Below are 144179 nucleotides of genomic sequence, written 5' to 3'. Positions count from 1 at the left end.
CAGTAAATTTTTATTTGCTATTAACAAATAATTATTTAAAGTGAGAAAACAGAATCCAACAAATTACAAATGTAAAACAATTGAGAAATTACAGTCTCCTAGAGTTCCCATTGTGGCTCAGTGGTAACGAACCTGACTAGTATCCATGAGGACTCGGGTTTGATCCCATGGCCTTGCTCAGTAGATTAAGGATCTGATGTTGCTGTGGCTGTGGTGTCGGCTGGCAGCTGCAGCTCTGATTTGACCCCCAGCCTGGGAACTTCCATGTGCCATGGGTGTGGCCCTAAAAAGAAAAAAACAAAAAACAAAGACAAAACTACTGATGGAATGCATATGAAAGGTTACCTTTTTATATATGAGCCTCCAAAGGAGCTTATGTAGGTGCAGGTCCCTGAAGCTTAAGCCTTATTAGCTTCACGGTAAATCTCACTCTGAGACCCCAACTCTCAAACCCCCTCCTGCAGAAGTTCAATGCTTTTGGCTTTCTTTCAGCTCCCAGTTGAGAATAGAAGGCTTTGTGAATTGGAGTTGGTGAGTTGCTTCTGTATGTAGATGGGTCATTGGTTAGGTTAGATACCTGGCTCTTTCCACATGGATGAGCCCCCTCTTTGGAAATTAATGAACTTCTCTGAGCTTTGCTTTCTTTCTTTATAAAATGTAATCAGAGGACCTGTAGGCATGCCATATGTAATTCTACAGGAGGAATCAACTGATGTGAAAGGAGTTTTAAGTTTCATAGCCCCAAGTCCAGGAAAACATATGTGATTTTTGGTACTGAGGTCCTAGAGGGCTCTCTCTCCTAAGGAAATCCGATCTAAGTAACCAACAGATGACTTAAGGTATGGAAAGTTATGCTAGGTACCGACAGACAAGTAATAATGAGTGGTTTTAAGAGAGAATAAATACATTTCCTTGCGGTTCACGGGAGGAGTTTCTTTGATGGCTGTTTTTCAGATGCTTCCAGATACCTACCTGAGGGCAGGTTCTGTGGCTCCCATTGTCAGCATTTTAATGGGTCCATAGCCAGCTCCTTAAATATTTGACAAATAAACACATAATACAAAAGGATCCCTTTTTACAGAAGGGCTAAAATCACACTTTCAAGACATCTATATCAACCTTATTCTCTGTTCTTCCCTTCTTTAAATAGAAACAACTTTTTTCTATTCTAGGGGCTGGGATCTGAGACCCTAGAAATAACTTCTCACTGGCAATTACACCCCTTTATTAAGGAAAAGCAAGTGAATAAAGTCTTTGTATTTTCTGGTTTGGAAGAGCAGTCTGGCCTCAGGGTAGGGCTCGATTTCCGAGCAGAGGACTAGAACTCAGGCCTGAGTGGCAAGGCCTGAAGAGCATGGAGCCTGGCTCCTGAGGTGGCAGGACCTGGGGGTGCCTGGGCTGTGTGGTGGGCTGGCTGGGGAGCCTGAGGGAAATTTCACAAGCCCTGCCTGTTCGGGAGGGAGGCCACGTGGCAGACCACCAGCTCTCCTCAAGAAACAAGGGCAGCCTGGAAAGCAGATGCTGAGAGGTTCCTTGCCCTCCTCTGGATTCTGTAAGCCCCTGACACTGGGAGGGAAGGGAAGTGTCCTTGGATTGGAAAAGGGACAGACACTGGCCTTCCCACCAGGGCAGGAGAGGGATACCTGAAAAGATGGCCTTTGAGTTCGCAGTCAGAGACGTGTGACACCATTCATGCTGCAGGAAGGGGGATCCCTTCCAGGGCCCGAGAATGGGCTCTTTCTAACACTCGGAAATGAACTGTCGGAGGAGACACGCGAGCTGACAAAGAGACTGTATTGGGAAGGGGCACCCAGGTGGAGGGCAGCAGGGTAAGGGAATGCAGGACAACTGCTCTGCCACGTGTTTTGCAGTCTCTGGTTTTATGGGAATGGGGTTAGTTTCCGGTCGTCTCTGGCCAATCGTCTTGCGCGTCCCATACTTGGTCTGGTTCATGTCCTTCCTGGTGGCGTGTGCATCTCTCAGCCAAGATGGATTCCAGCACCAAGGATCCTGAGAGGTTAGTCCTCTCTTCCCTCCTGTTGGCCCCTCCCAAATCCTCCCGGTTAGTCTTCAGGGCAGTACCATGTTCCTTATCAGGGCGTCCTGTTGTGAGACAACTCATGCAAGTGGCTATTGTACTGCTTGGCCACAGTGGGCGGTTTTGGTCAAGGGTCCCCTCACACTCACATCCCTCCTGCATGGAGCACAGGGACAGAGGGACTGGTGAGCACTTCCTACTTGATCAGGGGAGGCGAGTTGGAAGCTGCTTTGTAGTTTAGCAGGCTACAGTGTGGAACCTGAGGTGGTTGAAGGAGTCTTGTTGGTGGCGAGTTAGGTCATCTGGCTGGAGCATCGGACACCCCAGGGGGTGTAATGGGTGACAGGGATGGAGGTAGAGTATGGGCAAAAGTGAAGCCCTTGGGCAGACATTTGAGCTTCCAGGGCTTGGTCAGGGCTCAGGGAAAGATTCTTAGTGCCTGTCAGAATGTGGTGGCTGTGGAAGACAGGTTGAGGAGTTGGCATGGCCTCCAGGAGGTACTAGGTAATTCTAGAATCTCTAGTTATAATTTATGCCATAAAACAGCTGGTATGGTTTTATGCCATGGGAGCAGATGCTGCTTGTCCTGCCTTTTGGGGTTCCTCAGAGCCCAACCTCATCCTGGGGCCCTGAAAGTTATCATTGAAAACCCCTTGGGGAAATTTTTTTTTTTTTTTTTGGTCTTTTTGCTATTTCTTGCACTGCTCCCGTGGCATATGGAGGTTCCCAGGCTAGGGGTCTCATCAGAGCTGTAGCCACTGGCCTACGCCAGAGCCACAGCAACTCGGAATCCGAGCCACGTCTGCAATCTACACCACAGCTCACGGCAACGCCGGATCCTTAACCCACTGAGCAAGGCCAGGGACCGAACCCGCAACCTCATGGTTCCTAGTCGGATTCGTTAACCACTGTGCCATGATGGGAACTCCCCTTGGGGAAATTTTTGCCTGAAGGTACCAGAGGCTCTGTATCAGGCTCAGCCACCTTTGCAGACCTTTATCCCAAGGTACCCTGGCATCAGTGCTCTTGGGTATTGGACCAGACTTTCTAGGAACAATTAAGCCACCTCCTCCATTCCAGGCAGTCTCAAGGCCCTGAAGACATCCCAGATTCCGGGGCCTTTCTCAAAGTTCCCCCCACACTTAGACCAGGCGATTATGTGGTAATTTGGGGAATGTACCAGGTTGCCCCAGAAATCTGTATTTTATTTTTGAACAGGAATTTTTTTTTTTTTTTTTGGTCTTTTTGCTATTTCTTGGGCCGCTCCCGCGGCATATGGAGGTTCCCAGGCTAGGGGTCTAATTGGAGCTGTAGCCACCGGCCTATGCCAGAGCCACAGCAACTCAGGATCCGAGCCTCATCTGCAACCAACACCACAGCTCTCGTTAACCCACTGAGCAAGGGCAGGGACCGAACCCGCAACCTCATGGTTCCTAGTTGGATTCGTTAACCACTGCGCCACGACGGGAACTCCTTGAACAGGAATTTTTGAACACCCTTCCAGGGTATTCCTTGATGCGCATTCTGTAATAGTCCTGTCTTCTCTTTGTTTTGAGAGCAGATTTCCTGCCTTTGTGTGTGCTGTGGGGCGTTAGGCAATCCGTGGCTTGGGCCCAGCACTTTGTAGCTGTGATTTATGTAACATTTCCTTTCAAGGAGTGGCATTTCTTTAAGATCCTGCTGTACATTGAGATGAGATGATAATGTGTTTTTAAAGTACTAGAGAGAGAGGGACTCCAGTGAGGTCACATGTGTTAAATGTTACATGGAGCTGTTGACAGCCTGCATTAAGGTTCTTGGCATTTAAGTAAATTACAAGAGAGGGAAAAGGGTTCCATCAAGTCACCTTTTGACACGAAACTCCCTGCAGTCCTCTGTGAAACAGCCATGCCTTGGGCTTAGCAAAGGAGAGCCAGGCCTTTGTGGGACCTCCCTGCAGCTTTTCTTAGCTTCACTGTCTATACATGCGGAACAGTTTTGGAGGGAAGGGTGTTTGTCATCACTTCGCTCTCCCTCCTGCTTGGGATTCCACATCAGGGAGGAGGCAGCCCAGCATTTCTTTCCATTTTATGTTACCACCTTTGCCATCACCCTAAGCAGTCTCTCAAACTGGGGGTTCCACTCCTCAGCCCTTGGCCTCGCATTTTGAGTAACATTGTCGAGAGTCCTGTACAAAACATTTGAAATAAATTTTTTTGGAAAGTGTTAACGTTAGGTTGGAGTCACTTAGGAAAATCAAATGGTCTTGTATGATACAGGGACATTTTTCCTTTCCACTCTCCTTCAAAAAAAAGTTTTCCTCTTTTGAATACTTTCTTTTCTAATGATTTTTTTTTTTGTATTTATCAAAAGGGCATCTGAATCTAGTTTTCCAACTCAAATACATTGTCTTTTTTAAAATTTCTCCTTTGGGGAGTTCCCATTGTGGCTCAGCAGGTTAAGAACCCGACACAGTGTCTGTGAGGATGCAGGTTCGATTCCTGGCCTCCCTCAGTGGGTTAAGGATCCGGCATTGCCGAAAGTTGCAGTGTAGATGTGGCTTGGATTCTTGTTGCTGTGGATGTGGTGTAGGCCAGCAATTGCCACTCCCATTTAACCTCTAGCCTGGGAACTTCCACATGCCACAGGTGTGGCTTTAAAAAGAAAAAAAAAAAAAATCTCTCCTTTGAATTTTTTTATGATTAGAAAAGCAGTGTATTTTAATTGAAGAAAATTTAGAAAAATGCAAAAGGGTTTAAAGTAAAAATTTAGGGGGTTCCCTGGTGGCCTAGCAGGTTAAGGATTTGGCATCACTGCTGTGGCATGGGTTTGATCCCTGGCCCAGGAACTTCTGAATGCTGCAGGCACAGCCAATAAGATAAAATAAATAAAATAAAATAAAATAAAATAAAATAAAATAAAATAAAATAAACAAATGTAACATGCTTCTAACATCCAATTCTTATAACATCCAAATGAATTCCAGTTCACTTCTAATTTTAAATGCAAGAAACATCAAAGCCATAGACTACATGTTTATGGTTGAACAATAAATTTGCCTGATGTATTTATATTAAATAAAAGGTTTCTAATCATTGTATAGGTTTCAAATTTCCCAAATGTCTTATTGTATTTAATATTCCATAGTCCCTATTGTGCCGTGCTTGCAAAAAATCATTAACGTATCTCAATACTGTGAAAACTGGAACAGATCGGCTTCATATATTTGGGTTAACAGTCTTTTCATACTTCTTGTTACTCATCTTATTTTTATATAATTGAAAAAATAATAAAATTGGATAACCAATGTATATTTTAAAAGATTAATTAAAAGATTAGGTAGTGGAGTTCCCATCATCACTCAGCAGAAACAAATCTGACTAGCATCCATGAGGATGGTGGGTTCGATCCCTGGCCTCGCTCAGTGGGTTAAGGATCTGGCATTGCTGCGAGCTGTGGTGTAGGTCGAAGACTCAGCTTGGATCCTGCGTTGCTGTGGTGTAGGCCAGCGGCCACAGCTCTGATTTGACTCCTAGCCTGGGAACCTCCATATGCCATGGGTGTGGCCCTGAAAAGACAAAAAAAAAAAAAAAAGATTAGGTGCTACTAAAATTTTCCATCCCTTTTCACTCTGTGCCCCACTTCCCAAAGGCAAATACTTAAAAATGTTTTTAAGCATTTATTTCAATATCTGCTGCCATTTAGAGAATATGCTTGGGCTACCATTTCTGGGTTTATTGATTTTAGAGATTGTCTCTTGTCTCCTTATTTGGCTAATGAGGATTTAGATTTCTTACACGGTCTCGCTCCCCTGCTCCTTATCACACATGCTTTATACTTTCTATTTTATTTTGTATCGAAATGCTTTTTTGGGAGGGGATCTTTTTGCCTTTTCTAGGGCCACTCCTGCAGCATATAGAGGTTCCCAGGCTAGGGGTCTAATCAGAGCTGCAGCCGCCAGCCTACACCACAGCCACAGCAACTTGGGATCCAAGCTGCCTCTGCGACCTACACCACAGCTCACAGCAACACCAGATCCTTAAGCCACAGATCAAGGCCAGGGATCGAACCCGAAACCTCATGATTCCTAGTTAGATTCGTTAACCACTGAGCCACGATGGGAATTCCCAAAACTTTTTTTTTTTTTTTTTTACAAAATCAATAAGCAGTGTTCACATTATTATGTTTTAGCTATTGAGCCAAATAGTATGTTATACTTACATCTACTCCATCTGTCCAACACTGATCAACTTCATATTCCAGATAGTCAGAATTATCAGATAATTCATTAATCAATTCCTCTCCCTGGCAGACGTCCCTCTCAGAGTCCTCTAGCCTTCAGCTCCAGCTTCATGCTCAACATCAACTGATCAGTTAGCATCTTGGGGCTACTTTTTTTTTTTTTTCATCATCCTGAGATTTTTCTGTGCCATTTTCCTGGGTGAATTTCTTGTTCCTGGATCCCTTGTCTTCTTTCTTACTTTAATTCCTTCTTTCTCTAGTACTTAGGAGCTGTGACATTTTGATTACACCTAACTCCTCTGAGCTTAGTTTCCTCCGTGAAAAAGTGGAGATGATAATAGTACCCACCTCATAGGAGTGTGATGAGGAGTAAACCAATTAATATAGCAAAGCACTTCCAATAGTACCTGGTGCAGAAGGTGCCAGATATGTATTTGTTATTATTTTGTTAAGATATTTCCTCCACTAACTTATTTAAAAAGGGAAGTAAATTTTTGAGAATTTAAAAGTATCATTTCTTGGAATTTGCTTTTGCTGCAGCAGGTAAAGGATCTGATGTTGTCATTGCAGTGGCTTGGGTCGCTGCTCTGCCACAGGTTCAATTCCTGGCCCAGGAACTTCCACATGCTGTGGTTGTGGCCAAAAAAATTAAAAATATCATTTCCCCCATTTTCCTTGATTGATCATTGACTAGGTAGAGTTTTAGATTGAGAAAACTTTCATTTAAACTTTTGAAAGCATCACACCTTCTTCATCATCAAGCTGGTGTTAATTTAATGGCCAATTCTGGTCATTATTTTTCTCTTAAGGTTCATTTTGAAATTTGATTTTCATGATTCTTTATTCAGTCTTTATGCAGAGAATTTTCAATCTGAAATGTATTTCCTTTATTGTCATGATTATTCATAATTTCTACACCTCCACTTATTCTTTTAAAAATTATTTTATTTTTTTAGATATTTATTTTTTCTATTATAATTGACTTACAATGTTCTGTCAATTTCTGCTGTACAGCAAAGTGACCCAGTCATTCATATATATTTGTATATACACACACACATTCTTTTTTCTCATTTTTTTTTTTCAGAATTTCTTTTCATTGGAGGTTGAACTTCCTGGATTGATTCTCTAGAACCCTTATCTTTCCCCTCTTATAGTTCATCTTTTTGTTTTTCTGTTTGGTTCTCTCTGGTCAATTTTTGTGACTCCATCGTATAACATTTCTGATGAGTTTTTTTTTAATTTTCATTTTTTAAAGTTTTATTGAAATACAGTTGATTTATAGTGTTGTGATCATTTCTGCTGTACGACAAGGTGATTCAGTCATACATATGAGTTTTATTTTACGTTTTGATCTTGCTAGCAGCTGAGTGCTGCAAAGGCAGCCATTGAATGTCCTGGGACATAGCTTCCCCCTTAGACTACTTATGACTTACTTGTTTATGAAAGAGATAATCTGTGCAAGATTTGCCTAGTTTCATTCCTTCTGTCACTATCCTTTTGTTTAGCTTTTATGTTGCAATTACATAAATATTGAAAATCATTGGTGGGTTTTACTTAATAATGGAAGGAATTGTGGGGAATTCATTTAAATCCTAAGACTTGGGAGAATTTGTCCTGAAAGACACCTGTAGAAGCAAAATCTGTTAGGATGTGTAGGAGGGTGTAAATACCTGTGGAGAAACTTTTCCAGTCTCCACTTTCATTGAACTGAGACTCTTCAACCAAACTTGTTGCACAGAGAAGGAATATTCAACTGACTACTGACACTAATGATAACTATTGGTTATCTGTGGGAGTGTGTGTGGAGAATTATAGGATACATACATTTTCTACATTATGGATTATCATAATTATTTTTGTAACTATAGTGCGAGTTTTGTAGTTATAAAATAACAGCAACAAAGTAAATTAAGAAGGCCAGAAGCTGTTTAGCTTAGAGCTGACCAGTTTGATGTGGTGGCTTTATTTGCTGATGGAGCTGTTGGAAGGTCCAGCGGGGTGGGATGTGAAGACCACTGCAAACCCGTTACCTCTATGAGCCAATTGATTGGAGGCTCTGCATGATAGATGATGAGCGAGCAGCTTCATCTACACATAGTACACAGGAGCAGGACAGACATTTTTTGTTTGTTTGCTTTTTCCTTTTTAATGTTGCCATGTGTGGCATATGGGTGTTCCGGGGCTAGGAGCAGAATTAGAGCTGCAGCTGCTGGCCAACACCACAGCCACAGCAACACTGGATCTGAGCTGCATCTGTGACCTACACTGCAGCTTGCGGCAATGCAAGATCCTTAACCCACTGGGCGAGGCCAGGTATTGAACCTGCATCCTCATGGATGCTATGTTGGGTTCTTAACCCACTGAGCCACAACAGGAACTCCAGGACAAGTATTTAATGAATCATCCACACCAAGATGTTTTGCGAGTGAGCAGGAACAATGGTGCTAATTCTGCTGGGACCTCAGTGTAAACCAGGCCTGCCTCTGGCAAACAGGGCATATAGTCACCCTGAGCATAAGGTATATGCCACGTGGCTGTGTTCTAGAAGTGGGGGTCACCCCAGGGCTGTACCCCTGTGCCCTACCTAGAGAAGGTCTGGCCATACTAAAGTGGTTCATGTAGTGACATTTGGTGATTAAAAAGTCCTAGACTAGCAATGTCTGATAGAAAGGTAACACGAGCCACATATGCAATTTAAAAAATGTCTAGTAGACACATTAAAAAAGGAAAAAAGAAACTGGTGAAATTAATCTTAATAACATACTGTATTTCATCCAACATATCCAAGTGGCAGGCGGAGTGAGGCCTCCAAAGATGTCCCTGTCCTAATTTTCCCACCTGTAGTGTGTTACCTTCCATGACACAAGGAATTTAGCGGATGTTATTAAGTTAAGGGCCTTGAGAGGGGGAGATAAATCTGGATTTTCTGGGCCTGTCTAATCACATGGATTGTTAAAAGCCTAAATCCTTTCCTGGCTGTGGTCAGAGAAGAATGGTCAGACAGAAGGAGCATTGCAGGCTTTGAAGTTGGAGGAAGAGGCCATGAGTCAAGGACTGTGGGCAGCCTCTAGAAACTGGAAAAACACACCCGAATTTTAGTTCCGTGAGCCCCATTTCAGATTTCTGATCTCCGTGACTATAATGTAAAAAACTAGTGTTGTTTTAAGCCATGAAATTTGTTAGACTAGCAATAAGAAGCTAATGCAGTCCAGCATATTGTCAGTTCAACATTTGATTATATAAAAATTACTAACAAGATATTTTATGTTCTTTATTCCATGCCAAGTCTTCAAAGTCTTGCGCGTATTTTATACTTAGGGCATAGCTCAGATCTCAGTTCAGGATATCCCCATTTCAAGTGAAGACAGCCACACGGGATTAGCAGCTACCATCCTGAAAAGCATAGTTACAGGCCCTTAGCTCCAGGATTCTGAAATCCGAGTTCCTCAGGAATGATTTATCCCAGCTCGAAGCATCTGCAGAGCATGCTGCTAGGGTAGCCCTATTTCCAGCATTCTATTTCCAGCCAGTGGCAGTTTGCCTGTGTGTGTGTGTGTGTGTGTGTGTGTGTGTGTGTGTGTTTGTGTGGGTTACCTCACTGAGCATTTATGCTGTGCCTGTGGGTGGTGGGGCAGGGCCTGCAGCCTTGGCAGACATCCCAAATGCCCCAAGGAAAAAAGGGACAGTTTTTGCAGGTCCTCATTGTCCTGACAGGAAGAACTAGCTTGCAAACTGATCTCCTCCTGAAGATCCTTTATCACTGCTCCCAGTCTTGCCAGCTTTGGCCAGTGGCTATTTCCAGGTGATCACAGAGTCAGTACTGACTCATGGAAAGTCCACATTCCATATGTTTTTTTGTCTTTTTAGAGCCACACCTACGGCATATGGAAGTTCCCAGGCTAGGGTCGAATTGGAGCTGCAGCTGCCGGCCTATACCACAGCCACAGCAACACGGGATCCAAGCCTACACCACAGCTGGTGGATGCTTCAACCCACTGAGTGAGGCCAGGGGTCAAACGCTCATCCTCATGAATACTAGTCAGATTCCTAATCCACTGAGCCAAAATGGGAACTCCTCACATTCCATATATTTTAATTAAATTTGTTTTATTCTAGCTTTGTTGAAATATAATTGTCGTAACACATTATGTAACTTTAAGGCATACAGTGATCTGATAGACTCATATATGGTGAAGTGTTTACCACAATAAGGTTACCACATGTTCCACCTCATGTAATGACTATTTTATTGTTGTTGTTGTTGATGTTGTTATGGTGAGAACATTAAAGCTGTTTTCTCATAGCAACTTTCAAGTATACAATACAGTATTGTTAACTTCAGTCCCATATCCCATTTTCTTTTTCTTTCTTTCTTTCTTTCTTTTTTTTTTTTTTTGCCTTTTAGGGCCACACCTGCGGCATATGGAAGTTCCCAGGCTACGGTCAAATTGGAGCTGTAGCCGCTGGCCTACACCACAGCCACAGCAATGCCAGATCCAAGCCGTGTCTGTGAACTATACCACAGCTCATGGCAACACCAGATCCTTAGCCCACTGAGTGAGGCCAGGGATTGAACCTATACCCTCATGGATCCTAATCTGATTTGTTAACTGCTGAGCCATGACAGGAACTCCCCATATTCCATTTTGATCTGCCTTCACTTGCACCTGCATTGGAGCAGATGGAGATGATTTCCAGGAGGCTTCGGTTGAAATAGGTCTACACACATGCATGCAAAGGAGGGCGCCAACACTCAGATTGTTCTTCCCAGCCTCTTTGAAAGCATGGTCCACAATGATCAGGTCACAAAGGAATGGGCCAGCCGGCTGCACAACTAGGCAGCTAATACATCCCTTTAATTTGTTGGCATAACCTGTCAGTAAAACCAGCAGAGAGCAGCGGGTGCTGTATTCCTCATTCCCCACATGCCTTTTTATAATATTAGATGTGCAAAAAGGCCACAAGGGACATGCTGCACCCGCTAAAGGTTGCGCCGCTGTCACAAAGCAAGCAGAAAAAAAACCCTCCTTCTCTGAAAAAGTACGTTATTATCGCCTCTGATTAGATTTCCTGGAGAAATGACCCATCACCTGGGCCAGTAATCCTGACATCCATCTGCTTCTTCTGAGCCCCTGCTTCTGATTGTAATTCATTTTTCTCTGATGTATGTTGTTTTGTATTTCTTTTTTTTTCTTTTTTGTCTTCTTAGGGCCAAACCTGTGGCATACGGAGGTTCCCAGGCTAGGGGTTCAATTGGAGCTGTAACTGCTGGCCTACACCACAGCCACAGAAACGCTGGATCCTTAACCTACTGAGCATGGCCAGGGAGCGAACCCGCTTCCTAGTAGGTACTAGTCAGGTTTGTTAACTGCTGAGCCACAATGGGAACTCCTTGTTTTGTATTTCTGATTGAACTAAAGTGAAAAATAGGATAGTGGCTGAATTTACTTGCACAGTTTGCTCATGTAATCTATGCTGTTGGTAATCCTGAAGGGCATTCAAAGGAACGGGCCTTCTAATTAAGGATTTTCACAAGATCCTGTCATGTGTGGGTGGATAGTCAGCCCCTGTGTGTGGGGACCTGTTTTTTTTTGGGGGGGGCGTGGTGAGGGTGGAACTATTATGACTGCAGAAAGAATGATCATTTAGTAGGTATTGTCTAGCTCTGCCCCAGGCAGAGGGAGTCTACAAAGTGCTATACGCATAAACAAAAATTATTCATTAAACTGGATATGAGAAATTTTGCCAGGAAAAGTCTAGTCTTCATAGCACGGTGTCCTTATTTTTATTTATTTATTTAAAATTTTTTTTCATTTTGGCTGCCCCATGGCATATGGAGTTCCCAGGCCAGGAATCAGACCTAAGCCACTAAGGATCTTAAGTGGGATTCTTAACCCACTGTGCCAGGCCGGGGATCAAACCTGTGTCCCAGCACTCCCAAGATGCTGCTGATCCCACTGTGCCACAGCGGGAACTCCACTGTGTCCTTATTTTTGCTCTGCCAGCAGATTATAGCTCAGGCTCCCCTAAGTTGTGTGGGTGTGTGTGGGGGTGGAGCATGGTGGAGGTGTAGCAGTGTTCTCAAAAGCTTAAAAATGTGAGAGCACCCTACATTTTTTCTCATCCTTCCAACTCAAGGAGCATTTACGGGTTCCGTGGTGGTAAAAATCCGCTGATGAAAGCTGTAGCCCTTTTTTAACATTAATGGGTCACTGCAGGGCAAGATGTGAACTTACACTGGATGGCTTATTCTGAGGGATAATGTATGAGGCTCCTGGCTGGACCGCAGGGTTGAGGGATCCTTACAGAGAAGAGCTGAGTGGACTTTCTTCCCACCTCCTTGGGAAAATGCCCAGGGCCACCATGTTACTACACGCTTGGGGCAGCTTGGGACAACTTGCAACTCTGCACACAGCCTGCTCTTTTGCCAGGGCTACCTCAAACTCTTACTTGTAACCAAGGCATGGTACTTGGCATTTAAAGCCCTCCAGGATAAGCTTGCTCACTTCTATGTCCCTTCTTGCATCCTATACTCCAAACCTGTTAAATGACTCTCCCCACACCCACATCTCACACTTCCCCACTCTGTACCTTTGCTGACATCTGTTGGGTTTCAGAATGCCCCCTTTCTCTACCTCCATGAGCCCAAATACTATGCATTCTTTCAGATTTAATGCGTATGTCACCTCTCCATAAAGCCATGCCCCATCCCTATCTAGCTCAATGTTCCATCTTCTTCTGAACTCTGTTCCTCTTTCAGGACAAATTTATTACACCCTTTGAGTAGATATTTATGTTCATGTCTCATTTTTCCTGCTAGACTGTAAGTCTCTTGAGGGTTAGGGCCCTGTGAAATTTATCTGCCCCTCGAGGGACATCTCACATATAGCAGGTCATTGTTTGTTGGGTAAATGAGTGGACACAGCATTGATCAAAAGCCATTGAGATCAGCACTCTTGGAAGAGTGTTTGTCACAGTGAGTTCCAAGAACCATTTACCTAGGGTGGGGATGGGAGGTTATGGAAAAATGCAGATTCCTGGACCCCATGAAGACCTACTGAACCAGACTCTGTGGGAGATGATGCCTAGGAATCTGAGTTTTATTTATTTTATTTATTTATTTTTGTCTTTTCTAAGGCTGCATCCGCAGCATATGGAAGTTCCCAGGCTAGGGGTCTAATCGGAGCTGTAGCTGCCAGCCTACGCCACAGCCACAGCAATGCAGGATCTGAGCTGCGTCTATGACCTACATACCACAGCTCATGGCATTGCCAGATCCTTAACCCACTGAGTGAGGCCAGGGATCAAACCTGCAACCTCATTGTTCCTAGTCAGATTCATTAACCACTGAGTCATGACGGGAACTCCAGAATCTGAGTTTTAAATAAGATCTTTGAGGAGTCTGATATTTGAGAGTGTTTAGGGACCTTCCAAGTATGTTCAGCATACTTGGTGTTAGGTCCCCTAAAATAAGGTTCTAGAGAGTGAGGACTGGGGGCTAGAGAAATTCTGTTCCACTGATGTGCCAAATTGGGTGTCTGTATTTACTTTAAAGCTGGGAAAGGCAAGCTGCAGTGACTTTTGGGTACACTTTGCAGGGAGCCCATCATCTAAGGCAGGGAATCCTTCTAAATCAGGGAGGAAATTATTATTATTATTATTATTAGTTGCAGATAGTTTCATCTGTGTGTGCCTATCAACCAAAGTATTGTCAAGCTTTAGCTCCAGCTTAGAAAAAACTGTGTTAGAAAACTCGAAGGCCACTGGTTTAATGAACAGAGTTGGATGTTTACTTGTTAGTAAAAAATAAATTATTTTAAGTGAGTAAAGCAACTGAGGAAAATGTGCCAGACTTTAGACCTCAGGCTGGAAAAGAAGCTCAGCTGGGATGCAAAGGAAAACCCAAAGCATCTAAGTGAATATTTGAAATGCTTATAACATTTTAATAGAAAATGGGAAGTGGATTTCTGCGGATTTTAGTCATTATGGCCAATGGGTAACTAAGGAAATACTCTACTTTTCCCTACTGCTTTTTCCAGGTGACTTTAACCAAGTATAAAAGCCATCAAAAAAAAAAAATGTAGGCTGCCTTGCTACATAGGGAGAAAAGCAAATAAAATGGCGGCACTTCACTCTATATAAAAAGCTTTTTCCTGAAGAAAGGTAGTGTGGTGGTCGGGGCTGTCAAAAAAGGCAAAAAGGGGCAAGGACTTTAAAAACGATGGCATAACGGGGCTGCTGCTAATGTTTAGAAAGACAGCGAATTATAGGAGTTGAGCTGCAGAGAAAATGGCTCAAAGTTCTATTTTCAGCTTTTCAACAGGTCAGAGGCAGCTAACAGGGCTGTTGGCAGGGAGGCTGGCCTGCTTCCAGCTGAACTGGTTGTACAAACTTCTTCTGCTAAAAGCAGAGACTAAAGGAGCCACCTCTGAGTGAAGCAGCAAGTAGAACGGCCTCTAGGACCATTTTTCTAAATACTGTGTTCTTCTTTTTCCTTTTCATTTTCAACTTGATGTCCATTTGGTGAAAATTTACCTGGTTGGATCATTGAGTCAGAAGTTATTGAGTTTCCATTTGGCCAAAGGCTATCTATCAGTCATGGAAGAATCCCTTTTAACCCTCAGAAGCCTGCTACAGTGGTCCCAGGAGCCCTTTTGAGTCTTCTTTCTACATGGTAGGGAAGACAGGAAGATTTATTGGAGCTCCTCTATGAGTTTCACTCCAGCTGGACTGTCTATTATGTTTGCTTGAGGCCAGATTCTGGTGGTGGTGGTGGTGGTGGTGGTGGTGTGTGTGTGGGTGTGTGGGTGTGTGTGTATTCTCTGGGTTATGTGGCATTTATTTTCTCTCCTTCTTGCATCCTGGGTCGATTGGCCTTATCCAGGTTAATTGCACATCTTTGCCATTATTCTGGAAATCAGGTCATCCTGGCAGTCAGACAGGCCCACCTTGGTTCTCATTTATCCCATGAAAGTTTTGCTCAGGGGCACAGAGGCAAACATTCAGAGGCATCTTCCTTTGGAGGCTTTCCGGTTATACTTGCTCATAGGAGCAAATTCAGGTTTTTCCTGCCGTTTGAAATAATTGTGCCACTCTCATCTGGAAAAAGCAGACAGTAAAGCAGTGCAACATGCACCCTCTGTGGCTAACAAGAATACCAGGTCACCCTCGTTCCTGGTGGCAGTGGGTGCCTGATGCCACGTCCCATTTGATGTCCCCCACCTAGCAGTGAACACAGCCACCAAGCCTCACCAACAAGCTCCCTGCATGGGGTTATTGTCACAGAGTCATGGCCCCCAGGGTGGAGGGTGGGACTAAAGTGTAGGGAGCTGGGATCAGGCCCTGCTGTTGCCTAGTTGCTAAGACAATACCCAACTCTTGGATTGCAGCTGAATCAGGTTCTTAGCGCAGGCTCCTCTGGGAGGGATTAAATCTAGTTCGTGTTTCTGAAGCACTTGCATGTGTGAGCCTGGCATTGTAACTTTGACTAATGAGTGTGAAAAGAGAAATCAGAATCCTGCCTGATCTCCCGTGAAGAGCTCTTCAGGGGAAAAAATTACACAAAACCAGTGCTGACTTTATCAGTTACTTAGTCTCACCTGAGCCCCTGGGGCTCGTGCGTTTACAACCAGCTGCATTCATGTCCATCAATTACTTTGGAAGGTGGAGGGCTCCATGAATACTCTAATACTCTCTCCTCCTTCCAGCTCTGGGCACTAATCACTAAGCACTTAGACTTCCCCGCTTGTTTACTCTTCCCTAGCTCTTGGTCTCCAATTTGTGCCATCTGTTCCTCCCTATTTATTTATGGTATGGTTTGGGGATCAAGCTATTACCTAAACTTTGAAAAACTTAAGGGCACCAAAGGAAACAGGTGGAAGGGATGGACTGGGGTTTGGGGTTGGCATATGCACACTGAGGTATATGGAGCGATTGGCCAATGGGGACTTGCCGTGTAGCACAGAGAACTGTACCCTGTATTCTATGATAATCTATGTGGGAAAAGAATCTGAGAGAGAATGGGTGTGTGTGTATGTATGACTGGATCACTGTGTTGTATGGCAGAAATGATCACAGCCTTGTAAATTAACTACACTTCGATAAAACTTAAGAAAAAAGATCTTAACCACAGAGGTTTAGATTCTCAAAAATCATTTGCCTACAGTTCCCGTTGTGGCACAGTGGTTAGCGAATCCGACTAGGAACCACAAGGTTGCGGGTGCAGTCCCTGGCCTTGTTCAGTGGGTTAAGGATCCGGCATTGCCATGAGCTGTGGTGTAGGTTGCAGACGCTGCTCGGATCCCACGTTGCTGTGGCTCTGGCGTAGCACGGTGGCTACAGCTCTGATTAGACCTGGGAACCTCCATATGCTGTGGGAGCGGTCCAAAAAATGGCAGAAAAAAAAAAAGACAACAATCATTTGCCAATGTAACACCCCAAAGTTTACTTCCTGGTTGAATGGGTTAAGCTCTCATCTCCCTCAATCCTGGGGCACTCACAGCATCACTAGTGTAGGCAACTGAGTGTTACATGTCCGCTTATGTGGGGCAACATGCAGTAAACCACAGCTCCTCTGATGACTTCTAGCCAGGAAGTGTTTGTGTCTAACCTTTTGGACCTAAGTTCCAGTTTATAGGGATTCTGGAAATAGGAGAACAAGCTTAATAGCAGAGAGCCTAAGGAAGCAACAAGGCAAAGAAATCCAGAGGCTAGGACTTCACTAGACAACTGGCTTGCTGTCTTCAAGGACTCAGTGATGTGTAATAAGAGATGAATATCTTAGATGAAAAGAAAATTAAGGAACTTGAAAAGGGACAGGGGAAGCTGGGTCAGCCAAGCGGCTCATGGGCTAACACAAAAGATGCGCGAGCACCTTCTGGTCAGCCTGAGACTTAGCAGGAAGTCCCCAGCAGAGATCATAATTCTACAGTCACATAGCCCTACTTTTCCCATTTTGAGTCATAGGCGAACAATTTAAAATTCATCACACTATAATTGAATGTGCAGAGTGATTCCCCACTGATGAATAAATTTGGGGTGGGGAGCTGTTGGGATGGAGGCACAGGGTGTGAGCCTTTTGGGAGGAGCTGGGCTATGACACCCACCTGTGTCTGCTTGGGCCATGCTTTCTTCTAGATGGGAAGTATCTCTTCAACACAGGGTCTTTTTTTTTTTTAATGATTTTTATTTTTTCCATTATAGCTGGTTGACAGTGTTCTGTCGATTTTCTACAGTACAGTAAAGAGACACAGTCACACATACATATACTCATTCTTTTTCTCACATTATCCTTCAGCATCCATCATAAGTGATGAGATATGGTTCCCAGTGCTATACAGCAGGATCTCATTGCTTATCTATTCCAAAGACGATAGTTTGCATCTATTAACCCCAGATTCCCAGTCCATCCCACTCCCTCCCCCTTGGCAACCACAATTCTGTTCTCCAAGTCCATGAGTTTCTTTTCTGTGGAAAGGTTCATCTGTGCTGTATATTAGATCCCAGATATACAACACAGGTCTTAATGGCTTTGCCTATCACCTGGTTAATTTCTCAGGGCCAGGTTTTATCAGTGACATTTTTCCTGAGTCAAAGCTGTTCCTGAGAGAAGTATTCTGTAAGAGGCAGATGGATGATACACAGTTTTCCACCCAAACACTAAATGACATTATTATGCTGAAATAATATCCAGAAAGTTCTCTGCTTCAACATATGAGTGTTTTCTCCCAGGCAGGTTAGAGATACGGGATGACACCTTTCAAATATTCAAATGAAGGGATGGTAGAACAGCTTCTCTAATCCTGTTTTGATGGAAACTACAGGATAGGGAAAAACAAAACCTAAATGAAGTGAAGAAGAGCCATAGGTTATATCTCAATAAAACCAGGGCAAAACATTTACTCTTTATTTTTTTCTTTTTAGGATCGCACCCATGGCTTACGGAAGTTTCCAGGCTAGGGGTCCAGTTGGAGCTGTATCTGCTGGTTTGCACCACAGCCACAGCAATGCCATATCTGAGCCGAGCCTGCCACCCATACCACAGCTCAATGCGGGATCCTTAACCCACTGATGGAGGCCAGGGATTGAACCTGTGTCATTATGGATACAAGTTGGGTTCACTACTGCTGAGCCACAATGGGAACTCGCAAAACATTTACTCTTAAAATGAGGCCAAATATCTTGAAAAATTACTCTTGGGGAGTTCCGGACGTGGCTCGGTGGTTAATGAATCCAACTAGTATTCATGAGGATGTGGGTTCGATCCCTGGCCTTGCTCAGTGGGTTAAGGATCTGGTGTTGCCGTGAGCTGTGGTGTAGGTGGCAGACGAGGCTCGGATCCCAAGTTGCTGTGGCTGTGGCGGAGGCCAGCGGCTACAGCTCGATTAGACTCCTAGCCTGGGAACCTCCATATGCCGTGGGAGCAGCCCAAGAAATGGGCAAAAAAAAAAAGACAAAAAATTACTCTTGGAATAAATTAATGTTAAAAAAAGAAAAGAAGATTTAAAAAAAGCCAGAGAAGAAATATGGCTCACAGAATAATTATTTCAACCATAATTTTCAGGGTCACATCCACCCTTCGGGAGGAAGCAGAAAAGGCCAAGTGTATACTCCGTTTCTTAGTGAAATCAGTTAAGTTCAGATCAGATCATCTGCCCTGTCGTGCTGAGTCCCAGGACCTAGGGCAACCTAGCTGGCAAATCTGCTTCCCAAATGTGTGGAATATGGCCACAGATCATGATTTAAAGTGAGACTGAGGTTTCTTACAGAATAGCCTTGTTTTGAAAGCCTGTTTGCTGGTGTGCATGGCTGGCTTTTTTACCCTCAAGATGTGCAGTTTAAATTAGTGGGGAAAAAAAGACCCCTACATGCACAAAAAGTAGAACTGTGGAGAGAGAAAACTGGTGTTTGCCTTTTATGGGGTTGTTTAGCATCATTTTCTGGCAATTCATTGCTGACACTGGTGATGGCCATCTCTACACGGTGATATCTCTTAACATTATTGAATTCCTTTTCACCACTGTGCCAAAATATTACCATGTCCAATGTGTTAGCTTGAATTGTATAATTTTTGTAGGTCAAATATGGCTGAATGGCAGCAGTTTCATATACTTCAGTCTAATTATGGGCCTTTTCCCTTAGAGGAGCTAAGACATGAGTTGGGAGACAGAAGAGTATTTGTCAATGGATGCAAAATCATTAAGAACTAGAATTAAGGATTTCTCGTTTTGGTATAGTGGATTAAGAACCCAACTAGTACCCATGAGGAAGTGGGTTCGATCTCTGGCCCCACTCAGTGGGTTAAGGCTATGGTGTTGCTGTGGCTGCAGCTGTGATTCAGCCCCTACCCCGGGGAAATTCCATATGCTGCAGGAAAAAAAAAAAGAATAAAAAGAACTAGAATTAGGTCTTTATTTTTTATTTTTTTCTTTTTTAGGTCCACACCCACGGCATTTGGAAGTTCCCAGGCTAGGGGTCGAATCAGAGGTACAGCTGCCGGTCTACACCGCAGCCACAGCAACGCTGGATCCCCAACCCACTGATCAAGGACAGGGAGCGAACCCATGTCCTCATAGATACTAGTCAGATTTGTTTCCACTGCGCCACAATGGGAATTCCCTAAGTCTTTATTTTGAAGTCAGTAATGCACGTATTAATAATACCCTGAAGTGTCTCCTGACTTCTTCCATGAAAGTGAATCTTTTCCACGAGGTGAACCATCTGGTTGAATTTATAAGTCGTTGAAATAGACCCAATGACTGTATGCAACTCAGCTTTAGCCCAAAATATTACTATCCACCTTGACCACCCACCTTATTCCCAGGAGCTGACTCTGGAAGTTTTCCAGGAACAAGTCTGCCCACACACAACCAGGATTAACACACAGGTAGATGTTTGGCAGAACGTGGTAAAGGCACACTCCCAAAGAAGAGTTAATGTTTGAGCTGCAGCAGCATCTCTGGCACAAATATGCAGCTTCCCAAAGTGACTGCTCTCTTAGATGTCTAAGCGCTGGTTGTGTCTCTTTTAAAATCAGACACATTACTTTATAGTCACACCTTCTGAGAAAGGCTCAGGATCCCCAGAGTCCAGGAAGAGGCATTTTGCTCTTGCCTGAATTTTACTCAGTGTCATATCTCAGTGGAGTGGTTGTGACCTGGCAGGTTCTTTTTCAAGTTTGAGAGATCCATCCTTGGAGCATCTATTAGGATTTAAAAATTTTTTTTTTCAGAGGGCTTTGCCATTACAGTAATCATGATGCTGCCATGTAATTAGTTTTTGTCTTAACTGCTACTGAATTAAAAAAAAATATATTTGAGGGCCATACCTGCCACATAGAGAAGTTTCCAGGCTAGACATAATTGGAATTGCAGCTGCTGGCGTACACTACAGCCACAGCAACACCAGAGCTGAGACACATCTGAGACTTACACCGAAGCTCACAGCAATGCCGGATCTTGAACCCACTGAGCGAGGCCAGGGATTGAACCTGCATCCTCATGGATACTAGTTGGGTTCGCTACCACTGAGCCACAATGGGAACTTTTTTTTCTGACTTGCTGAAACAGATCCAGCTGAACTGTTGGAATCACAGAGCATGATAATGGACTGGTATTTTCTCTTCTTGCAAGTGGTTTTTCTATTCTGTAGAGTACGGGACAGTCACGACTTTCCTGACACAGTTAAATGAAAGGTCAAAATTAGTTCAAATTATCCTGAAAGTCAGATGACAAAAGTTTGGATCTCAGTGCTGGACTGACTTTCAGTGTTATCTTAGGCAAGTTAATTAACTTCTAGCAATAGTACTTTCTAGGGAAAAATAAGGACATTAAGGTAAAAATTCTCCCAGTTACCATCAAGCTCTAAATAGAAGTCTGTGTAACACCTTGGATCTTGTTAGGCTATTATTTAAATTATTCCATAATCCAGAGTTCCCGTTGTGGCTCAGTGGAAATGAATCTGACTAGGATCCATGAGGACACAGGTTCGATCCCTGGCCTCGTTCAGTGGGTTAAGGCTTGTCGAGAACTGTGGTGTAGGTCGAAGATGTAGCTCGGATCTGGTGTTGCTGTGGCTGTGGTGTAGGCCGGCGGCTACAGCTCTGATTCGACCCTTAGCCTCTGATTCGACCCTCTGGGGAACCTCTGTATGCCTTGGGTGCAGCCCTAAAAAGACAAAAAAAAAAATTATTCCATAATCCGTAAGCATCTGCTTTTGTAGAAAGTGAAAGAGAAGACAGCTCAGAAATATGCGGGTTATTAGGCAAATCCAGGTTTTAAATGTTTGTGGTGATTGAGTTATATAGAAAGAATTTAATTTATTAAGACATTTTCATCTTTATAAGAGGGCTCTGAATCTGGAGGTCAGCTTCCAAAACCTAAAGCTTCTCAATTTTTAATACGTTTGAAAATTGGGATTCATGTAAATACAAGTAGTCATATGTGCTGAATAAGTTCATGGTCAACTTGAGGTTCCTTTCTGTAGGTGAAGATGGATGAGGTACTCATTTTACTGTCTAGAATAAGAGCTAAGCATTTACGATTTACATACCATTGTAAATTTTTGTTTCAATACAACTTTTAAAAGAATGAAAAAAATTAAAAAAGAGCTGAGGATTTAGGTACCACAGTGCACCACAGTGGGAACTCCAGCAAATGAGATTTGCAGAATATTTGGCACTAACTTAGGTTTAGGGCTGATGTTAATAACTGCACCGTTGCAGTTTGTCATCTCGGATGTACCCTGGACTGATTCGCTCCAGCATAAAGTATGGGCCTGAGCATCCTTGCTGGTGACATCCTGCCCCCTTGTGGCCGGCTGTGGACTTTGGCCTGTGCTTTGTCCCCTAAGTGTGCCCAGTGGAGAAGCCCTTTGGGTCAGGCATTTCCAGCCTTTGGGATTCCAAGCAAGAGTCTGTAGGTTCTGTTCATTGTTTATAGACTCTTCTATCATTGGATGTTTGTGAGAGAAGTTTAAGTGTTGGAAATGTCTGATCTGATCTTGGTTTCATTCCTAAAGAGATTCGTGCTTCAGGTAAACCCCAGACCTGGAGTTTGAGAGGCCAGGTTCTTCTTAGTTCTGCAGATTAAACTGTTCACCTTTGGGAAGACCAACTCACCCCTCTGTCCGCAACTAACAGTTGCAATGCTTTATCAGAATTACCGCACACCACAGCACTGTCTGTGGTAGGTGCTATTTTCATCCTCATTTTATAGATTTACTGAGGTTTAGAGACATTAAGCAACTTGTCCAAGGTCAATCAGAAAAACCTCAGTAGACGAGTTCCCACTGTGAATCCCTCTGCCTTGTGTCTATGAAATGAAGTAAAATTACCTGTCGCACACAAAGCAGATGTAGGCTAAGAGGAGGTGATAATGCAAAAGAAAGCTTTAAAAATTAAAATTATTTTTTTTTCTTTTTATGGCCCCACCCAGAGCATATGGAAGTTCCCAGGCCAGAGATTGAGTCCAGGCTTCAGCTGCGACCCATGCAATGCCAGCAACGCTAGATACTTTAACCCACTGCACTGGAAGAGGGATTGAACCTGCACCTCTGCAGCAACTGGAGCTGCTACAGTTGGCCTCTTAACCCACTGCACCACAGTGGGAACTCCAGCAAATGAAAGTTTCTTTAAATGAGAAAGATCTACCTAGACTTTAGTTGACATTTTAAAAATTATCATTATTACTATTGTTTATGTGTGATATTGAGATTGTTGTTAATGGCAGGCAAAAGTTGTCTATTCCCTCAAGGGAAGAGAAGAGTGACTTCTTGGAGAGAAATATCTAGATTGATTAAAAAGTTATTTGCAGAGTTCCTGTCATGGCTCAGTGGGTTACCAACATGACTAGTATCCATAAGGACGCAGGTTTGATCCCTGGTCTTGCTCTGTGGGTTAAGGATCTGGTGTTGCCATGAGCTTCGGCATAGGTTGCAGACGTGGCTTGGATCCCATGTTGCTATGGCTGTGGCGTAGGTCAGCAGCTGCAGCTCTGATTCTACCCTTAGCCTGGGAACTTTCATATGCTGCAAGTGTGGCCCTAAAAAGACAAAAAAAAGAAAAGTTATTTGCAGTTGTTATTAATGATCTCTTATCCTCTCATTTTCCTATTTGCTCTTTTCCAGTTTCAAATGAAGTTGATCCTAATTAGAGATTCCATTTGTGGGAAATGAATTTGTTCATAAAATTCAATATATAAATGTAAAGATGGCTTTGGACCACTGGGGGATAACAACTAGACCAGGATGATAAATTTCTGAGATTTTTTGCCTGTAGCTGCCTAGGTGAACTGGACAGTTAATTTAAATAGAGGAGGAGTTCCCGTCGTGGTGCAGTGGTTAACGAATCTGACTAGGAACCATGAGGTTGCGGGTTCGGTCCCTGCCCTTGCTCAGTGGGTTAACGATCCGGCGTTGCCATGAGCTGTGGTGTAGGTTGCAGACGCGGCTCGGATCCCGCGTTGCTGTGCCTCTGGCGTAGGCCGGTGGCTACAGCTCCGATTCGACCCCTAGCCTGGGAACCTCCATATGCCGCGGGAGTGGCCCAAGAAATAGCAAAAAATAGATAAATAAATAAATAAATTAATTAATTAATTAAATAGAGGAAAGCAGACCTCCCGCTATCCTTTCTGAGGGACCAAGAAGAACTCATTTTGTGCTCCGTTTCTGTGGGACTTGAGTTTCCTGGAATGAATACACTCATCTCTCTACCAGTTTAAGTGCAGTATTTGCCTCATGAAAACAAATCATGTTCAGAGTAAAAACCACCAAACAAAAAACAACATATCCTTCTATTCTCAAATCCAGTGTTGGGTGATAGGAAAGTGAACCTTAACCAAACCTAGCCATAAAGTATAAAGGGACCTCATTGGATGCGAAACATCTGGTTTAAGTAGAGCATATTCACCACACACTCTCTCACAAATCATTTCTTCTATAGGCTAAAGCCAGAAAGAAACGCAGGTTAGACTAGAAGGTCTTTGGAGGGAAGATCCTGCTTGAAATGCTGTAGAATCTATGGAGTAGGCAGGAAGCTCCATCAGTTAGCATCTCTCTGGAAATTTTGAAAATGCATCCCTGTGGTTTTGGGGGTGACTGCCCTGCTGCCTCTGGCGAAAGGATATTGTGTCAGAAACCATTTTTGTTTCCTTTATGGGATATAAACTGCCGATGTTTACCACCTTATATTCACAGTTGGGACCCCTGACCTGTAGGTTAAGTAAGTACTTACATTTTTGGTCCCTGTGTTTTTCTGGTAATAAGTACCTTACATAGCTGAATTTTACTCATTATCTACCTGTATTATACGATTCAGAGATAGGGAAAAATCCCTCACTGAGTTCTTTCCTCAATGCATGCAGACACAATTTTAATAGGTTTGAAATAACCTATAAAATTTAAATTAAAATAACTTTAACAGTGTGTTAAGGAGAAAATGTTATGAAAAGAAAGGTTTGGGTACATGGAAGAGAAGATGTATCTGTCCTGCCCATTTCTCATTGATGATGGTGCTATTGGTGTCAGACAACTTGGATATGGGTTGAGTGTATAAGAATTTGGCCTTTTAAACCACCTTCTGGATTTCCCGTTGTGGCTCAGCTGTTAACCAACCCGACGAGCATCCATGAAGATTCGGGTTCAATCCCTGGCCTTGCTCAGTGACTTAAGGATCCACTGTTGCTGTGAGCCATGGTGTAGGTCGAAGACATAGCTCAGATCCCACGTTGCTGTGGCTGTCATGTAGGCCTACAGCTGTGGGTCTGACTGGACACCTAGCCTGGGAACTTCCATATGCCACGGGTGCGGCCCTAAAAAAAAAAAAAGCCAAAAAAACCTCCACCTTCTTCTCCTCTCACCTGCTACCCCTTTCAGTCCTCTCTAGGTAGTGTTTGTGAGGGATGGAAAGAGAGCATTCAATCTGGCATATTATGTAAACTGGTTAGGGCAATTTCAAATTATCTACACTTGGATTCCCTGGCCTTTGTGGAAGAACATCATGAAACAATCTTTTCTATTTTTAATCTTTTCAACTATAAGGAGGTTGTCGTGGTTATTATATTACATGATAAATGTTCTTTTTGTGGAGACTCTCGGGATAAATTAATTTGTTCTAAGCATCAGGAACAATTGTGTTTCTCCTGAGAAATTGAAAAAACAAATCTTATGACACTGAGATGTGTCCTCAAAGTCTCACTGTCACACTGACCCTTAGAAAGCTTGAAATTAAAATTTCAACATATTCATAGCACATATGTAAGACTTTATGGTATATATTTTTGTGTTAAGTTTACTTCTGGCTTTATCATATGTTTCTATGTCCCCTCCCCCCTATTTACACTAGTAATAGCATTTGGTTTGGCTGGAATGAAAACCCCCAAATACCATGAATTCAATAAGATAGAAGCTATGTTTCTTCTCAGGTAAAATTCTGGGTTGGTAGTCCAAGTTTGGAAGGGCAGCTCCGTGGTCATCAGGCACCCAGACTTTTTCTTCTTCCTTTTTTGGTGAGTCCATTTATTTATTTGTTTGTTTATTTCTTTTTAATGATTTTTATTTTTTCCATTATAGTTGATTTACAGTGTTCTGTCATTTTTCTACTGTACAGCAAAGTGACCCAGTCACACTCACACTATATATACACTCTTTTTCTCACATTATCCTCCCTCATGCTCCATCACAAGTGACTAGATATAGTTCCCAGTGCTATACAGAAGATCTCATTGCTTATCCATTCCAAATGCAATAGCTTGCATCTGTCCAGTCCATCCCTCTCCCTCCTCCTCCCCCTCCCCCTCAGCAAGGGCACCCAGACTTCTAATGTGTTTATTGCTCTGTGGTCCTCAACACACAGCTTCCAACCCCTGGGTCCAAGATAGCTGCCCTCGCCATCCTGTCTGCAGCCAGTCAGCAGGAGGGGGCACAACCAATCCTGCCTTTTAAGGATACTTTCTAGAAGTTGCATAAACAACCTCCATTTACATCCCATTGGCCAGACCTTAGTCATATGGGTACACCTGGCTATAAGGACAGCTGGGAAATGTGGGTAGCTGTGCATTTTAGCTAAAAATGAGAAATCTTAATAAGGTAGAGGAAGGAGAGAAGGGATGTTAGGAAACAAGTAGAAGGCTGTGCTAATTTAGATAATCGTATGTATCTTTGTGAATGACTTTAAATTCTGTTCATGCTGGGACAGGGTGGTTATAATTAATGAAGGAATAAGCAAGTTTACATTCCTTAGAAGGAGGATGGATCGTGTTCTTGTTTCTGTTTAGTATGAGTCAGAATGCCAGAACCAGTCTTTGATGCCAGAGAGTTCTCCCACAGCTTCTGTAATCCTAATTTGGGATACTCAGATCGCTAAGGATTGGCAAAGGCAGGACTGATGAGCTTGAGCTGTTGTTTTTAATCTCCGAAAGACTAATGAGCAATACATATTCACCTGAGCTGAGGTTTATCTAAGTCTTTGATAATAAGGGGAAATCATTATTATTCAATGTAATTACCTCTCGGTATCTGTGGAGATTGGTTCCAGGACACCAAAGCAATACCCAAATCGGCAGAGGCTCAAGTTCCTTGTATAAAGTGTCAGTAGGACTGTTGCCCCTATATCCATGGTTTCTGCATCAATGGATTCAACCGCCTTTGACCAAATTGGTTGAATCTGTGGATGCTGAATCCAAGGATACGGAGGAATGACTGTACATGCAGTTTCTTTGGTAGGCAAATATTTTTCAAAAAGTGTGGCTTGTGGGGAACCATGGTATTGTAAGGACATGCCAAAAAGTATCCAGAGTGGTGAAATATTTTGGTGCCACTGGCTGGAACTGTTGTTTTGTCATGAGACTTTAAATTTGTATAGCTACACTAGAGCCATATTTTTCAAACTTCTAGGACATTAGGGACATTGTTAAAACTGCTGTTACCTGGACCCCACCCCCAGAGAGTCTGATTTTTTTAGCTAGGGGACAGCATTTTGACAAATACTGGACTAAAAGATGTTGATTGCCCAAAGTTAAAAATTTCTAAATGGAGTTAATTAAACTTTCCTTTGGGGTGTGTCGGGGGAAACAAATATGAGCAAGTCTCTGAAAAACACAGAATTTGCTGTAAATACTTTATTTTCCAGGTTTCAGAAGGGTCCAGCATTTCTCCTGCTCATGACAATTTCTTTTGTGAAGCATGATCTTCAGATCAACTGAGCACAATTGAATTCCTGCCTTAATGTTAATGATTTGATGAGGGCTTTTAGCACTCTCTTGAAGCTCTGGGCACCTGACATCCCAGGCACCAATGGGCATAGAGAAAGCATCCTTAGGTTCTTCCTCACCATAGCAACCAGTACACACTGATCCATGTATGTCAGCCTCCAAGCTGGCGATTCTACAGGGTCAGCTGTGTCATAGCAACAGGAGAAAGCCGTAGTTGACTCTGGCATTTCAAACGCCCTGGAAAAAGGTTTCAATCCCAGGCATGACTTCTTCTCTGTAGTTTCCTGCTGTTTCGACTCTGGGAGTTAGGGGCTTGAGGGCAGCAGGGTGGGAGGGGGGATCTGGGCTGTGAATGATATTGGTGACTGATGTGTGCAAATTCCTGAACCAGCAGGAAATAAAACATATGAATTTTAGGAGAAGGGAGGGAATCACATTCATAAAAACAGCTTGTGATTTAGACCAGGAAGTGAGTTACAAGTTCTTCACTCAATGTGAAATATCAAGACACAGGAAAATCAGTCTTCCTTGCCTTTGAGTGTTTGTGGATGTTGGATTAAAATTAAGATGCTGGGGGGAGGGAGGAGGAAGTGAGATGGGGAGTTTGGGGTTCGTAAATGTAAACTATTACATCTAGAATGGATAAGCAATGGAGTCCTACTGTACAACAGGGAACTATGTCCAATCTTTTGGAGTAGAACATGATGGGAGATAGTATGAGAAAAGGTGTAGGTTGCAGATGCAGCTCTGATCTGGCATTGCTGTGGCTGTGGTGTAGGCCAGCAGCTACAGCTCCAATTTGACCCTTAGCCCAGGAACCTCCATATGCTGTGGGTGTGACAACCCCCCAAAAAAGACCAAAAAAAATAGCTAATGTCACTTTCTGCATGTAGAGAAGTCTTTGGTTTGGAGTGCAATGGAAAGGCCAATTTTTGAAACATCATTATCTGTGAACCAGCATTTCTTTGCGCAAGAGTGAGGCAGGCAGTAATTTCCTTCTCTTCATCATTATTGCTGAAATTTGTTGAATTCTTCTATGGTCCAAACATCCCACATTCATTTAATTCTTACAGCTAATTCTCTGGGGTAGATATTATAACTGCCATGTTAGAGAATGTAGGGGAAGGAAAGGATCCTTTTTCTTCGCCTTCTTGGGTTCTGTGGCTGGGGCCCATGAATTACACAAATAAAAGACAGCTTAACAGGAGAAGAAACTTATCTTGAATAGATATGGGGGCTTCACAAGAAAAAAGTGAAATCCCAAAGAAAGTGTTAGACCTGGGGGCTTATAAACCATTTTAACAAAGAATGATAAATTGTAAAGTAAGTAGACAAAGGAAGGAGGGTGAATTGTGCGAAGTAATTTAGCAATAAATTGTGCTTCCAGGGACAGTCAATTGTGGGCAGGTAAATATATGGGGGAAACTAGTAGAAGAGAAGAATTTTTTAAGATTTATGATACAAACTCGATTGTTTTCTCCATTGATAAGAGTTGTCTCTAGTGATTGAGTTGTCTTCATCTTCCTGGTATAGAAGAGGGAGACACTTTTACACATGGAAATTTATGCCTTGCTTTTAGGCAGAAAGAAGGAGGGCAGAGAGCTAATTGCTTTTAGCTTGAAATAATCTCTTAACCAAAGTGGCATCTTTTAGGGTAGCATACTTCAATCCCCTTCAAAATCAAACAATCCTGACTGGAGATAGATAGATCAATGGACTAGAATAGAAAGTCTGTATACACCCCAATACACAGAACTTTATTAATGATAAAAGTGACATCTCGAGTAAATGGGGAAAATAGAAACTACCAGTATTCAATAAGTGAAGTTGGAATAACCATTTGGGAAAAAAAAATGAAGTTAGAGCCACATTTTACACCATTTACCAGGACAAAATCCAAATGGATCAAAGATTTAAGTATAAAAAGTGAAGCCATAAAAATTTTTATAAGGAAATTACTTTTTGACTTTTGAAATGAAGATGGATTTTTTTTATGACACAAAATCTAGAAGCCGTAATTAAAGAGGTCGATACATTTAAACTTGGAGAGGAACACTGTATGCATGGCAAAAAAGCACCATCAAAAAGTAAAAATATAGGAAGTTACCCTGTGACACAGTGGGTTAAGGATCCGGTGTTGCTGCAGCTGTGGCGCAGGTCCCAACTGTGTGGCGCGTTTGATCCCTGGCCTAGGATTTTCCACATGCCACAGATGCAGGAAAAAAAAAAGTAAAAATACAAATGACAATATGGGAGAGATATTTGTAGTTTTTTATCACAGGTGAAGGCTTATGATCCCTAGTAGATAAATAGCATCTACACACGTTTGAGGAAGAGACATCTTAACCAAAAGAGAAATTAATAAAGGATAGGAATAAAGTATTTATAGAACAAGAAATGCAAATTGCTCCTAAACATACAAAAAGATAGCCTCATTTAAGCAAGGGAAGTATAAATTAAAACAATACTGATATACCATTTTCTTTGCATTTTTCAAAAATCCAAAGTTTAAGAAAGTACTGCAACAACAACAACAACAACAACAACAAAAAAAAAAAAAAAAAAAAGAAGGGAGTTCCCGTCGTGGCGCAGTGGTTAACGAATCCGACTGGGAACCATGAGGTTGCGGGTTCGGTCCCTGCCCTTGCTCAGTGGGTTACGATCCGGCGTTGCAGTGAGTTGTGGTGTAGGTTGCAGACACGGCTCGGATCCTGTGTTGCTGTGGCTCTGGCGTAGATCGGTGGCTACAGCTCTGATTCAACCCCTAGCCTGGGAACCTCCATATGCTGCGGGAGCGGCCCAAGAAATAGCAACAACAACAACAACAACAACAACAAAAAAAAAAGAAAGTACTGCACTGTGTTTGGCTGGTAAGACTATTAATCAGTCAAATCTCCATGGAAGGCAATTGGTCAATATTGTTCAAAATTATAAATGTCCATGGCCTAAGTTTCAGCAATTCCATTTCTAGAAATTTCTTCTACAACTTTACTCACATAGGTGTGAGGTGACATAGAGACTATTTACTGCAGCATCTGGGGGTGCAAAATATAGAATATAACAGAAATGGAAAACTACGAAATTATGGTAAATCCACGTGACATGCACACAAGCATGAAACTTTTTTTTTTTTTTTTGGCCTTTTAAGGCCGCACCTGGGGCATATGGAGATTCCCAGGCTAAGGGTCAAATCAGAGCTGCAGCTGCCAACTTACGCAGGATCCCAGCTGTGTCTGTGACCTGCACCACAGCTCATGGCAATGCTGGATCCATAACCTGCTGAGCAAGGCCAGGGATCAAACATGCATCCTCATGGATACTAGTCAGGTTCATTAACCACTGAACCACAACAGGAATTCCCAAAAGCATGACGTTTTAATGTAGTGATTTAGAAAAAGTCCTAGGTGACAAAGACTGAGTGACAAAATCCTAAGTGACAAAGAGCCAGGTACAAGTAGAAGTTTATAATATGCTGCTATTTCTGAACCAGGAATACAGGGAATTGACTTCCTCTCCTTGCAAAGGAGAGACCCTGGCTGCTCTCCTGGGCAACCTGGGGAGATAGAACACAATTCTGGACCCTGCTTCTGTTGGTAAAATTGCTAGCCTGTCTTTGACTGGGTGAACAGACCCAGACCTTCAAGGACCTGTGAGGTGCTCACCTGTTCTCTGCCATCAGCATGCCCAGCATCTAATGATACTGGCAGGAACCATCCTTTTTGATTTTCTGTGGATGAGGACTTCTTTCCTCCTGGACTGGGCCCAAGCAGGATGGGGAAGTAGCTTTCAAACTTATCCTTGTTTTATTCATACCCAATTAATCTGTGTTGGCAGTATAAAAGTGAACAGAGAAATCACTTTCAGTTTCAAGTATGGAACTAGAAAATTCATCTTTAATCAGATGAGGATAACCTGGTGTGTCACTTACCAAGCATTTATACAAGGTGCTATGTCAGTGGTTAGTGTATAAAATATAAAATCCCACACGAGCCCAGGCTTGCTGTCATGTTTCAATTACCTTCTTAGTTGCCAGCAGACGCTAGCAGGCAGACTGGCTTTGTGCTGGAAGTATGCTGTCCATTCAAAGTTTGATCATGTGGCTTTGCCCTGAGGCTCAGCTTCAGCTAGGAAAAATTATGTTGGGAGATAAAATCTCCATGTGTCTCTAGCATTTTTATATGTCTTACAAGGAACTGATCATGAATTTGTGCAAAAACTTGACTGCAAGAATGTGTATTTCAAGAGTTCCTGTTGTGGCACAGCAGAAACGAATCTGACTAGGAAACATGAGGTTTCGGGATTCAATCCCTGGCCTCTCTCAGTGGGTTAAGGATCTGGCATTGCTGTGAGCTGTGGTGTAGTTCGCAGATTCGGCTCGGATCCCAAGTTGCTGTGGCTGTGGTGTAGGCTGGCAGCTGTAGCTCTGATTGGACCACTAGCCTGGGAACCTCCATATGCTGTGAGGGTGGCACTAAAAAGCAAAAAGCAAAAAAAAAAAAAAAGAAAAGAAAAGAAAACAATGTGTATTGCAGATGTGTTGATAATCATGAAAAATGGGAAACATCCATAGTAGCTAACCAAGAGACTGGTTAAATTATGGTACAGTGATTGATAGAGTGGAACGATCAGCAGCCATTTAAAAATGGTGATGTAAGGAGTTCCTACTAAAGTTGGCAGCGTCTTGGGAGCGCTGGGATGCAGGTTTGGTTCCCAGCCAGGCCAGGCACAGTAGGTTAAGGATCTGGCATTGAGAGTTCCTGTCATGGCTCAACAGAAACGAATCCAACTACTATCCTTGAGGATGCAGGTTCGATCCCTAGCCTTGCTTAGTGGGTTAAGGATCTGGCATTGCTGTGTGGGTCGAAGACACGGCTCTGCTAGCATCCCATGTTGCTGTGTCTGTGACATAGGCAGGGAGCTGTAGCTCCAGTTCGACCCCTACCTAGCCTGGGAGCTTCCATATGCTGCACCTGCAGCCCCAAATAGACAAAAATAAATAAATAAACAGATAAATAAAGGATCTAGCATTGCTGCAGTGCTGGGGATCTGATCCCTGGCCTGGGAACTCCATGTACCTCGGGGTGGCCAATAAAGAAACAAACAAAAAAGCTTCCTTAAAAATGGTGATGTAGAAGAATATTTAACAACATGTAAAAATGTTCATGATGTATTTAGAGGGGAAAGCTGACCTCAGAATCAATCACAGTAGTGACCTCATTGAAAAAGTTTTATATATGTGTACACATACACTTTGAATGACGATATCTACAGATTATTAGCACTTGATATGTTTTCTGGTGAGTTATGGGTAAAGTTTTTTTATTTTCTTCTTAACATTGACTCTTTTTCTACAAAAATACGATTGATTACTTTTGCAATAAAGCATCTTATAAAAGCTGTTATGCGAAGGGGAAGAGACAAAAACATCTCTGAGCACCTGTCCTATACAGATTCAGCAGGCTAATGTAGGGAGCCACCTCCGCAGCTCCAGATCTCTGCCTCCTCCTAAGGGCACCAGCTCTGGCTGGTTGCTAGGGAAACTCTCTGGATCTCTGCTCTGTTGCTCACTATTGATGTTTGGATAGTGACTGTCCTCTCTGACCAGAGGCACTTGTAAAAACCTATAACCAGAGATCTGGCGTTGCCATGAGCTGTGGTGTAGGTCGCAGACATGGCTCGGATCTGGCATTGCTGTGGCTCTGGTATATGCCGGCAGCTACAGCTCCCATTGGACCTCAGCCTGGGAAACTCCGTATGCCATTGGTGCGGCCCTAAAAAAGGACAAAAGACAAAAGCAAACAAACAAAAAACCAAAAAACCCCCCTATAACCCGAATAAGATTCTCCCCAAACATATTCTTGGTATAAACAGTAAGAGGGAGGAGTTATTTAAGAAATTAGTTTTATCTTCTGGTCATCTAGAAGACCAACGACCTGTCAGTTTTAGATGGAATTTTGATCGAATTCTTTCCGAATACTTCAATAGCTTTTAAGGAAAAAAAAAAAAAAAAAAACTTTCTTGAGTGTCAGCTGTAACCTCCTCTGAGCCCTTGGCCCTTGTTTGAGAACTCCGGAGTCTGTTACCTTGGGAACAATACTCAAGTCAGACTGCAACAGGAGGACCGCTCCTGAGTCCCCAGGAACATATTGTTTCCTTCTCTTTGGTTCGTTTTGGTTTAAGTAGATGGAAACCCTCACTTTCTGGATAACCTGTTTTCCATGGCCAGACACTGATGAACAGAAGTTCAAAGAGGGCAAATAATCCTCAGCCTTTTGAGATGTTTGCCTCAGAAAGTGCACGTTGGATTTTTGATGGGTGAATTCTACCAAGAATTCCAGTCTTTGTTTTGCACAGGTGCTTTTAAGAACTGACCAACCTTTCCCATAAATAGGATTATGTTTATCATGGCTCCTGAGTTACAACATTTTCAGCTGATGGATGCTTCTGTACCTTGCAATCTCCTGGAGCCAAAACCTGTTATGGTGGGATCAAAGCTCACCCTGAATATGCCTTGGTCTTTCCTACAATCCTTCCAAACTACGAAGTGTTTTTTACATTGCTTATGTATATTTTTAATCCATGTTCCTGCCCTACAGTTTTATGAGGTCAGATGTTAATGTAACTCTTACTTTTACTGGAGACTTAGAAAATCCAAGTGATTTTTCTCAGAATGCAGGACAGTGGAAATGCCATTATGTGGTGTGTCGGAGCAAGCTAATCAATAGTCTATTCAACAGAGAGTGACCTCGTGGTGCTCTAGCTTCCCTGTTATTCCCCACCAGGGCTCAGTCATCACTGGTCTTCTAGTTTGTGGCTCGGAACAATCTTGAAAATCGCTGTGAAGAACAACATATAAGTAAAGAGATTCAGCAAGATTATGAGGGAGAGGAAGGGTGACAGGAACAAACCTCCAAGTGAGTCAACCATGTCTCTTCACAGTCCAGTTTAGATTTCTGCATCTTAAAATATTTTAAAACTCCTAAAGAATATGTGGCACATAGAAATTTCCCTCAAGAGCAAACATTCTACACAAACTAAAAACAACATACACGTTAATCAAGAGTAGAAGGAATACATTAATAGTGTTATATTCATACAATGGAATAATACTCAGTGATAAAAACAGGATGATTTATTGGATAAAACTTAAATTCAAATGTCAAATGAGAAAAGCATGAACAGAAGAGCATGTGCTGGAGTTCCCCCTGTTGGGCAGTGAGTTAAGAATCCGACTGCAGTGGCTTGGGTCTCTGGGAAGCCACGGGTTTGATCCCCAGCTTGCTCAGTGGGTTAAAGGATCTGGCGTTGCTGCAGCTGCGACTTGGATTCAGTTCCTGGCCCAGGAACTTCCATACACCACAAGTAAAGCCATGAAAAAAGAGAACATGTGCCGTATAAATCCATTTATGTTAAGTTCTATCTGAATCATTTATCTGAATTAATCTCTAGGGGAAGGAAATCGGTCAGGCTTGCCTGGGAGTGTGGAAGTGTGGGGGTGAGATTGCTTGGGAGGAGGTACTGGGGAGCTTTGAAATGATGGAAATGTGCTCCATCTTTTTTAAAAAATTAATTTTTTTGCTTTTCAGGGCTTTCCCCACAGCATATAAAGGTTCCCAGGCTAGGCGTCGATTTGGAGCTACAGCTGCTGGCCTACACCACAGCCACAGCCACGCCAGATCTGAGCCGCATCTGCAACTTACACCACAGCTCGCCACACGCTGGATCCTTAACCCACTGAGCGAGGCCAGAGATCGAATCTGTGTCCTCATAGATGTTAGTCAGATTCATTTCCCCTGAGCCACAACAGCAACTCCAAAAGGTGCTCTATCTTGACTGGGGTGATAGTCACATGAATATATACATTTGTCAAAACTCATCAAAATATACACTTAAAATCCATTCATTTATTATATATAAATTATATTTCAATGAAGAAAAAGTATATTTTATAGCCTTTCTGTGTGAGGCATTTTCTTAGGTGCCTTATGTGATTTAACTTAATTCTCACAAAAACCTGAAGGAAGAGATAAATTTATTTGCATTTGGCAGACAGGGAAACTGAGGCACAGAGAGGTTACATAAACATCTAAGGTAATGGAGCTTGTGTTTGGGGCCAGGATTTGAACGCTGACAGTTCAAATTCAGAGATGGACGCTTAGCTACTGAATCGTATTTCCTACCTGCCCACAGTGGCAACCAGCTTGTTGTTTCCCATTGCCTAGAAGAGCTTTTCCAAATGCGATAGCAGAACAATTGCTCATATAAGCAGAAAGAATCTGATTACTTCAAGTATGCCTATTTATATTGGGATTGGGATGCTTTCATGATTCCATTTATTTTAATGATTAAAAAATTTACTGGAGTATAGGTGGCTAAGGATGTTGCATTAGTTTCAGGTGTACAGCAAAGTGAAACTGTTATACATATATCAATTCGTTCTCAGATTTTTTTCGCATATAGGTTATTACAGAATATTGAGTAGATTTTGTTTGTGGCCCTACCACCCTGAATGTGCCTAATCTCATCTAATGATTCCATTTAGCTTCAATGTAGACAATACTACTGAATTTCAGACTAGCCTTGCCTGAATTTCATTTGCTAATCATTGTTCAATACAGTTAATGTTGTAAGGCAAGCAAATCATGTGTGATGTTGCCTAGAAATAGAAGATGAAAGTAATTCTGACATTGGGCTTGAAAGAAGATTCATTCACTCCAGTTTGATAGTTTTAACTTACTGTATTGTTTATTATGTACTGAGAAAAATTAACGATATCTAAGTGTTCACACGTGGCTGACTATGGGGAATGAGACTGAGATGGGAGGAAGATTTCTAATTTCTCGATTATACAGTGGCACATCATTTGCAATTTTTATTATGATTATGTACTTCTGGGTGAGATTTTTTAAAGTTTTTAATAGTGACCCAATTAACTATTTCTGCTTATGTGAAGGTTAGTCATTTTGTGATATTCATTCATTCATTCATTGAATAAACTTTTAGGGAGTTCCCATTGTGGTGCAGCGTAAACGAATCTGACTCATATCCATGAGGATTCAGGTTCTATCCCTGGTCTTGATCAGGCATTGGGGATTAGGGATCTGGCATTGCCATGAGCTGTGCTGTAGCTTGCAGACGTAGCCCGGATCCTGGGTTGCTGTGGCTGAGGCGTAGGCCAGCAGCTGCAGCTCCGATTTGACCCCTAGCCTGGGAACTTCCATATGCAGCAGGTGTGGCCATAAAAAAGCAAAGAAAAGTACTGAATGTCTCCTCCATGCTAGGAGCTAGGTGCTGGAGATATATAGGAATTTGTAGTCTATCTAGTGGTCAGGCAGACATTTGGGCAAACAGTTATGAAGTGAGGTTGATACTCTGTAGTTATAGGAACTTAGATTAGACCAGAGAATATTGCCCCAATTCTCCTTTACCTATAGTAATCTATAGATGTGGTGGCTCTTTACCTGAAGGCGAGGGGGAGTTGAAAGAGACGAGGAATTTCTAAGTGGCCTAGGATTCTACAGTCCTCTTATTTTGGAAATATTATTGGAAGCATGCCCAGTGCAGGGAAGATATGGGGCTGATTCTGCATGTAAGCGTGACTTGTAAGACATGGGTTTGTTCTTAATCTTGGTTTCTCATACTAAAATGTTTGAATGTCAGTTACTAGAGGACCAAATTTCAGGATTGTCATTTGAGTGCTTTTCTCTGATCCATGGCTATAGGCTGTATCCCTTTTTTCAGCTTATGTCTTCCCATTTTGCAAAAGTCATAGTAAGAGGAGCTGGTTTGGCGCAGACCCATTATTTACTTTCTAGAGTCTCTTGAAATAGAAATGCCAAATGGTCTACAGTGCTGTGGCAGGAATTCGACCCCTGGCCTGGGAACTTTCATATGCCATAGGCATGGTGGAAATTAAGAAAGAGAGAGAGGGAGAGAGGAAGAGAGGAAGGAAGGAAGGGAGGAAGAGAGGGAGAAAGCAAGCAAGCAAGAAAGAAAAGAATTCCTCTTATGGCACAGCAGAAACGAATCAGACTAGTATCCATGAGAATGTGGGTTTGAACCCCGGCCTCACTCAGTGGGTTGGGGATCAGGTGTTTCCATGAGCTGTGGTGTAGATCGCAGACGCTGCTCAGATCTCGGATCCCGTGTTGCTGTGGCTGTGGTGTAGGCCAGCAGCTGTAGCTCCTATTTTGACCCCTGGCCTGGGAACTTCCATATTCCAAGGGTATGGCCCTAGAAAGCCCCCCCCCCCCAAAAAAAGGGAGAAAGAAAGAAAAAGCTCCCTTTGCATCCAGGGGCAGTCACATTGAGTCAGCTCATCTTTAGATACAGAAAAAGAATGGGTCAGTCAGTGTAAACTTTCTTCCTGCTTTAGCTTAAAACAAAGCTGTTTTTTATTAAGCAACAGGTTGTGAAAAGGTAGCTTTTCTCAGGACCTGATGGTTCATTAGCGTCACATGGTGCACCTGACCAGGCATTTCTTCCTTAAGTCCTGTGCTCCTGCCTGTTTAAAATGTGAATTATTGCCTCCCTACCCCTGCTCCAGTACACTCAGGGTAGTTTAATCCTTCCTGGCACACTGTGTCCCTCAATAACTTCTTTATAAGCATGCCTGATTCTGGAATTGTTCTGTAATTGGAAGTAAGCCTCAGTGGGCAGGTGCATGTCTTAAGCTCTTCACAGTGGCCTACCAGCCTAATTAAACTGCAGAAACATTAAAGCAATTAGGAGGGAGAATTTGCAAAATGAATGCACATTAGTAAACTGTGTAGTTACGGAAAACTTCTCACTCCGACCCAACTGTGTGGATGTGTGAAGTTTACCAATGGAAAGAAAAATCAAAGAAAAATTTCCATATTCCATGACTCTAATCTATTCTTGGCTGAAACCCCAAGGCTTCTGCAGGGTCAGAGAATTCGTTTACAACCATAGCTTCTGGATTGGAGAGAGAAATGCTATTTCTGCCCCCCACCTCCCCTTCTCCTTTTGAAAACCAATGGTAAGCGATAAGGAGAATAAGAAACAGTAAAGCAAACTTCCATCTTTATTGGAATTAGGCAACATTCATATCTGGACCTATAATACTGTATTTGAAACAAGGCTTTTGGGTTAATAAAAACTGTGCCAGTATGAAGATAGAGTCAAAGAGATGGCTGGAGGCTTTGAATTTCGTGGGCAGACTAGAATTCTTGTTGGGGTGAAGAATTTTTCACCATAGATTTCACAGCCTTGGCTTGAAACGAGGTCAGGGTGCAGAGACTGACAGCAAAATGATGCCAGCAATGCGTGAACTCAGGTGACACCTGACCAGACACATAGGAAATACATGGACACTCCATCTTTTGCCATCTTAGATGACTACAGGTTGGTGGATGGGTGGAGGATAAACTGTGAAGAACAAAGAGCCCTCCAACTTCTACATCTCCCAAAGACATCACTGTCCACCAGAAGCCTCCACTGAGTGGTTTCACTGGGAAGAGGGAAACTTCCAGCCAGCCCAGAGCCACTCGAAATGTTCACAGGGGATTGATAAGGTTTCTGGAGGCAGCAAGCCTCAAGTGCTCATCACCTCATTCACCTGATCCCTACCGTTACTATCCTTTCTCATAATATGGCTCAAGAATAATACCTCCTTCCTTCACTTCAAGGATGGACAACATTAAAAACGAACTCAGCACGTGACGTACGTGAACATGTAGTATTTAAAAGGGAGTTTCGGAGTTCCTGCTGTGGTGCAATGGGATTGGCAGCATCCTGGGAGGATGGTCCGGCACAGTGGGTTAAGGACCTGGTGTTGCTGCAGCTGCAGCTTAGGTTGCAACTGTGGCTTGGATCTGAACCCTGGCCTGGGAACTCCACCTGCCAAGGGGTGGCCAAAAAAGAAAAAAAAAAAAAAATAAAAGGAAGTATCATACCTACACAAAGAGGTAGATGAATAAAACACATCAGAAAATGTATATGGCAAAACAGATGAAAATTAAGGCAACATACTTCTCCAAGAAGCAATCTGGAAACATATATTAATACTGAATATAGACACACACTTCAATTCACCTAGGAAAGCATCCTATGGAATTTCACTGTCTACTATGGTAGTCATGAATATTTAGCATATGGAACTACATATATGGAACTGAGGAACAAAAACTTTTATTTAAAAACTGATACTTGGAGTTACCACCATGGTGCAGCGGGATCAGTGGTGTCTGCAGTGGGTTAAGGATCCCTGCATTGCCACAGCTGCAGTGTAGGTAGCAACTGTGGCTCTGATGTGACTTGGCCCAGAAACTCCATATGTCGTGGGGCCGCCAAAAAAGAACAAACAAGCAAACAAAACTAATACTCTTTTCAGTTACTGAAAAACTTGTAGGTGCTATTTGGAACAACCTGTGTATGTAAATTTACTTTTCACCTGTAGATGTTATGAAGTCTAATTACAGATCAAGTACTGCTAATGGAAATTTAGTGTCTCAAGATATGCTCTAAGTATAAAATATACACTAGATTTTTAAAGACAATTCAAAAAATGTAAAATCTCTCATTGAAATAATATACTACTAATATAATAATAATACATTGTTTAAGTGAATTTTACCAGTTTCTCTTTACTTTTTCAATACAGTGACTAAAAAATGTTGTTATATGCAACTTGTGTTATGTTTTGATGAGATAGCACTGCTATACAAAATAAAAGCACTGATATGTTGACAAGCACATTTCAAAGTAGCAAAAACAAAACAATACAAACCTGAAAACAAAGTAAATGCTTGTCCGTAGAGGAATGACTAACACATATACATAATATGTCATGGGCAATTATGAAGACTTTGAAAAGAATAATTATAGTTTTGTCGGTGGACTTGAATATCCACAAAGCATTATTATAGAAAAAAAAACAAACCACATAGAAATGTAATTCCAGTATTGTAAAACTACCATTCCAATACTCAATAAATGGATATTTTGTAAAATATGACCAGAACATGAAAAAAGTACAGAAAGCTATGCATCAGGTTATTTAACTTGGGCTTTGTATATGATGGGGCAGGGGAAGAAGGAAGGAAGTAGCAAGAAAATAAAACCTCTAACTCCTTCCCTTCCCCAGAATATATATTATCTCTTTTATGTTAAAATTGTGTGTGAGAGCACACTCCCTCTCTCTATCTGACACACACACACATACATACACATACACACACACTAGCAGGAGCTAGAACTATAATGACTTGTAGAAATTTCCAAAGTATATTTCCAAGTGAAAAGAAGTTGGAGGTGATATGTAAATAGATTTGTTCTATTTGTGTAGAGACAACAAATCACCCACATTTTTATATGTTTAGAGAAAGGTGCATGTGCTAGTCAATTAACCATAATCTCAGGGTGTGGTACTGGAAAGAGACCTGGGGTGAACAGGGTGGAAAGGAAGGGGTGTGTGTATGTGATATTTCCACTTTTTATTAAAAATGGATATTACCTTTTGAATTTGAAAAGAAAAAAAACAATTAAAAATAGGGCAGTAATGAACTTTCTCATGAAATTAAAAAGAGAGAGACAGAGCTTAAAACATCCAAGGAATAGTAATGGCAACAGACAGAATTTAAAAATTAGTTGGTCACAGAGGCATACTAGAAACAGCAAAGAGATTCTCTTAGAGACTCTCAGGAATAAAACAGAGTAGAAAAATGCAAAGAGTTAAAAAGAGAAAAAGGAATGAGAAGAAAAGTCATAGCCATAGCAAACAAAGGAAAACCAGCATATGAATAATTGGCATCCCTAACACACAGGGCCATAGGCTTTTATGAAGGCTGACACCAGAACACAGAGAACAGAGGGAAAGGACATATACCTCTATTTTTCTAAAATGAAGTCTAAATACTCAAAGTGCACAGTGAGCTCCAAGAAAAATATGATGCAAATGATCAATAATTAGACATGTCCTAGTGTTTTGTACTTCAGAGATTGAGTCCTTAGGGCATTCAGGTCCCTACGTCACCACCACCTCCACCACCACCATTGCTACCTCCATACATATAGATCAGCTCTTGACACATGGATTTTTTTTTTTAATCACTCTTGTTTGTGAACAAAAATGAAAACAAATTACTTAAGGTCTTCCAAAACCCTTTTCACATTTTTTCTTTAGTGTGAACCCCTCTTTTAATCCAGTCATTAGTGTTTGTGTTTTCACATACAGTGTGGGCTTTATGCAATAAAGAGCATTGCTGATAGGCATTTCATTAAAAAGCATCTCAGCATCGTCTCTAAAATTTCCTTCCGAGGCAGAAAACATTTTGGGGACAATAGCTCACTCGGGGATGCCCCAGTGAGTAGCTCTTCGCAGTAGGGAAGGGGTCAGGGAGGAGGAAGATGTAGATTTGAACTGCTCACTCCTATGTCTCTTCTTTCCAATGAAAGCTGATTCCATGACAGAAGTATCAATCTATGGAAATAGCTTTTTTTTTCTTCCCTCTTCCAAGCAGAAAATTTAGCACTGGTACTTAGAGTTCTGTTGGAGAAGTGGCTGAACTCAAAATGCATTAGGGATCCAACTGCAGTTCAGCGTCGACGGAGTCAGCAATTTGCAGCAGTCCTTCAACGAGTACAGGCTATAGTTTCCTGCTGAGATGATCTCACCAGGGCCCTTGGCCACAGTGCTGGTGAAAAGTAGAATCAAACAGTTAGTTAAGCCTTGGAAGACAGAAACAATAGATGAGCAGAAGATGAAACATTAGGAATAGCAGAGGGGAGGAAGCTGATTTTCTCCCTCATGTTCCTGTCAGGGTGGGTTAAGGACAGAGGCACCAGAGAAGGGGTTTTGACGCTTAAATCCTGTTTGGCCTGAAGGACACCCCTTATATCCTCCAGAGTAAACAGATAAAGGAAGAGTCAGTCCTTTTAAAACACTTGCACATTAAGAAGGGCAGATGAAAGATTTCCTATTGTGGATCAGTGGGTTACGAACCCTACTAGTATCCATAAGGATGTGGGTTCAATCCCTGGCCGGCAGCTGCAGCTCTGATTCTACCTCTAGCCTGGGAACTTCCACATTCTTCAAATGAAGCCCTAAAGAGACCTAAATAAATAAATAAATAAATAAAAATACAATACCTGCTCAATAGACTCTGGCAACAAGATACTACATTGGTTGTGTTTCTAACTAAGCTGGAGTTGAAGGCATTCTCCAAAATGTGATGACAGTTGATGTCTTCAGGAGTGTTGATGAGTATGCCTGGAAGTGGAACAGAGGACTGATTATTTAATTAATGAAGCCAGGGTACTCTCCTTCTAATTTTAGCTTCTCTACCTCACTCTGCACATTTCAATTCACAATATGCTTAATGACAGCTCTGCCTCTTGGCTCTCTGCAGCAGCATATGCTATGTATGCAGTTGGAGGCACTATCCCCCGAAAGGATAGACAGGACAGGATGCAGTACCTGCGATGGAGGCTGTCATGAAGCTGGCAATGGTCCCCGCAATCAGAGCTCTCACTGCCACTGAGGCGATGTCACGCTTTCTGGAAGGAGCTATGGATGCTGGGGAACACGGAAGCAAGTACAAGAGATTAATCAACTTATCTGGTACCATCTCCTTCTATGCCCATGGTGGCACAGACTTAATCACAGAATTTTCCCATTGAACTTCCACTGCCCTCAGAATCCTTCTCCAGGTGCTTACTATAAATCTAAGGAATTAGCATACCATTAGAACTTCTCTGTCATTTTTGAGCAGAGTAATACCTGTACATTTGAGCAAATTCTTCCTGATGTTAGCTTGGAGCTATGCAGGAAAACTACATTGCAGAGCGGGGATAAAAATGGACCCCAAGGGATTTACTGCTGTTGCAGACCTCCCCCCCTTTTTTTTCTGACACCAATAATGCAGGAGTTCCCATTGTGGCACAGTGGAAACGAATCTGAATAGTATCCATGAGGATGCAGGTTCGATCCCTGGCCTTGCTAAATGGGTTGAGTATCCGGCGTTGCCCTGAACTGTGGTGTAGGTTGCAGACAAGGCTTGGGTCTCATGTTGCTGTGGCTGTGGCGTAGGCTGGCAGCTATAACTCCAATTCAACCCCTAGCCTGGGAACTTCCATATGGTGCAGGTGTGGCCCTGAAAAGCAACAACAACAACAACAACAAAAAATGAACAAACAAAAAAAATTACAGACTAACATGGAGATCTGAAGCATGTCTATATAATAGCTATTGTTAAGGAATAATCTTTTTACTTACTGAGTCCACCGATCACTATTCCTAGGGAACCGATATTGGCAAAGCTGCAGAGAGCATAAGTGGCAATGGTCTCAGAACGAATCTGGAAATAAGCATAAACACACAGATGTACACATAATGTGACCCAGCTTAGTTAAGTCTGACATCCTACTATGTTATCAATATTGACGAATCTGCAGCGTATGGTGTCAGACACCTGTTGCTTCCTAGTTTTTTTCCATCTCCCCTTGGATTTGGAGGGAGAGAGGGGCTGTGTGAATTCAGAGGCTCTCTATGAAATGATTAGAATAGATGGTCTTCGCTCTACAAGTGCTATTTTCTGCACGATGATAATTTCTAATATTCAGAATGACCTGGCCACAAGCTATAAAGTGTCAGGAATAGTACTAGCTGCTGAACATACCAAAATTGATCCCAGAAAATACATTATGTTTATTTGACAAAGGACTTACTCAGAATGTATAAATAACTGTTATAACTCATTAAGAAGACAAGTGTCTGGAGTTCCCGTCGTGGCACAGTGGTTAACGAATCCGACTAGGAACCATGAGGTTGCGGGTTCGGTCCCTGGCCTTGCTCAGTGGGTTAACGATCTGGCGTTGCCGTGAGCTGTGGTGTAGGTTGCAGACGCGGCTCAGATCCCATGTTGCTGTGGCTCTGGCGTAGGCCGGTGGCTACAGCTCCGATTCAACCCCTAGCCTGGGAACCTCCATATGCCGCGGGAGTGGCCCAAGAAATAGCAACAACAACAACAACAAAAAAGACAAAAGACAAAAAAAAAAAGAAGACAAGTGTCCAATACAAACTGATAAAGTGATTTCAAAAAAGTCACTCAAATGGCCAAAATAAGCACATAAGATGTTTGACATCATTAGTCAACAGGAAAATGCAAACTAAAACAATGAACTACACAGCCACTAAAATGGCTAAAAAAGATGGATGACGTCAAGTGTTGGCAAGGATGTGGAGCAACTGGAACTCTTGTACATTGTTGGTGGCAATGTAAACTGACACAGTCTATTTGCAAAACATAAACATACTTGGAAGTTTCATATCAAATTAACATACATATGACCCAGTGATCCTACTCCTAGGAATGTTCCAGGAGAAATAAAAACATGTCTACAAGAAGACTGTACATGAATGTTTATAGCAGCTTCATTCATAATAGCCCCAGGCCGGAAACAACTCAAATGTCTTTAATTAGGCAAATGGATAAATAAAGTGTGGCTATCCATGAAATAGCATAATGCTCTGCAACAGAAAAGAAAAACCTAACACATGCAACAACTTGAAACCTAAGTGAGTCCATTTGTATGGACTTCTAGAACAAGCAAAAGTGACCTACAGTGAAGAAAAGAAAGATCACTAGTTTCTTGGAGCTGTGTTGGGGTGGTGATGGGGCATTGTTGATCATAATTGGCCATGAGGGACATTTTCTAGGTGTGATGGAAATGTTTTGTATATTGACTGTGGTCATGGTTACACAGGTGACACATTTATCAAAACTCATACATACACTAAAGGTAGGCCTTTTTTGTATGTAAGTTATACTTCAGTGAAAACAAATTATCTTAGTAAAAAGGAGGCTCACACTTATCAGATGGGGTCCTTTCAGTTGGCTGTGGTGAGTGCTTACCTTTCCTAAAAAATCAATGATTTGGTTCAAAGAACAAACCAGGCCAATGCTGCATTCAAAAGTAAGGTTTTTTTTTTCTTTTTTTCTTTCACTAACTGGATTTTTAAAAGCTCACATTCAAGACTCAAGTGGTCATGGTAAGTTTTTTGTTGATTATAAGGCTCCTCTTTCATAATTTCTGAGAACTCCTTTGTTGGTGTGCATATAGTGGGCAGGAAATAAAAAATTCAAGGAGAGTTCCCATTGTGGCTCAGTGGTTAACAAGCCTGACTAGTATCCATGAGAATGCAGGTTTGATCCCTGGCCTTGCGCAGTGGGTTGGGGATCCGTCATTGCAGTGAGCTGTGGTGTAGGTCCAGACACGGCTTGGATCCCGTGTTGCTGTGGTTCTGGCATAGGCCAGCGTCTACAGCTCTGATTAGACCCCTAGCCTGGGAACCTCCATATGCCATGGGTGTGGCCCTAGAAAAGGCAAAAAGACAAAAAAAAAAAAAGAAGCCTCGGGAAGGGAGATGGAATGAAGTGCTTGAGATTTCTCTTTCGCCTTTCTGGGCATCTGTGGGAAGGGGGTACACAGATGTGGCCATGTGGGGTCTTATAATAAGAGGAAAAGGAGGCTTGGATGAGTCCTCTTTACCTTTTCCCATGAATATGCAAGATTATGGGATGTATAGAGCTTAACTGCAGCAGGAAATTAATAACACATCTTCCAACTGTTCTTGCAAGGGAGAAAAGATGCCACAGGTACAAAGACAGTGATTATAGCACTACTTCTAATAGCCAAATATTGGTAACAGTGTTCATCAACAAGGGGCTGGTTAAAATAAATCATGATGTGCTCACACTGTGACACAGGCATTGAGGTGGAGAGGCATCCAAGATACATTATCAAGTGTAAAGAACAATGCTGAGAACAGTGAGCTTTACAATATGGAACAGGGAGAGGAGCTGAATAGCAGAGAAATAAGAAAGATGACTTACTTTTCCCTCCACACCTTTTTGTACATTGTGAATTCTGTACTGTGGTATGTTTCATATGTAAACAAACAAACAAACATGCAAAGTATTATATTTACTCTAAGAAAGGGAAAATGATGGAGTGTTCATTCTGGGGATAGGCTGCTACATATGCATTAAAAAAATTGAAGTCTAGTTGATTTACAATGTTGTGTTAATTTCTGGTGTACAGTGAAGTGATATATTTATTTTTCATATTCTTTCCATTATGGTTTATTACAGAATATTGGCTAGAGTTTCCTGTGCTATGTAGTAGGACCTTGTTGTCTATTTTATATATAATGGTATGTATATGTTAATTATAAACTCCAAATTTATCCCTCCCCCACCTCCTTTCCCCTTTAGTAATTGTAAGTTTATTTTCTGTGTCTGTAAGTCTGTTTCTGCTTAGTAAATAAGTTTATTTGTACCATATTTTAGATTCCACATAGGAGTAATATCATATGGTGTTTGTCTTTCTCTTTCTGACTTACTTCATTTAGTAGGATAATCTCTAGGTCCATCTATGTTGCTGAGAATGGCATTATTTAATTCCTTTTTATGGCTGAATAATATTCCATTGTGTATATACCACATCTTCTTTATCCATTCACCTGCTGATGGACAATTAGGTTGCTTCCATATCTTGGCTAATGTAAACAGTGCTTCTGTGAACATTGGGGTATATGTACTTTTTGCATTATAGTTTTCTCTGGATATATGCCCATGAGTGGGATTGCTGGAGTTCTATACTTAAGTTTTCTGAGACACCTCCACACTGTTTTCTACAGTGGTTGTAACACCCTCTGAAACATCTGTTATTTGTAGAATTTTGATGATGGCCATTCTGACTGGTGTGAGGTGGTACCTGATTATAGTTTTGGTTTGCATTTCTCTAATAATTAGTGATATTGAGCATCTTTTCATGTGCCTATCAGTCATCTGTTCACACGCATTCTGACCTTTAGATGGAGGTCACCAGTGAGCATAAACACTTGGTTTTTGCCTCAGGGACCCAGATCATATGGTTTCATTATGGGGTACCTTTTCCAGGAGATGGTAGGACACTCCCACCTCTTGTTGGTTGGTACACTGATAATTGGAGGAATGCATCTCCATTTGGTTGATTGGAAATAAGAAATTGGGAAAAAACCCAAACGTTTTCCTCTTTGTGACTCAACAATACCAGAAGCCTCATATCTCCAAATATCCTCTGTGGGTCTGCCTCTGGTTGGGCTCACTCCCAATCCAAATCAGCTCTACTATTCTTTTTCTCTCCCCCTAATAACCTGTTCACAAACCTGCTTAGCACAGCCAGAACTGAGAGCTTGCTTCGCTTATTAAGAAAAGTACTTTCTCTTGGCAACTGGCAGCTGGAGAGGGAAAACATTTTACTTCATTTAGCCTATTCTTTACCTTTGGTGGGGAAGCAAGCTTCTTTGTGGTGGCATTCAAACAATGAGGACATTTGGCCATGTTCCACTACGTGCCAGTTGAAGAGCGAACGTTTGAGAAGCACGAGACCTATGGAGCTATTGTTCATATCAGATGTGTGGGTCAAAATGCCTCTGACCATAGAATACAAATAAGTACTCTCCTGGCATTTTCTGTTATATGTGCAGTATGTGGGAGGACGTTTGCATGTTTGGTGCTTGGGAGGCTGGGAGCGATGGTAGTGGTGATCAGAGTGGGGAGGTATGTCAGAACCTTGGACAGCAGACTTTTCCTCCCCATTCCTCTTAATGCCAAATTTGTGCCTAAGACATTAATTCCAAATGGATTGTTTCAGTGAGTAATGGCGGTGGTCAGAAATGTTCCCCATGCCCATAAGTTTCCATGTGCGACAATTCTGTTCTTCAGCAAAGTAGAAGTTGGACACTCAGCTGCAAATAAATAACAGCTTCACCCGAGCTCCTTCATCCCATCCAAGGCCAACTAGATAAGAGCATCTCCTTGCAGGCTATGGACCTGAAATCCTGACATAATTATAGGTGCTTGTGCAAAAGGCCCTGAGCTTTTTCTCTTCTCTCATGCACTGAAAGAGTGTTTACTGTATCTCACAGTTTTTTTTACGCTGTGTGGGCATGACGTGGCATTTAGGCAGTTTCTCAGAGTTCAAAGAATTCCTTAAATAGGAAGGAAGAGTTCTTCATGATCCTTAGACTATGAGCTCCATGAGGGCAGAGGCCTCATCAATTGTTCAATGCTGTGGCCTCAGTATAGAGCACAGTGCTCATGGAGACATTCCATAAATATCTCTTGATTGATTGATTCCAGTTCCAGTTCATATGACTCTGGGTTTGAATTCAGTGCTCAAAAGTAAATGATCTCAGTGGTAAGGATTAGCTATGTTTCTCTCTTTCTACGCACACACACACACAACGATTAGCTCAACATAACTGACAATTACGAAGCACTATTTACATTATGAAGTCCATGAAATCAGGGCTTGGGGGCCTGTTTCCTTCTGCAACGTACCCTAAATGCCTCACATGGTGCCTGACACACAGAGGCACCAGTAGCTATCTGATGAATGTATGTATGTGATGAAGAACCATATTGGAAAAAAAGGTTTTACTCACTGATATATATTGCTGCACACCATCCACAAATTTGGGTCCACCTGCTTGCCTTAAATGGATCAATTCCGAGAGTTTCTGATAAGCCACAAATTCGTTGAAGAATGTCTTATAACCCATGAGTTTGGCAACCATAAAAGTGTCTTGCCAGTCCACTCCCATCATGAAGGAAAAGGGCATGAAGACATAGGAGCATATTATCTACAAAAACCAAAAATGATACTTTATTAGAGCAGTGATTTGCTTCCAGATCTTTGGCTTCACCCTCATGACCAAATTGTTCCCACCCATTCTATGTCTCCTTCAGGCACAAAGACATCTGTGCATCCTCTTGCATATTTTTTATTCGTTAGGAGTCAAGGTTGAAATTGGGTCATTTGGGGAGTTCCCTGGTGGTCTAGTGGTTAGGATTAGGTTCAACCCCTGGCTGGGAACTGAGGTCCCATATCAAGTTGCTGCATGCCTTTTCAAAAACAAAAAACAAGAAAAAGAAAAAAGAAAATTGGGTCTTTGACCTAACCTGGATTTGGGCAGGCAGGGTCAGGAGAGAACAATTCTATGTTGGGTGAAGGAGGGTGATAGGAGCTAGCAAAAGGGGGAGTTGGGGGTTCATGATAAGTTTGTACATTGTTTAAGAGTGTACTTATTGTACAGTGCATTACATAGGCAGTTAGGAAAGGCCGTTCACAAGCCTATTTTATTTTAATTTTTAGGGCTGCACCCATGGCATATGGAAGTTCCTGGCCTAGGGGTTGAACTGGAACTGCATCAGCTGGGCCTACACCATAGCCACAGCAACTCGGGATCCTTAACCTGCTGAGTGAGGCCAGGGATCGAACCTGCATCCTCATGGATACTAGTCAGGTTCTTAAACTAATGAGCCACAACGGAAATGCCAAGGCTATTTTATTTTTAAACAAAGATTTGCAGAAACAAAAAGGAGAAACACAATAGAATCATACCTCAAAACTCAGCTGTGGGTAGTCAAACATGTTTCCAAACCAGGACAGGGCTGAATTCACAAAAGACAACAGGGCCAGGAAGGCAATCAGATTCACAGTGATATTTGCCACCAGGGAAATGGATGAGGATGCTCCATTAGTTGCAGCTTCTAGGAGATTCCTTGAATCACTTAATCAAAAAATGGCAATTCCAGAATTAGCAAGGGTTTGTTGGTGGATGGACGTCAGGGGTAGGAATGGCGTAATCAGAGCTCATTTGAATGAAGAGACAAACACTCAGACCCACATCCTGGTGGAAATACTCAACCTGAATTCCATGAAATCATGATGGGATTTACAATTGAGTGTAGGTGATGGGCATATGAGTGCTTAAATATTATACTACTCTTTTCATTTGGAAGCACTTATAATGAATAAACTGGGAAGGGGCAAAGATATTACAGGTTTCGGAGTTCCCATTGTGGCACAGCAGAGACAATCCAACTAGTATCCATGAGGATTTGGGTTTGATCCCTGGCCTCACTCAGTGGATTAAAGACCCAGCGTTGCCATGAGCTGTGCTGTTGGTCGAAGATCCCAGCTGTGCTGTTGGTGGCTTGGATCCCACGTGGCTGTGGCTGTGGCTGTGGCTGTGGCTGTGGCTGTGGCCAGCAGCTGCAGCTCCCATTTGACCCCTAGCCTGGGAACCTCCGTATGCTGCAGGTGTGGCACTAAAAATAATAAAAAAAAAAATTACAGGTTTTAACAATTATATTTAATTAAAAGTATCTTCCAGAGAACATTTATAAAATATTCGCAGTATAAGAACTAAAAACTCAAAGGCCTGTATATCCATACCCTCATTTAAGAACTGGAATGTCATTTCACCTTTGAGCACCTCTTCCCTAATCTCTTCTTCTCTCTAATCTCAGAGATACATGGTCACCTAGGATTTGCTCATGATTCCTTCTCTTTTCAACTTTCTTTATCCCTAAATAATATTGCGTAGGTTTACACATTTTGCTATTTTTGCAAGTGAAATCTACATATTACATGTATATCCTTTGGCAACTTGCTTTTTCACTCATGGTAATGACTCTGTAGAAACAAGGGATGAAACTCAGAAACATGTTGGTTGATGAACTCTGTTATTTAATGACGTACTTTTGCACATCCTAAATCCCTTAGGGAGTTCCCGTCGTGGTGCAGTGGTTAACGAATCCAACTAGGAACCATGAGGTTGCAGGTTCGATCCCTGGCCTTGCTCAGTGGGTTAAGGATCTGGCATTGTTGTAAGCTGTGGTGTGGGTCGCAGACGCGGCTCAGATCCCACGTTGCTGTGGCTCTGGCGTAGGCCGGTGGCTACAGCTCTGATTCAACCCCTAGCCTGGGAACCTCCATATGCCGCGGGAGCGGCCCTAGAAAAGGCAAAATAAATAAATAAATAAATAAATAAATCCCTTAGTTTTTTCTTACCCTTTTCTCTTTCTTTTGAACAGGGCAAAAAGTAAATGAACCCAAGAGGGGTTAGAAATACCTATTATCACACCTTAAATTCCTTGTTATATAAGAAACTTCCAGAAATGATGATCTAATGGCTTTCCAGCTGTCTTAAATCATGACTCAATGAACCCTATGCTATATTTAAAATTAAATAACTGTATACCTGAAACTAATATCATATTGCAAATCAACTATACTTCAATCTAAAAAAATAACTTAATTAAATGAAATATCTATACTGAACAGGCCAGGAAAGGTGCTGATATTCAGGTATTTAGAAAGATTTTCCTCAAGTGTTGAAACAAGATATTTTGGGTGATGTCTAAATAGTCCTAGGAAATTAGATTCACTTTAATTCACTGTGTTCTCTGATTATCGATTTTTTTCTGTAATTTGGATTTGGACTGGAACAACCTCCTCCACCCCCAACCTCCTGCTTGTACAGTCATTAATTAACTAGGTGAACGTGTTCCACTTACCCATTTTCCATTTTCATGGCATTCTTGAGGGTTATTTTAGGTTTTTCTGTCTCAGGCCAAAAAAGTTTAGAAATAGCCAGTGCTACAGGTGCTGCCATAACTGAAGAAGTTATCAAGTGAGAGGATGAAATCTGTGATTTCAGGAGAAAAAAAGGCCAACTTAGATTTAGCTTTTCTTTGTGCTCAGAATGAATGGCCTTAATGCCTTACAAGGGAGGTGAGGGACCAGCATTGATTCTATGCCAGAAGTCAGTGTTTCTTTGGAGCTCAATGAGCCATACCCAGGTATCACCTGGAGGGAAGGGAGGGCATTGTGAGAGGTGACCACATGCTGGGGAGAAGCACAAAACCCAAATCTGAGCATTAGTGGAAGAGAACGAATCTTGTGTTGTAGGAATTTTGAAGGAAGATCACGTCAGTTCCCACTCTGGCTCAGTTAAGAACCTGACTAGTATCCAAGAGGATGAAGGTTTGATCCCTGGCCTTGCTCAGTGGGTTAAGTATCAGGCGTTGTTGTGAGCTGTGGTGTAGGTTGAAGACTTGACTTGGATCCTGCAATTGCTGTGGCTGTGGCCGGCAGCTGCAGCTCTGATTCCACTCCTAGCCTAGGAACCTCCATATGCCACAGGTGTGGTCCTAAAAGGCAAAAAAAGCTCTCAGGTGGTCCTAATATGTAATAAGGTTTGCAAACTATTGCTCCAAGCCAGGGGTAAGAAAACCTTTTCTATAAAGGGCTTGAGAGTAAATATTCTTGGCTTTTTGGGCCACAACTTTTTTTTTTTGTCTTTTTGCCTTTTCTTGAGCCGCTCCTGTGGCATATGGAGGTTCCCAGGCTAGGGGTCCAATCGGAGCTGTAGCCACCGGTCTATACCAGAGCCACAGCAACGTGGGATCTGAGCCATGTCTGTGACTTACACCACAGCTCACGGCAACGCCGGATCCCCAACCCACTGAGTAAGGGCAGGGATTGAACCTGCAACCTCATGGTTCCTAGTCGGATTGTTAACCACTGCGCCACCACGGGAACTCCAGGGCCACAACTTTTTAACTCTGTTTCATGAAAGCTGCTGTATAGAAATGGATAGAAAGGAGTTCCCGTGGTGGCGTAGTGGTTAACGAATCCAACTAGGAACCATGAGGTTGCGGGTTCGATTCCTGGCCTTGCTCAGTGGGTTAAGGATCTGGCATAGGTTGCAGACACGGCTCAGATACCATGTTGCTGTGGTTCTGGTGAAGGCCGGCGGCTACAGCTCCGATTAGACCCCTAGCCTGGAACCTCCATATGCCATGGGAGTGGCCCAAGAAATGGCAAAAAGACAAAAAAAAAAAAAATGGATAGAAAAAGCTGGTTTCCAATAAAACTTCAGTTACAAAAAAAGGGGAGTGATCCCAGATTTGGCCCATAGGCCATAGTTTGCTGACCCCTGGCTTAAATCACCTTTATTAGTGCTGGTAATAGTTACGTTTTTAACATATTTAAAATTTCAGCCAAAGTAACCTCATAATTGATTTCATTCTGCTGTCATGGGATATAGTTCACATTTAGGTGACAGGGATATGAAAATGAAGAACCAAATCTCCCTAGGGTCACTCCTTTCAAATGCTAAAGGAACTGTGGCCAATTATACAGCAGAAAGGACACTTTTTTGGCCTCCTTATCTGGCAGCAATAGTAAAGGAAGGAATAGAAATAACAATAACATAGAAAAAAGAGGTTGCATTTTTCCATAAATTAATCTCAAAACATTCTTACCCCAAAAGAAATGTATGCACCTAAGACGCTTCCGGCAATGGTAGCGAACCCAGTAGTCATGATTGCGTGGAGTTCAGACCTGGTGACATAGGGTAAATATGGTCGGACCAGCAGTGGAGACTCTGTCTGGAATCAAAAAGTGGCCAGATTAAATAGATTAAATGTTCACTTAGGGAATATACTCAAAATTCCATTCTCTACTACAATAGTATTTCTAAAAGTGGAACTCAGAACAGCTTCATGAGAATGACCTGAGAACCTGTTAGATATGCAAAAGCAAAACTATTGAATCAGAAACTGTGGGACTGGGTACAGCAGTGGTGATTTTTTTTTTTCTTTTTAGGTCTGCACCCGTGGCATATGGAAGTTCCCAGGGTAGGGGTTGAATTGCAGCTATAGCTGCTGGCCTACACCACAGCCACAGTGGCATGGGGTCCCAGCCTCATCTATGACCTATACCACAGCTTATAGCAACACCAGATCCTTAACCCACTGAGCAGGACCAGGGATCAAACCCACATTCTCATGGATATTAGTAGGATTAGTTACTGCTGAGCCACAATGAGAACTCCCAGCAGTGGTGTTTTAACACAACTTCTGGGTAGTTCCAATGTGTTCATGTTTGAGAACCTACACCATCGATGTCTGGGTCATTTGGACTCTAGAGCGGTGCACATATAGAGTCATACATAAAATCTGCAAGGCCAATTCACTTAAGGCCCCCAGCTAGCCTGGGATTGGACTGTGATGGCATGGAACTCTTTTCTAAGGTTGGAACTCCATTGGCCAAGAAACTCTTCCCTTTGGCCTGGGCTTGGGAAGTGATTCTCTAGCCTTTGGTGACTGCCCATCTTCCAGCTTCATCTCAACAGACCCCAAAACATAGGGGTCTGACGCCATAGGGAAACAGAGATACCATTATGAAAAAATATCAGCAATAACAAGGACAGGTGCCTATAGGCCCTTTCCTAATTGAGAATCAGACCCTCCCCCCTTCCTCTTGGGTGGAAAAGAATCGATTAGAGTGCAGTTGTAAAGGCTTGAGTCCCATTATGGAGGGCAGGCGGCCTGTAGCATGGGGCTCTCCATAAATAATAGCTGTACTTTTAGCATATTAAGGATCAAATTGAGCACCACAGAAGCATGTGTGCAATTTTACAATTTTCCCCTCATTATTTCTAATTGTTCTATAAGATTGACTGTGTGGCGCGTCAATTTATGGACTAAAGAGAAACTCAGTACATGAGCCCTCTTGCCCTGCAGGTAGGAGTAATCAACTCAAGATGGTGCCCTAATTAGTCCTGAGAGATTTTATGTTGACTATAATTATGATAATTATAGTCAACTCCTAGGGAAAGAAGTGTGGGCCTCATTCTAAAGACTCTGTTCCAGGCTAGAAAGCTGGAAGGTTCAGTGCCTGGAGCAATTGTGAGCCTAAGGATTGGAGCCATGTGTTGTTCTGGATGACTTGATTTTTGCTGCAATTTCCTCGAGCAGCCATGCTAGCGAGGCTTCACACTAGGTTTCTTTGGTGCGTGATCCCATTCTGCCTGAAGCTGTGTATCCTGAGCGAGAGGATGATTACCATTTCTTACTTATCCGCCCCTTTAGGAAAGCTGCCGTTTTGAGGGATACCCCTTGGCAACATATTTCCTTGCTTAAATGGACCTCAGGCAAAAGAGCATTTTAATCTGTCTTATGGATAAGGAAGGTGAAAATGCTTCTGTTTGTTATCATTTTTATTCAGGCTCAGCAAAGACTCTGTTGGCCAGTTCAGACATGTTGAAAATGAGCTTAAGTATTAATAGGGTGGCAAGGCTGTTAGTAGACCCTTCTTAGTCACTTTCATTGCCACAGCATTAGACTACAGGATGCGAGGCTGCCTGTTACATGTTTGCAACTTCAGGATAAATGGTGAACGGAGTTCCTGTCCTGGCTCAGCAGGCTGAGAATGCAGGTTTGATCCCTGGCCTCACACAGTGGGTTAAGGATCCACTGTTGCTGCAAGCTTCGGCCATGGTTGCAGACATGGCTCAGAGCCGGCGTTGCTCTGGCTGTGGCGTAGGCAGGCAGCTGCTGCTCCAATTTGACCCCTAGCCTCGGAACTTCCATATGCCTCAGGTGCAGCCATAAAAGGAAAAGAAAAAAAAAAAAAGAAAGAAAGAAAATGAAAGAAAAAAAAAAGGAATGTGAAGCTCTGGAGCAGAATTTCTGGGATTTAATTCCCACTCCATCACCAAACAGCTTATTAGTGTTAAGAGAAATCTGTTTAACATCCTTGTGCCAGTGTTTCCAAATCTGTAAAATAGAATGGGATACCATTGTTCTAGGAATTAAATAAAATAATTTGTTCCTCTTCAAGATGATGGAAGAGCCAAACGATGAAGTCCATTTGAGTGGATGAGCTGTTGGGCCAGAAACCTCAACAATTCAGTTAATTCAGAAAAGACTTGTTAAGAATCTATACATGAGAAGCCCTAAGCTTTGATAAAATGATTAAATCTTTCTTCCTTTCCATAAACTTTCAAGAACCCAAATTCCACACCAATGCAGAGACTCTTGGAGGGCTCTTTATCTTTCCTTGGAATCTGGACATTGTCAATATTGAGGGTTCTTTATTTTGACACACTTCCCTCCCTACACTTAAAGAAATAACACCAGAGTTCCCTTGTGGCTCAGCAGGTTGAAGATCTGGCACTGTCACTGCAGTGGCTCTAGTTGCAGCTGTAGTGCAGGTTTGAACTTCTGCATGCCACAGGTGCAACACCCCGCCCCCTGCCCCCAAAATGGCTCAGCCAAAAAAACAACTCCCCCCCCCAAAAAAAAGAGAGAGAGAGAAAGAACACCGTTATATTGTTTTATTCCTTTTTCTGGAAAGTGTATTCATTTTTCATTTTAGCAAGTGTTTTGTTTTTTGATATTACAACTTACCTGTCCAATAAATATATTGCCAGAAGCAACTACAGATTCAATAGGAGATGTTCCCATAGTCACTAGCATTACCCATCCCACCTAAAAGGCAAAAAGGGACAAGGTCAGTGAAGAATTCTTTGTGTACAAAGAACTTCAGAGTAGGGATAAAATCTTAAGACCTTCAACAATGGTACTAAATTTGAGTATACCTTATATAGTCCATAGAGCAGGCCAATCAAATCCTCCTATTTGAGTGGTAAGTCTGAGGCATTGTATATACTTTGAATACTATGTGATGAATGTCTATTGAGATGTCAGTTTCATACAAGTAATGTCTATTGAATGTCTATTGTATGCAAGTAATAAGTTAGAATAATTGCTAATAGTCATGCAGCCTTCAGTGCATTCCAAGCACTTTTTTAAGCGCTTGTTCCAAGTAATGCATTTATTCCTCGCAATAACCCTTTGAAGGAGTTCCTATAATTAGGCCCATTTTATAGAAGAGGAAACCGAGACACAGAACAGTTTTGTTGTGTTGTTAAAAATAGCTCAGCCAATAATTAATGGGATGTAGTTGAGGTTTGGCCTTTTCCACTTAACTCTCAAAAGCACATGGTTTACGGTTCCACTTTTATAGTTAGCCATCCAACCAGAGACTGTGGTACCCACCTCAGAACGGGAACTTGCTGTTGTATCCTCTCTCCTTCCTTCCTGCTTTGGTGTCAGCACAGGAATGCTGAATGTTTAGATTAGAAAACTGTGGGCCTTCGTGCTCTTGCTGAAACTTTTACTGCTGCTGCTATTCTGGCTCTCTCTTCCCCTTTCCCTCCATTTAATTTACTTATAGGGTTCAAACGAGGGCTGTGGCTATGTCCAAGCCCTGCAGGCACTTGCTCTTGTGTACCTTCAAACTAGCTTACAAATTTCTGAGTTTTGTGATCTAACATGAGTGTAGGACTAATCGTTGCTGGAGCAGCAGGACTAAGATGAACTTTTCAGATCTATGGGAATTCCCATTGCGGCTCAGTGGGTTATGAACCTGACTGGTAACCATGAAGATGCAGGTTGGAGTCCTGGCCCTGTGCAATGGGTCAAGGATCCAGTGTTGCCATGAGCTGTGATGTAGGCTGGCAGCTGCAGCTCTGATTCAACCCCTAGCCTGTGAACTTCCATATGCCTCAGGTGCAGCCCTAAAAAGAAGAGAAAAGAGCTAAAAAAAATTGTGTGCTTATAAAGTTCCCTTAGGAGAGAAGAGCAACTTCCTCTTCTTGCATTGATTCTCTAGCAACTCCTAGACCAGGAATGTCCACTTTTGTTATTATCTCATGAAGATAAGCTGTGACTCTGTGTTAAGGGAGGGGGCAGATAGCTGAGATTAAAGGCCAGTTGGGTCCCTACTGATTGGAGTCAGTTCTTTGGCTATAGAATTAACTGCTAAGGTTTCGTGAAGATACCCATGAAAGTCCTATTAGAAGTCCCTGGGATAAAATTCCCTCTGTGGACCCACATAGGATTTTGGGGTTGAATCTAAAAACTTGGAGTGGTGATGGATCTTGGTACAAAGAGAAAGGCACTTTGGAAAAACGTGGATAAAACGCATTTAAGGAGTTCCCATTGTGACTCAGTGGGTTAAGAATCTGACTAGTATCCATGAGGATGCAGGTTCAATCTCTGACCTTGCTTAGTGGGTTAAAGGATCTGGTGTTGCCATAAACTACAGTGTAGGTTGCAGACATGGCTCAGATTCTGTGTTGCTGTGGCTGTGGTGTAGGCTGGCAGCTGCAGCTCCGATTTGACCCGTAGCCTGGGAACTTCCATATGCTGCAGGTGTGCTCCCCCCACCCTCCAAAAAAAGGTATTCAAGACTTTGTTCCTGAAATAGGAGTTCACTGGTAGACTAGGGTTACGGATTTGGCATTGTCATGGCTGTGGCTCAGGTTTGATTCCCTGGCCTGAGAACTTCCACATGCTGCAGGCACGGCAAGGAAAAAATAAAAAGACTCTCTCTGAAATAATCAATTCTACCCCTGTCACTCAAGCCCTTCCAGTCCTGGTACCTTTCTAACGACCCACTGCATCAATCCGAGGTAGTACAGCATGGACATCACAGTGCTGAAGAAAACCACGATTGGCAGGACCTGGAGGAGGGCAGGAGGACAAGAGGGATTGTGGGTTGTTAACCTTGGCCCTAGCACTATTAGTAGGTTTCAGATCTCTCTTTCTGCCTCTCCCCCCACCACCCAAAGTGTCATAAAAACACTGGACATTCCTCTTGAAGTAAACAACACTTTTATCAGGCAACTTCCCCACCTACAGTCTCTTATTCTAATTTGTTCTGGATAAACTTGAGTATATTTCATAGGAAACAACTTTAAAAAAAAAATCCCGCTATGATAAGTTTTTCTTATTTTAGTTTCTAAGAGAAGGAACGAGGTTTGGGAGAGAATTTGTAATAATTAGATCAAGAAACCGAAGGCCACTGGCAGATATTCTTGTCCTGATATGAAACAGACATGAGCTTTACTACTTACTAGCAGAGAAACCTCGGTCAAGATTGAGTGTGAGCAACCTCAGATCCTTATTCATAGTTGCTACCCAGTAGGTGCTTAAACAGTGCCTCCTATAGAGCAAGTGTTTATACATCTAGCTTTGAGAATAATAGGTATTTTTACTTGTAGATTTTTGAATCACTAGATAAAGATTAAACTTTAGAAACCAGATTACTTCTGTGTTAACAAAGGCTGTCTTTCTGGATCCTATCTTCCTGATGAACTTTGGGGTACTTTCAATGCCACCTGTGTACTAGGTACACAGGGTCCTTCCCCATCCCTTCCCATTGTTCCCTGCCCTCTCTGTTCCTAGCTAAATGGCCAGGGACAAGCTGTCACCAGACACAGAATGATGGAGGACAATTTGTGCAGGATCTAATTTAGAAAAGTCTATTAATAATATATATTAAAAGACTTTTTTATGCCATTATTCAGAGCCGGCTCACTTATGGGCTTTTATTGGCTTTAATGGGCAGGCACAGCCTTGCTGAAAGCTTCAGGGAGCTAAAGGAGCTCATCTTGACAGTGTTCCCATGGGAGATCTGCTTTGTGCAGAAAGAATGGAGGCCACTGACTTGTGGGAAGGAGGGGGATACTGGAGCAGGGGCGGGGGGGGGGGGGGGGGTGATGACACTGGTGCAGTCTGGGCAGCAAGTTCCTCCTCCTTTGTGATTCTAATTTTTCCAATTCTGGGTTCAGTTCCTTTAAGAGCATATTCCTATCTCAGTTTGTAAACACTTGACCTTTCAGAGATGGCTTAGTTATGTCAGCACCAAAGTTAAATCAGCAGTTTTTTTTTTTTTTTTTTTAAAAAAAGCTTCAGTGTGGCAGTTGGCCTAACTGGTGCTGAGATAATTGGGAGGTAAATTTGGAGTCCCTGAGTGAGAAAACAGTTGACAAGGGAAAGAACAATAATGCATCACAAAAAAGAAATCAGAGGAAAAAGCCAAAAGCAATTTTCTAAATCATTGACAAGTTGTTGTAGGGACTTCCAGAGGAAGGTGAACTTCCTGGGGCTGCGGGAGGCCTGGAGCAGATGAATTAGGCCTGGGCATGTGGCCAAGTTGCCAAGTGGCCTTTCCCCTGTAAAATAACATCCCTCCTTTGGTTGGGAGAAGGCCCGGCCTGCAAGCCTGCCTAGATGAAGGCTGGGTAGAAGGAAGGAGGGCAAAGGTTTAGCAGAGGATGGCTCTAGAAGAACAGAGCTTGTTGTGGGTGACCAGCTGTCCCGGTTTGCCTGGGATCACAGAGTTTCCTGAGTGCAGAGCTGCCATGAGCCTGGACTGGCAAGATGTTTGTGGTCATATGTCTATTCATTGCCAGGTACCTACTGTTCTTTTCCCTGAAATCTCAAATACTGTTACCCTATGTGATCTTTCCTAAGTATCTCAGCAAATGCTACAAGACCTCCAAAAGTAAAGGCAACCCTTGGTTTGCTGTACTTTGCTTTATTGTGCTTCTTGGATGCTGTGTTTTTTTCTTTTTTTTTTTTTTCTTTTTTTTTTTTTTTTTTTTTTTTCACAAATTAAAGGATTGTGGCAGCCCTTCATTGAGCAACCCTATCGGCACCATTTTTTTCCAACAGCATGTGTTCACTTTGTGTCTCTCGGTCACATTTTGGTAATTCTCACAATATTTCAAGACTTTTTCATTATTATTATATTTGCAATGGGGATCAGTGATTTTTGACATTACTATTCTAATTGTTTTGACTTTGTTTTTAGCAATAAAGTTTTTTGTAACTTAAGGAATGTACTTTTTTAGACATAGTGCTATTGCACACAACAGCCTAGAGCAGAGTGTAAATCTAACTTTTATAAGTGCTTTTTAAAAAATGTCTGTGACTTGCTTAATTATGATATTCACTTTATTGTGGTCGTCTGGAACCAAACCTGTAATATCTCTAAGTGCCTGTGCTTCAATATGTCTTACTTCTTCTAGATGTTTCCCTGTATTAGGATAAGAAGATAAATTATTTTCAGTCCATTGACTTTGGATAAATTGTAAAGGGGGAGAGAGAGTGATGGGCTATGTCGCTAGAACATGCCTGGCAGGCATATGCCTGGTTTTCTGGTCAGTTAGGTTCTATCTGAACATCTTCAAAGACAGAGAAGTTACTGAAAAGGAAGTGCCTACATAGGAAAAAAAGGACTTGGCTTTACCTTAAATGCAAAAAAATGGTCTGTATATTTCTCGCCGAAGACAAACAAAGCGCCAGCATCGGTGTACTCCAAGAACGTCTGAGTGAAAGAAAGGAAAAGAGCAGACAGAACATTACAAACATGAAAGCGGTGGTTGTCATCCACAGGAGCTCCCAGGCTCTGCAGAGGGTGGGCATCCAGCAAACTTGTGGGAGGGATTTAGAGAGTTAATTCTCTCAACTTCCCCCCTCCAGTGGATGGCATGCAAGTGTATTTTAGAACTGTAACTGCATACAGATTTCCTGGCATTTTTGCTATCCAATCTGACCCTAGGGTGCTAAGAAATAAGCTGCCTGTGGTAATTTGCTCCAGAAGCTGTAGACAGTTCATGGGTGGCATCGGTTACTACTGGATGCAAATACGCCTGTTTCTCTGTTTGGGGATGATCTTAGAGGAGTGACATCCCTGGGGCAGGATGAAGGGGTCAAATGGACTAGAGGAGTGATATAGAGGATGGTAGGGGTAAGGGACCACTAGAATATTAATAAACAAGGCAGATTAACATCTTCTACAGAAACAAAATTATTTGTCTAACTCATGCTATGGGATTAAATTTTTGGTCAACAAAAGCATTCAAATCTATTCCTGACATGTCTTGAGGCTTATATTCAAATGTCAAAAAAAAAAAAAAAAAAAAAAAAAGACCCAAGGTACTATAAGAACAAGGTTTTTTTTTTCTTTCGTCTTTTGTCTTTTTAGGGCTGCACCTGCAGCATATGGAGGTTCCCAGGCAAGGGATCTAATCAGAGCTGTTGCTGCCAGCTATGCCAGAGCCACAGCAATGCCAGATCCGAGCCGCGTCTGTGACCTATACCACAGCTCACGGCAATGCCAGATCCTTATGCTTTTGAACCAAACTTACCTGAACTTGTTTGCCCAACCAATCAAAAGCTATGAATCCAGGTTTAGTCCTTAGTATCAAAAGCCCAAGAAGAAACTGTAACCCAATTCCCCAAAAGACAGGTCTCCAGGAAACCTGTATAGAAAGATGAAGAGATATATCCATTAGAAAACAAGTGCTGAACTTAGCGTCAATGCCCAGAGGATCACTATTTCCTTGGAAGGTTTTCAAATGTGGCCCGTGATCCACCTTCTTTCAGAGGCCAAAATAGTTGTGAGCAGAGAATCCCTGTTCTCTATAGAATCGTCTCTAAGATCTCAGGCTTGTATCCTGTCTTCTGAAACCTGAGTTTTAAGTATCCAGTCCCAGGAGCCTATGTAACCATTTTGTCAGGATAAAATCACTTAGACACAAAGAGGAGTCTTAGAAGGGCTATTAAAAGAGGAAGGATCTGGCCTTTTCAGTCATGCTGTAAATATTATTTACATATAATGATGTCCCTGACTAGAAAATAGATAGGCCGAATAGGACTTCTCTGTGTGCCCAAGGTTTGTTGATCTGACAATGTGTAAGAGAATTAAATGAAACCTCACTCTGCTGAGGGGGCTATCATTTCTCTGTAAAAGGAACCGATGAACTCTAATGCAGACCCAGAGAGGCCGGCAGTAATGGACGATCAAAGGCTCTCATTTTTGGTGCCAAGATGAGTGGTTTGCAAAGAATCATGAGATTGGAGGCACGGAAAACAGTGGAGTTGTTCACCAGAATGGGGCAAAGAATTTACATCATAGTAGGTAGTTTGGGTCTTTGATTAATGCTCTTTCTAGGGTCAGCCTTCCAGCCAGTAAAGTCTTCCAGAGTTCGCCTTTATGAGTCACCTGTGAAAGCTTCACCAGCTCAGAATTCTTGCTCACTGAATAGGTCACAGGCTGACAGAACAGGGATGAGAACTGAATTCAATGTGAACAAAACTGCTTAAGGATAATTTTTTTGGGGGGGTATAAAATAACCTCAATGGCCAATAGAAAATTGATAAACTGCAGAATCCAATGGTAGAGTACTAAATTCTATACTGGTCTGGGGAAATCTGGATCCAAATGGATGAGTTTTCTTTGTATGTGTGTTTGGTGGAGGAAGGTGGGGTACTTAAGTAGAAATTGGACTTGACAGGAGAGAACATCTCACTGGTTGAGCAACTGGAAAATTACTGAGGATGAAAACTGAGAGCATAACAGTACGATTAATGTCCAGGAAGAATGGCACCTGAGCCACTTAAAATATCATAGCAAGATAAGAAAAATATTACATAACAGTTTGATTCTCTCAGACACCTTATTTTGAGCAATTTACACATGAAGGGAAAAAAATGAAAGAGGTTCACTCTCATACTTACTTTGGTTGGGTGCTTGGAAAACAGAAATGTCAGGCTGATGTACATTATGAGTCCACCGAAGGACACGAGCTGCTGTTGGCCCAGTTTGGCGGTGTCGAAGATCAGCCACAAAATAACTCCCAGGATCAGGGAGCCCCACGTCACCCTAAGAGAACCAGAAAGGAGGCTTTGACATCATTTGTTATGCTAACTTGAAAACCTTCATCAGGCTTCAACTAACCAAAAACAAACAAACAAAAACATTGAGTAACATACCCTGGCACCAGGAAATTATGCTTTGAGAAATTGCAACAGACTCTCTCTGGTTGTTGCTATAAAATCAAAGTCAAAACAGTGAAGCAAGGCGTCCCCTCACTCCACATCTCTTGGACCCTTTGCAGGTTCAAGGATGTGTAAAGGGGTCAGGGAGGAGAAAGGATGCTTAGAGAGGAAGTCTGGGGATTGCTTGGCAGGAGCTGCGGAGAGTCTTCTCCTCGGTTTTGGGAGATGGAAGAAGCATCACCTTCTTCCCTTCAATGAAGAACCTCTGCATTGGGGAACCTCACCCAAGCCTCAGGGAGCTAAGTCAGACTGGGTTCTGACTCCCTGAGGAACCCAGTGGGTTTGACAGGGCTGACTCATTAGATGGCAGAGCCAGAAAGGATGCTCTGCTGGGATTGCACGACCCTGGTTTATTAGGCTGAGAATGTGTGCACTTTCCTAGTAGACCCTCTGTGGGCCATGCTGGGGAGAATGGGTCCTGGGCCTGTGTGGGGCCACCTGGAAAGGGGATGTTCCACAGAGAGTGACTGAAAGAAAAGCCCTGAGTTGTCACCTGTAGGACACGGGGTCCTTTAAGAGGGAACTGGCTCGGCTAATTCACAGACCCTGCCTCCCAGGGAGGCCAGCTTCGTGCCCAAAGCAGAAAGCAACCTCTCCTAGTCAGAACCATCCCAACTTTTGGACAACATTTTATATTTCGTGGCACTTGAAATTAAGGCAGTTTGTAGGGACAATTGAGCACATCTTGAATGAGTCACTGCTTTATGTGACTCATTGATGTCCTGCTTCTAAAATGAAAGCATTTTTAAACAGATTATTCCCTAGGTTGTTTCTAGCTTCCCATAAATGAGGAAGCAATTTCAGAACACATTTTTGGAGCAGTGTTGGAAAAGACTAACATCCCTCTCAACCGCAGTAGGAGGACCAACTACATTTACCACTTCAGCCAGAACCAGTGGCTGTCCAGAAGCTTTCTGCCAGGAGACAGGAACTCATCGATCCGCGACTCATATTTGGCCATGAAGCGATCCCAGACCACAAAGAAGATGACGACCACTGTGATCACGAAAAGAGGAAGGGCTCTGTGGAAGTTCAGCACGCAGGCTGCAATCACCAGGGCCAGGTACCCTGTTCAGAAGCAAATGCAGGCGGTGAAAATCACCAAATCAACTGGAAACCAGCCTTCAGCACACATCTGACTCAGCCAAGGGCAGCCTCAATCAGAAAACCATTGAACGCAGGGGTACTCTTGATATAGCTATTGGTGCCTCTGATTACAAGGACTATAATTGGGGTTTAAATTTTTTTTTTTTTTTTTAAACAGTCCTACCAAGGATGCTAAGAGGACAGGGTGCTAGGTCTTTTTTCTTTTTTTTTGGTTCTCTGTATTATTCACTTTAATAACTATGTGAAGCATTCTCAGGGTAGTGGGAAAAAAATCACCAAAAATTATGTTTTAAACATTCAATTTACAAAGCCATTTGCTGGCGTTCCCACTGTGGCGCAATGGGATTGGCCGGCGACCTGGGAGCACTGGGACATAGGTTTGATCCCTGCCCAGCACAGTGGGTTAAGGATCCGGCGTTGCTGCAGCTGCAGCATAGTGGCAACTGTGGCTCGGATCTGATCCCTGGCCTGGGAACTCCATATGCCTCAGGGTGGCCCAAAACAAAAAAACAAAAAAAACAAAACAAAAAAGGAAAGCCATCTGCTATACCCAGAAGAGACAGGATTGATGGACAGGACATAGGAAATTACTCTTTCATAAATGAATCTTGAAAGATTAGACTTCCAATGAGCAAACCACCTTTTCTGCTGATTGCTGACAGGACCTGGCAAGTTTGTTTTGCCATAACTGTGAGAGCTGAGGGATTTGTTAAGTAGTCATTGAGCTTGTCAATCAAAATCTAATCCAAATGAATGCAGGTCTTTTTTCTTAGAGAACCTTCTGAATTCTTGGGTCTTGTGGCTTGATCGCTGGACCTCTTGCTGAATACTACTTTTTCTGATATTCAGACTCAGCAGGTGAACTTTTATCAGAGAAAGGTCAGGCACTAAAACAACCACTGGCAAAAAGACACCTCGTCTCCTGGTTTGCAGCTCAGGTTTGACCTAAGCTTGAGTGGGAAAATCCCTGAGTGCCACCACAATCTAGTGCCACAGAATCTCTAAAGGAAAGGGGTGGGGAGGTGACCCAGGCGATGGCTTTGGAAGAGGAGATTCTAGGATAAGAACAACAAGGTTTTCCACCAAGGGTCAGCGGACATGGCTTTGTCTGCAAGTTAAATTTGGCCTACGCCTTGTTTTTGTAGGTAGCAAGTGCAGCTGTATTTGTGTATTTGTATTTGTATTCTATAAGTAAAGTCACATGGGCACACAGTCACGCCATCTGCTCACTTTGTACTACAGGGGCGTAGCCGCATGGTTTTAAGTATGGTCTGCAAGATATTCTCTGGGTCAGTGCAGGGGAAGCTTACAACCCTGCTGCTCCCTCTTCTGACTTTGTGAGCACCCAAAAACCACTGACCCCCAGCAGGCAGCCGTCTTAGATTAATGTCTGTGGACTGGGGCGGGAAGGTTCCCATTGTATAGACAGGAGTGTTCTTTGAAATGGGCCCCTGAACCTTTTCCTTTGGAGGGAGTCAAAACAGAACACCTGCTCATCTGTAGAGATAGGTGGTCCTGCTTTTAGGCAAGAGGAGGGGGCCATGTGACCCAAGGCTTCTCCTCAGGTTGTGTCCATACCAAGAATCCATATCACCTAACCTTCAATTAGGTTTCTGCCTTGCGGTTATCACCATGTTTTCCAGTTACCTGAATTTGCATTAGCCACCCTCAAGTTCATACCACAATAACAAAGACTGTGAGAGCAGGTGAGCTAAAAATCAGCTGCTGGCTGCATACACAGGACAGGGAAACTATCTACATGGGCATCCCAAGCTGAGACCCACCACCCAGGGGCTTTCTGAGTCAATTCTCTCCTCTCTGGATGATTCGGTGAAGTCCAGAGAAACAGGGAGATGTATTTGTCTTCTACAGAAAGCTAATAGTTGAGGGGTCTAGGAAAAGAGACATCCCCTTTTGTTATTTACCTGCTAGTAAAATGCCCCTGAGGATATACTGAAGAGTTGTTTTGTGTTCCCTGTAAAAATCATAAACTGTGCCGCACTTGTTTTCCAGGCACCTGCAGCAACGCAAAAACAAGAAGGCAGGCAAAAGTAAGCACCACATAACGTGAATAACCTGGCATGCTAAAACTCGATAAGGCTTTGCAAATCAAGGCAACATACAAATGCATGAAATATGAGTCCTACAAAATAGGAATAAGAAACTCTTTTCATTTTAGGTGAAAGTCAGCCATGCTGTGCTTGGATCACCCTTTGCTGAATGGCTGTGCCAAGTCCCGAGGAATTTCAGAGATGCAGGAAATGTGCTCCTGGAAATAAAGCAGGGGACAGGGATAACTAACCAAAAGCTGAGTATGAGTCACCGGATGAGAGTGTTTGTCACTAGGCAAAGAGGGCTTCCTCTTTTTTTTTTTTTTTTTTTTTGCTTGCTTTTTAGGGCTGCACCTACAGCATATGGAAGTTTCCAGGCTAGGGGCCCAATCAGAGCTGCAGCTGCCGGCCTATACCACAGTCAAAGCAAGGTATAGCAAGGAATCTGAGCTGTGTCTTCAACCGACACCACCGCTCTTGGCACCGTTGTATCCTTTAATCCACAGAGCAAGGCCAGGGATCGAACCTGCATCCTCCTGGATACTAGTTAGGTTTTAACCCACTGAGCCACAATTGGAACTCCTTCCATTGACTTTTAAGCACTCTCCAGAGTGGAAGCTCTCTTATAAATATTAACTTTTATTTTTTTATTTTTGTCTTTTTAGGATTGTGTCTGTGCCATATGAAAGTTCCCAGGCTATGGGTCGAATCAGAGCCATAGCCTCTGGCCTATGCCATAGCCACAGCAATGCCAGATCCAACCCGCGTCTGCGACCTACACCACAGCTCACGGCAATGCCAGATCCTTAACCCACCGAGTGAGGCCGGGGATCGAACCCACATCCTCATGGATATTAGTGGCGTTCTTCACCTGTTGAGCCATAAATGGAAACTCCAAGGTGTCGACTTTTTAAAAAAATAAAAATTCAGGGAACTTCATCCCTTCTGGTTCCCAAAGTTTGAGCAGACAGGCGACCCTCTGTCCTCAGTCACCCTCCTCTTTAGCAGGAGGCTGACAGACGTCATGGGGTGCTTGAAATGTAAAGTTGGATTTCAGGGATTTTGAGGGCCATTCACCAATAGGTTGTAACATAGCTTCCTCAGGAGGTTCTGGAGTTGTGGGTGTCTTTGTTTCTGCCCAGAGCTTTGTTACAGGGCAGCATGTGGTGTTCAAGGAACATGTGCATCTGATCTCTTCTGAGAAGGGATGGTTGGTGTCCACTAGTGAGGGAGGCGGGAGAGCCCACAGGGCCAAACCCATGACTGTTTTTACTTTGGGAACTTCCGGTCCCTTCCATGCTTGCTCTGAAACCTGGTTCCTGGCACGTGCCTCTGTCCTCCATGTGCCTTCTTTGGGAGAGGGGGAGGCCTCTCCTCTTTCCTATGTGAGGCCCCTGGAAGGTATTGACTTGTACATTTAATCACTACCACTTCCAGCCCACTGGACAGGATTTCTAAAACAACCACTTCTTCCAAATAGAAGATTCCCTATCTCCAGGATCTCAAAAGACTCAGTCTGCAGCTGGGCCTCCCTCCTTTTGGTGGAGACCCCCAGTTCCCTCCCCTCCAGCAGTCATGTCCAAGCACCCAAGTCTCAGCCCCCTTCAAGTTTCAGGGCACAGCTCAAGCCCTTTGCATCTACAGAGCCTTCTTGGAGTTTCTGTTGTGGCTCAGTGGGTTAAGAACCCAAGTAGGAACCATGAGGTCTTGGGTTTGATCCCTGGCCTCGCTCAGTGGGTTAAGAATTGGGCGTTGCCATGAGCTGTGGTGTAGGTTGCAGAGGTGATCCCAAGTTGCTGTGGCCGTGGTGTAGGCTGGCAGCTCCAACTCTGATTTGACCCCTGGGAAGCTCCAAATGCCACGGGCACAGCCCTAAAAAGATGGAAAACAAAGGAAAAGGACATCTCAGAATGTATCATACGTAGTGATGACAGGCATTATTTCACACAAATTTTTGTGTGTGTGAACATGTGTCATGAGAATTAGAAACACTGTTCTGGCACATATTGAGGGAATATAAGGATGGTAAAGACAATTTTTCCTGGTCTAATTTAGGAAAGGCTGCTGACCGATATCTTCGGTCATGGAAAGAATGTTATAAAGCACGAGTGTTGGAGGGCCACATTTAATAGGGCACATATGTCTACTTTAGGTTGCATTTATCAGATTTTTTTGTCTTTTTTTTTTTGCGTTTTCTAGGGCTGCTCCCATGGCATATGGAGGTTCCCAGGCAATGGATCTAATCGGAGCTGTAGCCACCGGCCTACGCCACAGCCACAGCAACTTGGGATCCGAGCCATGTCTGCGACCTACACCACAGCTCATGACAATGCCAGATCCTTAACCCACTGAGCAAGGCCAGGGATCGAACCCACAACCTCATGGTTCCTAGTCGGATTCATTAACCACTGCGCCACAATGGGAACTCCTGCATTTATCAGATTTTTTAAAGTATTTATTTATTTATTTTTGTCTTAGGGCCACACCTGCTGCATATGGAGGTTCCCAGGCTAGAGGGTGAAACCGAGCTGCAGCCGCTGACCTACACCACGGCCACAGCAACGTGGGATCCAAGCCTACACCACGGCTCACGGCCACACCGGAGCCTAAGGGAGGCCAGGGGTTGAACCTGCGTCTTCATGGACTCTAGTCAGATTCATTTCTTCTGAACCAAGATGGGAATTACTATCAGAATTTTTTTTTTTTGGTCTTTTTGCTATTTCTTTGGGCCGCTCCCACGGCATATGGAGGTTCCCAGGCTAGGGGTCGAATAGGAGCTGTAGCCACTGGCCTACACCAGAGCCACAGCAACGCGGGATCTGAGCCTCGTCTGCAACCTACACCACAGCTCACGGCAATGCCGGATCCTTAACCCACTGAGCAAGGGCAGGGACCGAAACCGCAACCTCATGGTTCCTAGTCGGATTTGTTAACCACTGCGCCACGACGGGAACTCCCCATCAGAATTTTTAATTTTAGGGACTGTGTATAGACTATTAGAGCAATCTGATGCTGCCCGAAAGGAAGAAGCTAGAAATAGAAGCTTTGGCCATTTGGTTATCTAGGCTCGACAACTCTCAATCTCCTGGTGGTTGTTTTCCATCTCATTAATGCTGATGAAACCTGAAGAAACCTCTCACCAGCAAGAGAATCTCTCAGCTGCCCCCACCTCCATCAGAGATTCATAAAGTGAAATGAAGGATGAGACTAAGTTACAGTTTCCAGGTGATAAATATTCTTTATATATATGTGATAAGAGCTTTCAATCCTAATTCTCCTGAGCTTTTTTTTTTTGGCTGCACCTGAGGCATATGGAAGTTCCCAGGCCAGGGATCAAATCTGAGCCTCAGTTGAAACCACATGCCACAGCGGTGGCAATGCCAGATCCTTAATGCACTGTCCTGGGCCGGGGATTGAACCCGCTCCTCAGCAGCAACTCCGAGCCACTGCAGACAATGCTGGATCCTAACCCACTGCACCAGATCGAGAACTCCCAGAGTTGTCTTTTTATGATACATAAAAACAGGCGTTCCTGTCGTGGTTCAGTGGTTAATGAACTTGCCTAGTATCCATGAGGACTTGGGTTTGATCCCTGGCCTTGCTCAGTGGGTTAAGGATCCAGCATTGCCATGAGCTGTGGTGTAGGTCACAGACACAGCTCCAATTCGACCCCTAGCCTGGGAACCTCCATATGCCACAAGTGTGGCCCTAAAAAAAAAAGACAAAAAAAAAAAATCCCAAACACACAAAACAAAAAACGAAGTCCCTCAGAGATTTGAATTTAAATCAAATTTAAATAGGAATTGAGAAAATTTACAAAACTTTAGTGTTATGGTAGAGTAACAAACGATCTTGAACTAGGAATCAGAAGCTGAAATTTCAATTAGCTTTTTCCCACTCTAGCTTGACTAACCTTGGGTAAATCACTTTTCTGAGCTTCATTTTTCTGATCCCCAAAATAATAATTTGTCTCTTCTGCTAATGGGTGATAAGGACTTGGAATATTTTCATGATAAAACAAGGCAAGAGAAAATTTTTTGGGATTTAAAGTGATTTGGGCTTTGAGGAATCAATTGCTTATTGATTGAACATGGAGAAGATGAACTACTTCTGTTTGGATTGCAATTAGTCAGCAATTTTTACCTTTAATTAGAAGATTATCCTAGATATTGTGTTCCCAGGACATCAGCAGTTTGAATTTACCACGTTGAGGAGTTCCCCTTGTGGCTCAGTGTTAAGGACCCTGACTAGTATCCGTGACGAAGTGGGTTCGATCCCTGGCCTCGCTCAGTGGGTTAGGGTCCCACATTGCCAGGAGCTGTGGTGTAGTTTGCAGACTTGGCTCAGATCCCTTGTTGCTGTGGCTGTGGTGTAGGCTGGTAGCTATAGCTCCCACTGGACCCCTAGCCTGGGAACCTCCATATGCCATGGGTGCAGTCCTAAAAGAAAGAAAGAAAGAAAGAAAGAAAGAAAGAAAGAAAGAAAGAAAGAAAGAAAGAAAGAAAGAAAGAAAGAAAGAAAGAAAGAAAAAGAAAGAAAGAAAGAAAGAAAGAAATCACACATAGATTATTCTAGAGCTCCATTATGTTTTTTGAAAATGGTGTTGGATGCATAGTGGGGAGCAGGGATTGGTAGTGACTATCTCTGATAAACCACAATTAATGTTAAAAATTAGATGAGAACAAAACAAAGCAGCAAAACCACTTTGTTTTGGATGTAGGTGTGGATTTCTCTAGTTGAAACCTGTACCCTTTTTGATGCATCTCTTGATCTTCCTCCTCTTCCTCCTTCCTTGGAGAATCCTCCTCAACGGTGACTTGCTCTTCATCCTGGAAATCAAACATTGCAACAGAAGTGGAATAATGAGAATCCTGAGTACAATGGCCTCTGATCTCTTTGGCTCAGAATTTTGGCCAAAAAGGGTCCTTTTCAGCTCTTCTGTGAGATGATAGCTCCAATTACCCACTGCACAGACATTTTTGCCTTGTCACAAAAATTCAGGCTCATGCGTTTCTCCCTTTCCTTCAAAAGGAGCCATTGGTATTTTCTCCATTTCTTCAGGGAACTGGCTAATATCTTTTTGTCCCTGTCTCTACTGTAATCATTCAACTCCTGCTCTGTTTTCAGACAAGAGCTAAATGAAGTTAATACCAGGGGCTGTATAAATCTCCCTTTATATTCCGACAGCTCCAGTTCCCAAATGACTGAGACCGAGGCTGGTTTTATTGCCCAAGCAGCCCAAGGCTTGATCTGCAGATATGAAGAGTGCTCAACCTCTTCAAGAGCTGTTAAACTACCCTTGGGAACTAGGGTTCTCCTATCAGTTGATTTAAAGGGAAATGTTTCCCTTAGCTTGTTAAGCCCTTACTCTAATTAACTGAGTAAAGTGTATACCTGGGCTACCTTTCATGGGACGATCTTTCCAGGTTCTGTTTGAGCTCTTACATATCTATGACTCCTCCTCCTATTCTTGTGATGGTGGAGCGATTTTTTACCTCCCACCACTCTGCAATAATGTCTCAAACAGGTCCAGCGACTGTAAGCAAAGCAAGGGAAGGGAGGGAGGAAGTAGGCAGGTGTGGTGTAGTTTGGAACATACTCTAACACGTGGAATGGCAAATGTCAGCTTTAGTTTTTTCATCTGATCCCAGGAGGCCTTTGATTCTTTTTATTTTTTTAAATTAAAATTTTTTTAAATTTATAAATTATAGTTGATTTAAAATTTTCTCTTGATTTCTGCTGTATGTGTGTGTGTATTTATATATATACACACACACATACACATTCTCTTTCTCATATTATCTTCCATCATGTTCTATCACAAGTGATTGGATGTAGTTCCCTGTGCTATACAGCAGGACCTCATTGCTTCTCTTTACTTTAGTAAAAAAGTATAGAAATAAGTTATTAGCATGTCTCTGAGCTGAAAGGATTCTCAAAGATCATCTTTAGATGCCAGAATCCCATTATACTACTGACTGAGGCTGCCTTCCTCATTTTCTAAGCTGGTTCTCAGGTACTTGGAAGATGAAGGGGATGGTTGTAATAGAGACCAGCTGAATTCAAGCTGCAGCTCTAAGGTCAGGGGTAGAAAGAAGCATTACTGATTTTTTCCCATCTAATACCTAGCTTCGCCAATAGTCGCAGTTTGGTAAATTAAAAAAATTTTGTTGGGAGTTCCCATTGTGGCTCAGTGGAAACGAACTCAGCTAGTATTCATGAGGACATGGGTTCGATCCCTGGTTAAGGATCCAGCGTTGCCGTGAGCTGTGGTGCAGGTCACAGACGGGTGGCTCAGATCCTGTGTTTCTGTGGCCTTGGTGTAGACCAGCAGCTGAAGCTCTGATTGGACCCCCAGTCTGGGAACTTCCATATGCTGCAGGTGCAGCCCTAAAAAGCGCCCCCCCCCCCGCAAAAAAGCTTTAAAAAATTAAAAAATTTTTTAAGAGTATAGTTGATTTACAATGCTGTGTTAGTCCCAGGTGTACAGAAAAGTGATTCAGTTACACACATACATATATCCATTCTTTTTCAGATTCTTTTCCCTTATAGGTTATTACAGAAATTGAGTAGAGTTCCCAGTCTGTATAGCTGGTCCTTGTTGATTATCTATTTTTATATATAGTAGTATGTATATATTAATCTCAAACTCCTAATTTATCCCCCCCCCCAGCTTGGCCAATAGTCAAAGTTTGGTAAATTTTTATTTTAAATGATCATAATCATTATTTTCTTAGAGTGAAATTGTTCCAAGTTACCTACCATATGGAATGTCTAGCCTTACTATCGTTCTATTTTCTATTTTTTTCCAACCCTTTCTCATCTTTGAAACAAAACAACAACAAAACCTTCCTGACCCCACAGCCATGGGACCCCAGCCTCGCTCCTTCCCCTCATGGCCAGACCACTTGAAAGAGTCGCCCTTGCTTTTACTGACACTCCCTCATGTCCTGCTCACTTCTCAACTTGCCGTGACCAGATTTCTACCGAGATGGCTTCTGCCAAGGTCATCTAAGGACCTTTGTTGCCAAATTCAGAACTTACTCCTCAGTCTTCATACTTCTGTTTACAATAGTACCTAATTTCTTTTTGTTTTTAGCTTTTTTTTTTTTTTGGTGAAACTCTTTTTTTAAAAAAGACTTTTTAGAGCAGTTTTAGGCTCACAGCCAAATTGAGGAGAAGGAACAAGGTTTGCCATACATGTTTGCCCCCCACCCACAAACACCACTGTTCCCATGACTGACTTCTCCACCCCGAGTGGTACCTTGGTCCATAGTTTACATGAGGGCTCACTCTTGGTGTTCTACATTCCATGGGTTTGGACAAATGTTTGATAACATGTATCAACCATCAAGGTATCATACAGGGTATTTTCACTGCCCTAAATATCCTCTGTGCCCATTCATCCCTTTCTTCTCCTAGGTATCCTGTGACCATTTTACTGTCTCCACAGTGTGCCTTTTCCAGAATGTCATATAGTCAGAACTATACAGTATGTAGCCGTCTCAGGCTGCTTCTGTTACCTAGTAATCCACATGTAATTCTCCGCTCTGTCTTTTCACATCTTGATAACTCATTTGCTTTTAGCGCTGAATGATATTCCATTGTCTGGATGGACCACAGATCATTTATCTATTTACCTACCGAAGGACATCTTGGTTGCTTCTAGGTTTTGCCAATGATCAATAAAGCCACTATAAACACCCATGTGCAGGTTTTTGTGTGAACAGAAGTATTATTTTCTCTTTTTTGTTGAAGAATACTTAGTGATATGAACACCTGACAATGTATTAAGTGAAATAGATGATGACCAAATATTATGACCTCAATATGGGTGACAAAGGCAGGCAGACGTGTATGTATTTGTATGAAAACAAACTATTCCAATATGATAGACACTGACTTTTTTTTTTCTGGAATTGCAGGTCATTTTTTTGTCTTCCAAATTTCGCTGCAATAGTATTTCAATTTTTCTCCTTCAAATAAATTATGCTTTTATCATGAGCAAACTCCCCCCCCATATGGCAACCAAAATTACTTTCTAAAGGATGAAATATATGGGTAATTTTCTCACTTTTTTTAGCAAATTAAAGAAGGCTTTCCTCAAATGAGATTCTTTTTTTTTTTTTTTTTGTCTTTTTGCTTTTTCTTGAGCCGCTCTCATGGCATATGGAGGTTCCCAGGCTAGGGGTGGAATTGGAGCTGTAGCCACCGGCCTACACCAGAGCCACAGCAATTCGGTCTGTGTAAGGTTGCAGCTCAGGCAACGCTGGACCCTTAACCCACTGAGCAAGGGCAGGGACCGAACCCGCAACCTCATGGTTCCTAGTCGGATTCGTTAACCACTGCGCCATGATGGGAACTCCGAGATTCTTTTTTAGCAAATTAGAGAAGACTTTCTTCAAATGAGATTCTTACATTTGTAACTTATATAATATTGTACATCAACTATACTTCAATTAAAAAAATTTTTTTTGGCTGTGCCTGCGGCCTGTGGAAGTTCCCAGGCCAGGGATTGAACCCGTGCCACTGCAGCGACCTGCACTGCTGCAGTGACAATGCCAAATCCATAACCTGCCATGCCACAAGGGAACTCCTAAAAAAAAAAAAGTTTCTTAAAAAAATCTATACTCAATGAAAATATCCTTTAAAAGTGAACACCTCAAAAGATATTTTCAGGGAAACAACAACAACAAAAAAATGAGATCCTATGCAGAATTCAATAGATAAAAAAAAATAAGAGGTGGCATTGTCACAGAGCGCTTCAACTTGCTGTATACACTCCTAGGTGTCCCTGAGAAACCTTAGGGTGTGAAGGACACAGTTTTAGAACCTTCTCTTGTCTCGTTTATTTTCAAATTGAGATGTTTTGATTGAAGCCTTGGGATGGAGTTTGGAATCTTTAATAGTGAAGTGCCAGAACAAGCCTAGGTACTCTCACCATCAGAGAAGTCTGAGGACAGGTATATAAATGCAGCATCTTTGGGCATGTGTGTTTTCTTCTTGGCTCTGCCACACATACTCTACTTACCATTTAACTCATTCCTCTGAATGCCAGCTGAGCACTGAGCTTTCTGTCCCTATAGCTGTTGCACAGCAGTTACCATGGCGATAGATTCACTCACTGCTTTCTAGCCATACCTGTTTTCCATTTTCATCCTCTCTGTTTTGCACAACTCTGCTCCTTAATGAGTTGTCGTTTCCTGATGTGTTCTGGCTTTCAACGCAGATTTCGTCATTCTAAGAAAAAGCACAGATTGCAAAAAAATAAAAATTCAGAGCCAAAAAACCCCAAATATTCTTTCAATGAATGATACATAGAAGATTTTGAGGGCTGGGATGGCAAAGATGAGTCAGCTGATTAAAGAAAGAACCAGTGAATCTTGGCACATGAAGAAACCTATATATTTTTTTAAATGTGACCATCGACTATAGAGGCAACATAAGGAAAAAGAAATGTAAATCCTTGTGTCTCGATCTAGAAATGTAAATCCTTTTCTTCGCCTAATGTGTTCATACATTATGTATAGTTGCTCATGCCAAAAGTGTATTTTAGTTTAAAAATTTGGATCATTTATATTTCACTTATATTTTTTTCCTAAAGAGATGAATACCTTTAAGTATAAGACTAACAAATGCCTAAGTGTTTTGCATTTTTTCCATTTCTTTGATAAAGCATGTTCAGTTTCTGTGCTTCTGATCTTTCGTCTGGAACTGTCTATAAATCCCTTCTACACCACTCTTCCTACATAATAAAGTGAGTCTCTCGGCCTCCAAGGGTCAATTACATGCTCCTTGGCATGGTTCAGGGCTGCAGGATCCTGCTTATTTATCTCACTCTACTCCCCTTGTAGTCATGATGAATGAATACCCAGCTAAAGAGAACGACATGCCCTTTTCCAAGCCCAGGCCAAGTTCTGCCCTGGGCTTGCCATAGTCTCTCTGCTATCCTGTAAACCTGTGAAAGTTGAGCACTTTCTTATATGACAAGATTTATACATAGGAATTCCCGCTGTGGTGAGACAGGATCGGTGGTGTCTCTGGAGTGCTGGGATGCAGGTTCGATCCACTCTGGGCACAATGAGTTAAGGATCAGGTGCTGCTGCAGCTTCAGCGTAGGTCACAACTGTGGCTCAGATCTGACCCCTGGCCTTGGAACCCCATATGCCACTGGGAGGCCAAGAAAAGAGAAAGAAAAAAAAAAAAGATTTATACATAAATCATGCTTCAATCAGGACCATGATGACCTGAAAAATGCATGTGTTGTATTGAAGGTCACTATTTATATTTGAAACCTGGATGATTTTTGTGCGTGTGTGTTGTTATGATAGAAAAGATGTGTGTGGTCCAAGTTGAGAAAGGCAGACTGTTGCCTGGTCTAGGCCTTGTAACGTCCTAATAAGCAGAGCTTAGATGAGAGTGCAGGTTTTCAGTCTCCTTTGCATCACATCACACAGACCTCCATATTATAAAACCAAACATAGCGAACCAGAGGCTAGATAATTTTATTTTTAAATGTTGGATTTATGAAATGTTGACATGTGTTTTGTTTGGTTTGAAGCAGCCTCTGGTAGTAATGATTATAGGAAAAAAAAATTCCTTTTCTGAGACCAATATTACTTTTACTTTTTTGATTTTTAACAAACTGAGTGGAGTTTGCTCTTGGAGGGGGTGTTCTGACCCCCTAGCTGTTTTTTCCAAGTGTGACAAACACCTGGTTCATTTTTCCTCTTCCTTATTTGGGTGGGTCCAATCTTTCTCCCATCTCATCCCAACTTGCCTTTTTATCTGGCCCTTCATTCCAATAGATAGATAGTGTCAGGTGGGTGCCTGTATCTTTTCAGAAAATGTTCTCTCCTAGCCTTGTTGGTTATGACCTTGTCTTTGAAAAGGAACAAGTGCATGACTTTGATTTTATCGTTAGATCTCTGTCTAGCCTCATGGATCTAGAGGAAAAAAAAATGCAATACCAACTTGTATTCCATGTTCCGTTTATTGAAACACAGGGTTGTATAAATAATGTCTAACTTCCAGCACACACATGATTCATGTGTAAGAGTCTTGTGGCCAAGCTGCTTTTCTGTCTACAAGTATTGATACTTTACTTTAGCCTGGTTCCTGGCACATAAGAGACACTAACGATTATTAGTTGGATTAGTGAACCAGGGGATTTTAATATTGCACTAGATAGTATAGCAATGTGGCTGCTCTGGATACTTGGTATCGAAATATAGCTGTGTGTGAGGGTCAATATATAGAGTATGAAAGATGATTAAATGTTGCTAATTGAAAGTTGGCTAACGGGTACTTAGGGACTCATTTTTCTATTCCTGCTTTCATGCATGCTGAAAATGTCCTTCATAAAAGATTAAAAATAAAACCCAGCAAAAGTTGGAGGAAAAACTGGTCACAGGTACCTGAAGAGGCTTGATCCCTCGGGTCCCTAATTACATGTGTGACACTGGGCAGGTTACATCTTCCTACTCTTCCATCCACCCATCTAGACATCGCAGTTTTGGCTTGGTGTTCTTATGGTCCCTTCTAGAATCCTGACATTTTCTGCTTCCAAGAGCTTCAGCCTCTTGCTGCTGGTTATTCCTGCCACCTGGCGGCAGAATGGGAGACTTCCTCATGGGCAGGGTTGAGCCTGCCTTTTTAAAGTTAATGAAAGAGGAAGGGGTGGGGGTCAGGGGGTGAGGGTTGGCATGGGGGGTAGACTGGACATAAATGGTGACAAGACCACCTCTGGGAATGTATTATTCAACATGTAATGGGACTGTTTTACCCCCACTAGAGTACACACCTTGGCTTTTTTTTTTAGCATTTTCAGGAAGAACAGTATCTCCTGGTTGACAATTTTCATCAGAAACAACGGGGGTGTTTGTGGGTGTTTATTGGCGCCTGAAAACATGACCCCTAAAACACCTGTTTCTCTGCTTCTTTTCAAATTGGAGTCATGGGGCTATAATAGGTGGCCCATAATTACTTCCTAGCCCTTTGTTTATTTCCATCTGGTTAGCAATTCGGATTAATAGATACCTTAGAAAACTGGACTCCTACATCCACGACTGTATTCTGAGTGCACACCTGTCCACTGAATGGGTAACAATGCTGTGGGTGCTGTGTGTGTGTGTGTGTGTGTGTGTGGAATTCTCAGCAATTTACATCACACCACTTTTAATTTCTCTACCTAGCGTTAGTGGCTGGATGTACTAAGGAGATGATCTTGGATCAAGCCCCCTCTGAAGGGCAGGGTCCTTGAGCCAGTAAGTGCCTGGGGTTGTTTTTGTTTTTTTGTTTTGTTTTGTTTTGTTGCTTTGTAGGATTGCACCTGTGGCCTATGGAAGTTCCCAGACTAGGGGTTGAATTGGAGCTTCAGCTTCAGGCTTACCTCACAGCCACAGCCACAGTGGATCTGAGCTGTGCCTGTGACCTTCATCACAGCTTACAGCAACGCTGGCTCCTTAACCCACTGCGAGGGACCAGGGATCGAACCTGTGTCCTTCGTAGATACTAGTCAGGTTCATAACCTGCTGAGCCATGATGCTAACTCCAGCTTGTGGCCACTTTTAAACTCTGTGTAGGGTTCTGGTGGTCATTTCTTATGCCAGCAGAGTGGCCTTCCTCCTATAGGCTGGTTATAAGTCAACTCTGCCCTTTAAATAACAGGAGTGGGCAATTCTGCATTTGTGAGCAGGTCATTGTCTCCATGATGGGTTTGACATTCTTCCACCTGTGCCTACTCCACTCACTTGGTCTCCATCTCTCCCTCCCACTGTGGCCCTGATTGCACAGCGTTGTCCCCATCTCTCGGATGAAGTGTCTCTGCTACAGACTCAGCATCACTGTGACGGGGGCCTTTCTTTCTACCTTCCTTATAGAAACTGTTCTGGCCATATGTGCTCTAGCTGAGGGACTGGCTTTGCTGAGGAGGTGCGGCAGGAGTTTTAAGACCTGGGGCAAGCACAGAAACCTTTTCCCAAGGAGACTTGATCCTAACCTTTAGTAGGACATAGATTATAAATGTTTATGTAAGATGGGAATTTCCCAGAAGGCAAAGTGATAGCGACAAGAACCTGGAGGAATAGCTATGAAGTTCTTTAATTGGTTCTGGGGCTTGACATTACACGGCCAAGTTCTAGGCAGTGTAATGGGTGGAGGGCTCTATATCGCCAGAACAGATTTCCACGGGTGATCAAAGTTGTTTATTTTCTTTGTATGCAGATATGTACCTATTAATCTATCTCCACATCTCTGTACACCTTTAATGCACACTTCCTGGAAGTGTCATCTCTGCCATGCAGCCAAGGCTGCAGGTGCAGAAAAATTTTCTCAACCATACATGCTGGTTGTGTTTCCTTACCAACCCCTGAGAACTGAAGGATGCTTGCCTGATTTCTCTGTTTGTTTCAAAGGTAACTGTTGTTAAAAAAAAAGTCCTTGGTATTTGGCTGAGATGCTTTGCAGAGAGAGAAATATGCTTTGAGAAATATAGTGATCCATCACCCAGACCTGGCTCTAACTTGACCCTGGGAAGGTGCCTGTGCAAAGGAAACCTGGAGGTATCCAAGAGTTACCTTGGCTTCATTATCATGCTAAGATCTCTGCCCCTAAGGGGGGAATTGTACTCTGCTGGGTACAATTAGTGCCCTGTGCAAAGGAGTGTGGAAGAGTCTGTGTGGCCCGCTGCCCTTGGAAATCTCCACCCTTTACCTAGAGCCTGATGACCTGTCTGCCTCCTGGCCTTTGAAATTCCCTTACTCCTCCTCTCCCTTCTGGGAAAAGATGCCTTTAGAGCAAGAGTCTTTGACCACTGAATAAAAGCCTGTCTTGCTTGCACCAAACTCAGTTTCATTACTTGCAGCATGAACCTGAGTGGGAAAGAACTCCCTGACCGAGCTGGGGGGCTTTGGTTCAGCTAAGGGGCGGGGAGGGGGGGTGGTGGTCCTTGAGTCTAACACAGTAACAAGCAATCAATGTGGTGCATTCTGAGGAAGAGGGTGGCTTAAACATTACCACGGATGCCAAAATCCCAGTGCCTGCCACAAAAATGGGAAGTGATGTCATTTGGACTTGAGACTGTTAAATCTGTATTTTACCCACTGGACTTTAAGCTGAGAAGCTGGATACTATGTCCTCTGTTCTCTGTGGAATACCATGAGCCCAGCACAGTGCTCAATGACTTTTTTTTTTTTTTTTTTTGGTCTTTTTACCTTTTCTAGGTCCGCTCCCTCGGCTTATGGAGGTTCCCAGGCTAGGGGTCTAATCAGAGCTATAGCCGCCGGCCTACACCAGAGCCACAGCAATGGGGGATCCAAGCCTTGTCTGCGACCTACACCGCAGCTCACAGCAACACTGGATCCTTAACCTGCTGAGCAAGGCCAGGGATCGAACCCGCAGCCTCATGGTTCCTAGTTGGATTCGTTAACCACTGAGCCATGACAGGAACTCCGCTCAATGATTATTTTTGAATGAATGAGAAAGGGACTGTCAAACATATAATAACAGATTAAACAGTGTCTCTACAAATGGTGCAGTACTAGTAAGGGAATGTTTTCTCTACTTCTTTAAGAAGTTACCTTATGTTCTAATATTCTGAGCCTTAAGTGTCTAAGTGAAGGTACTGGTAATAAATACATCACTAGATTAGAGCAACTGCCTCAAATAGTAACTTAAATGTATAAAATTCAATACAACTAGATCTCAGGCAATGACTCAAATATAAATCTTAGGTGACTACTTCTTGGACTATTGATAAATTGTCTATATGAATTGATGCTGCATTATGATAAAACTCTTGGGTTCCATGGTCATACCGGGGTTCAAATCCAGCCTTAATTTCTTGAGTCCTCATACCATGGGGCTCTTTACCTACCTAGTGGGCTCTGTGACCAGTCTGGTGCCACATATAATAAGTACTCATTGAGTTTTATGTTAATTTTACAATTTAATTTGCTACTTGCTTGCTTGTTCTGGGCATGTACTTTGTCCTCTTGATGAAATTTAGCTTGTAAAAGTCAGCATCTGTTTTTGAATCTAATATCTTCAAATTGTGATCATTCCTCCCTCTTCTTTTTATTTCTTACTCTTTTTTACTTAAAAAAAACTACAAATTTCAGGGTTGGTTTTTTTTTTTGTCATCTTAGGACCACCCCTGCAGTACATGGAAGTTCCCAGGCTAGGGGTCAAATCGAAGCTGCAGCTGCCGGCCTACACCACAGCCAAGCAACACAGGATCCAAGCCACATCTTCGACCTACACCACAGCTCATGGAAATGCTGGATCCTTAACCCACTGAGCGAGGCCAGGGATTGAACCCAAGTCCTTATGGACACTAGTTGGGTTTGTTACAGCTTAGCAGGACTGGAAATCCTACAAATATCAAATATTTTAGGGCCATTTCTCTAATGTCTGCCTCCAAATTGTGTGTCTTCCAGAAGCCTCTGTTTGTTACCTATTGCTTCTGACCTTCTTGGCTCATGTAACTTCTGGCTCTGTCTCAAGTCTTGGGTTTCCATAATCCTAATGTGAGGTAATGGGCACTGGCTAGACCGCTCCCTCTGTGAGATGTTCCTGTTTTTCCTGCCAGACTGTGTGTGTTTACAAACTGGGTGAGGAGCAGCAGCACTGTGGGAGGAAGCCACCTGACCAGCCTGGGGCTCATTGTCACACTGCCCTGTCACCTCTGAATGCTCCGAAGGGAGCCTTGAGTTGGGCACAAGGAGTCAGGGCCACAGAACCCTGATAACACTCCTCCCTCCTGACCTTTGTGAGCCAGAGCCAAAGGGCACCTCTAAGTAGAAGGGGATAAGGAAAAGTGGAAAGAGGCAGAGTTTTGTACCTGAAGGAAAACAATTAGAAGGTTTCTATTCATCAGATTAAAAAAAAAATACAGGAGTTCCCATGGTGGCTCTGCGGAAATGAACCTGACTAGTATCCATGAGGATGTGGGTTCAATCCCTGGCCCTGCTCAGTGGGTTAAAGATCTTGAGTTGCCATGAGCGGTGGTGTAGGTCACAGACATGGCTCGGATCTGGCGTTGCTGTGGCTGTGGTGTAGGCTGGCAGCTGCAGCTCTGATTTGACCCCTAGCCTGGGAACTTCCATATGCTGATGTGGCCCTAAAAAGATTAAAAAAAAAAGAATTTAAACATGCAAGTACTCTTGGAATATGGCTTCCGTGAGCTTTCTTAAAGAAACTCCTCAAAGAAGAGTAAGTGAAACAAATGATAAATGGAGAAATTTTGGCAAAACAAGTACAGTAGGTTTTGATTTTTTTCCCCTTGACTGCAGCATGCATGTGGGATGCAGCAGCATCAATGTGGGATCTCAGTTCCCAGACCAGAGATTGAACCTGGGCCACAGAGGTGAAAGCTGAGTCCTAACCACAGACCACCAGGAAACTCCCTGAATCTTTTTAATGAATAAAAATCTAAACCACCACCAGGGATTAAGATTCCAGAACAAATGGTAAACATTAAAGCCCCTGAAAATGTAGAAAAGATTATCAGGGCCCCACTTGAGGGAGAAGGAAACAAAAAAGTAGATGATAGTATAAGTAGGCCAACTTTCTCAACTTTTAATTTCTGGGACCCAGGAGAGATTATAAGTAGCAGTGTTTAAACTAGAAAAGTAAACACTAGAAGATAATATGTTCAGCTAAAATATCAAGTGATGGAAGAGAAGGAAAGAAAATTAAAGGAAGATAGAAAATATAATAATTTTGTGGAATTCCCTGGTGGCTCAGTGGGTTAAGGATCTGGCCTTGTCACTGCAGTGGCTTGGGTCACTGTGGTGCAGGTTTGATCCCTGGCCAGGGAATTTCAGCATGCCTTTGGGGCTGCAAAAAAACAAACAAACAAACAAAAAAACCCAAAACTAATTCTGTGATAACTCACGATCTTAAGCTGGTTATAAGAGGATTCACGAAAACAAACAAAAAACCCCACATCTTTAGAAAACAAACAAACAAACAAACAAACATCAACCAAATCAATGAAAAGATTTAAGGACAAAAAAAAAATCACATCAACTATGATGAGAGGAGCTAAGAGCAATAAAGTTGATTTGGTTGAGCCAGATGGAACAGCAGAACACAACTGTGGACTGACAGTGACTCAGGCAAAGTAGGCAGTGGTCACCATCTTAATCGAGGCTGACAGAGGACAGAAAACTCAATTACCTTGTCCAAAAAGAAGCCAATCATCAGGGTACAATCTCACAGCCTTTGAAGCTGTACCAGTAGCATGGATTATCAAAGAAAACAGAGAGAAATATCTGGAGACATATTTAGAAAGACATGAGAAAACTCTTTCAGTCTATGACAAATCAAGTGGGCAAAAGTAAGGACAAAGGAAAACTAAAATAATAACGAATAATAGGAATCTAATTAACATCTTCTGAACTCTGAACTCTATAACCCAAATAGAAGGTGCATTGTGGCCAAGACTGCTGGTCATTCTTCATGTCATTTCCCCATTTCTTTTCTTTTCTTTTCTTTTTTTTGTCTTTTTTTTGCTATTTCTTGGGCCGCTCCTGCGGCATATGGAGGTTCCCAGGCTAGGGGTCGAATCGGAGCTGTGGCCGCCAGCCTACGCCAGAGCCACAGCAACGCAGGATCCGAGCCGCGTCTGCAACCTACACCACAGCTCACGGCAACGCTGGATCGTTAACCCACTGAGCAAGGGCAGGGATCGAACCCACAACCTCATGGTTCCTAGTCGGATTCGTTAACCACTGCGCCACGATGGGAACTCCCCCCATTTCTTTTAGAATTAGAACTCTGAGAAGAAACTTGTGGTTGTCAAGGGGAAGGCAGGAGGGAGTGGGAGGAACTGAGAGTTTGGGGTTAGTAAATGCAAACTGTTACATTTAGAATGGCTAAGCAATGAGGTCCTACTGTATAGCACAGGGAACTAGAGCCAGTTTTTTGGGATAGACCCTGATGGAAGATGATGGAAGAAAAAGAATGTATATATATATATATGTATGGCTGGGTCACTTTGCTGTACAGCAGAAATTGGCACAACATTGTAAATCAACTATATTTTAATAAAAAAAGGAAATAGAGCTTTGAATTTTAGTAGGGCCTAATATTTTCCATAAAAAGGCATATTTCATAACTTCCCAGTGGTAATGATGACATTTTGTCATTGCAATTGAAGCTACGTGCAACTTCTAAAGTAGGACAGTTAGTGAAACTGATTGACCCCTTTCAGAATGTTTTAAAATACATAAAATTAAATATGTAGGATTAGGAAGGAAACCAATGATATTGAAATCCAGTTATTAAAATATTAAAATGAATTCGTGATAGAATAATGTATTGCATGTTTACTAACACATTAAAAACATGAAAAAAAAATCCTTAACAAGATCCAGTGGCAAGTTCCGATAACCACCTTAATTTCAATGCCATGGATGTAAGTTATGCAAAACATGTGAATTCTTTTTTTCTATTTGTATTTATGCACTCCATGTGATGAGAGTCCTTTTGCATCTTTCACATCCATTTCAAACCTGGAGTTGGACCTCCTCTTGGTCTGTGGAGTGGAAAACACCCCTTTCCCCTCAGGCTGGTGGGGAAGCTTTCCCTGGCTATTTCTCATCGGATGTATCTCTTAGTTATGAAGCCGCTCTAAATGGATGCATCTGGGAGAATATGCCACCCCCTTTTTTCTCTTATTTGTATTTGAAAGTCCTGGTTTTACTTCTGGTTCTGTTTGTATTATCATCCTGTAAATCTACTAGTGGGAAACAATCAAATTATGCCCAGGAGTAAAGGACTTAGCATCTGGTTCAAATCTATTCTTGAAATAAAGAGAAAATGAGCGATAGTTGAGCATCCTGCTTAATTGTCTGAGGCTGATGTCATATGATTTTTTTTTAAATAAGGCATTGTTTTTTCCACCAGAATTCTTCAGAGTCCTGGGTTATATTTAGAGGATGAAATGCAGATAAACTTCCAAAGTAATTCTGGTGTCAGACCAGCCAAGCTCAGGCAGGCAGGAAAGTAGTTACCGAATGTAATGTCCACTTGGTGGTGCCACTTCACTAATTCTGCAAGATGGAGGTGCTGTGAAGGCCAAACTTACGGCCCCACTTCTATTTTATTTTATTTTTAATTTATTTTTTATTTTTATTTTTTGCTTTTTAGGGCCACACCCGTGGCATATGGAAGTTCCCAGGCTAGGGGTCAAATCAGAGCTACAGCTGCTGGTTGGGGCCCACTTCTAACTCTGACAGTCTGGAAGTAGGCACTTGGTTAAAAGCATTAAAATGCTAAACCATGACCTCATTTTTTATATATTCTGAATGTTTACTTCATGTATTTTCTGAGGTGGTTATATCCAGTAATAAATTCAATCCTTGTCAAAAGCATTCTGAAATCACTGGCCAAATTTAGGACAAACTGAGTACCAAAAGGAAATAGACATCATTAGTGTCTGCAACTATGTCAAAAAATGAGATGAAATGATGGATAGATAGAAGGCAGCCTTGCTGAGGAAATATGTAATAAGGTATACTAAAATGGAAATTGTAGACTGTAGGTGATGTGTTCACCATGAAATTCTTTCAACTTTTCTCTACATTTGAAAAATTTTCTATTAAAGTGTTAGGAGAAACAAATAATGTTGGTAATTGATTATAAAATATTGAGTAAAATAGAATGTTAGTCCACAATGATACTCCAAAAAAAAAAAAGATGAAAAGAAGGGAAATTTATTCTTTTCAGAAGAAGGTGGGGTAAGGAATATTGAAGAAATGAAAGTCATCATTTTGTAATTTAATCCTAAGAGCAATGATATGACAACATCTAGACTTCTTACTCTGGGCACAGTGCTCTGTGCCTCCTCACACCCTACCTTACTCCACCTCTTTTCCCCTTGATTTTCTTTCTTTTTTTTTGTTTTTGGGGTTTTTAGGGCTGCACCAGCAGCTTATGGAAGTTCCCAGGCTAGGGGTCGAATCAGACCTGTAACCCCTGGCCTACACCACAGCAATGCTAGATCAGAGCCATGCCTGTGACCTACACCACAGCTCACGGCAATGCCGGATCCTTAACCCACTGAGCGAGGCCAGGGATGGAACCCAAAACCTCATGGATCCTAGTCGGGTTTGTTATCCATGAAGGGAACTCACCTCTTGATTTTCTAATATTTGCGTCTCTATCAATTTTTTATTGCATGAAGCCCGGAGCTCATGGGTAAGCATCATCTCTTCTCCCATTAAAAACCAATTTCTGGAGTCCCTGCTGTGGCACAGTGGGTTAAGAATCTGACTGCAGTGGCTCCAATCACTGCAGAGGCCGGGGTTTGGTCCCTGGTCCGGTGCAGTGGGTTAAAGGATCTATTGCTGCAGCTGTGCATAGGTCACAGCTGTGCCTCAGATTCAGTCCCTGGCCTGGGATGTTCCATATGCCATGGGTGCAGCCATAAAAACAAACAAACAAAACCAAACAAAAAAGCCAACACATTTCCTATCTGCACTTACTGGTTGCGATGGTGACGGTCTGAATGTTTGCATCCTCCCCACCCCCGATCCATTATGTTGAAATTCTAACTCCCCAATGATGATGGCATTAGGAAAGTGGGGCCTTTGAGAGAATGGGAATGAGTTCCTTTATGAAAGCGAGCCCACAGAGGTGCCTAGCCACTTCCCACATGAGGGGACAGTGATGCCAAGGTGCTGGCTATAAACCAGGAAGACGCCCACACTAGAACACTGACCATGCAGCCACCTTGATCTTAGACTTCCAGCCTCCAGAACTATGAGAAATCTATTTCTGTTGCTTCTAAGCCATGGAGTCTGTGATATTTTGTTATAGTCGCCTGATTGCACTGGTTCCATTTTTGTCTCATGGTCACTCTTCAACCTATACCAGTATGGCTTTCATTCTTATCGTGTTACAGAAATCATCTCTGCTAAAATCAGCCATGGCTTTCATTTCCCTAAGTCCAGTTTTCATCATACACAGTGGACCGCTTCCTCCTTAAAATATTCTTTTTTTGTGTGTGTGTGCTTTTTTGGGGCTCCACTCACAGCATATGGTGGTCCCTAGGCTAGGGGTCAAATTGGAGCTACAGCTGCTGACATACACAACAGCCACAGCAACTTGGGATCTGAGTCGTGTCGGAGACCCACACCATAGGTCACAGCAATGCCAGATCCTTAACCCACTGAGCGAGGCCAAGGATCGAACCCGAATCCTCATGAATACTAGTTGGGTTCTTAACTGCTGAGCCAATGGGAACTCCCCTCCTTAAAATATTCTTGTCTCTGATTTCTGTGATCACATTTTGCTAGTTTTCTCCCACCATTGGGACTACTCCCTTTCCTATACCATCTCAACCTTTTCACTCAACCCTTAATATTATGTACAGTTTTTTCTTTTTTCTTTTTTTGGCTCCATCCCAGGCATTCTCACTCATTTCTTTAACAAATATTTTTCTTGCACCTACCATGCAGTAGACACTGTACTGGTTACTAGGCACTGCATATATGGTCCTTGTTCTCAGGGAAGTTAGAGAACAAGGACCATAAATCATAAATTATTTAATTGATTATTTAATTATAGCCGATCTAAGGACTATTAAAAAGTTTAAGGTACTGCTTCTACAGGTGAACTGGAATGAACTTGGCTGTGTCTGAAATTACACAGATGCAACCCATTTAGTCATAGAGGAATCAGAAATGCTCTTACAAGCAAAACACCTTCCTACCCTTGAGGAAAAAAATTACTAAACAAGGATAAAATCCCTTTGAGTTTGTCAGTTGAAACTAAGATTCTTTTCCTCTCATTTTCTTCTCTTATTTGTTTTTAGGCAAATCTCTAGTATGTCTGAAGGGATCAAAATTCAGATGGCAAGGTGATTATAGATTGTGTTTTTGCTTATAAAAATGCTTTCATCTTGGGCCACAGAGCTGGTGGTGGGAAGTCTTTTTCTTGCAGGACTCCTGATTTTTTAAAGATCAGGAAACTTACTCTGTCTAATATTTAATACATACAAAAGCTATAAAGAGCATAATAACACTTGTCTGTGAAGCAATTTTGTCAGATAAGTCACTAAATGACTTATTTCTGATCTTTACATTTATTTAATTTTATATCTAAAACTAGAATTGAAAACAATGGCTTCAGCTCTTTATTATAAAGTCCACCTTTGAAACTAAATATAGAACTACCATATGATCCAGCAATCCCACTCCTGGGCAAATATTCAGACAAAAAACTTTCATTCAAAAAGATACGTACACCCCTATGTTCATAGCAGCACTATTCACATATGGAAACAACCCAAATATCCATTGACAAATGAATGGATGAAGAAGATGTGGTACATATACACAATGGAATACTACTCAGCCATAAGAAAGAACAAAATAATGTCATTTGCAGCAACATGGATGGAACTTGATATTCTCATGCTAAGTAAAGTAAGTCAGAAAGAGAAAGACAAATACCACTTATAGGTGGAATCTAAAATATGGCAAAAATGAACCTATCTATAAAACAGAAACAGATTCACATACATGGAGAGCAACCTCGTGGCTACCAAGTGGGAGGGGGAGGGAGAGGAGTGGACTGGGAGTTTGGGGTTGGTTGATGCAAACTATTACATTTAGAATGATAAACAATGAGGTCCTGTGTATAGCACAGGGAACTATGTCCAATCTCTTGGGATAGAACATGATGAAAGATAATATGAGAAAAAGAAAGCATATATATATATGCTTTATATATATATATGCTTTATATATATATATATATGCTTTATATATATATATATATGCTTTATATATATATAAAACTGGGTCACTTTGTGGTATAGCAGAAATTGATAGAACATGGAGTTCCCGTTGTGGCACAGTGAAAACGAATCTGACTAGAAACTATGAGGTTATGGGTTCAATCCCTGGCATTGCTCAAGTCTACTTTTTTTTGTTGTTGGTGGTGGTGTTTTTTGTTTTTGGTTTTGTCTTTTTAGGGTCACGCCCACAGCATGTAGAAGTTCCCAGGCTAGGAGTCAAATCAGAGCTGTAGCCACCGGCCTACACCAGAGCCACAGCAACGCTGGATCCGAGCCGCGTCTGTGACCTACACGACTGCTCACAGCAATGCCGGATCCTTAACCCACTGATCGAGGCTGGGGGTTGAACCCAAGTCCTCATGGATCCTAGTATTTTGTTACTGCTGATCCATGAGGGAACTCCTCCAAGTCTACTTTTGGTCCCTGCTTTAGCCACTCTCCAGCTGTGTTTATGTAAAGGTGTATCTTATGCCAAAGCCTGGAAAATCACCTGCAGGATAAACCCTGGTCAGTCGTGCCTACCTGGTTCTTGTGCTATTACCCAGAGATATGAGTTAACTTCTTTAGGTATTAGCCTTCCTCTTTTTTTTTTTTTTCCTCCTGCTGCTGCAGCATGTGAAAATTCCCAGGCTGGGGATGGAAACTGCACTGCACCGGTGACAATGATGGATTCATAACTACTAGCCTTACTTTTAATTGGATTATTTTATACCCATTGATATTATATCATTATGTCATAGACATTTGAATTTGCTCACATTTGGAAAAAAATTTGCTTTTGGGTGATTTCTAAAATCACCTTGGCTGTCAAGCACTTCTTCCCAGAGATTGCTAATTAAATCAATGTAAATGAATGAGAAACACATTGAATATATTTATCATGCATAAAAATTTCAAAGAAATTCATTTGACTAAAGAGGACATGGATCGGAGTTCCCCAGAGGCCTGGTGGTTAAAGGATCTGTCATTGTCACTTCTCTGGCTCAGGTTTGATCCCTGGTCTGGGAACTTCCATATACTGAATGTGGCCACTAAATAAATAAATAACCTTATAATGTGCTTTGAAGAGATACAGGTGTTGAGAGCTGAGCTCTCCAATGTGCTGGGGACCCCAGGGATGTGAGGTTTTACATTTGGCTGATGTGGTAACAACTCAGAGCTGCATGTTGGCATCTCTCACAGTTTTTCCCATCAGTAGATCCCAGTAGTTGCTACAACAGCCAAACTTCACACCTGGAGTTCAAAACTTGGTTTGGTCTGCCCCGAAATAAATGCCCACCTCAGTGGTTTAAATAATAGCTGCTGAACTTGAGCATTTGCTAGGTACAGTGCTTTACATTAATCTCCCAAAAGTCTTACCATCGATGCAGGCTATTAGAACCCATTTTTAGAGGTGGAAATCGGTATAGAAGTTAGGTAACTTGCCTAAATGATGGGCCTGGCAGTCTGGCTCTGAAGCCTCAACTCGCTTTACCCAAAGAATCTGTATTTTGCCCTCCTCATAGTGATTTAGTATGTAGCTTTCAGCCTCAGCCTCTGTGTCCTGCATCACCTGACCTTCCCGCATCCACCATCAACAGTCTGGCTTTTTTCAGGAGTTCGCCCCTCTCCTCTCTCTCCCACTTCCTCCTTAACCAAAGGCCCCTTGCCATCTCCAGCCAAGGTCAAGGCCACATACACTATGGTCAGTGCTTGAAGCATGGCAGACTTGGAGCCTTCTCCCTCCTGTGCATTCTAAATTCTTCCTTCTCTACTCCTTTCTTCCCTCTTCTCTGACCTACGGACCTCATGCTCTACAGGGAACGGGGAAGTGGCTGTATGGGTCAACAGAAAAACTAACCTTTGTTGGCTTCCAAGAAATGTCTTTTGTTGACTTTGTGCCCCTCCTTGCTGGATACAGTATACCCTGAAACTACACCTTTGCTTCCTACCTGGGTCTAGCCTTCAGTTCAGCAATTATTTTGTTTCAAGCCTACCTGACTGCACAAGTCAGATCAGTGCTGTTTAACTAGCTTCCTCCTTGTAAATGTTCCTGGACCAATGGACTTGGGTAGATGAGAAACTCAGAATGCAGTAACTAGAACTAGAAAAATAAAAATTCTTTTTATTTTTTTCTTTTCTTTTAGGGCTGCACCTGCAGCACATGGTGGTTCCCAGGCTAGGAGTCCAATCGGAGCTGCAGCTGCTGGCCTACACCACAGCCACAGCAACGCAGAATCTGAGCTGTGTCTGTGACCTACACCACAGCTCATGGCAATGCTGGATCCTTAACTCACTGAGCAAGGCCAGGGATTGAACCTGCTTCCTCATGGACACTAGATTGGGTTCTTAACCCGCTGAGCCACAATGAGAGCTCCAGAAATTCAGTTGTAAACCTAAACTTATCATTGGGTTTAGATTCTTGGGACCAGGATTTTGAAATTAGCAAAGAGCCACGAGACAATTAAGAAGTGGCCTGTCTTCCTGTATGTCTCTCTTTACCACAGGCCACATCTCCCTGCCCTGCCTCTCATACCCTCCTGTTCCAGGCCTTGACCTCTCCTTGTGCATAATGTAATATGGGAAAAATCATTCTTGACAGGGCATTCCCTTCGTGGCTCAGCAGTTAATGAACCTGACTAGGACCCATGAGGACGACGGTTCAATCCCTGGCCTCACTCAGTGGGTTAAGGATCCGGCATTGTCGTGAGCTGTGGTGTAGGTTGCAGACATGGCTTGGATCTGGCGTTGCTGTGACTGTGGAGGGCGTAGGCCAGTGGCTGTAGCTCTGATTCTACCCCTAGCCTGGGAACTTCCATATGCCCGAAGTTGCAGCCCAAAAAAAAAGGCAAAAAGAAAAAAATTATATATACATATATATATATATAGTTCTTGACAGGGTGGCTTGGGGAATTATATCCATTGAATATTTTCCTTCCACTCAGTCCTGAGTAGGGCCTCAGTGGATATTTGTAGGGTGAATGAGTGAAGGAATGAAAGCCCACAAGTGCTCATTTGAAACATTTAGGAAAGATTCTCCAACTCCCAATCTGATGTAAGGAGGTGAGATCGCCTCCTCATATCATGAGTAACACTTTTTACAAACTCTGTTGTGCTCGTTTGCATTGTTACCTAATGTTAACCTCACAAAATCTCTCGGTTTCCAGCTCCTCACATAATGCCTGGCACAAGGACAGAGCTCAATAAATTGTTCTTGAATCAATAACTGTCATGCTTTATGTTGAAAGAGTTTTGGCTCTTGGAAGGAAAGAAACAAAGGCTTGAATTTACAAAACCAGGAAATTGGAAGGAACACTGAGCAGTCTTCAGGTACATTTCCTGAATTAACAGTTCCTGGTAATCATCTACTTTGTCCCTGAACACCTAGAGTTTCCTTAACCATGTGACTCCCAGGATTTTCATAGGAAGCCTCTGTTTTTCTTTACTTCCAGGGGATACAAGACATTTGTTATCATCTCTTTCTTTCTCCTTTCTTTTCCTTCCTTCCCCCTCCCTTCCTCCCTTCTTTCCTTCCTTCCTTCCTTCCTCTCTCCCTCTCTCTCTCTTTACCGGAACAACCAGCCGTGCCAAGACTAGGCCAACCACCTGAGTCTGTGTGTGGAGTGGAATTAGACGCCTCCAGCCCCAATCCTGGCTTTGAGTGAAAATCGTGCTGTACTCTATCTGCAATCTAAAGACAGAACTCTAAATTTCCGTGGCATGATAGAGACTTGGGATTCATGCTCCCACGTCTATTCTATATGAAATTCCAAATTTTCCCACTTTTGGTTTTTTTTTCAACTTGACAAACAACAGTTCAGCTCACATCCAGGCCCCAGCTTCTCATTAATATCAATATTGTCAGGATGAGGCGTTCCTGTTGTGGTGCAGTGGAAATGAATCTAACCAGTATCCATGAGGATTCGGGTTTGATCCCTGGCCTCACTCAGTGGATTAAGGATCCTGCAATGCCGTGAGCTGTGGTGTAGGTCACAGGTGTGGCATGGATCTGGCATTGCTGTGGTGTAGGTCACAGATGTGGCTATGGTGTAGGCTTGGCAGCTATAACTTCGATTCAACCCCTAGCCTTGGAATTTCCATATGCCTAGGGTACAGCCCTAAAAAGAAAAAAAAAAAAAATAGTGACAGGATGAGATGGGTCAGAGGACACCACTACCTTCATTTTAAATTATGGGATTATGGAATGGAAGTTTTATAATCATCAGTGAGAGAGAGAGCGAGTGGGAAGAGAGAGCCTAGTAACCAGTCTTGTATCTGTCTTAACTGAGGTAAGGACATTTTTCTGAAAACCTCTGCAGTCCACTCTCTGGAGGCTGGGGACGTGCTTGCAGGACAGATTGCTTTGTGAACCGAACCACTTGAAACCAGTGTTTCTGTTCCTGTGATCAGGGGCTTTCAGTCATTACTGACATGACATCTGCCTGACAGTTAGGACTAGAGATGGATAACATACCAGGTTTTACTCCATGCCATCAATATGTAAAGGCTCAAAGGAAGCCTCTTAGGAGTTCCCGTCATGGCTCAGTGGTTAATGAATCCGACTAGGAACCATGAGGTTGCGGGTTCAATCCCTGACCTTGCTCAGTGGGTTAAGGATCTGGCGTGGACGTGAGCTGTGGTGTAGGTCACAGACGTGGCTCGGATCCTGAGTTGCTGTGGCTCTGGCGTAGGCTGGTGGCTACAGCTCTGATTAGACTCCTAGCCTGGGAACCTCCATATGCCGCAGGAAGCTGCCCTAGAAAAGGCAAAAAGACAAAAAAAAAAAAAAAAGGAAGCCTCTTAGAATCAGAAGGGATATCCATGGTGGGAAAATAATAGCATTTAATCTTTCTCTTCTCTTTTCCTTTTCCTGTGACCATGAGATGCCTAAATTCTTCCCACAGTTTTGGTAAAAGGCAGCAGTGAGGCCTATCAGCCTCAGAACCTTAGCCTTAGTCCTTGCTCTGCTCACAACTGATCTTCCAAAGCATTCCTCCCAAAGGTACTTTCACTCTCCTGAAACCAGAGATGTGGCCAGTATCATTCATTAATTGTATATACACTCCTTTTTTACATGTCTGACTTCGCTATTTGAATCTAAGGTTGTTAGTAACTTTAGAAGGAATGGTAGAGTAAGTAAGGACCCCCCCCCCCCCCCGACTTCCTCATCTTTATAAAAGCAGCAAGAACATTGGCAAATATTTGTCAAACTGACTTCTTCTGAACTCTGGAAATTAACCACAGGCTTACAACAACCCAGAGCACCTTTTTTTTTTTCCAAGTAAAATGACTGAATCTCAGATCTGTAGGCTCTGTGGTGTCTGATTTCTGTTGTCCTATTCCATTCTCCCCAGACTCTTGATAGCCTCGAAAAACAACTCTGCAATCATAGAGCATCCTGAGGAAGAGGCAAAATGAGGCTGTCACTCTCCCAAAGTCCAATTCCAAGATAATTGCCTTTATTTGACCGTCTCGCAGTCTAACTGCCATTATTTGACCTGTCTCGCAGTTCCTGAGAAAATCCCATTCACAAGGCTTGACTTTATTTAATCTGAGTCAGAGTTCACCCAGTACTATTTCCCTGGAGGCAATTGTTTAACAGAGGCAGCTGCCCGAGGTGGTGATAACAGTTGGAGAAAGCAAGGTAAACAAAAATTGAAAGGAAAAGAACATTTCGAGGAATTTAAAGGAAAAACTGGGGAATGAGATAGCTTTAAGGGGCTCTGAAAAGCCTTGACATTCCTGGGAAATTAGAAGCTCAGGTACATGCCCAGCACTGTGTTCAAGCTTAAGAAAAGACTTGAGAAAAATCAAAGCTGCCATCTCTGGCTGATGTGGAAACCCTGCAGGAGCCAGGAAGTAAAAGTAAACAGAATTAGAATTGTAGAGGAGCTGCCTGAGCACCTCCCCGAGGGCACACAGAGAGCCCTCAGCAAAGGCTGAGAGATGTACTGGTTCCAGCCTCTTGGAAATTTATGTTAAATCCTTAACTAATGGTTACACTAACTGAGCAGAGACTTTAGTGGCTGCAGGTGGCAATAAGCACAGACTATCTAGAATTTGTACAGTTAATTCACTAAACAAACAAATAGTAACAACAAGAGTCATAAGAGCAACAAATAGCAACAGCAATAAGCCCTGGGGAAAGAGGAGGTATCTGTTTTCCACAACTGTCACATAATTTTATTTTTTATTAAAGTAGAGTTGATTTACAATGTTGTGTTAATTTCAGGAGGATGGCAAAGTAATTCAGTTATGTATATGTCTATCTATATAGTTATATGTATATAATATTTTTTTTCACACTCTTTCCCTGTATAGGTTATTACAAAATATTGTGTATAGTTCCCTGTACTGTATAGTAAGTCCTTGTTGTTTTTTTTCTATTTTGTATATAGTATAGTGTGTACCTGTTAATCCCAAACTCCTAATTCATCCCCTCCCCCCCCATGTTTCCCCTTTGGTAACCACAAGTTTGTTTTCAAAAATCTGTGAGTCTGTTTCTGATTTGTAAATAAGCTCATTTGTATCATTTTAAAATTAGATTCCACATGTAAGTGATATGATATGATATTTGTCTTCTTCTATATGACTTACTTCAGTTAGTATAATCTTTGGGTCCATCTATGTTGCAGCAAATGGCATTATTTCATTCTCTTTTATGGCTGAGTAATATTCCATGATATATATATTACCACATCTTCTCATCCACTCCTCTATAGATGGACATTTAGGTTGCTTCCATGTCTTGGCTATTGTAAATAGTGCTGCAGTGAACATTGGGGTGCATGTATCTTTTTGAATTATGATTTTCTCTGGATAGATACCCAGGAGTGGGATCACTGGGTCATATGTATAGTAGCTCTATTTTTAGTGTTTTAAGGAAATTCTATACTGAACTTTTTTTTTTTTTTTTCCTTTTGTCTTTTTAGGGCTGCACCCGAAGCATATGGAAGTTCCCAGGCTGGGGATCCAATCAGAGCTACAGCTGCTGGCCTATGCCAGAGCCACAGTAATGCCAGATCTGAGCTGTGACTGCGACCCACACCACAGCTCTTGGCAACACCAGACCCTTAGCCCACTGAGCGAGGCCAGGGATTGAACCCGCAACCTCATGGTTCCTAGTCAGATTCGTTTCCACTGTGCCATGATGGAAACTCCTGAACTTTTTTTCTTTAAATGGCCCCACCAGGGGCATATGGAAGTTCAGGGAGCAGGGATGGGACCCATGCCACAGCAGTGGCCCAAGCTGCTATGGTGACAACCCCAATCCTTAACCTGCTGTGCCACGGTGGGAACTCCCTGAATTGACTATTTTAAATATGTTCAAAAAGTAAAGGAAATCGTGCACAACTGTGTGAGGAGCTGGGAACTGCAGCCAAGACGTGAGGGAATTGTGTAATGTTGATGGAGAATACTTTGATACTGTGTAATGAGATCCTGCTGCATAGCACTAGGAACTATATCTTGTGATGGACATGATGGAGGATAATGTGAGAAAAGGAATGTGTATATATATATGTGTATGACTGGGTCACTTTGCTGTACATTAGAAAATTGACAGAACATTGTAAATGAACTACAATGGAAAAAATAAAAATCTTTTTTTGCCATTTCTTGGGCTGCTCCCGAGGCATATGGAGGTCCCCAGGCTAGGGGTCCAATCAGAGCTGTAGCCACCGGCCTACGCCAGAGCCACAGCAACTCGGGATCTGAGCTGCATCTACGACTCACACCATAGCTCACGGCAATGCCGGACCCCCAACCCACTGAGCAAGGCCAGGGATGGAACCGCAACCTCATGGTTCCTAGTCGGATTCGTTAACCACTGTGCCATGATGGGAACCCTGAAAAAATAAAAATCATTACAAAAAAAAAAGAAATTGGATGAACTCCAGTTATATGCAATACCACGGCTGAATCTTAGAATTGCAAAGCCGGGCAAAAGAAGCCAGATACAAAAGGATTCATCTTAACCTAATTTCATATAAACTTTTAAAATAAGCAAATAATTTTTCTTGAAATTTTCTATTGACATAAAGTTCAGAAACAGACAAAGGGAGTTCCTGTTGTGGCTCACAGTAACAATGAGGAGTATCCATGAGGACGCAGGTTTGATCCCTGGCTTTGCTCAGTGGGTTAAGGATCCAGCATTGCCATGAGCTGTGGTATAGGCTGCAGATGCAAGTCGGATCCCGCGTTGCTGTGGCTGTGGTGTAGGCTGGCAGCTGGAGCTCCGATTCGACCCGTAGCCTGAGAAACTCCATATGCAGCTGGTGCGGCCCTAAAAACAAAAAAACAGATCAAACCCCCAAAAACAGCCCCCCCCAATCCAGATAAGAGGCAGTGCTAGGGGATTCATAATCAGAAGTTAAGGTAAAAAGCAAAGCGGGAACTGAACAGACCAATCACTAGAAATGAAATTGAAGAGGTCATAAAATCACTCCCTACAAATAAAAGTCCAGGACCAGATGGTTTCACAGGTGAATTTTATCAAACATATAAAGAGGAATTGGTGCCCATCCTCCTTAAACTCTTTCAAAAGGTGGAAGAAGAAGGAATACTCCCAAAGACATTCTATGATGCCACCATCACCCTCATTCCAAAACCAGACAGAGATACCACCAAAAAAGAAAACTATCGCCCAATATCATTGATGAATATAGATGCAAAACTTCTCAACATAATCTTAGCCAACCGAATCCAACAACATACCAAAAAAATTATACACCATGACCAGGTTGGGTTCATCCCAGGTTCACAAGGATGGTTCAACATATGCAAATCAATCAGCATCATACACCACATTAACCAAAAAAAAGTCAAAAATCATATGATCATCTCAATAGACGCAGAAAAAGCATTTGACAAAGTCCAACATCCATTCATGATCAAGACCCTCGCCAAAGTGGGTATAGAGGGAACATTCCTGAATAGAATCAAAGCCATTTATGATAAACCCACAGCAAATATCATACTCAATGGGGAAAAACTGAAAGCCTTCTCACTCAAATCTGGAACAAGACAGGGATGCCCACTCTCACCACTGCTCTTCAACATAGTTCTGGAAGTCCTAGCCACAGCAATTAGACAAACAAAAGAAATAAAAGGCATCCATATAGGAAGAGAAGAGATAAAACTGTCACTGTATGCAGATGACATGATACTATACATACAAAACCCTAAGGACTCAACCCCAAAACTCCTTGAACTGATTAATAAATTCAGCAAAGTAGCAGGATATAAGATTAACATTCAGAAGTCAGTTGCATTTCTGTATACCAGCAATGAAACATTAGAAAAGGAATACAAAAATATAATACCTTTTAAAATTGCACCTCACAAAATCAAATACCTCGGAATACACCTGACCAAGGAGGTAAAGGACCTATATGCCGAGAACTATAAAACTTTAATCAAAGAAATCAAAGAAGATGTAAAGAAATGGAAAGATATTCCATGTTCCTGGATTGGGAAAATCAATATTGTAAAAATGGCCATACTACCCAAAGAAATCTACAGATTCAATGCAATCCCTATCAAATTACCCAGAACATTTTTCACAGAAGTAGAACAAACAATCCAAAACATTTATATGGAACAACAAAAGACCCAGAATCACCAAAGCAATCCTGAGAAACAAAAACCAAGCAGGAGGCATAACTCTCCCAGACTTCAAGAAATACTACAAAGCCACAGTCATCAAAACAGTGTGGTATTGGTACCAAAACAGACAGACAGACCAATGGAACAGAATAGAGAACCCGGAAATAAACCCTGACACCTATGGTCAATTAATCTTTGACAAGGGAGGCAAGAACATAAAATGGGAAAAAGAAAGTCTATTCAGCAAGCATTGTTGGGAAACCTGGACAGCTGCATGCAAAGCAATGAAACTAGAACACACCCTCACACCATGCACAAAAAGAAACTCAAAATGGCTGAAAGACTTAAATATACGACAGGACACCATCAAACTCCTAGCAGAGAACATAGGCAAAACACTCTCTGACATCAACATCATGAATATTTTCTCAGGTCAGTCTCCCAAAGCAATAGAAATTAGAGCAAAAATAAACCCATGGGACCTCATCAAACTGAAAAGCTTTTGCACAGCAAAGGAAACCCAAAAGAAAACAAAAAGACAACTTACAGAATGGGAGAAAATAGTTTCAAATGATGCAACTGACAAGGGCTTAATCTCTAGAATATATAAACAACTTATACAACCCAACAGCAAAAAAACCAATCAATCAATGGAAAAATGGGCAAAAGACCTGAATAGACATTTCTCCAAAGAAGATATACAGATGGCCATGGCCAACAAACACATGAAAAAATGCTCAACATTTCTGATTATAAGAGAAATGCAAATCAAAACTACCATGAGATATCACCTCACACCAGTCAGAATGGCCATCATTAATAAATCCACAAATAACAAGTGCTGGAGGGGCTGTGGAGAAAAGGGAACCCTCCTGCACTGTTGGTGGGAATGTAAACTGGTACAGCCACTATGGAGAACAGTTTGGAGATGCCTTAGAAATCTATACATAGAACTTCCATATGACCCCGCAATCCCACTCTTGGGCATCTATCCGGACAAAACTCTACTTAAAAGAGCCACATGCACCCGCATGTTCATTGCAGCACTATTCACAATAGCCAGGACATGGAAACAACCCAAATGTCCATCGACAGATGATTGGATTCGGAAGAGGTGGTATATATACACAGTGGAATACTACTCAGCCATAAAAAAGAATGACATAATGCCATTTGCAGCAACATGGATGGAACTAGAGAACCTCATCCTGAGTGAAATGAGTCAGAAAGACAAAGACAAATACCATATGATATCACTTATAACTGGAATCTAATATCCAGCACAAATGAACATCTCCTTAGAAAAGAAAATCATGGACTTGGAGAAGAGACTTGTGGCTGCCTGATGGGAGGGGGAGGGGGAGGGAGTGGGAGGGATCAGGAGCTTGGGCTTATCAGACACAACTTAGAATAGATTTACAAGGAGATCCTGCTGAGTAGCATTGAGAACTTTGTCTAGATACTCATGTTGCAACAGAACAAAGGGTGGGGGGAAAAATGTAATTGTAATGTATACATGTAAGGATAACCTGACCCCCTTGCTGTACAGTGGGAAAAAAATAATAATAAATAATTAAAAAAAAAAAAAAAAGCCACCCAGTCCGAGATATTTTGTCACAGCCGTGGAAACAAACTAAGACAGCATTTTTAATTTTTTTCCTTTTTACAGCCATACCAGTGGCATATGGAAGTTCTCAGGCTAGGGGCTGATTCAGAGCTGCAGCTGCCGGCATGCCACAGCCACATCAATGCAGGATCCAAGCCACATCTGTGACCTAAGCCGCAGCTTTACTGGAACGCTGGTTCATTAACCCACTGAGCCAGCATCCTCATAGACACTGTGCTGGGTTATTGTCTTCTTGTCTTTATTTTTAGGGCTGTACCCGAGGCATATGGGAGTTCCCAGGCTAGGAGTCCAATCAGAGCTACAGCTGCCGGCCTACTCCAGAGCCACAGCAAATCGGGATCCCAGGCGCATCTGTGACCTACACCACAGCTCATGGCAAGGCCAGATCCTTAACCCACTGAGCGAGGCCAGGAATTGAACCTGAGTCCCCATGGATGCTAATCGGGTTCATTAACCTCTGAGCCATGACAGGAACTACCACTTCTATTCTTTCGAATCCAAAAAGTCTCCCTGCTCTATGCTTTTTTCCTCACTTGTGTTGGGGATCAAGTTATTCCCTCTCGAATATGCCACTTTGGCATAAGAATTATTTTGAACTGAAGGCAAATGAGAAAAAACAGATGCAGAAAGGGCTCTCTGTTCTTCCTTGATCTGCTTAAAAACAAGGCACAACTTTGCCTTGTGTGATGTTCCCCCTCTCCCTTAACAGAAATACAACAGCTCTTATCACTAGAGGCAGAGATGGCAAGGAGCTATTTAATCAAACCCCGTCTTTAGTAGTTACCTCCCCACAGTTCCTAGTGATTTTCCCACAGTTTATTGGCCCTCAAAGCCCACACCCTCTTTCTTTTGTCTGACCACTTTTCCACAATTTATCGCCCTTTTCAAAATGGCATATGAGCCTCTGAGTCTTACTGCTTCCTTGGCATTTTCACTTTTCTCTGAAGGCTTCTTCTCTGTGAGTTTTATGTGTATATGAAATTTAAAATGTTAACAAAGTGTCTATGCCTTTGCTCCTATTGATCTGCCACTTGTCATCTTCATTCATAGACCTCAGGAGCTGCATCTCAGAGGGTAGAAGGAAAGATTTTTCCTCTCCTGTCCTTATAACCTGTGGGATGAGCATGATGGGGATGAATGCACAGATGACTAAAGGGAGGATCAGGGAAGTTACAATAAAACTTGTGGGTGGAAGACTCCGGACTTGCCTCAAAGCTCTTTCACCTTCCCTGTTCCTCTCTCTGCTAGTGCCTAAATGTTTGTTTTGCCTGTTTATTGATGCCAAAGCCCAAAGAAGGGCTGACACCTGCACACCTGGGCTTCCCAAAGTCAAGTGTTCAGCTCAGGAAAGGAAGCATACCCGGGAATAGCCCTGAAAAATCTCCATCCCAGACCTAGTCAGAGAGCCTGGTGTTTTCCAGTGACAAGGCTCCTGGAGTGGCACCTAGCCCTGAGCCAAGCAATATTAAGCACTCAGTGAGTTTTGGTTAATGACACGAGATGGGTTTGCATAACCTGGCTATGTGGGGCAGGTACCTGGGCCACCATTGACGGGAGCTCTGGGACCTGGTTGAAGAGAAAGGGGCCCTGAGGTGCTGACTACACCCAGGATTCGGATTCTCGCCCATTCTTCCCTTCCCACCAGTTCTTTGGGAAAATGGCTGCAGGTAAATATTATATATCTGCCGTGTGAGCCCGAAACAAAAGCAGGAGAGGACAGTCTAGTTTTCAAGTGACAGCAAGTCAAGGATCAAAACAGCTTCAGTTAAAAGAAACTTTTCAGGTTTGTCAACACAAGAACCCAAGGAGGAAAAATAATAGACTTAAAGAGTGCCATTAAAAATCTCATTGCCTTCCAATAACCCCACTGCTCTAGTTAAGAAACTTGCCAGAAATTCAAGGAAAGAGCATTACTTCCCTTTCCTTGGTCTTAAACATAAAAATCAAAACACCTGCTCACCTGAAAGCCAGGGTTTCGGCAGCCCTCGTCTCTGAGGGCCACCATCCTCTGCAGCTCCACCGAGTTTTTGCTGCTCATGGAATTGGCTGGGCTCCGAATTCTTTTCAGACGTCTGGGCTGGAGCTCCCCTGTACCTGTGAGAAAAAACACAGCCTCTGCTGAGGTCAGAATGCCACCTGCTGTTGTAGGAAGCTGGGCACTGTTTCAGTTAGGAAACTTCAATCCAAACCTCCTGGTTGGGGTGGGGCAGGAGCGGCGGGGGTAAGAGGAGGGTGGGGGGAGTGGACACATTCGAGTCAGGTCCACCAACCTCATTAATCCTTCTCATTATCCCCAGTCCTGCCTGCCCATTTGCACTCCCAGAAAAGGACTCTTGTGCCGCTTAGGATAGAAAAAGGCATTTTCTCTGTAGTCTTGGGTGGGGCTGCAGGGAACACGGCTACACGTGACCATAATTCTGTGCTAAGTCCGTGCTCGGGAGATTATCATATATGGTGGTCTTGATTTATCTTTGGGACAATGGGAAACCACGGTGACCAGTAACATGAACAATGTTAGTTAGCAGATTAACAAGAGTTTACGGTTTGCTCAGGGCCATTTGGCTAATACAGAGACAGTGAGAAGTCAAATTCAGGTCTGGTGAATTCTAAAGCCTTTTTATCATACCCCTATCTGTGGACAGGGTTGCTTTTAAAAATCCAGCTCTTAAACGTGCAAAGATGTGGCAGATAAATGAAAAGTGACCAACTGAATCAAAAGATTCTTTGTTTTATGAAATTATTAGCTGTAGGACTTTTTTTCAGAATAAAAATTTTGGGAGTTCCTGTCATGGCTCGGCAGAAACGAATCTGACTAGCATCCATGAGGATGAGGGTTCAATCCCGGGCCTTGCTCAGTGGGTTAAGGATCCGGTGTTGCTGTGAGCTGTGGTGTAGTTTGCAGATGTGGGCTGGGATCCTGTGTTGCTGTGGCTGTGGTATAGGCTGGCAGCTCTAGCTCTGATTCCACCCCTAGCCTGGGAACCTCCATATGCCATAGGTGTGCCCCTAAAAAGACAAAAAAAACAAACAAAAAATTGAAATAAAAATTATTAGCTGTAGGATTTTTTTTCAAAATAAAAATTTTTGGACACCCCAGAGTTCCCTGGTGCCTGGCTGTTCAGGACTTGACATTGTCCAGATTGGGTCACCGCTGTGGTGTGGGTTCAATTTTTGCATGCTGAGGTGTGGCCAAAAAAAAAAAAGACACAACCGATCTGCCCATTTCATTCTCCAACTAGGAAACTGAGACCAATTAGAGCAAATGGCACATGAGACTGTGATGCAAAAAGGCATAAAAAGATAATTATTTCCAGAGAAGCTTTAACTTAAAATGCTATCTATCTGAAACCTATGGCTAAGAGCTTTTAGAATTAATGAAACTTCCCACTTTCTTAGCAGCACAAGAATTAACTTGATTCATAGGACTATCACTTAACATGATGGTGCTTTGGTAGAAGCTATGGCTCATTTTGTCCCATTTGCAAATAGAAATTGTGATCAGAAAATGAGGTGAAAGACCTTTTCACCTTTGCATGACTGCATTTTAAATCATTCCCCAGTCACTGAGAATGATTGTTTGTAAGCAAGAGCTTGTGCCAAGGCCTGAGAAAGTGTCTCTTAACTTCTCTGAGTCTGAGCTATTTTCACTGCAGGGTCTCTCCAACTCAGTTTTAAACTTTGAAACCATCATGTACCAATCACATCACTAGACTTTTTAATCTATTCCATCCCCTAAGAGGTGGCTTTTAGGCTCAAAACCCATGTCTGTATAAGTACAAACTCATTAAAGAAAAAACAAAAAGAAACTTCCTGACCCTCTTCAAATTTATTAAAAATATGAGAGCAAAAAAATTATAAATACTTGGGGAGTTTCTCGATAAATATATGGTTAAGACTTGCTACTTTCACTGTTACATCCTAGATTTAGACCCTGGCCTGGGAACTGAGATCCCACATCAAGCTGCTACACGCTGCAGCCAAAAAAAAAAAAAAATTATAAATACATGCCGGTAGATCTTGCCTTATACGTGTCATTCTGTAGTATGGTCACTCTTTTCCTTTTAGTGACAGTTTCTAAAAGAGTGAAATGGATCTTAAAAAATTGTCCAGGAGTTCCCTTGTGGCTCAGCAAGTTAAGGGTCTGGCATTGTCAGTGCAGCAGCTTGGGTCACTGCTGTAGCTCGGGTCTGAACCCTGGTAACTTCCACTTGCCATAGGTGTGGCAAAAAAAAATTGTCCAAAAATTGTCCTGTGTTGAGAATGACATATGTTACAGCATGGTTTTTATCTGCTCCCTGCTACCCTTCCTGGAAGGATATTTAATGTACCTCAGATTAACATTTGTAGTTTAATAAACCAGAAATGTAATCCTGGGAGGGCTGCAAAGCTTAACCTAATTAACCAACTCGGAATTATTCATATCATCCAAGAGAGAAAAAAAGCAATAATGTGTATTTGAAATAGACAATACTTTGGGGTGCTTTTCCGACAAAATCACCTTTGCAGTTAGATTTTGCTTTTCTTTCTTTCTTTCTTCTTTCTTTCTTTCTTTCTTTCTTTCTTTCTTTCTTTCTTTCTTTCTTTCTTTCTTTCTTTCTTTCTTTCTTTCTTTCTTTCTTTCTTTCTTTCTTTCTTTCTTTCTTTCTTTCTTTTTTGTCTTTTTAGGGCTACCCCTTCGGCACATGGAAGTTCCCAGGCTACGGATTGAATAGCAGCTACAGCTGCCAGTCTACACCACAGCCACAGCCACACCAGATCCGAGCTGCGTCTGTGACCTACATCACAGCTCAGGGCAATGCCGGATCCTTAACCCACTGAGCGAGGCCAGGATTTGAACCTGCGTCCTCATGGATGCTAGTCAGATTCGTTTTCCCTGAGCCACAGCTGGAACTCCTGGCAGAATCTGATGAAGGACATTTACATAGCCTTTCAGTGTCTCCCCCACAAATTACATACCAATCAAAGAAAAAGAGTAACAGAAACTTTATAATGGGGAAACTTGGACAACACCATCTTACCCAAACTGTCACCAAGAATGGAGAAAAGTGACACTGCCTCCTAATATGATGTGCTGAGCAGGACACAGCATCACTTCTGTGGTATTCTTGCCCCAAATCTATAACCTGACTCTAATCAGAAAGACATTAGCCCGATTGAAGGGATCTTTTTTTTTTTTTTTTTCTTTTCTCTCTCTCTCTCTCTCTCTCTTTTTCCTTTATTGGCTTCCCTGAAGCTTATGAAGTTCCCAGGCCAGGGATCAGATCCAAACCACAGTTGCGACCTATGCCGCCACTGCAGCAACATCAGATTCTTCATCCCACCGTGCCAGGGTGGGGATTGAACATGCGTCCTGGCACTGCAGAGACAGTGCTGATCTCACAGTAGGAACTCCGGATCTTTTACAAAATAACTGGCTTGTACTCTTCAAAGTTGTTATGATCATAAAAGACAAAGGAGGCAGAGAGACCATTCCAGATTATAGAATGCCAAAGATACTTGACAGATAAATGCAACACATCATCCTGGAGTGAGTCCTTGACCAAAGGAAAGGTTTGTTATAAAGGAAAAAGTAGGGACAATTGACCAAATTAGAATTTTGGTCATAGTAATGTATCAGTCTTAATTTTCTTCATCTTGGAGTTCCCTAGTGGCCTAGTGGTTAAGAATTCAGTGTTGTCACTGCTGTGGTGCAGGTTCGATCCCTGGCCTGGGAACTTCGCCTGCTGTGGGCATGGCCCCCAATTGTTTGTTTTTTTTAAATTTCCTCATCTTGATAATTATACTGTGATTATGTAAGGGAATGTCCTCATTAAATACGACATTGGAGTATATAAGGATAAAGGAGTATGAAGTCTGTAATTTTTCCCAAGTGATTCAGAAACAAAGCAACACATAAATGCATATGAGTATGGAGAGAGAATAAGTAAAACAAATGAGGTATTATGTTAATGGTGCATCTGATTAAGTGATGGGAGGTTTTGTTATTCTTGAAATTTTCTAGAAGTTTGAAATGATATCAAAATAAAAAAATACAAAAAGATGTTTTGTGAATTATTCATACATGCAAATTGTAAATTTAACTTTGGTGTCAGTTATGTATGTGGTTAGGGAAATTGTTAATTTATTTATACATATATTTCCCTTTTACTTTTCATTTTGCACTTTATAGTGCAACAACAATCAATAAGATACTGCTTTTCTTTACATCCATATGGATTTTAAGAAATTACCTTTTCTCCTGGAGAAATAATCTATAGACAGAAAACACAGTATCAAATTATGAAATCTGCAAACCTCAGAAGTCAATAGCATTGAAGACTACTCCCAGGGGCAGGGAAGAAAACGAGTGTCACATAGATGAGACAGGCACATGTAAGGATAGCAAGCTGGGAAAATGCCTGTTTTCAATGCCACAGATCCAGAATGCACAGTAAGTATCCTTTTCCTCCTGACACCCACTGCTATCACTTCTTTTTTTTTTAAATTATTTTAATTTTAATTTAATTTTTTTGTTTGTTTGTTTGTTTTTTGTCTTTTTGCTATTTCTTTGGGCCGCTTCCTCGGCATATGGAGGTTCCCAGGCTAGGGGTCGAATGGGAGCTGTAGCCGCTGGCCTACGCCAGAGCCACAGCAACGCGGGATCCGAGCCGCGTCTGCAACCCACACCACAGCTCATGGCAACGCTGGTTTGTCAACCCACTTAGCAAGGGCAGGGACCGAACCCGCAACTTCATGGTTCCTAGTCGGATTCGTTAACCACTGCGCCACGACGGGAACTCCACAGCTATCACTTCTAAGGGGTGATTTCTGGTTTTAAATCTGAAGAACCTTTCCAATGACACAAAAGTCACTTTGAGGAGACACACAACAAGAAAGCTTCAAGAATGATAAGAACTTGCCAAAGGCCAAAGACCAAGAAAGAACCCACAGTGAAAAGCCAACTCACAAGAGCAGATATCTTGCTGCTTCAACCAGCCTCCTCCATTGGACCCAGGAGGGAGCCTCAACAGCATTTGAGGGAGGGTTCAAATCAGTGTGGATATTATGTCCTTACAAACCCTGAGGGTTACTTTCCTGACCAGATGATGACAGCTTATGCTCTGAAGTGTCACAGACACAGAGATTTCCAAAGATAAATAAGGTGGAGACCGTGCTTTTTCCCAAATGAATTAGCTTCATAGCTGCCTTTTCTCCCGTTCTAACAACTACTCACCCCTCTCCCCACACACTCTGTCCCTCCAGGTATTTATTGCCTTATGCTTGAAACGCAAAGGCGAACTCTGAGGATCAAGGACTGGGCAGCCTGAGGGCAGGAGGTCTGGAGGCACAGGAGCCACACCTGATATGCTCTCTGCCTGTTAGGGACCTGAGAACCTTTCCCTGAGGTCAGTGAAGTTCTTTTGCAAGCCTGGTGACCACTCACTATCACACTGAGGCAGCGTGACGGCCTGAGGTCTTCCAGCGTTGCACAGGTACGAAATGTCCGTGCATTTAAAAAACAAAACCAGGAGTTCCCGTCGTGGCTCAGTGGTAATGAACATATCTAGTATCCGTGAAGGCATGGGTTCAATCCCTGGCCCTGCCCAGTGGTTTAAGGGTCTGGAGTTGCTGTGAGCTGTGTTCCTTTGCTAATCACAAAGGAACCTATCAGTGCTGAGGTCTTGGTCCTCCTGAAATTGCAGACGTGGCTCACATCTGGCATTGCTATGGCTGTGGTGTAGGCCAGCAGGTGCAGTTCCAATTCAACCCCTAGCCTGGGTACTTCATATGCCACAGGGGTGGTCCTATAAAGACAAAACAAACAAACAAACACATCTTCTTAATCCATTCATCTGTCAGTGGACATTTAGGTTGTTGTGGTTTTTGTCTTAAAACCATCACAGCTGTATATGTCTGTGTATAATCTACCCTCTGCCTGTCCTCACCGCAGTCCTGCCCCATGGGATTCTAAACTTCCAAAAGTCTGAGAACCCATGAGGGTGTCAGCACCCACGTTCCAGCCTCTCCCCTTGTTAACCCAGCTGCAGGACCTGAGACGCTCAAGGGCTCTGACCCTCAGCTTCCTCACCATGAGCCTGGAAGAGAGGTGGGCAGGGTGGCAAGGACCTCAAATGTGTGCCACTGGGGAAGAAAGATGATACAAAATGGGGTATTAAGGTGCCATTCAGCGTGACTATGCTAGAACCTAGGACACACTGCACATAAGATAAAATGTGACATTTCCCTTCCTCAGTGGCCAGGACCCTGGCCTTATTTTTTTTTTGCATCTTCCAAAATAAAACCAAGGGCTGGGGTTCCCGTGTGGCTCAGCCAATTAAGAACCCAACTAGTATCCATGAGGATGCGGGTTTGATCCCTGGCCTTGTGAAGGATCCGGTGTTGCCGTGAGCTGTGGTATAGGTCGCAGGTGCAGCCCGGATCCCAAGTTGCTGTGGCTGTGGTGTAGGCCAGCAGCTGCAGCTCCAATTTGACCCCTAGCCTGGGAACTTCCAAATGCCGCAGGCGTGGCCCTAAAAAGAAAAAAATAATAAAATAAATAAAGGCTTCCCTGATTCTACTCCTTCCAGGATTTAGCACACAAATATTTGTTCACTAAATCCTTTAAATTTTTTTATGACCCTAATTCTTATTCTGGGATAAAAATTCCGTAGCACTGTCACCTAATAAAACAGGACAGTGTACTTACTGACTGCACTGACTGCCTACCTCCCTGTTGGATCAGAAGCTCTGGGAAGTCAGGGACCTTTGTTTTGTACACAGATGTATCCGCAGCACCTACGACAGTGCCAGAAACATAGTAAATGTTTGACCAATATTGGTTTCATTGGTCAAAATCCCTTACAAAGTCATCAACTTGGATATCGACTGTTGTTGTAAAATGTGGGGCCCAGGTCCTGTAAGATGACTCTCTGCCCTTGTCTCCATCCCAGACGGTTTTGAATCAAGGAAACTTCAAAGCTGAGCAAGAGCTTTGTAAGTACGCACAGTTTGTGTCAACTCTACGTTGCCGGTTGGGTTTTCCCCCTAACTCTCCCTGGGCTGCGTCGTCACAGGAAATGAGTAGGAATTCAGATTTCCAGCCCTGCCTCTCTTTGTTCCCTTTAAATGAGGCGAGGCAGCTGATCCCAAAGGAACCTATCAGTGCCGAGGTCTTGGTTCTCCGGAGTTGGGGGGCGGGGGAGGGATCAGAGAGTGGAGACTTAGCCCAACCTTGGCAGATGGCACAGATAGGGCAGGGGGTAAAGCCTTGTTACCCCCAGTGAACCACGATGGAGCACAGGCCTGTAAAAAAATCCCGAGCCTCAGAAGGTAAACACTGTCCTGGGTCTCAAAGCTAGAAGCCTCTGGAGCAGGACAAGCCAATCCAGGCTGTCTGCCTTGAAGACTTAAGTTTTTTCCTACTGTTCCCTTTCTGCTTTTGGCATCTCCAACTCCCAAACAAATATTGACTGAGAGCCTGTCATGTACCAGGCAGTATTTTAGACACTTAGGAGTTGTTGGTGAAGGATCCACATCTGGTCTTTTTTTCTAAGGGCCACACCCAAGGCAGGCATATGGAAATTCTCAGGCTAGGGGTCAAATCAGAACTCACATGCCAGCCTACGCCACAGCCATAGCAATGCCAGATCTGAGCCCCATCCTTGACCAATTAAGCAATGCCAGATGCTTAGCCCACCAATCGAGGCCAGGGATCGAATGGGCATCCTCATGGATAATAGTCTGGTTCCTAACCCGCTGAGCCATGACAGGAACCCCAGAGATCCAGATCTTGATCTATAGGACTTGAAAGAGGACTTGAAGGACTTGTAAGAGGAATTGAAGACCACACCAAGAATTTTGACTTTAGCTCTTGCCTTGGGGACAGAGACGGGAGGCCAGCTCTTTAAACTTCTGTAAAGGCACCCTCTGCTTCTCCCCTGTCTCACCTGAATGTTCTACACACAATCCGGCCTGAACATCAAAACCTGTTCTCCAGATAGAGCCTTCTCTGTTCTTGTGCCCTGTGTAGGCTTCATCTCGATCCCTGGTTCAAGGCTGGTAATTCAAGCATAGTAAACAAGAGCAGGATTTTTTGGTGAGGTTTTGCAGCCTAGAAATCCTTCAACAGGTAGCAATCAGGTGATAATAGAGGGGACTGGTTTATCTGAAAGTGCCTATGGCATCACTACAGATCAGATGGGAAGCCTAGGAATTAAATTTGTGACAATGTTTACCTCTTTAGAGCAAAGGAGGGAAGCCTGGGCCAGTGGCCAATGGGGTCCTTGGCGACAGAGTTGTTTATCCGTATCCACTATTTGGATTCTTTAACAAAGAAATGCTGTAAAGCAAATTGGATGGAAAGTTGGTTATCGGTTCTGGCTGGTGGGAACATGGTTGTTGACGAGTGTATTCCTGTGCTCTCTGTGTGGTGAACATAGAGGTTATAACTAGGTGGTGGTGGTTAAGAACAGATTACTTGGGCTCCTTTCCAGCTCTGTTTAGCAGGGTGATCTTGGGCAACGATTCAGCCAGCCTCTCTTTATTCATGTTACAAAGATTGAGTGAATTGATAGGGAAAGCATTTAGACTCGTGGTTGGCACAGAGTAAGAACTACTGAAGCATTGGCTGTTACTGTTCTTATAACTAAGAATACAGTTATAAATAATTGTGAATGAGTCAACAAAGATGCACAGGACTTTCTAACCACATAGAAAACTTGCAATCTTGAACCAAGAAATTCTGTTTAGGCCCCAAGATATACTTTGGAAAGCCCCAAAACCTGGATGCCCAGGGCATTTGCTTCATTCCACTCAGTAACATCCAGAAAAAAAAGGGGGGGGGGGGCTCTTCCTTGTGGTTCCAAGAAGAATTAGTAACATATAGACAGAAAGCATTCATTCCCAGAAGCAAGACACAAGGCTGTTTTTACACCCTTCTGTGTAATAAGGCTTTTTCTTTTTTTAAAAAAATCATTTCCTTGCCGCTCTTTTCATCCATTTTCCAGTTATAACTTCCATGTGTAGTGAGTGGCTTAGCCTCATTGCAGATGTAGGGGTTTTTTTTTTCCTTTTTTTTTTTTTTTTTTTTTTTTTAGTGCAGTGGCTGCAGCACATGGAAGTTCCCAGGCTAGGGGCTGAATTGGAGCTGTAGCTGCTACAGTCTTACACCACAGTCACAACACCCCAGCTCTGAGCCCCATCTATGACCTACACTGCAGCTCATGGCAACACCAGATCTTTAACCCACTGAGCAGGGCCAGGGATCGAACCCGTATCCTCAGGGATACTGGTTGGGTTCTTAATCCACTGAGCCACAATGGGAACTCCTCATGTGGATTATTTAAACACGTGTGCATTTTTAAAGCTGAGCAATAGTTTATTTTTTTCTCCTTTAGTTTATAAACAACACACATTTCTACTATCTTTGCAGAGAGGAAATTATATCTTATTTGTACAATGCCTCTAAGTGAAATGACTTTTCCCAACAAGTTTATTAATGTCTGATTTTGCATGTAAAATAGAAAAATAACTCAAAAGTTAGTCTTTCAAGGAAAAGATTTCTGAACCCACTTATGGCTGTTAGCATAACCGATGCCATCTTGAGTTGTCCTTCTGCTAACTCTACCAAGGACTGGACTATGTGGTGGTAAATCACCTCTGTCATCAAGGGCTTTGTGGAAAATAGATATTTTTTACTAATCATCAGGGCCAGGTGGCCTCTATGCTCTGTTGGTCCCCAAACAATGATGAGACCTTTGATGGTCTATTCCCTGGCACCCACAAGGCTAGTTACCCATTCAGTCATCTTCACTCAGGAAGCACAGCCTGTCCCCAAGGATGTACCCCTGTACCTGAGGTTAACCATCAAGTTGTCTCAATAGCTCTTGGGGTACAGAGGGCATCTGTGAATGCTTTTGGGTCATGTCCACCCAATCCCATCCCAGGAGTAAGTTATCCTGTAATGAGCTGATTCATTGATTATATGGAGCTGCCAATCTCATTTTTTTGGCCTCAAGAAATCTTCCCAGGGAGTTCCTGTCATGGCTCAGCCAGTTAAGAACCTGACTAGTTTCCATGAGGACACAGGTTCGATCCCTGGCCTTGCTCGGTGGGTTAAGGATCTGGCGTTGCTGTGACTGTGGTGTAGGTCACAGATGTGGCTTGGATCTAGCACTGCTGTGGCTGTGGCTGGCAGCTGCAGCTCCGATTCAACCCCTAGCCTGGGACCTTCCAAATGCCTTAGGTTTAGCCCTGAAAAGCAAAAAAAAAAAAAAAGTCTTCCTAGTTTGGAGAGCAATTTTTGTTCCCTCCATCATCCACCAATCCACACAAGCCAAGTCATATTTCTCTTTGTAACTCACGGCCCTCTGTACCTTCTTTTTTTTTTTTTTTCTCCACTCACAGCCCTCTCAGATCGCCTCACTCTGTTTTCAAAGTATTCTATTCTTAAACCTGACTTTCATTTCTCAGGAGACTTGAACTGTCTAAATAAATATTGGTTATTAGTTATTTGTCCCTGGGAGAAGCATTTCAGGTGTGCAGAGCATCCAGTGCCAATCTGTGATTGGCAGATCTGATCAGACACTTGATGAGAGAAGGGGCTACACTCACTAAATCCACTTCCTCTGCAGGGTGCTTCTCTTCTTGTGCCTGATCACCCTACTGGACCCATACCCATTGAAGTCACCATTAACTCCCTGTTGCCAATCCATAAACCGTGGGCAGTCCTTATTCTGATGCTGAATCTTGGCCCTCCTTGGTGGCAATTACCCAGCCCTTCTGTTGCCCTTTTCTGGTGTTTCTCTTTCTTCGGCCACTCCCTCCTAGTTGCCTTTGTGACTCCCCTTCCTCCACCCCCTCATGGGGTGTTAGTGTCCCTAGGCCTTCCTCCTACTCTTCCACGGGTGTGTGACTTAACAGTTTCTCAAGTAAGGTCTATGAGTGGAGTCTTCTGAAACCATCCCAACGTTCTGCTCACATGTTGTGATATCACTATTTATAATTAGTCAAACACACGTGGTCTCCCTTCTCCTTTCCTGGCCCAGAGTTCCAGAAACCCTTGTAAATTCCGAAGCACTAAGAGCATCTTTTGTTCTATTGAGGCATCTCTGAGTGTGCTCCTGGATGGAGGCTGGTCACCAGAAAGACCAAGCCATGGAGAGTCTTGGAGATTTCAGCCCCATCTCTCCCGTGCTCATTGAGTTAATGACTGAGCATATGTACATGAGGAAGCCTCCATAAAAATGTGAATAGCGTGGAGTTTAGAGAGCTTCCTCATTGATGAATATGTGAAGATGTGGGGAATGGTTGGCCCAGGGAGGGCTCTGTGCCCCTTTCCACAACCTTGCCCTCCATATCTCTTCCCCATGGATGTTCATTGATATCCTTTATCATCCTTTCATAATTAACTGGTAAGCATAAGTAAACTTTTCCTGAGTTCTGTGAGATGTTTTCACAAATGAATCAAACCTGATGAAAGTGCCGTGGATACCTCTGCTGGTCAGAAGCACGGGAGGCACCCTCAACTTGCGATTGGCATCTGAAATGGGAGGGGGAGGTCTTGTGGGACTGAGCCCTTAACCTGGGGGATTTGATTCTGTTTCCAGGCAGATAGTGTCAGAATTGAGTTAAATTGTAGGAAACACAGCTGGCGTCAGACATCTACTGTCAGAAGAGTTGTAAGTGTGATGCTAGTGTGAGAATAAAGGGGAAATAGGAGAATTTTTCTTTTTTTTTTTGGTCTTTTTGCCATTTCTTGGGCCACACCCACGGCATATGGAGGTTCCCAGGCTAGGGGTAGAATCGGAGCTATAGCCGCCGGCCTACACCAGAGCCACAGCAACAGGGGATTCGAGCTGCATCTGCGACCTACACCACAGCTCACAGCAACGCCGGATCCTTAACCCACTGAGCAAGGCCAGGGATCGAACCCGAAACCTTGTGGTTCCTAGTCGGATTCGTTAACTGCTGAGCCACAACAGGAACTCCAGGAGGATTTTTCTTATGCAGCTGTCCACATGTGCTTTTCTGAAGAAAGCATCTTAAGCTTTCCTCATTATTCTTACAGATCCATGACCCCATAAGAAGCAGTGGAGACAGGGTAGCAAGAAAGGAGGAAAGGATGTAAATGAAATCCAAGTTTGCAGAAGACAAACGCTCCACACCCATATTTGGAAACATCTAGACCTGGCTAATCACAGGCACTTCCAACTCAGTGTGACCCAAACTGACCCCCCCCCCCCGCCCCCCGCAACAGGTTCCTATTCCTGTTTTCTTTCTTCTGTAGGTAGTGTTGCCATTCATCTTGCTTCCCAAGTCAGAACCTTGGGGGAGAGTTTAGGTTGCTAATTTATTCTCACATCTTAACACTCAAGACTAATCACCTTCGGTACCTGCCCAGTTCAGATACTCACCTCCTCTCACCTAAACCATAGCCATACTTTTCTTGTCAACGTCTTGCCTCTAGTTCTTATTCTAGTTTCTCTTCATGAGAATGCCCAAGAGTATTTCACACATGGGTGTTTTATCATGTTACTCCCCTGCTCAATAGTCTTTAGTGGCTCCCCATGGCTCACAGAACAGACCACCAGCCAGGGAAGCTGAAGTCTTGGTCCTTGCCCACCAGATGCCATTATCTTTCATCCCCCTAACAATGTGATGAGCAGTGCTGAACTCTTGGGCCATGCTAAAGATCCCTTGAAATCATGCTAACCTTTCCCACAGTGATTTGCATGTGCAGTTTCTCTGTGTGGAACAGCATCCCTGCACTCTCACCTCCCTCTGTATTGCCCTCTTGCAATCCACCAGGCAAAGCTCACCCCACCCTTCAAGGGCTGCCTCCTTTATGATGCCTTCCTGATTTCCCAGGTGACATAGACCAGGCTCCTGGGATCCACCTGCCTCCCAGGTACACCTCCCTAGGTACACATCTCCAAATTTCACACCCCTCTTATACTGCAGTTTCATTTTATACAGCATTGAGGTTCTGCATCCTTAAATGATATGCACAAGGCAGCATAGTTGCTCTTTGTATAGAGAACCAAAGCAGGATTTTAATGGAAAAGGAACAAAAGAAAGTTTAGATGCAGAGATCTGGTCAATAAAATCATTCTAAACTAAAAGGGAGTGAAGGGGCAATGTGGAGAATTTTAAAACACATGCAGAGTTCACTCCATCTAATTTCATTTATACAATTTATTCCTCTATTACACATTGAGATATATTTGTGGCTGCGAGAAATAAACAAGATAGCAAAGTGGTATTGTTTCTAGAGCTAAGTGCACTTTATAGTGATTATCTACTTTCCTTATTTCCTTTGCTGGTCTCTGAATTCCTTGGACACAAAGGCTGTGTCTTTTCAGATGTTTCTGCTCAGAGCCTAGCAGAAGGCAGAGAACTCTGTCAGTGGGAAGTGGAACTGCCTCTGCTACTAAGAATGTAATGAATTTTTTGGATGAAATGCGCAAAATGATGAACCAGAAAGAAGACATTTTCTAAGAATTCTTACAGAGATCATTCATCATGCCTTTGAGTAAGCTGGGTGCCTGCCAGGTACTTGCTAGACACAACTGAGTGAACCAGTTAGGGGCTTGAGGTGAGCCAGGCCCCCAGGGCGTTTGGAGCTGTAGGCGTGGCCCAGAGTGGGCCTGTCCCGCTGGGCGTGGTCTGCTGTGGCTGGGAGGGTGGGACCTGGGTGTTACTTCAGAACTAGGTTCAGGAGAGACAGGCAGCTTCCTGTTTTGAGGACGGTAAGGGGAACACCTGCTGCAGAAAACAGGCCTCAGACCCCACCCCTGTGCCACCCGGGGGCCCCTCAGCGTATGTCTCCAGTGGCCTGGAGGCAATAAATGGTACTTGTTTCTGTGCTGAAAATCTGGAACACATCATGGATAAGTATTCAGACCCGACCACTCTACTAAAATGCCTCCTGGCCAAATCCAGCGTTCTTCCTTGTGCCTCATTCTCCTTAATTTCTCTGGCCCCTGGCTCTGCTGAAGGGGCTTCTCTTTCCTTGACCCTCTCTCAACCTGATTCTCTGCATTCCAAGGGCTCCTGTCCCCCTCCCACCCCTGGGGGGGAGGCGGCTGCTTTTCTGGATGTCAGATTTTTCTCTAGATTCTGGGCCCCACCACCACCTTTGAGATACTTTCCAATCAGTATCTCTAGCCCTGTCCTCTCATCCTAGCCCTGTTATCTCCAGCTGCTACCTTCTTGTTCCAAGATTCCTCCCCTGTTACAAAGCATGATGGACCACATGTCCTATAAAACTTCTTCCAGCTTTAGGCATTCCTGTTGTGGTGCAGCAGAAACTAATCTGACTAGTATCCATGAGGATTTGAATTCGATCCCTGGCCTTTCTCCGTGGGTCTGTGATCTGGCATTGCCGTGAGCCATGGTTGAAGTGGCTGTGGTGCAGGCCTGCAGCTACAGCTCCGATTCGACCTCTAGCTTGGGAACTTCCATGTGCTGAGGGTGCAGCCCTAAAAGCAATAAATAAATAAATAGATAAATAAAACTTTTCCCAGCTCTAGACTTTGGTTTGGGCCAGCCAGCCAGAACGGATAACCATTTAAAAACACGCATTTCATGTGGGCCAGCATTCCACTTGTAAGAATCTATCTTACAGAAATACATAGGTCCTCAGGAACACATGGTCCCAAGTAGTCATTGAAATAAAAGAAAAACATTAGAACAGCTTATAGGAGAAATGGTGAATTATGGTACATTCGTACCATGAGACAATAAGTAGAAGAATAAGGCATATCTGTAAGAACAGATAATAAAAGCATTCTGCAGAGATGAGGTCCTGCTGTTAGTATAGGGAACCCTACCCAGATTCTTGGGATAGACCATGATGGAATATTAAATAAGAAAAAGAATGTATGTATATACATATATGTTTATGACTGGGTTGCTTTGCTGTACTGCAGAAATTGGCACAACATTGTGCCAATCAACTAGACTTTAATAAAAAATATGTTAAAAGGAGGGATTATGCAGAGTATGTAAAGGAAAAAAAGTGAGTTGCAGAACAATATTTGTACTATTATCCAATTTGTGGGTGTGTTTGGGAGGAAGCATGTATATGACTATAAATCAAGGTTTAAACCATGGTACCCCAATTAAGATGTCTTGGGGACTAAGTGGAGAGCTGCGGCATGTCTTAGAGCCTAGGAATAAATGATAAGGCCTCATTTAAAGTATTAAATTACAAAAATGTAAAGGCTAATCTCATGTTAAATCTGTTTGGGGTGGAAGAGATAAAATTCCTGGATCTGGAAGAAATCTAGAACCTGCAAGGTCTTTGAGGTTAGAGGGGCAGAAAACAAAGCAAGACCCTGGGGGTGTCGCTTTAAGGCATCTGCATTCTAGACTAAGGGCTGTGGAAACCACAGGGAGGTTTTCAGTAAAGAAGAAGCCATGGGTAGTGGCAGTTTGGAGAAAGGCATGGGTAGTGGTAAAGGTATAGAGGCTTAAAGATGACTTGGCTGCCATGTACTGAGACAGACACTCTTAGAAGTTAGCAGTTTCAGGGGGCATGGGCTGAGCAGGAGAGTCTTGGAAACATTTGAGATTTTTCAAGGGGCCTCCAAGCATGGATGGGAGGAGTGGAGAAAGAACTTTGAATGCGTTCAGGTCGTGGCCCTCAGACGTCAAGCTGGGGATAGAGATGTGAGCTGACAACATATAGACATGGAGAGTGAACAGGACGAAAGTGGGCCAAGGTTCATCCCAAGCGCTCTGACATTTCATGATGAGGATCAAATGGATGACACATTTAAAACCCCCCAACACAACGCCTGGAGGAGAGGAGGCACTCAGTAAACGTTAGTCTCCTTCCCTTCAAGAAAGGCTTGTTAAATGAGCCAGTAGTCAGTAGTGAATCCCAAATAAAACTGACCTTTAAGGATAAACCTGCCAAGAGGGTCACAGGGCTAATTCAGAAGACTGGCCATTGCACACTTGCTCAGTTACCCAAACAAAGACATTTCAAGAAAGGAAATACTGTTCTCTGTACCTACCAGCAACCTGTAGATGGTCTCCTGCCTCTTCCCAGGTGTGTTGACCGAGGCTTAGATGCCTGCTCCACTCCCCAGCTCACCTCGAGAATGCGTAGGAGTTCTACTGGCTGGGCGTGGATAAACTCATTTTAAAGGATCTGTTTCCATCCTTCACTTTGCCCCACCCTGATCTGTCCCACCCTGGGTCCTAGGGTAAACTTCAAAAGGATAGACAATAGGAACCTTCTAAATGTTCAGCTCTGGAAAACAAAACAAAACAAAACAAATACCAACAACCAACAAATTAATCCCTGGTAACTATTAAGGGAAATTTTGGAAGTCAGAGTTGAAGATAGAAATTAAGGACCGAACTTCATTTAAATCAAGTGCCATTAACTTTTTATGCCATGGACCCCTTTGACAGTCTGGTCAAAACTCCCTTCTCAGAAACATGTTTTTATTTTATTTTTATTTTTATTTTTGCTTTTTAGGGCTGCACCTGCAGCATGTGGAAGTTCCCAGGCTAGGGGTCAAATCAGAGCTACAGCTGCCATCCTGCGCCACAGCCACAGCAATGCCAGATCCAAGCCGCATGTGTGACCTGCACCACAGCTCACAGCAATGCTGGATCCTTAACCTACTGAGAGAGGCCAGGGATTGAACCTGCATCCTCATGGATCCTAGTCAGGTTTGTTAACCACTGGGCCATGAAGGGAACTCCCAGAAAGACATTTTTAAATGCATAAAATAAAATACGTAAGATTACAAAGGAACCTTTAAATATGAATGATTAATATTAATGAATATTAATTAAAATATTAAAATATAAAATCATTAAAATTGTTTTAAATGTTGCAATAGGGTATATAATATACTTAAAATTAAAATATTAAAATATAATTAAAATATAATTGTTTTAAACATTGTTATAGGGTAATATAGTATGCTCCTGTTTTAATATATTGAGTAACAGGTCTAGTGGGTAAATCTGTTAAATTAACAATCTGAGGAATTCCCATTGTGACTCAGTGGGTTAAGAACCTCACTAGTGTCCATGAGGATGTGGGTTTAATCCCTGGCCTCACTCAGTGGGTCAAGGATCTTGTGTTGCCTAAAGCTGCAGTATAGGTCATAGATGTGGCTTGGATCCCAAGTTGCTGTTATGGCTGTAGCAGTGGCTGGCAGCTGCAGCCCCAATTCGACGCCTAGCCCAGAAGCTTCCATATGCTGCAGGTGCAGCCTTAAAAAGGAAAAAATAAATAAATAAATAATGACTTGAGAGCTGAGAAATTAACAACCATAATTTTAAAGTAGTAAAAAAGGAATTGATATCTTTAGATATCTGAAACAATTGTAACAGGAAAATGTTTATGATTTCTATTGGTGACAAAGCCACAGGTTCTGTGGCACTATTGTACTTAGACCCCTTTATTCATGAATGGAATATTAAATTTCAAATAGAGGAGTTCTCTGGTGGCTGAGTGGTTTAAGGATTCAGCATTGTCACTGCTCTTTCTCAGGTCACCGCTGTGGTATGGGTTCTATCCCTGGTCCAGGAACTTCTGCATGCCACAGGTCCAGCCAAAAAAATAAATTTTCAGTTAGGGATTGGTGAAAAATAGGTTATTTTCCCTCATCCAATTTCAGGGATCCTCTGAGTGGTATTTAAAGTCACAGAACTCAATGAAATCAACTAGTATATAGACAAAGAAGAAAAACCTGTTCCTAGGACAGATATCTGAGATATTTTGACATTAGGAGGCCGAGCAAAGGAGGAGGCGCTGGAAAGAGACTGAGAAGGTGCAGGCAGTGAGGTAGGAGTGGAGAAGGTGAAGTCAGGAAGCCGAGAGAAGGGAGTTCCCGTCGTGGCTTAAAGGAAATGAACCTGACTAGTATCCATGAGGATGTGGGTTTGATTTCTGGCCTTGCTCAGTGGGTTAAGGGTCTGGCATTGCCGTGAGCTCTGGTGTAGGTCACAGACATGGCTTGGACCCCGCATTTTTGTGGCTGTGGTGTAGGCTGGCAGCTGTAGCTCCAATTCTACCCCTAGCCTGGGAACTTCCAAATGTTGTGAGTGTGGCCCTAAAAAGCAAAAAAAAAAGAAAAGAAAAGAAACCAAGAGAAGAAAAAGCCTTTGGGGGAGTGCATTGTTTATCATCGCTCCAGGGATTTGCTATATATAGCATTTTGATTCCTCTCTCCTGGACCCTTCCCACTGTTCACTGGTTCATTCATTCATTCTTCTTTTTTTCAACTCCAACAAGATACCGTGTAAGGTTTCCTAAGGCTGGGAATGCAGAGGTAATGACCACTTACTCTAGGACAGGTAACTTCTTATTCACAAATTTAATTCTCCCAACTCTTTTATTATTACTCTCACTCAGTGGATGAAATCAGGGCAGGAGCAGTTAAATAACTTCTCCAAAGGAAGAGATGGAGCCTGAATTTGGACCTGCCTGCTGAACTCTAGATCTTTTTTTTTTTTTTTTAAGCTCTGAAAGAAGAGTTCCCCCTTGTGGCTCTGCAAGATAAGAACCCGACATCATATCCATGAGGACTCAGGTTTGATCCTTGGCCTCACTCAGTGGATTAAGCTGTGAGCTGTGGTGTAGGTTGCAGACGTGGCTTGGATCTGGCGTTGCTGTGGCTGTGGGATTGGCCAGCAGCTACAACTCTGATTCGACCCCTAGCCTGGGAACTTCCATAGGCTGCAGGTGCAGCCCTAAAAAAGGGGGGAAAAGAAAGATCTGAAAGATTGTTTATAATTCCCTTTAAATTCTTTTCTCCTACAGCTTTACTGAGATATTCTTGACTTCTAAGGTTTACATGATGATTTGATATATGTATATATTGTGAAATGATTACAATGATAATGAGTATTATCTCACAAAGTTTAGATTTTGTGTGCATGTGTGATAAGAACATTTAAGATATAATCTCAGCCACTTTGAAGTATACAGTCCTGTGTTATTAACTATGGTCACCGTGCTGTACCTTAAATCCCCAGAACTTATTCATTGTATATCTGAAAGTTTGTATCCTTTGACCAACATCTCTCATTTCCCCTACCACCCAACCCCAGTAACCATCAAATCTACTTTCTTTCTTTCTTTTTTTTTTTTTTGTCTTTTTGCCTTTTCCAGGGCTGCTTCCCGCAGCATGTGGAGATTCCCAGGCTAGGGGTCTAATCGGAGCTGTAGCTGCCAGCCTACAGCAGAGCCACAGCAACGCGGGATCTGAGCCCCGAGCCGCGTCTGCAACCTACGCCACAGCTCACAGCAATGCCGGACCCTTAACCCACTGAGCAAGACCAGGGATCGAACCCGAAATCTTATGGTTCCTAGTTGGATTCGTTAACCACTGCGCCACGATGGGAACTCCAATTCTACTTTGTTTCTGTGAGTTCAATGTTTTTAGATCTGACATATAAGTGATATCAGTGTTTCTTTGTCTTGCTTATTTCACTCAGTATAATATCATTAAGTTTCATCTGTGTTGTCACCAAAGGGCAGGGTTTCCTTCCTTTTTTATGGCTGAATGATATTCCATTGTTCCATATACACCATGTTTTCATTCATCCTTCTGTTGCTGGGCACTTAGGTTATTTCCATGTCTTGACTATTACGAATAATGCTGAAATTAACATGGGTATGCAGATATCTCTTCAAGATTCTGGTTTCACTTACTATGGATATATACCCAGAATTGGGTTTACTGAATTGTGCGACAGTTCTATTTTTTTGAGGAACCTCCATCCTATTTTCTGTAATGACTCTAACAACTTACATTCCTACCAACAGTGTACAAGGGTTCCCTTTTCTCTGCATCCTGCCCCAAACTTGTTATCTAATATCTCTTTTCTTTTTTTTTGACGGAGTGGGGTGGGGGGATGCCTATGACTTGTGGAAGTTCCCTGGGCATGGATTGAACCCAGCCACAGCAATGACCCATGCTGGTGCAGTGGTACCACCAGATCCTTAACCCACTATACCGCAAGGGAACTCCTCTGTTTTCTTTTTGGTAATAGTCATCCTAAGAGGTGTGAGGTGATATCTCATTGTGGTTTTGATTTGCATTTCCCTGATGATTAGTGATGTTGAGCATCCTTTCATGTCACTTGTTGGCCATTTTTAAGTCTTCCTTGGAAAAAAGTCAATGCAAGTCCTTTCTTTTTTTTTTTTAGCTATTTAATAGTATGAATTCTTATAAATTTTGGGTATTAACTCCTTATCAAATATATGGTCTGCAGATATTTTCTCCCATTCTATAGGTTGCCTTTTCATTTTGTTGATGGTTTCTATTGCTGGGCAGAAGCTTTTTCATTTGATGTAGTCCCATGTTTACTTTTGTTTGTGTTGCTTGTGCTTTTGATGTCATATCCAAAAAATCATTGCCATTGTTAATGTCAGGGAGCTTTCCTCCTACATTTTTTTCTAGCAGTTTTATGGTTTCTGACCTTATATTATGTCTTTAAGACATTTTGAGTTAATTTTTGTAGTTGGTATACTGTAGTGATCCAATTGCATTCTTTTGCATGTGACTATCCAGTTTTCTTGATATCATTCATGAAAGAGACTATCTTTTCCCCATTCAGTATTCTTGGCTACCTTATCAAATATTAGTTGAATGTATATGTGAGAATTTATTTCTGCTGAGCCCAAGGTCTTAAGCACTTAACTGTAAACACAACAGAGGCCCTACTGTCTTGTGGCTTGTGTTTGTTATGTGGTTTGTTTGTATATCCATGAATCCCTTAATACCTTAGCTCTCTCTCTCTTTTTTTTTTTTTTTTAATCTTTTGTCTTTTTAGAGCTTCCCAGGCTAGGGGTATAATCGGAGCTGTTGCTGCTGGCCTACGCCACAGCCACAGCAACAGCAACATTAGATCTAAGCCGTGTCTGCGACCTACACCACAGCTCATGGCAACGCCAGATCCTTAACCCACTGAGCGTGGCCAGGGATCGAACCCGCAACCTCATGGCTCCTAGTCGGATTTGTTTCCACTGCACCATGATGGGAACGCCACATTAGTTCTTTAAAAAATAAAAAATGAAGGAGTTCCTGTCGTGGTTCAGTGGAAATGAATTTGACTAGTATCCGTGAGAATGCAGGTTCAATCCCTGGCCTTGCTCAGTGGGTTAAGGATCTGGTGTTGCCATGAGCTGTGGTGTAGGTCACAGGCGAGGCTTGGATCTGGCATTGCTGTGGCTATAGTGTGTGCTGGTGGCTACAGCTCTGATTTGATCTCTAGCCTGGGAAACTTCATACGCCGCGGTGTGGCCTTAAAATGCAAAACCAAAAACAACCCCCCCCCCAAATCTCAAATTCTCCCTGACTCAACACCTCCCCATTTCTCTATTTCAATGCTGTTTCCCTGCTCCCTTTGCAGCTTAACATCTCCAAAAGAACTCTCTGTTGTCACTCTGCCTCCTCTGTCTCCCCTCATTCTCCTCCTCATCCTGTGCCAAACACATTCTGATGCCTCCACTTCTCTCAGAAATGCCTATGACCTTCATGTTATCAAGTCCGATGGCTACTTCCTTGTATCTCTTCTCTATCTCCCATCCTCCATTCCCCATCGTGAAGTGCCTCTGGCTTCTATGACTCATCCTCCTAGGTTCTCTCCTCCCTTACTATCCTTTCTCAGTCACCTATGCTGTATGTGAGTAATGGTTCTCAAACTTTGGGCTTCCTTAGAATTGTGTGTTTTGTGAAGAAGGAAAAAAAGATGTCTGGGCCCCCTTCCCAGACATTCTGCATCAGAATGGGTGGTCAGAGTATCTACGTCTCACTGTATTTTAAGCAAATGGCACAAGTGATTGGCCCAGATCAAAAACCATCGAGGATTTTAAAAATTACTTTATGAGGAGTTTCTACTCTTGCTCAGAGTGTTAAGGATCTGACACTGTCTCTGTGAGGATTGCATGTTTGATCCCTGGCCTGGCTCAGTGGGTTAAGGATCTGGCATTGCCGAATTTTGCAGCTTAGGTCACAGATGCAGCACAGATGTGGTTCAGATCCGGTGTTGCTGTGGCTGTGGCATAGGCCTCAGCTGCGGCTCTGATTCAACCCCTAGCCCAGGAACTTCCGTATGCTGTGGGTGCAGCTATAAAAAGAAAAAAATACTTTTTTCATAGTTTAATTATAATGAAATTGACACAATATTCTTTTCATATTTTCTATGTTACCATAATCGTATTTCTAAAATGTCATAACTGGGGTGTTCCTGTTGCGGATTGGTGGCTTATGGACTAGTATCCACGAGGACGTGGGTTCAATCCCTGGCCTTTCTCAATGGGTTAAGGATCTGGTGTTGCCGTGAACTGTGGTGTAGGTTGAAGGTGCGGCTCAGATCCTGCATTGCTGTGGCTGTGGTGTAGGCCGGCAGCTGCAGCTCTGATTCAACCCCTAGCCTGGGAACTTCCATATGAAGAGTGGCCGTAAAGAGCGAAAAAAAAAGGAAAGAAAATGTCATCATTGGGTGTTACGATAATCTCATTTTAGATTTCTGTGATTTCAGTTGAATTATCAAGGATGCAGGAGAGCACACACTGCAAAAAAAACGATCATAAAAATAAATGCTCTTGTTCCATTCTAGTCCTGAAAATAGAAGCAGCAGCAATATCAGATCTGGGGTCAGAAGATCCAGTTCAAGTCCATTTTACAGATGTGATTTCCCAGCTCTGGACATGTCATTTAACCTTTTTCGGGCCTCAATTTTGTCTCATCCACATTATGAGGATTGTCGTAATCCCTGTCTAGACATGATTCATTGTTCTGTTGGCCTGCTTCCCTCTCTGCCTTAGAAACATTTGTTGTTTCAAAGTTCCAGGACAACTGCTGGAAAGGTACCCATTCATCACTTTCTATCTCTGAAAGAGTCAGCATCTTTATCTAAGACACTGTTTTGATATCTATGTTTGTCTGGCATAATTATTTGATACTCTGAAAGATTATCTTGATAAAAGATGAGAGGCTAGATCATGTTGTATTGCTCTGGGGCACAAACTTTTGCAAGACTCATACAACAAGATTTAAGTTCATTTCTAAGTAAAAGAAAGGTCCGATAGCTCTCAAAAAAGTCTATGTTCCTCTCCTTTTTCGTTCTATTTTTCTTTGTGTAGAAACAATCTTTGCAGGATCCTGATTATGGTGTGGGGAGTGACTGGATGGAAACAAATGCAAAAATAGTAAGCCCCCTTCTAAAAGCAGGGGAAGGAGTTCCCGATCTGACTCAAAGGGATTGGCAGTGTCTTTGCAGTGCCAGGAAACACGTTTGATCTCTTGCCTGGCATAGGGGGTTAAAGGATCCAGTGTTGCTGCAGCTGTGGCATAGGTCGCAACTGTGGCTTGGATCTGATGCTTGACCTGGGAACTCCATGCGCCACAGGGAGGCCAAAAAAGAAAAATAAATAATAAATAAATAAATAAATAAATAAATAAATAAATAAATAAATAAAAGCAGGGAAGAAAACTGCCCTGAACAGATTTGATGGGAGGTTTTGTTTTGTTTTGTTTTTTCCTCCTTTCCTCTCAATCTGTAAAATGAACAGTCCTTAGCGAGCTGCTGTAAACACAGTTCATACAATGTATTTTGGAGTCTTGATAAAGCCCCAGCTCTCTCCTTTTAGGTGATCTGCCCACTACCTTCCATGAAAGGTGAGCTCAAGGCAGGGATGATAATGATCTAGAGCTGTGCTGTCCAGTGTGGTACCCTTTGGTCACATGTGCCTATTTAAATCTAAACTTAATTGAATTGAGGAGTTCCCATTGTGGCTCAGTGGGTAACAAACCAGACTCGTATCTGTGAGGATGCGGGTTCGATCCCTGGCCTCTCTCAGTGGGTTAAGGATCCAGTGTTGCCATGGGGTGTGGTGTGGGTTGCAGACTCGGCTTGGATATGGCATTGCTGTGGCTGTGGAATGGGCCAGTGGCTACAGCACTGATTTGACCCCTAGCCTGGGAACCTCCATATGCTGCAGGTGTGGCCCTAAAAAGAGAAAATAAACTTAATTGAAGTGAAATAAAATTTAAAACTCAGTTTCTCAGCATATTAACCACATTTTAAGGGTCAATAGGGCACAGGTGGCTAGTGGGTACTGTGTGGGAAACGCTTGCAGTCCAGCATCAAAAGATTACTTCTAAGGCGTTCCCTGGTGGCTCAGTGGTTTAAGGATCCTACATTGTCACTGCTGTGGCTTGGCTCACTTTGATGACATGGCCAGAAATTTTAAAAAAAAAGAGAGATTGCTACTAATTACAAACATATCCAGTTAATCACTGAACATATCAAGTTAACCATTTTAGTGTTCTTCTATGTTTGGGAAGATGCAAGAAACTGGGGTCATTTGAAAATTTTCCTTAGATATGCATTGTAACTACTTACGTAAAGTTTTTTGTTTGTTTTCCCCCCACACTCCCCAATCCTGAATTTTCCTCAGGGTGCTTGGTCCTGGGCAACTGCTGTTGGCTTGATCCTTTAGAAATCCTACCTTCATCCTGCTTTGTCCTTTCTGGTCCTACTACCTTTGCAGATGGAAGTCAGAAAGCAGTGCACACCCAGGGTTCCCACTGTGGTGCAACAGCATTGGTAGCATCTTGGGAGCACTGGGACACAGGTTCAATCCCTGCCTGGCATAGTGGGTTAATGATCTGGTGTTGCCGTAGCTGCTTGGAGCTCTGTAGGCCGTGGGGTGGCCAAAAGTGGAAAAAAGAAAAAGAAAGCAGTGCACATCCTTCAGGTGCCTCTTGGAACTCCCCTAACCGGCCTCCATACTCTTCCCCAATTGTAGCCTTTACCTGAATTCTAAGTCTCCAATTTTGTGAAAGCTGTGTGTTCTCAAAGGCCTAAGATGTGATGAAGGGTCCCTTCCTCAGATTCCCATAGTTCTGGGAAATAAGAACTAGGTCACATCCAGAGTGCTCACAATGCCACCAGGCACTTACTTAGATAGAGATGGGGTTTTTTTGTTGTTGTTTTTTTGTTTTTCGTTTTTGTCTTTTTAGGGCCACACTCGTGGCATATGGAGGTTCCCAGGCTAGGGGTTGAATCAGGGCTGTAGCCGCTGGCCTGCGCCACAGCCACAGCAATAGCAATGCGGGATCTGAGCCGTGTCTGCGACCTACACCGCAGCTCACGGCAACACCAGATCCTTAATCCACTGAGCAAGGCCACCGATTGAACCCGCATCCTCATGGATACTAGTCGGGTTAGTTAACCCCTGAGCCATGACTGGAACTCCAGTGTGGGTGTTTCTGATGAGAAAGGGGAGACCCAGGAAGACTGAGTCACACATTCAAGTGGGTATAGAAAGACTTCAGCCAAGTTCCTCACCTCTTCAGGGATTGTTCTGATCGGGTTATGACTTGTACTATTGCTGTTTGTTTACCCCAGGGCCTATAATCTCCTTCAAGAATAGGAACAAGTCATGTTTTGTCTTTATGTTCTAATTCCTGGCACCTCCCCTCTGACACAGCAGGGGCTCCCTTTCTGGGTGGTGGAGTCAGCGGTGCTCAGCATGTCTAATCTTAGCACTTAGAATTCTCCAGGTTATTAACATCCTTCCACAGAGAAGAACATTTTAAAGTAAAAAAAAAATAAAAAATTTACATTTTTTTCTTTTTTGGCCACCCCGAGGTATATGGCATTCCTGGGCCAGGGATCAGGTCCAAGCCTTAGCTGTGACCTAAGCTGCAGCTGCAGCAATGCTGGATCCTTAACCCACTGTGCCGGGCCAGGGATCGAACCTGCACCCCAGCGCTCCCAAGACACTGTGGATCCCGTTGCACCACAGTAGAAAAACACCGAGAAAGATGTTTTAATACGAACTGTGAGAGAAGTGAACGGAAAGCAAAATTTGCCAAGAAAAATCTGAAAAATTCTTTCAGATTGGCTCTGAGGCTTGGGAAGTTGTTCTCATGGGGGAAGAGCTTCTGGAAGGGGGTCTGCTGTTATTTTATTTAATTAGTTTATTATTTATTTATCTATTCATTGGCCATGCCCACAGCATGTGGAAGTTCCCTGGCCAGAGATCAAACCTGAGCCACAGCAGCCACCCAAGCTGCAGCAGTGATAATGACAGATCCTGAATCCATGCACCACAAGAGAGCTCCCTGATCACTGTCCTCTTACATCCAGTTCAAAGCCAAGTTCTTTGCTGTGTGAAATCCTTTTCTCAGGGGGTTGAGATCAAAATCCCCACTGATAGTTGAAAATGTTGCTCCTGCTGGCAAAGCACAGGACATTGGCTGCCTGAGGAGGCTGTGCTTTGTTAATCCGGTGTCAGGCTGTGCTTGGGGAGGGGGAGATTGCTTCCTCTACTGGCTTATGGTTGTTTTGTGGCTGGACTTATAAAACTGTTAGACTGACAAGAGGAGAACAAATGTCGGTTCATTTGTGTGGAGGTCTCCGGGGAGTGGGATTTAAGAAATGGCCAAAGCAGGCAGCCTTTACACCTATTTATTTATTTATTTTCTTAAAAAAAAATTTTTTTGGGGGGTTTTTTTTAGGGCCCCTCCAATCACGTGACCCCTGGGGACAAGGCACTGGGCTTTTGTTTTCTTTCTTTTTTGCTTTTTATGGCCACACCCACACCATGTGGAGATTCCCAGGCTAGGGGTCAAATCTGAGCTACAGCTGCCGGCCTACACCACAGCAATGTGGGATCCAAGCTACATCTGCTACCTACACCATAGCTCATGGCAACATCAGATCCTTAACCCACTGAGTGAGGCCAGGTCTCGAACCCGCAACCTCATGGTTACTGGTTGGATTAGTTTCTGCTGCACAACAATGGGAACTCCGTCTCTCTCTCTTTTTTTTTCCAGGGTTGCACCTGAGGCATATGGAAATTTCCAGGCTAGGGGTCAAATCGGAGCTGCAGCTGTCAGCCTACATCACAGCCACAGCAACGCAGGAGCAAAGCCGCGTCTGGGACCCACACCACAGTTCATGGCAATGCTGGATCCCTAACCCACTGAGCGAGGCCAAGGATCAAACACTTGTCCTCATGGATATTAGTCAGGTTCTTAACCCTCTGAGCCACAATGGGAACTCCTTCACTGACACTTCTTAGATACGGGCTTGGGATAGTAAGTTAAAGAAGGAATGAGGTCTGTTTATACAGACTCCCTGTCTGAATTCCCTACATCTGTGATAAGGGATCCTCTTTCTCCAGGGACAGGGAGGGCATGCTTCACATGGAAATGTATTTCCTGCTCTGGGGGGTAAGGGGTGGGGAGAAAGAACAGTCAGTGTCCCTCTTGAATCTCCCATTTAATTAACTTTAATTCAAAATAATCGATATGCCATTGAGGCATATTTCGGGGTGGCCTGCCCTGGCCCCAATACTGTGCTGGGCATTCTTTTTTTTTCCTTTTTTCTTTTTAGGGCTGAACCAGTGGCATATGGAGGTTCCCGGGCTAGGGGTCGAATTAGAGCTGCAGCTGCCGGCCTATGCCACAGCCACAGGAATGCCAGACCTGAGCCACATCTCCCAGCTTGAAGCAATGCTGGATCCTTAACCACTGAGTGAGGCCAGGGATGGAACCCGTATCATCATGGATACTGGTCGGGTGCTTAACTGCTGAGCCACAATGGGAACTCTAAGCATTTTTGAAACCCAACCTGGGAAGGGCTTTCTGATCTTCAAGGACTAGACCCAGAAAAGGCTGGGGCATCTCTAGGTGGCCTTTGCATTTACACTACAAACCCTTCTGACTGGTTGTCTTAGCAAAGCCATTCAGGAGCTCATGAAGAATAAAGCGAGCAGGTTTTCTTTGCTTCCTATTCCAAAGCTGCAGGTTGCCTTTGATCACAGATGAGAAAGAATGGATTCCTCAGAACTGGATACAAACAAGTTTATTATACAAAAGAAATGGCATATCAAATCAGTGGGGAAAATATGGCTTATTTAGTGTAGAGTGCTGGAAAAACACGTGACCTTCTAGGAAGGTGACCTTGCTCAGAACAATCCACTCTGCTATTAGGCTTCCTTCACCTTCTGCCTCTAAAAGTCTTTCACTTTGTAAGCTCTTTGAAGACCCTTTCTATCTGCTAGATGAGATGCTGCCTGATTCATAAACTACTGAGTAAAGCCAACAAGACCTTGAAAATTTACTCTTAAAAATATATTTTTTTAAACAATCATCTTCTTCATCAACTCAGATGTCCATCATCTTCTGTTGATGGACATTTGAGTTGTTAGTTTATATCATAAACAGTGCTGCTAGGAACATTCTTGGAAATGTTTTGGTGCATGAATGTAAGGATACTTAGGGTGGGGTTACCGGCGTGGCTCAGAAGTAATGAACCCAGCTAGTATCCATGAGGACTGCAGGTTCGATTCCTAGCCTCGCTCAGTGGATTAAGGGTCTGGCGTTGCTGTGAACTATGGTATAGGTGGCAGACATGGCTCAGATCCCGAGTTGCTTTGGTTGTGGCATAGACTGGCAGTTGCAGCTCTGATTCGACCCCTGGCCTGGGAACTTCCATATGCTGTGGGTGCGGCCCTTAAAGAAAAAAAAAAAGAATAAGGTATAGATATTTAGGCAAGAGATTGATGTGTGTTCACTTTGTCAAGATAGTGCATCTTTTCTATGCTTGTTGGCAATTCTGAAAAGTGCCTGTTCATGTCTCCTGCCCTTTTTACTGTTGGGTTGTTAATCATTTTATTAATTAGTAGGAATTCTATCGTTAGGTGTAGCAAGCTGACCTAAATCCTATTACACCTTTGGAATATTGTGGCACTGTAAGGATATTAACTATTTAAAAAAATAAAAATAGCTTACTAGCGGTCTTAAATGTTGGTGTCCTTGAGAACTGGGGGAGGAATAAGTTTTCCTCAACCCTCTTTGGTTCCCTTGATGGGTCTGAAAATTAAACCGACAGAGATAGATTAACAAGAGAAAAGCATACATGTTTTATTGAATTTTTACACATTTATAAAAAAAACAAAGACCTCAAGAAGTGACCAGAGCAGGAAGCTTTATGCCTTTTAGACAAACAGTACATTTGTGAAGAATTGAGAAGACAGAAGGGTTTGGGCCAGGGAGTTGTGTAGGTAGGGCTAGTTAGTCCTTCTCTTAGTTAACTAGGTAAATCAAGGTTAGTTTAACAAGGTTTGTTTGCAGATTCCCCTGGTTGGTCTCTGGGTTGATAAATGTCTGTCTCCAATCAAAGGAGAATTTCTTTCCTGCCTTCAGGCACAGCAGGGGAAGCCTTTCTGCATTTACTGCTTCTTAATTGCTTTCAGCTCAAAATAATTTTCATGTCAAAGAGGCATAATTTAGGGTAACATATTCTGGTTTCCTTTAGAATCATCTGGGAAGTTAGGAAGGCATATTTCCAGACACCAACTCCAGAGAGTACAATCTGTTAGATATGAGATGGGAGACAGCAATGTGCTTTTTTTTTTTTTTTTGGTTTTTAGGGCCGAACCTGCACCATATGGAAGTTCCCCAGGCTAGGGGTTGAATTGGAGCTGCAGCTGCTGGCCTACAACACAGCCACAGCAATGCCAGATCTGAGTCCTATCTACCACAGAGACCGAAGCTCACAGCAATGCCAGATCCTTAACCCGTGCATCAGGGACAGTGATGGAACTCACGTCCTCATGGATACTAATCGGGTTCACTTCCACTGAGCCACAATGGGAATTCTTTTTTTTTTTTTTTGGACATGACCACACACACAGAAATTCCCAGGCCAGGGATCAAACCCACAGCACATCCTTTAACCCTGAGGCCACCAGGAACTCCACAGTGTGCCTTTTAACAGCTCATCAACTTGAGTCTGACGATGCATGGAGAAGTATTGCCTCAGAGGGTGTATAGGGGAGAGTTGGGGAGGTAAACCTGGGCAGGAGTGGAGGAGAGAGGAAGGGAGTGAATTCAGAGAAATTATGCTGTAAAAAGAGAGCAGTTTGAGGAGCTGAAGTTAGAGGGGATCTCCTTTCCAGCCCAATTCTGAGGACAGTTGAATGTTGAATGTGAGCAGGTCTTGATTAAAAGTATAAGGAGAAGATGTAAATTAATGCCAAGAAGAATCATTTGGAAGTGACAATGAATTAAAAGTTGGCTCAATAAGAAGTAAAACCTCAGCTGGAGTTCCCGTCGTGGCGCAGTGGTTAACGAATCCGACTAGGAACCATGAGGTTGTGGGTTCGGTCCCTGCCCTTGCCCAGTGGGTTAACGATCCGGTGTTGCCGTGAGCTGTGGTGTGGGTTGCAGACGCGGCTCGGATCCTGTGTTGCTGTGGCTCTGGCGTAGGCCGGTGGCTACAGTTCCAATTCGACCCCTAGCCTGGGAACCTCCATATGCCTTGGGAGCGGCCCAAGAAATAGCTAAAAAAAAAGACAAAAAAAAAAAAAAGAAGAAGTAAAACCTCAGCTGAGTAGTACTCACTTATTCATTGTACAAATACTTGTTGAATATTTGCCATGTGTCAGGTACTGAGTAAGATGTTGGGCATGCAAAGAAAAATATGAAAATAGTTCCAATGCTGAAGAGGAATGGAAAAGGCTGATACACAGATGTAGGCAATAAAGTACATGGTATGCTAAAACAATGGTTAAAAGTGCTATGAAAGTAATAGTTGTTGGGTGGGATCCTCAGAGATATTTCTTTTTTTTTTTTTTTTGTCTTTTTGCCTTTTCTAGGGCCTCTCCCACGGCATATGGAGGTTCCCAGACTAGGACTCTAATCGGAGCTGTAGCTGCCAGCCATAGCCACAGCCACAGCAACTCGGGATCTGAGCCGAGTCTGTGACCTACACCACAGCTCACGGCAACGCCGGATCCTTAACCCACTGAGCAAGGCCAGGGACCGAACCCACAACCTCATGGTTCTTAATCGGATTCGTTAATCACTGTGCCACTGCGGGAACTCCTGAGATATTTCTATACATACCTCCTCCACCCCACATAGTTTTATTTTATTCATGTAATAATCTTTTATTCATGTAATAATTATTAATGTAATAATTTCTTTTCTTTTATTTTATTCATGTAATAATCTTTTCTTTTTTCATACCTCTTATAGGCTAGGTTTAAGTTATAAGACAGGCAGTTCCTGGTCTTGGAGAGGCAACATTTTAATAGAATGAGATAGACAATGCCATGATCAACCCATAACTGAATAAGAAAAATAGCAGGTGGTGATCATGCTGAAAATAATTTTTTTTTCTTTTTAGGGCTGCGCCCTTAGTATATGAGAGTTCCCATGCTAAGGGTTGAATTGGAGCTGCAGCTGCCGGCCTACGCCACAGCCATAGCAACACCAGATCTGAGCCACATCTGTGACCTACACCACGGCTCACAGCAACTCCAGATTCTTAACCCACTCAGCGAGGCCAGGAATCAAACCCAAGTCCTCATGGATGCTAGTTGGGTTCATTACTGCTGAGCCACAATGGGAACTCCTGCGTATAAATTTAAATTAAGGAAAGGAAGACTTCTCTGAGTAGGAGTCATTATAGCTCAGATGGGAATGAAATCTTCAGGCAAAGATTGAGGGTGTAGGGCGGGCAGGCGGGGAAAGGAATGAGATGGATGGGGTAGGCAGGGCAGGGAGAGCATTTTATTTTAGTTATTTATTTAAAAATTTTTTTTCTTTTTTGGCCGCCCTGCAGCATATGGAGTTCCTGGGCCGGGGATCAGAACCAAACCACAGTCTCAACTTAAGCTGCGGCTGCAGCAACGCCAGATCCTTAACCCACTGGGCGAAGCTGGAATGGAACCCTGTGTCCCAGCGCTCACCAGACACCTCCAATCCCAAAGTGTCACAGTGGGAGCTCCTTGGAAAGCATTTTTTTTTTTTTGTCTTTTTATGGCTGCACCCACGGCATATGTTAGTTCCCAAGCTAGGGGTCCAATCGGAGCTGTAGCTACCGGCCTACACCACAGCCATAGCAATGCGGGATCCGGGCTGCATTTGTGATCTACACCACAGTTCATGGCAATGCCGGATCCTTAACCCACTGAGCGAGGCCAGGGGTTGAATCCACGTTCCTCACAGTTACTAGTCGGGTTTCATTAACCATTGAGCCATGACGGGAACTCCCCCTGGGAGAGCATTTTAGACAAGGAAACTGCTGGTTGGGAAACAGAAAGGCTGGAACACGGTGCGGGGAGAGAAATGATGAAGTGGGATGGGACATCAACCAGATCCTCAAGCCAGGGTAAAGAATTTTATTTTATTCAATGTGATTGGAACTACCAGAGAGTTTTGAAGTGGGGAGTGGAAGAGATTTGATTAACATCCATGGCTGCTTTATACAGAGTGGATTGGGGTTGGAAGCAGGAAAAACATTACAGCCTCTTGCAGCAAGTTCACGACTGGGGACTGAGCAGTGTAGAAGGCAGTAGGAACAGCAGAGATTCAGAGCCTAGAGGATCAGGTTACTCTGTGGTGGAACAGATAAGACCTGCTATTGCAGGCTGTGAAGACCTGCTGTGGGCTGTGAAGAGAAGATAAAAGTCCCTCACTATCTCAGCTCTTCTCTCTCAGATAGGGTCCTTCCCTGGGGCCTCGAGCCTGCCCTTCCTCCTCCCTCCATGCATATCCACATTGCTGACTCATGGATTTTTTAAAATCCATGAATCAGTGATATTTCTAAATAAAGCTAATCACATCACTCCCCTCCTTAAAATTCTTGGGCGAGTCCCATTTGCCCTTAGACCAAAGCCCGAACTCCTTAGGGAGAGGGGGAGGAATTACAGGTGAAGTTCTTTTTCCCCCTCGAATCCTCATTTCATCTTTCCTACAATTCCATAAGGAAGTGAATATCTCCTCCGTTTTATGGGTAGTATGCTAAAGCCGGCAGGGGGAGAAACTGCTGAGATTACAGGGCCACAGAACCATTAAATGGCAGGTGTTGGTGCACAAGAAGCCAGTGGTTTCCAAATCTGCTGGAACAGGGGCCCTCACTGGAGGGGTAGGGGAACCCTCAGGGCAATAATTTCTGGATATCCTGGGTAGGAAATGACTTATTTAATTTAATTAATTAATTTATTTAAAATTTTTTTTTTGTCTTTTTGCCTTTTCTTGAGCCACTCCCGTGGCATATGGAGGTTCCCAGGCTAGGGGTCGAATCGGAGCTGTAGCCACCAGCCTATACCAGAGCCACAGCTACTCGGGCTCCGGGCTGCATCTGTGACCTACACCACAGCTCAGGGCAACGCTGGATCCTTAACCCACTGAATGAGGCCAGGGATCGAACCCGCAACCTCATGGTTCCTAGTCGGATTCATTAACCACTGCACCACAATGGGAACTCTGGAGATGACTTTTTTTAGAAAAAATACTTTATTTTTTTACAGCTTACATTCTTAGCAAAATTGAGTGGGAAGTACAGAGATGTCCCACATATCACCAGCCTCTACACATGCGTAGCTCCCCCATCATCAACATCCCCCAGAAGGGGGGTGCATTTATTGCAGGTGGCAAACCCACACTGACACAGCATTACCTAGCGTCCGTTGTTGACATTAGAGTTCATTCATGGTGATGTGCATTCTTTGGTCTTGGACAAAAGTATATACAAAAGTATATTGACATGTAGCCACCACTGTAATAACATACAGAATAGTTTCACTGCCCTAAAAATCCTCTGTGGGAGTTCCTGCTGTGGCTCAGCAGGTTAAGAATCTGACTAGTATCCATGAAGATGCATATTCAATCCCTGGCCTCACTCAGTTGGTTAAGGATCTAGCGTTGCCATGAGCTGTAGTGTAGGTCACAGTCACGGCTTGGATCCCATGTTGCTGTGGCATAGGGCAGCAGCTGCAGTTCTGATTCGACCCCTAGTCCGGGAACTTCCATATGCCACAGGTGCAGCCCTAAAACAACAACAACGACAAGAAGTCTTCTGTGTTCTGCTTATTCTTTCCTTCCTCCCTACTCGCCCTTGGCAACCACTGATCTTTTCCTCTCTCCATAGTTTTGCCTTTTTTAGCGTTCATATGATTGGATTCATAAAATGTATAGCCTTTTCATTGGCGTCTTTCACTTAGTAATATGCATTTAAAGTTCCTTCATGTCTTTTCATGGCTTGATAGTTCATTTACTTTTAGTGTGGAATAATATTCCATTGTCTAAATGTACTAAAGTTTATTCATTCACCTACTGAAGTATGTCTTGGCTGCATCCAAGTTGTGACAATTAAGAATAAAGCTGCTCTAGAAGTTCCTGTTGTGGCGCAGTGGAAACAAATCTGACTAGGAACCATGAGGTTACAGGTTTGATCCCTGGCCTCGCTCAGTGGGTTAAGGATCTGGTATTGCCATGAGCTGTGGTGTAGGTCACAGACACCGCTCAGCCCTGGCATTGCTATGGCATAGGCCGGCAGCTGCAGCTCTGATTGGACCCCTAGCCTGGGAACCTCCATATGCTGTGGGTGAGGCCCTAGAAGAAAAAAAAAAAAAGAATAAAGCTGCTCTAAACATTGATGTCCACCACCTGCCCCCCCACCCCCAAAACAAACGAACAAAAAAATACAAATGCAGTTCCCTGGTGGCTCAGTGGATTAAGGGCCCGGTATTGTCAATGCTCTGGCTCTGGTTTCTGCTGTGGTGTGGGTTTCATCCCTGGCCGGTGAACTTCCATTTGCTGCAAGCCCAGTGCACCCCCCCAAATCTATGTGCAGGTTTTTATTTTTTATTAATTTTTTGGCCGTACCTGTGGCATGTGGAAGTTCCTGGGCCAGGGATCGAACCCCAGCCTGCAGTGATGATGCTGGATTGTTTAAGTGCTAGGCCACTAGGGAGCTCCCATGTGCAGGTTTTTGTATCCACGTAAGTTTGTAACCCCATTGAGTCCATATCAAGGAGCATGATTACTTTATCACATGATAAGAATATGTCTAGTTTTGTAAGAAATCGCCAAAGTGACTGTACCATTTGGCATTTCCTCTTGCTCCACATCTTGACCAATATTTGATGTTTTCAATGGTCTGGAGTTTTTACCATTTTAATAGGTATCTAGTGGAATCTGGTTGTTTTAATATGCCTTTCTCTGAGGACCTGTTTTATGGACCATCATTTTATTTGCTTACTTGCTGCCTATAGATCCTCTTTGGTGAGGTGTCTGTTAAGGTCTTTGGCCCATTTTTAAAATCAGTTATTTGTTTTCTTACTGTTGAGTTTTAAGAGTTCTTTGACTATCTTAGATAATAGTCCTTTATCATATGTGTCTTTTGCAAATATTGTCTCCCAGTCTGTGGCTTATCTTTTCGCTCTCTTGACAGTCTGTCACAGTGCAGGAAAACTTAATTTTAATGAAATCCAGCTTATCAGTTCTTTCTTTCATGGATCATGCCTTTGGGGCTGCAGCTAAAAAGTCATTGCCAAACCCAGGGTCATCTAGATTTTCTCCTACGTTATCTTGCAGGAGTTTTGTAGTGTTGGCGTTTCACACTGAGGTCTGTGAGTGATTTTGAGTTAATTTTTGTGAAGAACATAAGCTCTGTGTCTGGATGCCTTCTTTTGTCTGTGGATATCCAGCTGTTCAAGCATCATATGCAAGGTACAGTGCTTGTTATTTGGACCACAGTCAGGCACATCTGTGAGAAAAAGATCAGCTGCCTCATTTCTGTAGAGGTTTCTTGAAGGAGCGTGTGGTCTTAAGCAGGCTGTGTGTCTGCTCAAGCAGCTTCCAGCTCTCTGGAAGGGTGGTAAAAAAAAAAAAAAATACAATAGCACGTCAGGAGAGCTCTTTACCCTGGGAGGAAGCCCAAGGGGGCTTGGAGTCATGGAAATGTTCTGTCCCTTGATCTGGGTGATGGTGACATGTAAAAATTTTTTTTTTTTTTGTCTTTTCAGGGCCGCACCTGTGGCATATGGAGGTTCCCAGGCTACCGGTCGAATCGGAGCTGTAGCCACCGGCCTACGCCAGAGCCACAGCAACGCGGGATCCAAGCCTCATCTGCAACCGGATCTGAGCCGCGTCTGCAACCTCTACCACAGTCCAAAGCAACGCCGGATCCTTAACCCATTGCATGAAGCCAGGGATCAAACCTGTGTCCTAACGGATGATAGTCGGATTTGTTAACCGCTGAGCCACAACGGGAACTCCAAGAATTCAATAATTTGTAAAGGAATTAATTCTTCTTTACCTAAATTATCACTGAAGACAGGATAAGGGAAATACATTTAAAAAAATAAATTTCAAAAAAAAAAAAAAAAAAGGAGTTCCTGTGGAGTTCCTGTTGTGGTGCAGAGGAAACGAATCTGATTAGGAACCATGAGGTTGCGGGTTCAATCCCTGGCCTTGCTCAGTGGGTTAAGGATCCGGCATTGCTATAAACTGTGGTGTAGGTGACAGATGCGGCTCGGATCCTGCGTTGCTGTGGCTGTGGCCTAGGCCAGCAGCTACTGCTCCGATTGGACCCCTAGCCTGGGAACCTCCATATGCTATGGGTACGGCCCTAAAAAGACAAATTTTTTTTTTTTGTCTTTTTACCTTTTTTAGGGCTGCACCTGTGGCATATGGAGGTTCCCAGGCTAGGGGTCTAATTGGAGCTGTAGCTGCCGGCCTACTCCAGAGCCACAGCAACTCGGGATCCGAGCCGGGTCTATGACCTACACCACAGCTCAGGCAACGCCGGATCCTTAACCCACTGAGCAAGGCCAGGGATCGAACCCGCAAACTCATGGTTCCTAGTCGGATTCGTTAACCACTGCGCCACTACGGGAACTCCAAAAAATTTTTTTTTAGTTTTGGGTGCATAGCAAAGTGAATCATATATACATATATACATTCTTTTTTAGGTTCTTTCTCCATATAGCTTATCACAGAGTATTGAATAGATTACCCTATGCTATACAGTAGGTCCTTGTTGCCTATCGATTTTGTATGTAGTAGTGTGTTTATGCCAATCCCAACCTCCCAGTTTGTAAGGGGAGGAAAATATTTTATTAGGGACATTTCCATTAGATACCATCAAAGATGTTTTTATTAGTGAAAAAGAGGTACAATTCTTCCTATCCTTAGTCCATAAGAATCTCTCAGTTTATATTCCTGGAGCTCTGTCCCAGCCACTCTAGAGACGGGGACAGTCTCAAGTGCAGCTCTTATCATGTGATCTCTGGGGACGAGGCACTGGTCTTCCTTTTCTTTTTTTCTTTTTTTTTTTAGGACCACATCCTTGGCATATGGAAGTTCCCAGGCTAAGGGTCAAATTGGAGCTACAGCTGCTGGCCTACGCCACAGCCACAGCTACGCTAGATCCGAGCTGTGTCTGCAACCTATACCACAGCTCATGGAAACGCCGGATCCTTAACCCATTGATCGAGGCCAGAGATGGAACCTGCATCCTCATGGATGCAGGGTTTGTTAACCGCTGAGCCACAATGGGAACTCCTGGACTTACTTTTAGTTCAATTTTCCTTTTCTGTAAGATAAAGACAATGCTCTCTGCAGCTGCTGTTGACAGATGAATGGTTCAAAATGAAAAAAAGGGAAGCATGATTCAAAATTGTGGTACCAGGACTGTTATCCGAGGTCGAAGGAGGGAATGAGAGAATCCTGGGAGCGGCAGGTGGGCAGGGGGCAATTGTCAAATCATCCTGGGGAATTGGTGGAGTTGTACCACACAGAGGGACACTGAAATCTCTTCTTTTTTCTAATTACAGGAGGTTCTCTCTGTCTGGACTCAACAAGCGTATCTGAAGGTAAGACTATTTCCCATACTCTTGCTGTCAAATCTTTCCTCTTGAAGGATTTCCTGATGGGTTTAAGTGTGTCACTGAAGCAATGAGTGATATCCGAGAGCAAACCGTGTCTTCTGTTGTTGCTTGGTGTGGGGCGTCAGGGGACTGTTTCCCTGGACGTTGGTCAAAAAGAGTCCAGGAAAGAGTTTTAGATCCTGTTGTGATGCTGCTAAGATCCCAAGATACAGCAGGGTGGGAGTGGAAAAAAGGCAATCAGCGAAAAGAATGCTGGATGTTAAGGCATCCTTAGGTGTATATGTGGTTCTGGTTTCTCCAAAGTCAGAAAAAGTTGACAAGGATCCAAATCCCCCAGCAGCTGCTAAGTCTTTATCAGAATAAAGTTGGCCCAGGTGAAAAGTTCTACTGAGGTTGTAGGTCTGTGCCTTCATCAAATCCACAAAGTGTTTTTAGTTTTCAGGTTAAGTGTGAAAAACAGCTTCGTCAGACCTTACTTTAGGAAAAAGGCCATTGGAACATAGGTTTAGGGGAGGAGTTAGTTTGATGGGGGTTTCAAGCATCCAATAAGACCACAAATCACACATTCTCAGAGTTGGCAGGAAATCACGGGTCATGACCAGAATACCATGCAATGCAGGTAGTTTCTTTACACGCATGTCCTCGGATTTCAATGCCAAGGGCAATGAGGTCATCCATGGGAATCGTGCTTGAAGAGAAAACAGACTTCTCAACCTCAGTACTGGAGACTTTGCGGCTGGTGATTCCGTGATGTGGGGGCTGTCCTGTGCCGCCTAGGATGTTGGCAGCAGCCCTGGCCTCTGTCCAGTAGATGCTGGGAGCACCCTTGCCCTACCCTGTGAAAATCAGAAGTGTCTTCAGACATCACCAAATGTCTCAGAGGCAAAATCGACTTGGCTCAGAAGCACTGCAGTGAACAAAGATTCAACATGCAATAGTGTGTTAGGGTTTTTTTTTTTTTTTAATTTTGCTTTTTGGGAAGACTGTTTTAGCTGGAGCATCTTAGAGAGTCTGGGGTAAGAGAAGGAAAAAAAAAATTGCCATAAGTCAGGTCGGGCTGGTGCATTGCTGTTCTGGATTGGTCCTGGGAGATCATTGGTTAAACCTTCACTTTACAAGTGAGGAAACCAAGGATATGTCACTTTTTTGGGGGTGGGGGCATGCCTGGGGCATGTGGAAGTTCCCAGCCCAGGGATCAAACCTGCGCCACAGTAGTGACCACACCCAATCCTTAATCGGTTGCTAGGCCACCAGGGAACTCCCGAGGATACATCACTTTGCAAGGAGGCAGACCATTTGTGAAGGCCGTGATTGTGACCTGGAAAATCCTGGAGAACTCTCTTGGAAATTTTGTTTTTTCCCTCTTTCACAATTAAATCCACTTGAAGAGTTAAAGAGGAAATTCTGTTAGAATTATTATTTTTTTTCCTGCCCTGGGGCATATGGAGTTCCCAGGTCAGGGATCAGATCCAAGCCACAGTTGTGACTTATGCTGCAGCTGCGGCAACATCAGATCCTTAACTCACTGCGCTGGGGATCGAACCTGTGTTCCAGAGCTCCAGAGATGCCACCTATCCCAGTGTGCCACAGAAGGAACTCTTAGAATGAACCTTTTAAGGACACTTTTATTTTCCCTCTTACTGTGTTGGCAATGATGCTCACAGCTCTGAAAAGCTTAAGGAAAGTAGTGTTTCTTGCATGACCTTCTGTGTGATTATAATGGGAAATGTGTTCTGTTCAACTCAATATAATATTCAGTCATTACTGAGGACTATGAATATGCCCAGCAGGGAGTTAAGTGATTTAAACTTAATATATCATTTAAGCATTGCAGCAACCCAACGGGATAGATACTCTTATAAACTCCATTTTAAAGATAAGGACATTGGGAGTTCCCATTGTGGCTCATTGGTTGATGAACCTGACTAGGATCCATGAGGATGAGGGTTTGATCCCTGGCCTCACTCAGTGGGTTAAGGATCCTACATTGCTGAGAACTGTGGTGTAGGTCACAGATGCTGCTCAGATCTGGTGTTGCTGTGGCTGTGGTGTAGGGCGGCAGCTGTAGCTCCAACTTGACCCTTAGCCTGGGAACTTCCATATGCTGCAGGTGTGGCCCTAAAGCTAAGGACATTGAGGCTTGGAGAGGTTGATTTGTCAATGGCCAAGCCTTATAAATGATGGGCCTGGGGTACAAATTCAGAAGGCAGGCTCCAGAATCCACTCTTTTAACCACTAATCTCAGTGGCCCATCAGGGGAGGAAGAACATTCTTATAAGTAAAACTGGCTACCTGCCAGCAGAAAGAATGGAATTTCAGGGCTTTCCTATTGGGTTTAAGGCCTATTTATATATATTTGGGGGAGCTCCCCAAACTCAGCTCTGGTAATCTATGCTATAGGAGCTAAAGACAGAAATATAGTTGATTTGCATTACTCAGATTCTGTATTTGCGAATCCACCTACTCGCTAAAATTTGCTTGTTAATCCCCAAATCAATACTCTTGGAGCTTTTGTGATCCATATTTGGACGTGTGTGGATTGGAGAAAAATTTTGATTGCACCTTCCCAGCTAAGGTCGGACAAGATGACATGTCTTGTTTCAGCTCTCATACCGCTGAGCAAGCATTCTTTCCCAATCTTTTTAGTGCCACATTTTTTGCATTTTTATGCAAAAGTGCTTTTTTTTTTCATTTTTGTTGGTGTTTGCTATTTAAGGTAGCCCTCAAGCATAGTGCTAAAACGTTGTCTAGTGTTCCCCAGGGCAAAGAAGGCTGTGATGTGCCTTATAGAGAAAAGATGTGTGTTAGATAAGCTGCCTTCATGCACGAGTTATGGTGCTCTTGGCCAGATACACATATAAGACAAAGTTGTGTATTGATTGGTTGATGAAAATGTGACCAGAGTTTCTCAGGAACTGAACCACGTGTTTCCCTGAGGAACAGTGGTTTGGTTTTCCAGGCAAATGTATAGAATATAACTATCACGCATAACAAGAATTGATTGTATTGAGCCTTAGGCTGAAAAATATACATTTTCAGTGGCTGCAGGTGGAGGCTTACACAGTGTGCTGCACCCTTTGGGAAAATGTGCTGACAAATCTGGTGCATCTTTGTGTATATAATCAATATGCAGGAATGACTTGACTGTCACGCTGGATGGCTTAGCTAATGTTCCTTTCTGAAGGTTTCATCCCGTTCCGTCATGAAAGTTGTTATTTCTTTTGACCCCAGAGAGTAGTTGTGAATTTTCCCTCCTATATTTTCTTTTCCTCATAGAAATTTTCCACTGGCTATAGGAAATCCAGTTTCAATTCCCACTTTGTGCTGGAAATGCATGTTGATTATTACTGTTGGGCTTAGTAGATGCTCAAGGAAATGCCCTGTATTCAACTGATCTGATTCAGATTGAATCATGTAGAGGGCACAGATGGATGGCAAAAGCACTTGGAAGATGCCTGTCTGTGAAGGACTAAAAGAGTAATAAGAAAACCAAACAGACTTGTTAATTGTGTTTTATCTCATGTTC

General features: G+C 43.0%; 1 protein-coding gene across 1 annotated transcript; it reads right to left on the bottom strand.

Annotated features, from left to right (window-relative positions):
- Window positions 1–40987: 40987 nt before the first annotated feature.
- On the bottom strand, window positions 40988–103316 carry SLC28A3 (solute carrier family 28 member 3). Its single transcript, XM_047755338.1, has 19 exons — window positions 103260–103316; window positions 102950–103083; window positions 76109–76207; window positions 71717–71796; window positions 66842–66933; window positions 64688–64877; window positions 63489–63633; window positions 62117–62230; window positions 61216–61293; window positions 58562–58642; window positions 56523–56603; window positions 53592–53717; window positions 51840–51970; window positions 49879–50047; window positions 48920–49117; window positions 43703–43784; window positions 42905–43003; window positions 42577–42697; window positions 40988–42122 (listed from the first exon to the last, which is right to left on the bottom strand). Exons 2-19 carry the CDS (start codon window positions 103025–103027, stop codon window positions 41996–41998), a joined length of 2091 nt encoding a protein of 696 aa, XP_047611294.1. The 5' UTR covers window positions 103028–103083; window positions 103260–103316; the 3' UTR covers window positions 40988–41995.
- Window positions 103317–144179: the final 40863 nt, after the last annotated feature.

The sequence above is a fragment of the Phacochoerus africanus genome, chromosome 12 (assembly GCF_016906955.1).
Source record: "Phacochoerus africanus isolate WHEZ1 chromosome 12, ROS_Pafr_v1, whole genome shotgun sequence".
Lineage (NCBI taxonomy): Eukaryota > Metazoa > Chordata > Mammalia > Artiodactyla > Suidae > Phacochoerus > Phacochoerus africanus.
Note: the sequence above shows the minus strand (reverse complement) of the source record. Positions and strands in the feature narration are given on the sequence as shown.

What these genes read in the sequence shown, in the direction of transcription:
- SLC28A3 (XM_047755338.1), bottom strand. Translation starts at nt 103,027, where the DNA reads ATGAGCAGCAAAAACTCGGTGGAGCTGCAGAGGATGGTGGCCCTCAGA. An exon ending in CACTGGTTCTGGCTGAAGTG is followed by an intron (nt 63,634 to 64,687) that starts GTAAATGTAGTT and finishes TGGTTCTCTTAG; the next exon opens with GGTGACGTGGGGCTCCCTGA. An exon ending in ACCCACAGCTGAGTTTTGAG is followed by an intron (nt 49,118 to 49,878) that starts GTATGATTCTAT and finishes TGGTTTTTGTAG; the next exon opens with ATAATATGCTCCTATGTCTT.